Here is a 144,179-nt window from a genome sequence, read left to right on the forward strand (position 1 = left end):
TGTGGTGATTGTACACCAGTCTGTCATGTGGTGATCGTACACCAGTCTGTAGTGTGGTGATCGTACACCGGTCTATAGTGTGGTGATCATACACCAGTCTGTAGTGTGGTAATCGTACACCAGTCTGTAGTGTGGTGATCGTACACCAGACTGTAGTGTGGTGATCGTACACCAGCCTGTAGTATGGTGATCGTACACCAGTCTGTAGTGTGGTGATCGTACACCAGTCTGCAGTGTGGTGATCATACACCAGTCTGTAGTGTGGTGATCATACACCAGTCTGTAGTGTGGTGATCATACACCAGTCTGTAGTGTGGTGATCGTACACCAGTCTGTAGTGTGGTGATCGTACACCAGTCTGTAGTGTGGTGATCGTACACCAGTCTGTAGTGTGGTGATCGTACACCAGTCTGTAGTGTGGTGATCGTACACCAGTCTGTAGTGTGGTGATCGTACACCAGTCTGTAGTGTGGTGATCGTACACCAGTCTGTAGTGTGGTGATCGTACACCAGTCTGTAGTGTGGTGATCGTACACCAGTCTGTAGTGTGGTGATCGTACACCAGTCTCTAGTGTGGTGATCGTACACCAGTCTCTAGTGTGGTGATCTTACACCAGTCTGTAGTGTGGTGATCGTACACCAGTCTGTAGTGTCGTGATCGTACACCAGTCTGTAGTGTGGTGATCATACACCGGTCTGTAGTGTGGTGATCATACACCAGTCTGTAGTGTGGTGATCGTACACCAGTCTGTAGTGTGGTGATCGTACACCAGTCTGAAGTGTGGTGATCGTACACCAGTTGTACTGTGCTGATCAAACACCAGTCTGTCGTGTGGTTATCATACACCAGTCTGTAGTGTGGTGATCGTACACCAGTCTGTAGTGTGGTGACCAAACACCAGTCTGTCGTGTGGTTATCATACACCAGTCTGTAGTGTGGTGATCGTACACCAGTCTGTAGTGTGGTGATCGTACACCAGTCTGTAGTGTGGTGATCGTACACCAGTCTGTAGTGTGGTGATCGTACACCAGTCTGTAGTGTGGTGATCGTACACCAGTCTCTAGTGTGGTGATCGTACACCAGTCTGTAGTGTGGTGATCGTACACCAGTCTGTAGTGTGGTGATCGTACACCAGTCTGTAGTGTGGTGATCGTACACCAGTCTGTAGTGTGGTGATCGTACACCAGTCTGTAGTGTGGTGATCGTACACCAGTCTGTAGTGTGGTGATCGTACACCGGTCTGTAGTGTGGTGATCGTACACCGGACTGTAGTGTGGTGATCGTACACCAGTCTGTAGTGTGGTGATCATACACCAGCCTGTAGTGTGGTGATCGTACACCAGTCTGTAGTGTGGTGATCGTACACCAGTCTGTAGTGTGGTGATCGTACACCAGTCTGTAGTGTGGTGATCAATCACCAGTCTGTCGTGTGGTTATCATACACCAGTCTGTAGTGTGGTGATCGTACACCAGTCTGTAGTGTGGTGATCGTACACCAGTCTGTAGTGTGGTGATCATACACCAGTCTGTAGTGTGGTGATCGTACACCAGTCTGTAGTGTGGTGATCGTACACCAGTCTGTAGTGTGGTGATCGTACACCAGTTGTAGTGTGCTGATCAAACACCAGTCTGTCGTGTGGTTATCATACACCAGTCTGTAGTGTGGTGATCGTACACCAGTCCGTAGTGTGGTGATCGTACACCAGTCTGTAGTGTGGTGATCGTACATCAATCTGTAGTGTGGTGATCGTACACCAGTCTGTCGTGTGGTGATCGTACACCAGTCTGTAGTGTGGTGATCGTACACCAGTCTGTAGTGTGGTGATCGTACATCAGTCTGTAGTGTCGTGATCGTACACCAGTCTGTAGTGTGGTGATCGTACACCAGTCTGTAGTGTGGTGATCGTACACCAGTCTGTAGTGTGGTGATCGTACACCGGTCTGTAGTGTGGTGATCGTACACCAGTCTGTAGTGTGGTGATCATACATCAGTCTGTAGTGTGGTGATCGTACACCAGTCTGTAGTGTGGTGATCGTACACCAGTCTGTAGTGTGGTGATCATACATCAGTCTGTAGTGTGGTGATCGTACACCAGTCTGTAGTGTGGTGATCATACATCAGTCTGTAGTGTGGTGATCGTACATCAGTCTGTAGTGTGGTGATCGTACACCAGTCTGTAGTGTGGTGATCGTACACCAGTCTGTAGTGTGGTGATCGTACACCAGTCTATAGTGTGGTGATCGTACACCAGTCTGTAGTGTGGTGATCGTACACCAGTCTGTAGTGTGGTGATCGTACACCAGTCTGTAGTGTGGTGATCGTACACCAGTCTGTAGTGTGGTGATCGTACACCAGTCTGTAGTGTGGTGATCGTTCACCAGTTGTAGTGTGGTGATCAAACACCAACCTGTAGTGTGGTGATCGTACACCAGTCTGTAGTGTGCTGATCAAACACCAGTCTGTAGTGTGGTGATCATACACCAGTCTGTAGTGTGGTCATCGTACACCAGTCTGTAGTGTGGTGATCGTACACCAGTCTGTAGTGTGGTGATCGTACACTAGTCTGTAGTGTGGTGATCATACACTAGTCTGTAGTGTGATGATGATACACCAGTCTGTAGTGTGGTGATCGTACACCAGTCTGTAGTGTGGTGATCGTACACCAGTCTGTAGTGTGGTGATCGTACACCAGTCTGTAGTGTGGTGATCGTACACCAGTCTGTAGTGTGGTGATCGTACACCAGTCTGTAGTGTGGTGATCGTACACCAGTCTGTAGTGTGGTGATCGTACACCAGTCTATAGTGTGGTGATCGTACACCAGTCTGTAGTGTGGTGATCGTATACTAGTCTGTAGTGTGGTGATCATACACTGGTCTGTAGTGTGATGATGATACACCAGTCTGTAGTGTGGTGATCGTACACCAGTCTGTAGTGTGGTGATCGTACACCAGTCTGTAGTGTGGTGATCGTACACCAGTCTGTAGTGTGGTGATCATACACTAGTCTGTAGTGTGATGATGATACACCAGTCTGTAGTGTGGTGATCAAACACCAATCTGTAGTGTGGTGATCGTACACCAGTCTGTAGTGTGGTGATCGTACACCAGTCTGTAAAGTGGTGATCGTACACCAGTCTGTAGTGTGGTGATCGTACACCAGTCTGTAATGTGGTGATCGTACACCAGTCTGTAGTGTGGTGATCGTACACCAGTCTGTAGTGTGGTGATCGTACACCAGTCTGTAGTGTGGTGATCGTACACCAGTCTGTAGTGTGGTGATCGTACACCAGTCTGTAGTGTGGTGATCGTACACCAGTCTGTAGTGTGGTGATCGTACACCAGTCTGTAGTGTGGTGATCGTACACCAGTCTGTAGTTTGGTGATCGTACACCAGTCTCTAGTGTGGTGATCATACACCAGTCTGTAGTGTGGTGATCGTACACCAGTCTGTAGTGTGGTGATCGTACACCAGTCTGTAGTATGGTGATCATACACCAGTCTGTAGTGTGGTGATCGTACACCAGTCTGTAGTGTGGTGATCGTACACCAGTCTGTAGTGTGGTGATCGTACACCAGTCTGTAGTGTGGTGATCATACACCAGTCTGTAGTGTGGTGATCATACACCAGTCTGTAGTGTGGTGATCGTACACCAGTCTGTAGTGTGGTGATCGTACACCAGTCTGTAGTGTGGTGATCGTACACCAGTCTGTAGTGTGGTGATCGTACACCAGTTGTAGTGTGCTGATCAAACACCAGTCTGTCGTGTGGTTATCATACACCAGTCTGTAGTGTGGTGATCGTACACCAGTCTGTAGTGTGGTGATCGTACACCAGTCTGTAGTGTGGTGATCGTACACCAATCTGTAGTGTGGTGATCGTACACCAGTTGTAGTGTGCTGATCAAACACCAGTCTGTCGTGTGGTTATCATACACCAGTCTGTAGTGTGGTGATCGTACACCAGTCTGTAGTGTGGTGATCGTACACCAATCTGTAGTGTGGTGATCGTACACCAGTCTGTAGTGTGGTGATCGTACACCAGTCTGTCGTGTGGTTATCATACACCAGTCTGTAGTGTGGTGATCGTACACCAGTCTGTAGTGTGGTGATCGTACACCAGTCTGTAGTGTGGTGATCGTACACCAGTCTGTAGTGTGGTGATCGTACACCAGTCTCTAGTGTGGTGATCGTACACCAGTCTGTAGTGTGGTGATCGTACACCAGTCTGTAGTGTGGTGATCGTACACCAGTCTGTAGTGTGGTGATCGTACACCAGTCTGTAGTGTGGTGATCGTACACCAGTCTGTAGTGTGGTGATCGTACACCAGTCTGTAGTGTGGTGATCTTACACCAGTCTGTAGTGTGGTGATCGTACACCAGTCTGTAGTGTGGTGATCGTACACCAGTCTGTAGTGTGGTGATCGTACACCAGTCTTTAGTGTGGTGATCATACACCGGTCTGTAGTGTGGTGATCATACACCGGTCTGTAGTGTGGTGATCGTACACCAGTCTGTAGTGTGGTGATCGTACACCAGTCTGTAGTGTGGTGATCGTACACCAGTCTGTAGTGTGGTGATCTTACACCAGTCTGTAGTGTGGTGATTGTACACCAGTCTGTCATGTGGTGATCGTACACCAGTCTGTAGTGTGGTGATCGTACACCAGACTGTAGTGTGGTGATCGTACACCAGCCTGTAGTGTGGTGATCGTACACCAGTCTGTAGTGTGGTGATCGTACACCAGTCTGCAGTGTGGTGATCATACACCAGTCTGTAGTGTGGTGATCATACACCAGTCTGTAGTGTGGTGATCATACACCAGTCTGTAGTGTGGTGATCGTACACCAGTCTGTAGTGTGGTGATCGTACACCAGTCTGTAGTGTGGTGATCGTACACCAGTCTGTAGTGTGGTGATCGTACACCAGTCTGTAGTGTGGTGATCGTTCACCAGTCTGTAGTGTGGTGATCGTACACCAGTCTGTAGTGTGGTGATCGTACACCAATCTGTAGTGTGGTGATCGTACACCAGTCTGTAGTGTGGTGATCGTACACCAGTCTGTAGTGTGGTGATCGTACTCCAGTCTCTAGTGTGGTGATCGTACACCAGTCTGTAGTGTGGTGATCGTACACCAGTCTGTAGTGTGGTGATCATACACCAGTCTGTAGTGTGGTGATCATACACCGGTCTGTAGTGTGGTGATCATACACCGGTCTGTAGTGTGGTGATCGTACACCAGTCTGTAGTGTGCTGATCAAACACCAGTCTGTAGTGTGGTGATCATGCACCAGTCTGTAGTGTGGTCATCGTACACCAGTCTGTAGTGTGGTGATCGTACACCAGTCTGTAGTGTGGTGATCGTACACTAGTCTGTAGTGTGGTGATCATACACTAGTCTGTAGTGTGATGATCGTACACCAGTCTGTAGTGTGGTGATCGTACACCAGTCTGTAGTGTGGTGATCGTACACCAGTCTGTAGTGTGGTGATCGTACACCAGTCTGTAGTGTGGTGATCGTACACCAGTCTGTAGTGTGGTGATCGTACACCAGTCTATAGTGTGGTGATCGTACACCAGTCTGTAGTGTGGTGATCGTACACTAGTCTGTAGTGTGGTGATCATACACTAGTCTGTAGTGTGATGATGATACACCAGTCTGTAGTGTGGTGATCGTACACCATTCTGTAGTGTGGTGATCAAACACCAATCTGTAGTGTGGTGATCGTACACCAGTCTGTAGTGTGGTGATCGTACACCAGTCTGTAAAGTGGTGATCGTACACCAGTCTGTAGTGTGGTGATCGTACACCAGTCTGTAATGTGGTGATCTAACACCAGTCTGTAGTGTGGTGATCGTACACCAGTCTGTAGTGTGGTGATCGTACACCAGTCTGTAGTGTCGTGATCGTACACCAGTCTGTAGTGTGGTGATCGTACACCAGTCTGTAGTGTGGTGATCGTACACCAGTCTGTAGTGTGGTGATCGTACACCAGTCTGTAGTGTGGTGATCGTACACCAGTCTGTAGTTTGGTGATCGTACACCAGTCTGTAGTGTGGTGATCATACACCAGTCTGTAGTGTGGTGATCGTACACCAGTCTGTAGTGTGGTGATCGTACACCAGTCTGTAGTATGGTGATCATACACCAGTCTGTAGTGTGGTGATCGTACACCAGTCTGTAGTGTGGTGATCGTACACCAGTCTGTAGTGTGGTGATCGTACACCAGTCTGTAGTGTGGTGATCATACACCAGTCTGTAGTGTGGTGATCATACACCAGTCTGTAGTGTGGTGATCGTACACCAGTCTGTAGTGTGGTGATCGTACACCAGTCTGTAGTGTGGTGATCATACACCAGTCTGTAGTGTGGTGATCGTACACCAGTTGTAGTGTGCTGATCAAACACCAGTCTGTCGTGTGGTTATCATACACCAGTCTGTAGTGTGGTGATCGTACACCAGTCTGTAGTGTGGTGATCGTACACCAGTCTGTAGTGTGGTGATCGTACACCAGTCTGTAGTGTGGTGATCGTACACCAGTTGTAGTGTGGTGATCGTACACCAGTCTGTAGTGTGGTGATCGTACACCAGTCTGTAGTGTGCTGATCAAACACCAGTCTGTCGTGTGGTTATCATACACCAGTCTGTAGTGTGGTGATCGTACACCAGTCTGTAGTGTGGTGACCAAACACCAGTCTGTCGTGTGGTTATCATACACCAGTCTGTAGTGTGGTGATCGTACACCAGTCTGTAGTGTGGTGATCGTACACCAGTCTGTAGTGTGGTGATCGTACACCAGTCTGTAGTGTGGTGATCGTACACCAGTCTCTAGTGTGGTGATCGTACACCAGTCTGTAGTGTGGTGATCATACACCGGTCTGTAGTGTGGTGATCGTACACCAGTCTGTAGTGTGGTGATCGTACACCAGTCTGTAGTATGGTGATCTTACACCAGTCTGTAGTGTGGTGATCGTACACCAGTCTGTAGTGTGGTGATCGTACACCAGTCTGTAGTGTGGTGATCGTACACCAGTCTGTAGTGTGGTGATCGTACACCAGTCTGTAGTGTGGTGATCGTACACCAGTCTGTAGTGTGGTGATCTTACACCAGTCTGTAGTGTGGTGATCGTACACCAGTCTGTAGTGTGGTGATCGTACACCAGTCTGTAGTGTGGTGATCGTACACCAGTCTTTAGTGTGGTGATCATACACCGGTCTGTAGTGTGGTGATCATACACCGGTCTGTAGTGTGGTGATCGTACACCAGTCTGTAGTGTGGTGATCGTACACCAGTCTGTAGTGTGGTGATCGTACACCAGTCTGTAGTGTGGTGATCTTACACCAGTCTGTAGTGTGGTGATTGTACACCAGTCTGTCATGTGGTGATCATACACCAGTCTGTAGTGTGGTGATCGTACACCAGACTGTAGTGTGGTGATTGTACACCAGCCTGTAGTGTGGTGATCGTACACCAGTCTGTAGTGTGGTGATCGTACACCAGTCTGCAGTGTGGTGATCATACACCAGTCTGTAGTGTGGTGATCATACACCAGTCTGTAGTGTGGTGATCATACACCAGTCTGTAGTGTGGTGATCGTACACCAGTCTGTAGTGTGGTGATCGTACACCAGTCTGTAGTGTGGTGATCGTACACCAGTCTGTAGTGTGGTGATCGTACACCAGTCTGTAGTGTGGTGATCGTACACCAGTCTGTAGTGTGGTGATCGTACACCAGTCTGTAGTGTGGTGATCGTACACCAGTCTGTAGTGTGGTGATCGTACACCAGTCTGTAGTGTGGTGATCATACACCAGTCTGTAGTTTGGTGATCGTACACCAGTCTGTAGTGTGGTGATCGTACACCAGTCTGTAGTGTGGTGATCGTACACCAGTCTGTAGTGTGGTGATCGTACTCCAGTCTCTAGTGTGGTGATCGTACACCAGTCTCTAGTGTGGTGATCTTACACCAGTCTGTAGTGTGGTGATCGTACACCAGTCTGTAGTGTGGTGATCGTACACCAGTCTGTAGTGTGGTGATCATACACCGGTCTGTAGTGTGGTGATCATACACCAGTCTGTAGTGTGGTGATCGTACACCAGTCTGTAGTGTGGTGATCGTACACCAGTCTGTAGTGTGGTGATCATACACCAGTCTGTAGTGTGGTGATCGTACACCAGTCTGTAGTGTGGTGATCGTACACCAGACTGTAGTGTGGTGATCGTACACCAGCCTGTAGTGTGGTGATCGTACACCAGTCTGTAGTGTTGTGATCGTACACCAGTCTGTAGTGTGGTGATCGTACACCAGTCTGTAGTGTGGTGATCGTACACCATTCTGTAGTGTGGTGATCGTACACCAGTCTGTAGTGTGGTGATCGTACACCAGTCTGTAGTTTGGTGATCATACACCAGTCTGTAGTGTGGTGATCGTACACCAGTCTGTAGTGTGGTGATCGTACACCAGTCTGCAGGGTGGTGATCGTACACCAGTCTGTAGTGTGGTGATCATACACCAGTCTGTAGTGTGGTGATTGTACACCAGTCTGTAGTGTGGTGATCGTACACCAGACTGTAGTGTGGTGATCGTACACCAGTCTGTAGTGTGGTGATCATACACCAGTCTGTAGTGTGGTGATCGTACACCAGTCTGTAGTGTGGTGATCATACACCAGTCTGTAGTGTGGTGATCGTACACCAGACTGTAGTGTGGTGATCGTACACCAGCCTTTAGTGTGGTGATCGTACACCAGTCTGTAGTGTGGTGATCGTACACCAGTCTGTAGTGTGGTGATCGTACACCAGTCTGTAGTGTGGTGATCATACACCAGTCTGTAGTGTGATGATCGTACACCAGTCTGTAGTGTGGTGATCGTACACCAGTCTGTAGTGTGGTGATCGTACACCAGTCTGTAGTTTGGTGATCATACACCAGTCTGTAGTGTGGTGATCGTACACCAGTCTGTAGTGTGGTGATCGTACACCAGTCTGCAGGGTGGTGATCGTACACCAGTCTGTAGTGTGGTGATCATACACCATTCTGTAGTGTGGTGATTGTACACCAGTCTGTAGTGTGGTGATCGTACACCAGACTGTAGTGTGGTGATCGTACACCAGTCTGTAGTGTGGTGATCATACACCAGTCTGTAGTGTGGTGATCGTACACCAGTCTGTAGTGTGGTGATCGTACACCAGTCTGTAGTGTGGTGATCGTACACCAGTTGTAGTGTGGTGATCGTACACCAGTCTGTCGTGTGGTGATCGTACACCAGTCTGTAGTGTGGTGATCAAACACCAGTCCGTAGTGTGGTGATCGTACACCAGTCTGTAGTGTGGTGATCGTACATCAGTCTGTAGTGTGGTGATCGTACACCAGTCTGTAGTGTGGTGATCGTACACCAGTCTGGAGTGTGGTGATCGTACACCAGTCTGTAGTGTGGTGATCGTACACCAGTCTATAGTGTGGTGATTGTACACCAGTCTGTAGTGTGGTGATCGTACACTAGTCTGTAGTGTGGTGATTATACACTAGTCTGTAGTGTGATGATGATACACCAGTCTGTAGTGTGGTGATCGTACACCAGTTGTAGTGTGGTGATCGTACACCAGTCTGTAGTGTGGTGATCGTACACCAGTCTGTAGTGTGGTGATCGTACACCAGTCTGTAGTGTGGTGATCGTACACCAGTCTGTAGTGTGGTGATCCAACACCAATCTGTAGTGTGGTGATCATACACCAGTCTGTAGTGTGGTGATCGTACACCAGTCTGTAGTTTGGTGATCGTACACCAGTCTGTAGTGTGGTGATCGTACACCAGTCTGTAGTGTGGTGATCGTACACCAGTCTGTAGTGTGGTGATCGTACACCATCTGTAGTGTGGTGATCGTACACCAGTCTGTAGTGTGGTGATCGTACACCAGTCTGTAGTGTGATGATCGTACACCAGTCTGTAATGTGGTGATCGTACACCAGTCTTTAGTGTGGTGATCATACACCAGTCTGTAGTTTGGTGATCGTACACCAGTCTGTAGTGTGGTGATCATACACCAGTCTGTAGTGTGGTGATCGTACACCAGTCTGTAGTGTGGTGATCGTACACCAGACTGTAGTGTGGTGATCGTACACCAGTCTGTAGTGTGGTGATCGTACACCAATCTGTAGTGTGGTGATCGTACACCAGTCTGTAGTGTGGTGATCGTACACCAGTCTGTAGTGTGGTGATCGTACACCAGTCTGTAGTGTGGTGATCATACACCAGTCTGTAGTGTGGTGATCGTACACCAGTCGGTAGTGTGGTGATCAAACACCTGTCTGTAGTGTGGTGATCGTACACCAGTCTGTAGTGTGGTGATCGTACACCAGTCTGTAGTGTGGTGATCGTACACCAGTCTGTAGTGTGGTGATCATACACCAGTCTATAGTGTGGTGATCATACACCAACCAGTCTGTAGTGTGGTGATCGTACACCAGTCTGTAGTGTGGTGACCGTACACCAGTCTGTGGTGTGGTGATCGTACACCAGTCTGTAGTGTGGTGATCGTACACCAGTCTGTAGTGTGGTGATCGTACACCAGTTGTAGTGTGGTGATCGTACACCAGTCTGTCGTGTGGTGATCGTACACCAGTCTGTAGTGTGGTGATCAAACACCAGTCCGTAGTGTGGTGATCGTACACCAGTCTGTAGTGTGGTGATCGTACATCAGTCTGTAGTGTGGTGATCGTACACCAGTCTGTAGTGTGGTGATCGTACACCAGTCTGTAGTGTGGTGATCGTACACCAGTCTGTAGTGTGGTGATCGTACACCAGTCTATAGTGTGGTGATTGTACACCAGTCTGTAGTGTGGTGATCGTACACTAGTCTGTAGTGTGGTGATTATACACTAGTCTGTAGTGTGATGATGATACACCAGTCTGTAGTGTGGTGATCGTACACCAGTCTGTAGTGTGGTGATCGTACACCAGTCTGTAGTGTGGTGATCGTACACCAGTCTGTAGTGTGGTGATCGTACACCAGTCTGTAGTGTGGTGATAGTACACCAGTCTGTAGTGTGGTGATCGTACACCAGTCTGTAGTGTGGTGATCGTACACCAGTCTGTAGTGTGGTGATCGTACACCAGTCTGTAGTGTGGTGATCGTACACCAGTCTGTAGTGTGGTGATCGTACACCATCTGTAGTGTGGTGATCGTACACCAGTCTGTAGTGTGGTGATCGTACACCAGTCTGTAGTGTGATGATCGTACACCAGTCTGTAATGTGGTGATCGTACACCAGTCTTTAGTGTGGTGATCATACACCAGTCTGTAGTTTGGTGATCGTACACCAGTCTGTAGTGTGGTGATCATACACCAGTCTGTAGTGTGGTGATCGTACACCAGTCTGTAGTGTGGTGATCGTACACCAGACTGTAGTGTGGTGATCGTACACCAGTCTGTAGTGTGGTGATCGTACACCAATCTGTAGTGTGGTGATCGTACACCAGTCTGTAGTGTGGTGATCGTACACCAGTCTGTAGTGTGGTGATCGTACACCAGTCTGTAGTGTGGTGATCATACACCAGTCTGTAGTGTGGTGATCGTACACCAGTCGGTAGTGTGGTGATCAAACACCTGTCTGTAGTGTGGTGATCGTACACCAGTCTGTAGTGTGGTGATCGTACACCAGTCTGTAGTGTGGTGATCGTACACCAGTCTGTAGTGTGGTGATCATACACCAGTCTATAGTGTGGTGATCATACACCAACCAGTCTGTAGTGTGGTGATCGTACACCAGTCTGTAGTGTGGTGATCGTACACCAGTCTGTGGTGTGGTGATCGTACACCAGTCTGTAGTGTGGTGATCATACACCAGTCTGTAGTGTGGTGATCGTACACCAGTCTGTAGTGTGGTGATCGTACACCAGTCTGTAGTGTGGTGATCGTACACCAGTCTGTAGTGTGGTGATCGTACACCAGTCTGTAGTGTGGTGATCGTACACCAGTCTGTAGTGTGGTGATCATACACCAGTCTGTAGTGTGGTGATCATACACCAGTCTGTAGTGTGGTGATCGTACACCAGTCTGTAGTGTGGTGATCGTACACCAGTCTGTAGTGTGGTGATCGTACACCAGTCTGTAGTGTGGTGATCGTACACCAGTCTGTAGTGTGGTGATCGTACACCAGTCTGTAGTGTGGTGATCGTACACGAGTCTGTAGTGTGGTGATCGTACACCAGTCTGTAGTGTGGTGATCGTACACCAGTCTGTAGTGTGGTGATCATACACCAGTCTGTAGTGTGGTGATCGTACACCAGTCTGTAGTGTGGTGATCGTACACCAGTCTGTAGTGTGGTGATCGTACACCAGTCTGTAGTGTGGTGATCGTACACCAGTCTGTAGTGTGGTGATCGTACACCAGTCTGTAGTGTGGTGATCATACACCAGTCTGTAGTGTGGTGATCGTACACCAGTCTGTAGTGTGGTGATCGTACACCAGTCTGTAGTGTGGTGATCGTACACCAGTCTGTAGTGTGGTGATCTTACACCAGTCTGTAGTGTGGTGATCATACACCAGTCTGTAGTGTGGTGATCGTACACCAGTCTGTAGTGTGGTGATCGTACACCAGTCTGTAGTGTGGTGATCTTACACCAGTCTGTAGTGTGGTGATCGTACACCAGTCTGTAGTGTGGTGATCGTACACCAGTCTGTAGTGTGGTGATCGTACACCAGTCTGTAGTGTGGTGATCGTACACCAGTCTGTAGTGTGGTGATCAAGTCATTAATATACTTTGTAAATATTTGAGGCCCCAGCACTGATTCCTGTGGACCCCACTAGATACAGTTTACTAACCTGAAAATGGCCCATTTATCCCGACTCTCTAATTTCTGTTACTTCGTCAGGCCTCTTTCACTGCTAAATAAATGCTTTTTGTCTGTCTTCATGGAAGAATATGTAAAAAACCTCCCGGAAATACTGAAGAACCAAAGATTTAGCAAGAATGAGGAACTGAAATAAATTTGTATTCGTTAAAAAATAGTAGAGGTTGAATCTCTCTTATCCGGCACCCTCGGGAACTGGCCTGTGCCGGTTAAGAGGATTTGCCGGACGACGGGAGTTCAGCATTTCGGGCCCAGCTTTGGTCGGCCTGGTGGCGGCGGGGAGATGAGGTGCTGCGCCAAGAGGCTGGGCAACCTCGACGGCAACTTTGCATCGCCCGACTACTGTCGCCTGCAGCCGCCAAGGCACAGCCGGACTGCACCTGGGTGATGGACACGCCGAACAGTTGGCGCATCGTGCTGCAGCTGGGCTACAGTGATAATGCGTATGTACGATGGGGCGACCAAGGAATGTGGCAGGCTGCTGCAGACCCTCCTGCAACAACCGGCAGCATGTCAACCTCCGACAAGAATTGCTGCTCCTGCCAGCCAGAGAACTTCCATTGTGGCACCAAGATCGGCATCTTCAAGCAGTGGCGGTGCGACGGGCAGGAAGATTGCCAGGACGAAGCTAGGCCCGAAATGCGGCCGGCCTCAGGATGCAGCACGCTGACCCAGCCTCAGAGGGAGCACCAGAGGTGGCGGGGAGAGGAGTAGCGGCCAACCCCAGGACACAGCACGGGTCACGATCCCCCCACCCACCCCCCCCACCGGGAATGCTGCCAGACGAGGGAGTTAGCTGGATAAAAGAATACCGGGTAAGAGATTCAACCTGTACTGGAGAATTTAATGGGACTGAAAGCTGATAAGTCGCCTGGACCTGATGCCCTACACCCTGGGGGTTTTGAAAGAGTTGGCTATAGAGATAGTGGATGCATTGGTTGTCATCTTCCAAAGTTGCATAGATTTTAGATCAGTTCCCGCAGATTGGAAGGCAGCAAATGTAACTCCGCTATTTAAGAAAGGAGAGAGAGAAAACGGGGTCTGCAGTCCAGTTAGCCTGACATCAGTAGTAGGTAACATGATATAATCTATTATTAAGGACGTGGTAACAGCGCACTCAGAAAAGAATAATAGGATTGGGCAGAGTTAACACGGATTTATGAAAGGGAAATCACGTTTGACAATCTGTTAATTTTTTCAGGTTGTAACTACCTGAATAAATAAGGAGAAACCAGTGGATGTGGAGTATTTGGATTTTCAGAAGGCATCCAGTAAGGTGCTACACAAGAGGTTATTGAACAAAATTAGGGCTCATGGGATTGGGGTTAATATACTAGCATGAATTGAAAATTGTTTTCTGTCCATTCACCAGAGAGTAGGAATAAACGGGTCATTTTCGGGTTGGCAGGCTGTAACTGGTGGGGTGCCGCAAGGACCGGTGCTTGGGCCCCAGCTATTCACAATCTCTGTCAATGATTTGGATGAGGGGACCAAATGTAATACATACAAGTTTGCTGATGATACAAAACTAGGTGTGAAGGTAAATTGTGAGGAGGATGCAAAAAGGCTTCAGGGGGATATAAAGACAGGCTAAGTGAGTGGGCAAGATTGTGGCAAATGGAATATAATGTGGAGAAATGTGAAATGATCCACTACGGTAGGAAAAATAGAAAAGCAAAATATTCTTTAAATGGCAAGAGATTGTGAAATGTTGGTGTTCAGAGGAGAGGGACCTGGGTGTCCTTGTACATGAATCACTGAAAGTTAACATGCAGGTACAGTATGCAACTAAGAAAGCAAATGGTATGTTGGCCTTTACTACAAGAGAATTTGAGTATGAGAGTAAAGATATCTTAATGCAATTATTTAGGGCCCTGGTGAGATTGCACCTGGAGTATTGTGTACAGTTTTGGTCTTACCTAAGGAAGGATATACTTTCCATAGAGGGAGTACAATGAAGGTTCACCAGACTTATTCCTGGGATGGCGGGATTGTCCCATGAGGAGAGCTTGAGTAAACTCGGCCTATATTCTTGAGAGTTTAGAAGAATGAGAGGTGATCTCATTGAAACATACAAAATTCTTACAGGGCTTTACAGGGTAGATGCAGGGAGGATGTTTCCTCTGGCTGGGGAGTCTAGAACCAGGGGTCACAATCTCAGAATAAGGGCTTGACCATTTAGGACTGAGATGAGAGAAATTTCTTCACTCAGAGGGTGGTGAATCTTTGGAATTCTCTACCCCAGAGGGCTGTAGATGCCCTGTCTTTGAGCATATTCAAGACGGAGATCGATAGATTTTTTGATATTAAGGGAATCAGGGGATAGCGCAGGGAAGTGGAGTTGAGGGAGAAGATCAGCCATGATCTTATTGAATGGTGGGGCAGGCTTGAGGGGCCAAATGCTCCACTCCTGCTCCTATTATGTTTTTATTTTGACGCAGCGATGATGAAGGAATGGTGATATATTTCCAAGTCAGGATGGTGTGTGACTTGGAGGGGAACTTGCAGGGGATGGTGTTCCCATGTGCCTGCTGTCCTTGTCTTTCTCAGTGGTAGATGTCGCGGGCTTGGGAGGTGCTGTTGAAGAAGCCTTGGTGAGTTGCTGCAGTACATCCTGTAGATGGTACACACTGCAGCCACGGTACGCCAGTGGTGGAGGGAGTGAATGTTTAATGTGGTGGATGGTGTGACAATCAAGTGGGCTGCTTTGTCCTGGATGGTGTCGAGCTTCTTGCATGTTGCTGGAGCTGCACTCATCCAGGTAAGTGGAGAGTATTCCCTCACACTCCTGACTTGTGCCTTGTAGATGGTGGAAAGGCTTTGAGTCATCGCCGCAGAATACCCAGAGGCGGAATTTGTCCATTTTAATAGCCCGGTTAGCGCCTCCCGGAAGGGACGTTGGGATACGTTAGCGCAATGCATCTGCGTCACGCTGACGTCATCAACGCAGCACAGGTACTTGCACCCCCTCCCAGTCTCTGGCCTGCTCTTGAAGCACAGTATTTAAGTGACTAGTCCAATTAAGTTTCTGAAAAGTCTAAAAGTAACCCAATGATATTGGGGTTGTCCCAATTCAGTTAGAACTGCAGGTAGCTCTGGGGGGGCCATTGAGAATTCCTTGGCCCATACTTTGTGCTCAGCGGCGAACGAACAGTGCTCGTCGTTCATTATACTTGCCTTTGCCCACAGACTTTCTATATGATTGTGCACTGTAAATTGGAAAGCCAAACAGCACAACACCCTGTACAGAGCATCGGGGACCTGTGTGGTCAGGTCAAGCAGCTGTGTAGCTCCTTAACCAATCAGATTGAAGAATCGTTAATGAGCAGCGCAGAGTCTGAACCAGGAAATGTCAGTTAGAATAGTGAATTCAATGACAAATCAGCTGCATAAAGAGAGGGAAAGAAAGATTGGATTAAGAGAGAGAGCAGAGACAAAAAGGAAAAATAAAAGACAAACACTTTTATTTATTAATTTTTTTTAAAAATCTCTGAAGGAATAAGATTCCACGGTGGTAAAAAATTAATTTTCAGTGGCAGAGTGGTTGCTTGGCAGTAACTAAGACTTAACAAGGTGTTAAAAATTCACTTATACTCGAACGGACCAGCCCTAACATTTTCTGGTGAGTTGAGCGTGCATTTTTAAGGTAAGTACAGCAACTTCATGCCGTTCCATGTTTCAAACGGTGAGATACTATTACAGCAAAGCTTAGAGATGTAGCACATCTCGGACAGAAACTTCCGAATTTCTCCATTTAACTACATGTGTGGTCGCTGGAAGTTGCTGTCCTAATTACATGTAAATTAGATGAGCCCTGATAGCCTCATTATTATTTCTAGCAGAAAAACCAGCCCAAGAACTACGGCACTTTGGGGACTCCTTGTGGGGGGAGGGGGTAATTTCAGTCTAACTCACCGGGTGGGAAACCCATGGGATTGGGTGGGTTGCTGGTTTTACATACCGCCCAATATTTCTCCCCAATGACTTTAACGGGGAGTAAAATCAATCGGGGTGTAAATCCAGCATTACACCTGATCTCGTCCATTTCCCGATGGGCAGGTTAGGTTAAAATTGCTCCTGTTCCCATTATGATATGTTACACATAGGAATTACTCTTAGCTGAGGCTGCATTTGTTGGTAGCCCTCTCTTATTGATCTCTCCTGCTCTGCGAGTCTGTGTGCCAGAATGCGCTCTTGTTCAGCCTGAGCTTTCTCTCTGTCGTCGGCCATCTTCTTGTCGAACTCTTTAATGTACTCTTTGTGGCTCTGCTCCATCGCCTGCTTCTGCTGTTCCATTGCTGCCATCTGCTGTTCTTGTGCTTTTAGTTCCTGTTCTGCAAGGGCCCTCCTTTCCCTTTCAGCTGTGAAAGGAAGAGGCAGAAATCATTAGTGTGGAAATCCAGTAACTGTGTCTAGCTTTTCTGGCGTCCAATTAACATGTAAAATAGATATGGAACACTCTGTTACCTTCTCCAGATTGCTGAGTTAGGACAGTTAGTACTGTATTCAATATATTCTGATATATGCAGTATCTTAATCTCTCCACTCCAAAACCAGTACTCGAAAAACATCCCCAGTGTCTCCACAAATCAGTTCGAGAAAAACACTCCCAGTCTCTCCACACACCAGTACTAGAAAAATACTCCCAGTCTCTCCACACACCAGTACTAGAAAAACACCCCCAGTCTCTCCACACACCAGTACTAGAAAAACATCCCCAGTCTCTCCACACACCAGTCCGAGAAAAACATGCCCCGTCTCTCCACACACCAGAACTAGAAAAATACTCCCAGTCTCTCCACACACCAGAACTACAAAAACACCCCCAGTCTCTCCACACACCAGTACTAGAAAAACACTCCCAGTCTCTCCACACAACAGGACTACAAAAACACCCCCAGTCTCGCCACACACCAGTACTAGAAAACACTCCCAGTCTCTCCACACACCAGTACTAATAAAAGACCCCCAATCTCTCCACACACCAGCACTAGAAAAATACCCCCAGTCTCTCAACACACCAGTACTAGAAAAATACTCCCAGTCTCTCCACAGACCAGTACTAGAAAAACACCTCCAGTCTCTCCACACACCAGTACTAGAAAAACACCTCCAGTCTCTCCACACACCAGTACTAGAAAAACATCCCCAGTCTCTCCACGCACCAGTCCTAGAAAAACACTCCCAGTCTCTCCACACACCAGAACTACAAAAGCACTCCCAGTCTCTCCACACACCAGTTCTAGAAAAACACTCCCAGTCTCTCCACACACCAGTACTACAAAAACACCTCCAGTCTCTCCACACACCAGTATGAGAAAAACACTCCCAGGCTCTCCACACATCAGTACTAGAAAAACACTCCCAGTCTCTCCACACACCAGTACTACAAAAACACCCCCAGTCTCTCCACACACCAGTACTAGAAAAACACTCCCAGTCTCTCCACACACCAGTACTACAAAAACACCTCCAGTCTCTCTACACACCAGTACGAGAAAAACACTCCCAGGCTCTCCACACATCAGTACTAGAAAAACACTCCCAGTCTCTCCACACACCAGTACTACAAAAACACCCCCAGTCTCTCCACACACCATAACTAGAAAAACACTCCCAGTCTCTACACACACCAGTACGAGAAAAACACCCCCAGTCGCATCACAAACCAGGACTACAAAAACACGCCCAGTCTCTCCACACACCAGTACAATAAAAATACTCCCAGTCTCTCCACACACCAGTACTAGAAAAGCACTCCCACTCTCCCCACACACCACTCCTAGAAAAATACTCCCAATCTCTCCACACACCAGGACTACTAAAACACCCCCAGTCTCTCCACATACCAGTACTAGAAAAACACCCCCAGTCTCTCCACACACCAGTACGAGAAAAACACCCCCAGTCGCTCCACACACCAGTACTAGAAAAACACCCCCAGTCGCTCCACAAACCAGTACTACAAAAACACCCCCAGTCTCTCCACACACCAGTACAAGAAAAATACTCCCAGTCTCCCACACACCATAACTAGAAAAACACTCCCAGTCTCTCCACACACCAGTACTAGAAAATCACCCTCAGTCTCTCCACACACCAGTACGAGAAAAACACTCCCAATCTCTCCACACACCAGTACTAGAAAATCACCCTCAGTCTCTCCACACACCAGTACTAGAAAAACACCCTCAGTCTCTCCACACACCAGTACGAGAAAAACACTCCCAATCTCTCCACACACCAGTACTAGAAAATCACCCTCAGTCTCTCCACACACCAGTACGAGAAAAACACTCCCAATCTCTCCACACACCAGTACTAGAAAATCACCCTCAGTCTCTCCACAGACCAGTACTAGAAAATCACCCTCAGTCTCTCCACACACCAGTACGAGAAAAACACTCCCAATCTCTCCACACACCAGTACTAGAAAATCACCCTCAGTCTCTCCACACACCAGTACGAGAAAAACACTCCCAATCTCTCCACACACCAGTACTAGAAAATCACCCTCAGTTTCTCCACACACCAGTACGAGAAAAACACTCCCAGTCTCTCCACAGACCAGTACTAGAAAATCACCCTCAGTCTCTCCACACACCAGTACGAGAAAAACACTCCAAGTCTCTCCACACACCAGTACTAGAAAATCACCCCCAGTCTCTCCACACACCAGTACTACAAAAACACCCACAGTCTCTCCACACACCATTACTAGAAAAACACCAGCAGTCTCTCCACACACTAGCACTAGAAAAATACTCCCAGTCTCTCCACACAACAGTACTAGAAAAATACTCCCAGTCTCTCCACACACCAGTAATACAAAAACGCCCGCAGTCCCTCCACACAACAGTACTAGAAAAACACTCCCACTCTCTCCACACACCACTCCTAGACAAATATTCCCAAACTCTCCACACACCAGGACTACAAAAACACCCCCAGTCTCTCCACATACCAGTACGAGAAAAATACCCCCAGTCGCTCCACAAACCAGTACTACAAAAACACCCCCAGTCTCTCCACACACCAGTACAAGAAAAATACTCCCAGTCTCCCACACACCAGCACTAGAAAAACACTCCCAGTCTCTTCACACACCAGTACTAGAAAAATACTCCCAGTCTCTCCACACACCAGCACTACAAAAACAACCTCAGTCTCTCCACACACCAGTACTAGAAAAATACTCCCAGTCTCTCCACATACCAGTACTACAAAAACACTCCCAGTCTCTCCACACACCAGTACTAGAAAAATACTCCCAGTCTCTCCACATACCAGTACTACAAAAACACTCCCAGTCTCTCCACACACCAGTAATACAAAAACACCCGCAGTCTCTCCACACACCAGTACTAGAAAAACACTCCCACTCTCGCAACACACCAGTCCTAGAAAATTACTCCCAGTCTCTCCACACACCAGGACTACAAAAACACCCCCAGTCTCTCCACATAACAGTACTAGAAAAACACACCCAGTCTCTCCACATACCAGTATGAGAAAAACACCCCCAGTCACTCCACAAACAAGTACTAGAACAATACTCCCAGTCTCTCCACACATTAGTACTACAAAAACACCCTCAGTCTCTCCACACACAAGTACGGGAAAAACACTCCCAGTCTCTCCACACACCAGTACTAGAAAAATTCTCCCAGTCTCTCCACACACCAGTACTAGAAAAATACTCTCAGTCTCTCCACAGACCAGTACAAGAATAACACCTCGAATCTCTCCACACACCAGTACTACAAAAATACTCCCAGTCTCTCCACACCACAGTACTTGAAAAACACCCCCAGTCTCTCCTTACACCAGTACTAGAAAAATACTCCCAGTCTCTCCACACACCAGTACCAGAAAAACAACCCCAGTCTCTCCACACACCAGTACCAGAAAAACACCCCCAGTCTCTCCACACACCAGAACGAGAAAAACACCCCCAGTCTCTCCTTACACCAGTACTAGAAAAATACTCCCAGTATCTCCACACAACAGTACTCCAAAAACACCCCCAGTCTCTCCACATACCAGTACGAGAAAAAGACTCCCAGTCTCTCCACAGACCAGTACTAGAAAAACACTCCCAGTCTCTTCACACACCAGTACTCGAAAAATACTCCCAGTCTCTCCACACACCAGCACTAAAAAACATCCTCAGTCTCTCCACACACCAGTACTAGAAAAATACTCCCAGTCTCTCCACATACCAGTACTACAAAAACACTCCCAGTCTCTCCACACACCAGTACTAGAAAAACACCCCCAGTCTCTCCACACACTAGTACTAGAAAAATACTTCCAGTCTCTCCACACAACAGTATTAGAAAAATACTCCCAGTCACTCCACACACCAGTAATACAAAAACACCCGCAGTCTCTCCACACACCAGTACTAGAAAAACACTCCCACTCTCGCAACACACCAGTCCTAGAAAATTACTCCCAGTCTCTCCACACACCAGGACTACAAAAACACCCCCAGTCTCTCCACATAACAGTACTAGAAAAACACCCCCAGTCTATCCACACACCAGTATGAGAAAAACACCCCCAGTCACTCCACAAACAAGTACTAGAACAATACTCCCAGTCTCTCCACACACTAGTACAACAAAAACACCCTCAGTCTCTCCACACACCAGTATGAGAAAAACACCCCCAGTCACTCCACAACAAGTACTAGAACAATACTCCCAGTCTCTCCACACACTAGTACTACAAAAACACCCCCAGTCTATCCACACACCAGTATGAGAAAAACACCCCCAGTCACTCCACAAACAAGTACTAGAACAATACTCCCAGTCTCTCCACACACTAGTACTACAAAAACACCCCCAGTCACTCCACAAACAAGTACTAGAACAATACTCCCAGTCTCTCCACACACCAGTACTACAAAAACACCCTCAGTCTCTCCACACACCAGTACTAGAAAAATTCTCAAAGTCTCTCCACACACCAGTACTAGAAAAATACTCTCAGTCTCTCCACAGACCAGTACAAGAATAACACCTCCAATCTCTCCACACACCAGTACTACAAAAATACTCCCAGTCTCTCCACACCACAGTACTTGAAAAACACCCCCAGTCTCTCCTTACACCAGCACTAGAAAAACATCCCCAGTCTCTCCACACAATAGTACGAAAAAAAAATCCCTAGTCTCTCCACACACCAGTATAGAAAAATACTCCCAGTCTCTCCACACACCAGTACTAGAAAAATACTCCCAGTCTCTCCACACACCAGTACTAGAAAAATACTCCCAGTCTCTAAACATACCAGTACTACAAAAACACCCCCAGTCTCTCCACACACCAGTACCAGAAAAATACTCCCAGTCTCTCCACACACCAGTACCAGAAAAACACCCCCAGTCTCTCCACACACCAGTACCAGAAAAACACCCCCAGTCTCTCCACACACCAGTACCAGAAAAATACTCAGTCTCTCCACACACCAGAACGAGAAAAACATCCCCAGTCGCTCCACACACCAGTACTAGAACAATACTCCCAGTCTCTCCACACACCAGTACTAGAAAAATACTCCCAGTCTCTCCACACACCAGTACCAGAAAAACACCCCCAGTCTCTCCACACACCAGTACCAGAAAAACACCCCCAGTCTCTCCACACACCAGTACCAGAAAAATACTCACAGTCTCTCCACACACCAGAACGAGAAAAACATCCCCAGTCGCTCCACACACCAGTACGAGAACAATACTCCCAGTCTCTCCACACACCAGTACTACAAAAACACCCACAGTCTCTCCACACACCAGTACAAGAAAAATACTCCCAGTCTCCCACACACCAGTACTAGAAAAACACTCCCAGTCTCTCCACAGACCAGTACAAGAAAAATACCCCAAATGTCTCCACACACCAGTACTAGAAAAACATCCCCAGTCTCTCCACACACCAGTACTAGAAAAATACTCCCAGTCTCTCCACACACCAGTACTACAAAAACACCCCAGTCTCTCCACACACCAGTACTAGAAAAACACCAGCAGTCTCTCCACACACTAGCAATAGAAAAATACTCCCAGTCTCTCCACACAACAGTACTAGAAAAATACTACCAGTCTCTCCACACACCAGTAATACAAAAACACCCGCAGTTCCTCCACACAACAGTACTAGAAAAACACTCCCACTCTCTCCACACACCACTCCTAGAAAAATACTCCCAATCTCTCCACACACCAGGACTACAAAAACACCCCCAGTCTCTCCACATACCAGTACTAGAAAAACACCCCCAGTCTCTACACACACCAGTACTAGAAAAAAATACCAATCTCTCCACACACCAGTAATACAAAAACACCCCCAGTCTCTCCACACACCAGTACTAGAAAAAGACTCCCAGTCTCTCCACAGACCAGTACTAGAAAAACACTCCCAGTCTCTTCACACACCAGTACTAGAAAAATACTCCCAGTCTCTCCACACACCAGCACTACAAAAACAACCTCAGTCTCTCCACACACCAGTACTAGAAAAATACTCCCAGTCTCTCCACACACCAGTACTACAAAAACACCCCCAGTCTCCCCACACACCAGTACAAGAAAAATACTCAGTCTCTCCACACACCAGTACTAGAAATACACTCCCACTCTCTCCACACACCAGTACTAGAAAAATACTCCCAGTCTCTCCACACACCAGTACCAGATAAACACGCCCAGACTCTCCACACATCATTACTCGAAAAACATTCCCAGACTCTCCACACACCAGTACTAGAAAAACATCCCCAGTCTCTCCACACACCAGTACTAGAAAAACATCCCCAGTCTCTCCTTACACCAGTACTAGAAAAATACTCCCAGTCTCTCCACACACCAGTGCTAGAAAAACACTCCCAGTCTCTCCACACACCAGTGCTAGAAAAACACCCCCAATCTATCCACACACCAGTACTACAAAAACACCCTCAGTCACTCCACACACCTGTACTAGAAAAACACTCCCAGTCTCTCCACAGACCAGTACTAGAAAAACACCCACAGTCTCTCCACACACCAGTACGAGAAAAACACCCCCAGTCGCTCCACACATCAGTACTAGAACAATACTCCCAGTCTCTCCACACACCAGTACTACAAAAACACCCTCGGTCTCTCCACACACCAGTACTAGAAAAACACTCCCAGTCTCTCCACACACCAGTACCACAAAAACACCCCCAGTCTCTCCACACACCAGTAGAAGAAAAATACTCAGTCTCTCCACACACCAGTACTAGAAAAATACTCCCAGTCTCTCCACACACCAGTACTAGAAAAACACCCACAATCTCTCCACACACCAGTACGAGAAAAACACCCCCAGTCGCTCCACACATCAGTACTAGAACAATACTCACAGTCTCTCCACACACCAGTACTACAAAAACACCCTCAGTCTCTCCACACACCAGTACTAGAAAAACACTCCCAGTCTCTCCACACACCAGTACTACAAAAACACCCCCAGTCTCTCCACACACCAGTACTAGAAAAATACTCCCAGTCTCTCCACACACCAGTACTACAAAAACACCCTCAGTCTCTCCACACACCAGTACTAGAAAAACACTCCCAGTCTCTCCACACACCAGTACTACAAAAACACCCCCAGTCTCCCCACACACCAGTACAAGAAAAATACTCAGTCTCTCCACACACCAGTACTAGAAAAATACTCCCAGTCTCTCCACAGACCAGTAATAGAAAAACACCTGCAGTCTCTCCAGACACCTATACTAGAAAAACACTCCCAGTCTCTCCACACACCAGTGCAAGAAAAACACCCCCAGTCTCTCCACACACCAGTACCAGAAAAATACTCCCAGTCTCTCCACACACCAGAATGAGAAAAACATCCCCAGTCTCTCCTTACACCAGTACTAGAAAAATACTCCCAGTCTCTCCACACAACAGTACTCCAAAAACACCCCCAGTCTCTCCACACACCTGTACTAGAAAAACACTCCCAGTCTCTCCACACACCAGTACTAGAAAAATACTCCCAGTTTCTCCACACACCAGGACTAGAAAAACATCCCCAGTCTCTCCACACACCAGTACTAGAAAAACATCCCCAGTTTCTCCACACACCAGTACTAGAAAAATACTCCTAGTCTCTCCAAGAACCAGTACTAGAAAAACACCCCCAGTCTCTCCACACACCAGTACTAGAAAAATACTCCAAGTCTCTCCACACACCAGTACTCCAAAAACTCCCGCAGTTTCTACACACACCAGTACTAGAAAAACAGTCACAGTCTCTCCACACACCAGTGCTAGTAAAACACCCCAAGTCCCTCCACACACCAGTACTACAAAAACACCCGAAGTTTCTCCACACACCAGTACTAGGAAAACACTCCCACTCTCTCCACACACCAGGACTAGAAAAATACTCCCAGTCTCTCCACAGACCAGTACTAGAAAAACACCCCCAATCTTTCCACACACCAGTATTAGAAAAATACTCCCAGTCTCTCCACAGACCAGTACTAGAAAAACACCCACAGTCTCTCCACACACCAGTACGAGAAAAACACCCCCAGTCGCTCCACACACCAGTACTAGAACAATACTCCCAGTCTCTCCACACACCAGTACTACAAAAACACCCTCAGTCTCTCCACACACCAGTACTAGAAAAACACTCCCAGTCTCTCCACACACCAATACTACAAAAACACCCCCAGTCTCTCCACACACCAGTACAAGAAAAATACTCAGTCTCTCCACACCACAGTACTTGAAAAATACCCCCAGTCTCTCCTTACACCAGGACGAGAAAAACTACCCCAGTCTCTGCACACACCAGTACTAGAAAAACATCCCCAGTCTCTCCACACACCAGTACTAGAAAAACACCCCCAATCTCTCCACACACCAGTATTGGAAAAATACTCCCAGTCTCTCCAAGAACCAGTACTCGAAAAACACCCCCAGTCTCTCCACACACCAGTACTAGAAAAATACTCCAAGTCTCTCCACACACCAGTACTCCAAAAACTCCCCCAGTCTCTCCACACACCAGTACTAGAAAAACACTCCCAGTCTCTCCACACAACAGTGCTAGTAAAAGACCCCAAGTCTCTCCGCACACCAGTACTACAAAAACACCCGAAGTCTCTCCACACACCAATACTGGAAAAACACTCCCACTCTCTCCACACACCAGGACTAGAAAAATACTCCCACTCTCTCCACACACCAGGACTAGAAAAATACTCTCAGTCTCTCCACACACCAGTACTAGAAAAACATCCCCAGTCTCTCCACACAATAGTACGAGAAAAAAATCCCCAGTCTCTCCACACACCAGTATAGAAAAATACTCCCAGTCTCTCCACATACCAGTACTAGAAAAATACTCCCAGTCTCTAAACATACCAGTACTACAAAAACAACCCCAGTCTCTCCACACACCAGTACCAGAAAAATACTCCCAGTCTCTCCACACACCAGTACCAGAAAAACACCCCCAGTCTCTCCACACACCAGTACCAGAAAAACACCCCCAGTCTCTCCACACACCAGTACCAGAAAAATACTCCCAGTCTCTCCACACACCAGAACTAGAAAACACATCACCAGTCTCTCCTTACACCAGTACTAGAAAAATACTCCCAGTATCTCCACACACCAGTACTCCAAAAACTCCCCCAGTCTCTCCACACACCAGTACTAGAAAAACACTCCCAGTCTCTCCACACAACAGTGCGAGTAAAAGACCCCAAGTCTCTCCGCACACCAGTACTACAAAAACAGCCGAAGTCTCTCCACACACCAGTACTAGAAAAACACTCCCACTCTCTCCACACACCAGGACTAGAAAAATACTCCCACTCTCTCCACACACCAGGACTAGAAAAATACTCCCAGTCTCTCCACACACCAGTACTAGAAAAACATCCCCAGTCTCTCCACACAATAGTACGAGAAAAAAATCCCCAGTCTCTCCACACACCAGTATGAGAAAAACACCCTCAGTCTCTCCACACACCAGTACTAGAAAAATTCTCCCAGTCTCTCCACACACCAGTACTAGAAAAATACTCTCAGTCTCTCCACAGACCAGTACAAGAATAACACCTCCAATCTCTCCACACACCAGTACTAGAAAAATACTCCCAGTCTCTCCACACCACAGTACTTGAAAAACACTCCCAGTCTCTCCTTACACCAGTACTAGAAAAACATCCCCAGTCTCTCCACACAATAGCACGAGAAAAAAATCCCCAGTCTCTCCACACACCAGTATAGAAAAATACTCCCAGTCTCTCCACACACCAGTACTAGAAAAATACTCCCAGTCTCTCCACACACCAGTACTAGAAAAATACTCCCAGTCTCTAAGCATACCAGTACTACAAAAACACCCCCAGTCTCTCCACACACCAGTACCAGAAAAATACTCCCAGTCTTTCCACACACCAGTACTAGAAAAATACTCCCAGTCTCTCCACACACCAGTACCAGAAAAACACCCCCAGTCTCTCCACACACCAGTACCAGAAAAACACCCCCAGTCTCTCCACACACCAGTACCAGAAAAATACTCACAGTCTCTCCACACACCAGAACGAGAAAAACATCCCCAGTCGCTCCACACACCAGTACTAGAACAATACTCCCAGTCTCTCCACACACCAGTACTAGAAAAATACTCCCAGTCTCTCCACACACCACTACAAGAAAAATACTCAGTCTCTCCACACACCAGTACTAGAAAAATACTCCCAGTCTCTCCACAGACCAGTACAAGAAAAATACCCCAAATGTCTCCACACACCAGTACTAGAAAAACATCCCCAGTCTCTCCACACACCAGTATTAGAAAAATACTCCCAGTCTCTCCACACACCAGTACTACAAAAACACCCCAGTCTCTCCACACACCAGTACTAGAAAAACACCAGCAGTCTCTCCACACACTAGCAATAGAAAAATACTCCCAGTCTCTCCACACAACAGTACGAGAAAAATACTCCCAGTCTCTCCACACACCAGTAATACAAAAACACCCGCAGTCCCTCCACACAACAGTACTAGAAAAACACTCCCACTCTCTCCACACACCACTCCTAGAAAAATACTCCCAATCTCTCCACACACCAGGACTACAAAAACACCCCCAGTCTCTCCACATACCAGTACTAGAAAAACACCCCCAGTCTCTCCACACACCAGTACTAGAAAAAAAAAACCAATCTCTCCACACACCAGTAATACAAAAACACCCCCAGTCTCTCCACACACCAGTACTAGAAAAAGACTCCCAGTCTCTCCACAGACCAGTACTAGAAAAACACTCCCAGTCTCTTCACACACCAGTACTAGAAAAATACTCCCAGTCTCTCCACACACCAGCACTACAAAAACAACCTCAGTCTCTCCACACACCAGTACTAGAAAAATACTCCCAGTCTCTCCACACACCAGTACTACAAAAACACCCCCAGTCTCCCCACACACGAGTACAAGAAAAATACTCAGTCTCTCCACACACCAGTACTAGAAATACACTCCCACTCTCTCCACACACCAGTACTAGAAAAATACTCCCAGTCTCTCCACACACCAGTACCAGATAAACACGCCCAGACTCTCCACACATCATTACTCGAAAAACATTCCCAGACTCTCCACACACTAGTACTAGAAAAATACTTCCAGTCTCTCCACACAACGGTATTAGAAAAATACTCCCAGTCACACCACACACCAGTAATACAAAAACACCCGCAGTCTCTCCACACACCAGTACTAGAAAAACACTCCCACTCTCGCAACACACCAGTCCTAGAAAATTACTCCCAGTCTCTCCACACACCAGGACTACAAAAACTCCCCCAGTCTCTCCACATAACAGTACTAGAAAAACACTACCAGTCTATCCACACACCAGTATGAGAAAAACACCTCCAGTCACTCCACAAACAAGTACTAGAACAATACTCCCAGTCTCTCCACACACTAGTACTACAAAAACACCCTCAGTCTCTCCACACACCAGTACTAGAAAAATTCTCCCAGTCTCTCCACACACCAGCACTAGAAAAATACTCTCAGTCTCTCCACAGACCAGTACAAGAATAACACCTCCAATCTCTCCACACACCAGTACTAGAAAAATACTCCCAGTCTCTCCACACCACAGTACTTGAAAAACACCCCCAGTCTCTCCTTACACCAGTACTAGAAAAACATCCCCAGTCTCTCCACACAATAGCATGAGAAAAAAATCCCCAGTCTCTCCACACACCAGTATAGAAAAATACTCCCAGTCTCTCCACACACCAGTACTAGAAAAATACTCCCAGTCTCTCCACACACCAGTACTACAAAAATACTCCCAGTCTCTAAGCATACCAGTACTACAAAAACACCCCCAGTCTCTCCACACACCAGTACCAGAAAAATACTCCCAGTCTTTCCACACACCAGTACTAGAAAAATACTCCTAGTCTCTCCACACACCAGTACCAGAAAAACACCCCCAGTCTCTCCACACACCAGTACCAGAAAAACACCCCCAGTCTCTCCACACACCAGTATCAGAAAAATACTCACAGTCTCTCCACACACCAGAACGAGAAAAACATCCCCAGTCGCTCCACACACCAGTACTAGAACAATACTCCCAGTCTCTCCACACACCAGTACTAGAAAAATATTCCCAGTCTCTCCACACACCAGGACTAGAAAAACATCCCCAGTCTCTCCACACACCAGTACTAGAAAAACATCCCCAGTCTCTCCACACACCAGTACTAGAAAAATACTCCTAATCTCTCCAAGAACCAGTACTAGAAAAATACTCCAAGTCTCTCCACACACCAGTTCTCCAAAAACTCCCCCAGTTTCTACACACACCAGTACTAGAAAAACACTCCCAGTCTCTCCACACACCAGTGCTAGTAAAACACCCCAAGTCCCTCCACACACCAGTACTACAAAAACACCCGAAGTTTCTCCACACACCAGTACTAGGAAAACACTCCCACTCTCTCCACACACCAGGACTAGAAAAATACTCCTAATCTCTCCAAGAACCAGTACTAGAAAAATACTCCAAGTCTCTCCACACACCAGTTCTCCAAAAACTCCCCCAGTTTCTACACACACCAGTACTAGAAAAACACTCCCAGTCTCTCCACACACCAGTGCTAGTAAAACACCCCAAGTCCCTCCACACACCAGTACTACAAAAACACCCGAAGTTTCTCCACACACCAGTACTAGGAAAACACTCCCACTCTCTCCACACACCAGGACTAGAAAAATACTCCCAGTCTCTCCACAGACCAGTACTAGAAAAACACCCCCAATCTATCCACACACCAGTATTAGAAAAATACTCCCAGTCTCTCCACAGACCAGTACTAGAAAAACACCCACAGTCTCTCCACACACCAGTACGAGAAAAACACCCCCAGTCGCTCCACACACCAGTACTAGAACAATACTCCCAGTCTCTCCACACACCAGTACTACAAAAACACCCTCAGTCTCTCCACACACCAGTACTAGAAAAACACTCCCAGTCTCTCCACACACCAATACTACAAAAACTCCCCCAGTCTCTCCACACACCAGTACTAGAAAAACACTCCCAGTCTCTCCACACACCAATACTACAAAAACTCCCCCAGTCTCTCCACACACCAGTACTAGAAAAACACCCCCAGTCTCTCCACACACCAGTACCAGAAAAATACTCACAGTCTCTCCACACACCAGAACGAGAAAAACATCCCCAGTCGCTCCACACACCAGTACTAGAACAATACTCCCAGTCTCTCCACACACCAGTACTAGAAAAATACTCCCAGTCTCTCCACACACCACTACAAGAAAAATACTCAGTCTCTCCACACACCAGTACTAGAAAAATACTCCCAGTCTCTCCACAGACCAGTACAAGAAAAATACCCCAAATGTCTCCACACACCAGTACTAGAAAAACATCCCCAGTCTCTCCACACACCAGTACTAGAAAAATACTCCCAGTCTCTCCACACACCAGTACTACAAAAACACCCCAGTCTCTCCACACACCAGTACTAGAAAAACACCAGCAGTCTCTCCACACACTAGCAATAGAAAAATACTCCCAGTCTCTCCACACAACAGTACGAGAAAAATACTCCCAGTCTCTCCACACACCAGTAATACAAAAACACCCGCAGTCCCTCCACACAACAGTACTAGAAAAACACTCCCACTCTCTCCACACACCACTCCTAGAAAAATACTCCCAATCTCTCCACACACCAGGACTACAAAAACACCCCCAGTCTCTCCACATACCAGTACTAGAAAAACACCCCCAGTCTCTCCACACACCAGTACTAGAAAAAAAAAACCAATCTCTCCACACACCAGTAATACAAAAACACCCCCAGTCTCTCCACACACCAGTACTAGAAAAAGACTCCCAGTCTCTCCACAGACCAGTACTAGAAAAACACTCCCAGTCTCTTCACACACCAGTACTAGAAAAATACTCCCAGTCTCTCCACACACCAGCACTACAAAAACAACCTCAGTCTCTCCACACACCAGTACTAGAAAAATACTCCCAGTCTCTCCACACACCAGTACTACAAAAACACCCCCAGTCTCCCCACACACGAGTACAAGAAAAATACTCAGTCTCTCCACACACCAGTACTAGAAATACACTCCCACTCTCTCCACACACCAGTACTAGAAAAATACTCCCAGTCTCTCCACACACCAGTACCAGATAAACACGCCCAGACTCTCCACACATCATTACTCGAAAAACATTCCCAGACTCTCCACACACTAGTACTAGAAAAATACTTCCAGTCTCTCCACACAACGGTATTAGAAAAATACTCCCAGTCACACCACACACCAGTAATACAAAAACACCCGCAGTCTCTCCACACACCAGTACTAGAAAAACACTCCCACTCTCGCAACACACCAGTCCTAGAAAATTACTCCCAGTCTCTCCACACACCAGGACTACAAAAACTCCCCCAGTCTCTCCACATAACAGTACTAGAAAAACACTACCAGTCTATCCACACACCAGTATGAGAAAAACACCTCCAGTCACTCCACAAACAAGTACTAGAACAATACTCCCAGTCTCTCCACACACTAGTACTACAAAAACACCCTCAGTCTCTCCACACACCAGTACTAGAAAAATTCTCCCAGTCTCTCCACACACCAGCACTAGAAAAATACTCTCAGTCTCTCCACAGACCAGTACAAGAATAACACCTCCAATCTCTCCACACACCAGTACTAGAAAAATACTCCCAGTCTCTCCACACCACAGTACTTGAAAAACACCCCCAGTCTCTCCTTACACCAGTACTAGAAAAACATCCCCAGTCTCTCCACACAATAGCATGAGAAAAAAATCCCCAGTCTCTCCACACACCAGTATAGAAAAATACTCCCAGTCTCTCCACACACCAGTACTAGAAAAATACTCCCAGTCTCTCCACACACCAGTACTAGAAAAATACTCCCAGTCTCTAAGCATACCAGTACTACAAAAACACCCCCAGTCTCTCCACACACCAGTACCAGAAAAATACTCCCAGTCTTTCCACACACCAGTACTAGAAAAATACTCCTAGTCTCTCCACACACCAGTACCAGAAAAACACCCCCTGTCTCTCCACACACCAGTACCAGAAAAACACCCCCAGTCTCTCCACACACCAGTACCAGAAAAATACTCACAGTCTCTCCACACACCAGAACGAGAAAAACATCCCCAGTCGCTCCACACACCAGTACTAGAACAATACTCCCAGTCTCTCCACACACCAGTACTAGAAAAATATTCCCAGTCTCTCCACACACCAGGACTAGAAAAACATCCCCAGTCTCTCCACACACCAGTACTAGAAAAACATCCCCAGTCTCTCCACACACGTACTAGAAAAATACTCCTAATCTCTCCAAGAACCAGTACTAGAAAAATACTCCAAGTCTCTCCACACAGCAGTTCTCCAAAAACTCCCCCAGTTTCTACACACACCAGTACTAGAAAAACACTCCCAGTCTCTCCACACACCAGTGCTAGTAAAACGCCCCAAGTCTCTCCACACACCAGTACTACAAAAACACACGAAGTTTCTCCACACACCAGTACTAGGAAAACACTCCCACTCTCTCCACACACCAGGACTAGAAAAATACTCCTAATCTCTCCAAGAACCAGTACTAGAAAAATACTCCAAGTCTCTCCACACACCAGTTCTCCAAAAACTCCCCCAGTTTCTACACACACCAGTACTAGAAAAACACTCCCAGTCTCTCCACACACCAGTGCTAGTAAAACACCCCAAGTCCCTCCACACACCAGTACTACAAAAACACCCGAAGTTTCTCCACACACCAGTACTAGGAAAACACTCCCACTCTCTCCACACACCAGGACTAGAAAAATACTCCCAGTCTCTCCACAGACCAGTACTAGAAAAACACCCCCAATCTATCCACACACCAGTATTAGAAAAATACTCCCAGTCTCTCCACAGACCAGTACTAGAAAAACACCCACAGTCTCTCCACACACCAGTACGAGAAAAACACCCCCAGTCGCTCCACACACCAGTACTAGAACAATACTCCCAGTCTCTCCACACACCAGTACTACAAAAACACCCTCAGTCTCTCCACACACCAGTACTAGAAAAACACTCCCAGTCTCTCCACACACCAATACTACAAAAACTCCCCCAGTCTCTCCACACACCAGTACTAGAAAAACACTCCCAGTCTCTCCACACACCAATACTACAAAAACTCCCCCAGTCTCTCCACACACCAGTACTAGAAAAACACCCCCAGTCTCTCCACACACCAGTACAAGAAAAATACTCAGTCTCTCCACACACCAGTACTAGAACAATACTCCCAGTCTCTCCACAGACCAGTACAAGAAAAATACCCCCAATGTCTCCACACACCAGTACTAGAAAAAAAAACCCAGTCTCTCCACACCACAGTACTTGAAAAATACCCCCAGTCTCTCCTTACACCAGGACTAGAAAAACTACCCCAGTCTCTCCACACACCAGTACTAGAAAAACATCACCAGTCTCTCCACACACAAGTACTAGAAAAATACTCCCAGTCTCTCCACACACCAGTACTAGAAAAACACCCCCAATCTCTCCACACACAAGTATTGGAAAAATACTCCCAGTCTCTCCACAGACCAGTACTAGAAAAACACCCCCAGTCTCTCCACACACCAGGACCAGAAAAATATTCCCAGTCTCTCCACACACCAGTGTTGGAAAAAAAAAACAAGTCTCTCCACACACCAGTAGTACAAAAACACCCGAAGTCTCTCCACACACCAGTACTAGAAAAACACTCCCACTCTCTCCACACACCAGTACGAGAAAAATACTCCCAATCTCTCCACACACCAGTACTAGATAAACACGCCCAGACTCTCCACATATCATTACTCGAAAAACATTCCCAGACTCTCCACACACCAGTACTAGAAAAATACTCCCAGTCTCTCCACACACCAGTACTAGAAAAACTACCCCAGTCTCTCCACACCACAGTACTTGAAAAATACCCCCAGTCTCTCCTTACACCAGGACTAGAAAAACTACCCCAGTCTCTCCACACACCAGTACTAGAAAAACATCCCCAGTCTCTCCACACACCAGTACTAGAAAAACACCCCCAATCTCTCCACACACCAGTATTGGAAAAATACTCCCAGTCTCACCAAGAACCAGTACTCGAAAAACACCCCCAGTCTCTCCACACACCAGTACTAGAAAAATACTCCAAGTCTCTCCACACACCAGTACTCCAAAAACTCCCCCAGTCTCTCCACACACCAGTACTAGAAAAACACTCCCAGTCTCTCCACACAACAGTGCGAGTAAAAGACCCCAAGTCTCTCCGCACACCAGTACTACAAAAACAGCCGAAGTCTCTCCACACACCAATACTAGAAAAACACTCCCACTCTCTCCACACACCAGGACTAGAAAAATACTCCCACTCTCTCCACACACCAGGACTAGAAAAATACTCCCAGTCTCTCCACACACCAGTACTAGAAAAACATCCCCAGTCTCTCCACACAATAGTACGAGAAAAAAATCCCCAGTCTCTCCACACACCAGTATAGAAAAATACTCCCAGTCTCTCCACATACCAGTACTAGAAAAATACTCCCAGTCTCTAAACATACCAGCACTACAAAAACACCCCCAGTCTCTCCACACACCAGTACCAGAAAAATACTCCCAGTCTCTCCACAGACCAGTCCTAGTAAAACACCCCCGTCTCTCCACACACCAGTCCTGGAAAAATACTCCCAGTCTCTCCACACACCAATACTAGAAAAATACACCCAGTCTCTCCACACACCAGTGCTAGAAAAACACTCCCAGTCTCTCCACACACCAGTGCGAGAAAAATACTCCCAGTCTCTCCACACACCAGTACTACAAAAACACCCCAGTCTCTCCACATATCAGTACTAGAAAAATACTCCCAGTCTCTCCACACACCAGTACGAGAAAAACACTCCCAGTCTCTCCACACACCAGTACTAGAAAAATGCTCCCAGTCTCTCCACACACCAGTGCTAGAAAAACACTCCCAGTCTCTCCACACACCAGTACTAGAAAAATACTCCCACTCTCTCCACACACCAGTTCTACAAAAACACCGCCAGTCTCTCAACACACCAGTACTAGAAAAACATCCACAGTCACTCCACAGACCAGTACTAGAAAAATACTCCCAGTCTCTCCACACACCAGGACTAGAAAAACACCCCCAGTCTCTCCACACACCAGTACTAGAAAAATACTCCCAGTCTCTCCACACACCAGTATTAGAAAAATACTCCCACTCTCTCCACACACCAGTTCTACAAAAACAACCCCAGTCTCTCCACACACCAGTACTCGAAAAACACTCCCAGTCTCTCCACACACCAGTACAATAAAAACACCCCCACTCCCTCCACATACCAGTACTAGAAAAACATCCCCAGTCTCTCCACACACTAGTACGAGAAAAATACTCCCACTCTTTCCACAGACCAGTACTAGAAAAACAGCCCCAGTCTCTCCACAGACCAGTACTAGAAAAATACTCCCAGTCTCTCCACAGACCAGTCTAAGAAAAACACCCCGAGTCTCTCCACACACCAGTACTAGAACAATACTCCCAGTCTCTCCACAGACCAGTCCTAGTAAAACACCCCCGTCTCTCCACAGACCAGTCCTGGAAAAATACTCCCAGTCTCTCCACACACCAGTACTAGAAAAATACTCCCAGTGTCTCCACACACCAGTCATAGAAAAACATCCCCAGTGTCTCCACAGACCAGTACTAGAAAAATACTCCCAGTCTCTCCACACACCAGTACTAGAAAAACACCCCAGTCTCTCCACACATCAGTCCTAGAAAAATACTCCCAGTCTCTCCACAGACCAGAACAAGAAAAACACTCCCAGTCTCTCCACACACCAGTGCTAGAAAAACATTCCCAGTCTCTCCACACACCAGTACGAGAAAAATACTCCCAGTCTCTCCACACACCAGTACTACAAAATCACACCCAGTCTCTCCACACACCAGTACGAGAAAAACACTCCCAGTCTCTCCACACACCAGTACTACAAAAACACCCCCAGTCTCTCAACACACCAGTACTAGAAAAACATCCACAGTCTCTCCACAAACCAGTACTAGAAAAACACCCCCAGTCTCTCCACACACCAGTGCTAGAAAAATACTCCCAGTCTCTCCACACATCAGTACTAGAAAAATACTCCCACTCTCTCCACACACCAGTTCTACAAAAACAACCCCAGTCTCTCCACACACCAGTACTCGAAAAACACTCACAGTCTCTCCACACACCAGTACAATAAAAACACCCACAGTCTCTCCACATACCAGTACTAGAAAAACATCCCCAGTCTCTCCACACATTAGTACTAGAAAAATACTCCCACTCTTTCCACAGACCAGTACTAGAAAAACACCCCCAGTCTCTCCACAGACCAGTACTAGAAAAATACTCCCAGTCTCTCCACAGACCAGTACAAGAAAAACACCCCCAGTCTCTCCACACACCAGTACTAGAACAATACTCCCAGTCTCTCCACAGACCAGTCCTAGAAAAACACCACAGTCTCTCCACACACCAGTCCTAGAAAAATACTCCCAGTCTCTCCACACACCAGTACTCGAAAAATACTCCCAGTCTCTCCACACACCAGTACTAGAAAAACACCCCCAGTCTCTCCAAACACCTGTACTAGAAAAATACTCCCAGTCTCTCCACACACCAGTACTAGAAAAACATCCACAGTCTCTCCACACACCAGTACTAGAAAAACACCCCCAGTCTCTCCACACACCAGTGCTAGAAAAATACTCCCAGTCTCTCCACACACCAGTACTAGAAAAATACTCCCACTCTCTCCACACACCAGTTCTACAAAAACAACCCCAGTCTCTCCACACACCAGTACTCGAAAAACACTCCCAGTCTCTCCACACACCAGTACAATAAAAACACCCCCAGTCCCTCCACATACCAGTACTAGAAAAACATCCCCAGTCTCTCCACACACTAGTACGAGAAAAATACTCCCACTCTTTCCACAGACCAGTACTAGAAAAACACCCCCAGTCTCTCCACAGACCAGTACTAGAAAAATACTCCCAGTCTCTCCACAGACCAGTACAAGAAAAACACCCCCAGTCTCTCCACACACCAGTACTAGAACAATACTCCCAGTCTCTCCACAGACCAGTCCTAGTAAAACACCCCCATCTCTCCACACACCAGTCCTAGAAAAATACTCCCAGTCTCTCCACACACCAGTACTTGAAAAATACTCCCAGTCTCTCCACACACCAGTGCTAGAAAAACACTCCCAGTCTCTCCACACACCAGTATGAGAAAAATACACCCAGTCTCTCCACAGACCAGAACTAGAAACCCCCCCCATTCTCTCCACACACCAGTACTAGAAAAATACTCCCAGTCTCTCCACACACCAGTACTAGAAAAATACTCCCAGTCTCTCCACACACCAGTACTAGAAAAATACTCCCAGTCTCTCCACACACCAGTACTAGAAAAACATCCACAGTCTCTCCACACACCAGTACTAGAAAAACACCCCCAGTCTCTCCACACACCAGTGCTAGAAAAATACTCCCAGTCTCTCCACACACCAGTACTAGAAAAATACTCCCACTCTCTCCACACACCAGTTCTACAAAAACAACCCCAGTCTCTCCACACACCAGTACTCGAAAAACACTCCCAGTCTCTCCACACACCAGTACAATAAAAACACCCCCAGTCCCTCCACATACCAGTACTAGAAAAACATCCCCAGTCTCTCCACACACTAGTACGAGAAAAATACTCCCACTCTTTCCACAGACCAGTACTAGAAAAACACCCCCAGTCTCTCCACAGACCAGTACTAGAAAAATACTCCCAGTCTCTCCACAGACCAGTACAAGAAAAACACCCCCAGTCTCTCCACACACCAGTACTAGAACAATACTCCCAGTCTCTCCACAGACCAGTCCTAGTAAAACACCCCCGTCTCTCCACACACCAGTACTAGAAAAATACTCCCAGTCTCTCCACACACCAGTACTAGAAAAATACTCCCAGTCTCTCCACACACCAGTACTAGAAAAATACTCCCAATCTCTCCACACACCAGTCATAGAAAAACATCCCCAGTCTCTCCACACACCAGTACGAGAAAAACACTCCCAGTCTCTCCACACACCAGTACTACAAAAACACCCCCAGTCTCTCAACACACCAGTGCTAGAAAAACATCCACAGTCTCTCCACAAACCAGTACTAGAAAAACACCCCCAGACTCTCCACACACCAGTGCTAGAAAAATACTCCCAGTCTCTCCACACATCAGTACTAGAAAAATACTCCCACTCTCTCCACACACCAGTTCTACAAAAACACCGCCAGTCTCTCAACACACCAGTACTAGAAAAACATCCACAGTCTCTCCACAAACCAGTACCAAAAAAACACCCCCAGTCTCTCCACACACCAGTACTAGAAAAACACCCCCAGTCTCTCCACACACCAGTGCTAGAAAAATACTCCCAGTCTCTCCACACACCAGTACTAGAAAAATACTCCCACTCTCTCCACACACCAGTTCTACAAAAACAACCCCAGTCTCTCCACACACCAGTACTCGAAAAACACTCCCAGTCTCTCCACACACCAGTACAATAAAAACACCCCCAGTCCCTCCACATACCAGTACTAGAAAAACATCCCCAGTCTCTCCACACACTAGTACGAGAAAAATACTCCCACTCTTTCCACATACCAGTACGAGAAAAACATCCCCAGTCTCTCCACACACTAGTACGAGAAAAATACTCCCACTCTTTCCACAGACCAGTACTAGAAAAACACCCCCAGTCTCTCCACAGACAAGTACTAGAAAAATACTCCCAATCTCTCCACACACCAGTACTAGAAAAACACTCCCAGTCTCTCCACACACCAGTACGAGAAAAATACTCCCAGTCTCCCCACACACCAGTACTCCAAAAACACCTCCAGTCTCTCAACACACCAGTACTAGAAAAACATCCACAGTCACTCCACAGACCAGTACTAGAAAAATACTCCCAGTCTCTCCACACACCAGTACTCGAAAAACACCCCAGTCTCTCCACACATCAGTACTAGAAAAATACTCCCAGTCTCTCCACACACAAGTACGAGAAAAATACTCCCAGTCTCTCCACACACCAGTACTACAAAATCACACCCAGTCTCTCCACACACCAGTACGAGAAAAACACTCCCAGTCTCTCCACACACCAGTACTACAAAAACACCCCCAGTCTCTCAACACACCAGTACTAGAAAAACATCCACAGTCTCTCCACAAACCAGTACTAGAAAAACACCCCCAGTCTCTCCACACACCAGTGCTAGAAAAATACTCCCAGTCTCTCCACACATCAGTACTAGAAAAATACTCCCACTCTCTCCACACACCAGTTCTACAAAAACAACCCCAGTCTCTCCACACACCAGTACTCGAAAAACACTCACAGTCTCTCCACACACCAGTACAATAAAAACACCCACAGTCTCTCCACATACCAGTACTAGAAAAACATCCCCAGTCTCTCCACACATTAGTACTAGAAAAATACTCCCACTCTTTCCACAGACCAGTACTAGAAAAACACCCCCAGTCTCTCCAAAGACCAGTACTAGAAAAATACTCCCAGTCTCTCCACAGACCAGTACAAGAAAAACACCCCCAGTCTCTCCACACACCAGTACTAGAACAATACTCCCAGTCTCTCCACAGACCAGTCCTAGAAAAACACCCCAGTCTCTCCACACACCAGTCCTAGAAAAATACTCCCAGTCTCTCCACACACCAGTACTCGAAAAATACTCCCAGTCTCTCCACACACCAGTACTAGAAAAACACCCCCAGTCTCTCCACACACCAGTACTAGAAAAATACTCCCAGTCTCTCCACACACCAGTACTAGAAAAACATCCAGTCTCTCCACACCCCAGTACTAGAAAAATACCCCCAGTCTCTCCACACACCAGTGGTAGAAAAATACTCCCAGTCTCTCCACACACCAGTACTAGAAAAATACTCCCACTCTCTCCACACACCAGTTCTACAAAAACAACCCCAGTCTCTCCACACACCAGTACTCGAAAAACACTCCCAGTCTCTCCACACACCAGTACAATAAAAACACCCCCAGTCCCTCCACATACCAGTACTAGAAAAACATCCCCAGTCTCTCCACACACTAGTACGAGAAAAATACTCCCACTCTTTCCACAGACCAGTACTAGAAAAACACCCCCAGTCTCTCCACAGACCAGTACTAGAAAAATACTCCCAGTCTCTCCACAGACCAGTACAAGAAAAACACCCCCAGTCTCTCCACACACCAGTACTAGAACAATACTCCCAGTCTCTCCACAGACCAGTCCTAGTAAAACACCCCCGTCTCTCCACACACCAGTCCTAGAAAAATACTCCCAGTCTCTCCACACACCAGTACTTGAAAAATACTCCCAGTCTCTCCACACACCAGTGCTAGAAAAACACTCCCAGTCTCTCCACACACCAGTATGAGAAAAATACACCCAGTCTCTCCAAAGACCAGAACTAGAAACCCCCCCCATTCTCTCCACACACCAGTACTAGAAAAATACTCCCAGTCTCTCCACACACCAGTACTAGAAAAATACTCCCAGTCTCTCCACACACCAGTACTAGAAAAATACTCCCAGTCTCTCCACACACCAGTACTAGAAAAGCATCCACAGTCTCTCCATACACCAGTACTAGAAAAACACCCCGAGTCTCTCCACACACCAGTGCTAGAAAAATACTCCCAGTCTCTCCACACACCAGTACTAAAAAAATACTCCCACTCTCTCCACACACCAGTTCTACAAAAACAACCCCAGTCTCTCCACACACCAGTACTCGAAAAACACTCCCAGTCTCTCCACACACCAGTACAATAAAAACACCCCCAGTCCCTCCACATACCAGTACTAGAAAAACATCCCCAGTCTCTCCACACACTAGTACGAGAAAAATACTCCCACTCTTTCCACAGACCAGCACTAGAAAAACACCCCCAGTCTCTCCACAGACCAGTACTAGAAAAATACTCCCAGTCTCTCCACAGACCAGTACAAGAAAAACACCCCCAGTCTCTCCACACACCAGTACTAGAACAATACTCCCAGTCTCTCCACAGACCAGTCCTAGTAAAACACCCCCGTCTCTCCACACACCAGTCCTAGAAAAATACTCCCAGTCTCTCCACACACCAGTACTTGAAAAATACTCCCAGTCTCTCCACACACCAGTGCTAGAAAAACACTCCCAGTCTCTCCACACACCAGTATGAGAAAAATACACCCAGTCTCTCCACAGACCAGAACTAGAAACCCCCCCCATTCTCTCCACACACCAGTACTAGAAAAATACTCCCAGTCTCTCCACACACCAGTACTAGAAAAATACTCCCAGTCTCTCCACACACCAGTACTAGAAAAATACTCCCAATCTCTCCACACACCAGTCATAGAAAAAAATCCCCAGTCTCTCCACACACCAGTACGAGAAAAACACTCCCAGTCTCTCCACACACCAGTACTACAAAAACACCCCCAGTCTCTCAACACACCAGTGCTAGAAAAACATCCACAGTCTCTCCACAAACCAGTACTAGAAAAACACCCCCAGTCTCTCCACACACCAGTGCTAGAAAAATACTCCCAGTCTCTCCACACATCAGTACTAGAAAAATACTCCCACTCTCTCCACACACCAGTTCTACAAAAACACCGCCAGTCTCTCAACACACCAGTACTAGCAAAACATCCACAGTCTCTCCACAAACCAGTACTAGAAAAACACCCCCAGTCTCTCCACACACCAGTACTAGAAAAACACCCCCAGTCTCTCCACACACCAGTGCTAGAAAAATACTCCCAGTCTCTCCACACACCAGTACTAGAAAAATACTCCCACTCTCTCCACACACCAGTTCTACAAAAACAACCCCAGTCTCTCCACACACCAGTACTCGAAAAACACTCCCAGTCTCTCCACACACCAGTACAATAAAAACACCCCCAGTCCCTCCACATACCAGTACTAGAAAAACATCCCCAGTCTCTCCACACACTAGTACGAAAAAAATACTCCCACTCTTTCCACATACCAGTACTAGAAAAACATCCCCAGTCTCTCCACACACTAGTACGAGAAAAATACTCCCACTCTTTCCACAGACCAGTACTAGAAAAACACCCCCAGTCTCTCCACAGACCAGTACTAGAAAAATACTCCCAATCTCTCCACACACCAGTCATAGAAAAACATCCCCAGTCTCTCCACAGACCAGAACAAGAAAAATACTCCCAGTCTCTCCACACACCAGTACTAGAAAAACACCCCAGTCTCTCCACACATCAGTACTAGAAAAATACTCCCAGTCTCTCCACACACCAGTACGAGAAAAACACTCCCAGTCTCTCCACACACCAGTACTACAAAATCACCCCCAGTCTCTCCACACACCAGTACGAGAAAAACACTCCCAGTCTCTCCACACACCAGTACTACAAAAACACCCCCAGTCTCTCAACACACCAGTGCTAGAAAAGCATCGACAGTCTCTCCACAAACCAGTACTAGAAAAACACCCCCAGTCTCTCCACACACCAGTGCTAGAAAAATACTCCCAGTCTCTCCACACATCAGTACTAGAAAAATACTCCCACTCTCTCCACACACCAGTTCTACAAAAACACCGCCAGTCTCTCAACACACCAGTACTAGAAAAACATCCACAGTCTCTCCACAAACCAGTACTAGAAAAACACCCCCAGTCTCTCCACACACCAGTACTAGAAAAACACCCCCATTCTCTCCACACACCAGTGCTAGCAAAATACTCCCAGTCTCTCCACACACCAGTACTAGAAAAATACTCCCACTCTCTCCACACACCAGTTCTACAAAAACAACCCCAGTCTCTCCACACACCAGTACTCGAAAAACACTCGCAGTCTCTCCACACACCAGTACAATAAAAACACCCTCAGTCCCTCCACATACCAGTACTAGAAAAACATCCCCAGTCTCTCCACACACTAGTACGAGAAAAATACTCCCACTCTTTCCACAGACCAGTACTAGAAAAACACCCCCAGTCTCTCCACAGACCAGTACTAGAAAAATACTCCCAGTCTCTCCACAGACCAGTACAAGAAAAACACCCCCAGTCTCTCCACACACCAGTACTAGAACAATACTCCCAGTCTCTCCACAGACCAGTCCTAGTAAAACACCCCCGTCTCTCCACACACCAGTCCTAGAAAAATACTCCCAGTCTCTCCACACACCAGTACTTGAAAAATACTCCCAGTCTCTCCACACACCAGTGCTAGAAAAACACTCCCAGTCTCTCCACACACCAGTATGAGAAAAATACACCCAGTCTCTCCACAGACCAGAACTAGAAACCCCCCCCATTCTCTCCACACACCAGTACTAGAAAAATACTCCCAGTCTCTCCACACACCAGTACTAGAAAAATACTCCCAGTCTCTCCACACACCAGTACTAGAAAAATACTCCCAATCTCTCCACACACCAGTCATAGAAAAACATCCCCAGTCTCTCCACAGACCAGAACAAGAAAAACACTCCCAGTCTCTCCACACACCAGTACTAGAAAAACACTCCCAGTCTCTCCACACACCAGTACGAGAAAAATACTCCCAGTCTCTCCACACACCAGTACTACAAAAACACCTCCAGTCTCTCAACACACCAGTACTAGAAAAACATCGACAGTCACTCCACAGACCAGTACTAGAAAAATACTCCCAGTCTCTCCACACACCAGTACTAGAAAAACACCCCAGTCTCTCCACACATCAGTACTAGAAAAATACTCCCAGTCTCTCCACACACCAGTACGAGAAAAACACTCCCAGTCTCTCCACACACCAGTACTACAAAATCACCCCCAGTCTCTCCACACACCAGTACGAGAAAAACACTCCCAGTCTCTCCACACACCAGTACTACAAAAACACCCCCAGTCTCTCAACACACCAGTGCTAGAAAAACATCCACAGTCTCTCCACAAACCAGTACTAGAAAAACACCCCCAGTCTCTCCACACACCAGTGCTAGAAAAATACTCCCAGTCTCTCCACACATCAGTACTAGAAAAATACTCCCACTCTCTCCACACACCAGTTCTACAAAAACACCGCCAGTCTCTCAACACACCAGTACTAGAAAAACATCCACAGTCACTCCACAGACCAGTACTAGAAAAATACTCCCAGTCTCTCCACACACCAGGACTAGAAAAACACCCCCAGTCTCTCCACACACCAGTACTAGAAAAATACTCCCAGTCTCTCCACACACCAGTATTAGAAAAATACTCCCACTCTCTCCACACACCAGTTCTACAAAAACAACCCCAGTCTCTCCACACACCAGTACTCGAAAAATACTCCCAGTCTCTCCACAAACCAGTACAATAAAAACACCCCCACTCCCTCCACATACCAGTACTAGAAAAACATCCCCAGTCTCTCCACACACTAGTACTAGAAAAATACTCCCACTCTTTCCACAGACCAGTACTAGAAAAACAGCCCCAGTCTCTCCACAGACCAGTACTAGAAAAATACTCCCAGTCTCTCCACAGACCAGTACAAGAAAAACACCCCCAGTCTCTCCACACACCAGTACTAGAACAATACTCCCAGTCTCTCCACAGACCAGTCCTAGTAAAACACCCCCGTCTCTCCACACACCAGTCCAAGAAAAATACTCCCAGTCTCTCCACACACCAGTACTAGAAAAATACTCCCAGTGTCTCCACACACCAGTCATAGAAAAACAACCCCAGTGTCTCCACAGACCAGTACTAGAAAAATACTCCCAGTCTCTCCACACACCAGTACTAGAAAAACACCCCAGTCTCTCCACACATCAGTCCTAGAAAAATACTCCCAGTCTCTCCACAGACCAGAACAAGAAAAACACTCCCAGTCTCTCCACACACCAGTGCTAGAAAAACATTCCCAGTCTCTCCACACACCAGTACGAGAAAAATACTCCCAGTCTCTCCACACACCAGTACTACAAAATCTCCTCCAGTCTCTCCACACACCAGTACGAGAAAAACACTCCCAGTCTCTCCACACACCAGTACTACAAAAACACCCCCAGACTTTCCACACACCAGTACTAGAAAAACATCCACAGTCTCTCCACAAACCAGTACTAGAAAAACACCCCCAGTCTCTCCACACACCAGTGCTAGAAAAATACTCCCAGTCTCTCCACACATCAGTACTAGAAAAATACTCCCACTCTCTCCACACACCAGTTCTGCAAAGACAACCCCAGTCTCTCCACACACCAGTACTCGAAAAACACTCCCAGTCTCTCCACACAGCAGTACAATAAAATCACCCCCAGTCTCTCCACATACCAGTGCTAGAAAAACATCCCCAGTCTCTCCACACACTAGTACTAGAAAAATACTCCCACTCTTTCCACAGACCAGTGCTAGAAAAACACCCCCAGTCTCTCCACACACCAGTGCTAGAAAAATACTCCCAGTCTCTCCACACATCAGTACTAGAAAAATACTCCCACTCTCTCCACACACCAGTTCTACAAAAACACCGCCAGTCTCTCAACACACCAGTACTAGAAAAACATCCACAGTCACTCCACAGACCAGTACTAGAAAAATACTCCCAGTCTCTCCACACACCAGGACTAGAAAAACACCCCCAGTCTCTCCACACACCAGTACTAGAAAAATACTCCCAGTCTCTCCACACACCAGTATTAGAAAAATACTCCCACTCTCTCCACACACCAGTTCTACAAAAACAACCCCAGTCTCTCCACACACCAGTACTCGAAAAATACTCCCAGTCTCTCCACAAACCAGTACAATAAAAACACCCCCACTCCCTCCACATACCAGTACTAGAAAAACATCCCCAGTCTCTCCACACACTAGTACTAGAAAAATACTCCCACTCTTTCCACAGACCAGTACTAGAAAAACAGCCCCAGTCTCTCCACAGACCAGTACTAGAAAAATACTCCCAGTCTCTCCACAGACCAGTACAAGAAAAACACCCCCAGTCTCTCCACACACCAGTACTAGAACAATACTCCCAGTCTCTCCACAGACCAGTCCTAGTAAAACACCCCCGTCTCTCCACACACCAGTCCAAGAAAAATACTCCCAGTCTCTCCACACACCAGTACTAGAAAAATACTCCCAGTGTCTCCACACACCAGTCATAGAAAAACAACCCCAGTGTCTCCACAGACCAGTACTAGAAAAATACTCCCAGTCTCTCCACACACCAGTACTAGAAAAACACCCCAGTCTCTCCACACATCAGTCCTAGAAAAATACTCCCAGTCTCTCCACAGACCAGAACAAGAAAAACACTCCCAGTCTCTCCACACACCAGTGCTAGAAAAACATTCCCAGTCTCTCCACACACCAGTACGAGAAAAATACTCCCAGTCTCTCCACACACCAGTACTACAAAATCTCCTCCAGTCTCTCCACACACCAGTACGAGAAAAACACTCCCAGTCTCTCCACACACCAGTACTACAAAAACACCCCCAGACTTTCCACACACCAGTACTAGAAAAACATCCACAGTCTCTCCACAAACCAGTACTAGAAAAACACCCCCAGTCTCTCCACACACCAGTGCTAGAAAAATACTCCCAGTCTCTCCACACATCAGTACTAGAAAAATACTCCCACTCTCTCCACACACCAGTTCTGCAAAGACAACCCCAGTCTCTCCACACACCAGTACTCGAAAAACACTCCCAGTCTCTCCACACAGCAGTACAATAAAATCACCCCCAGTCTCTCCACATACCAGTGCTAGAAAAACATCCCCAGTCTCTCCACACACTAGTACTAGAAAAATACTCCCACTCTTTCCACAGACCAGTGCTAGAAAAACACCCCCAGTCTCTCCACAGACCAGTACTAGAAAAATACTCCCAGTCTCTCCACAGGCCAGTACAAGAAAAACACCCCCAGTCTCTCCACACACCAGTACTAGAACAATACTCCCAGTCTCTCCACAGACCAGTCCTAGAAAAACACCCCAGTCTCTCCACACACCAGTCCTAGAAAAATACTCCCAGTCTCTCCACACACCAGTACTCGAAAAATACTCCCAGTCTCTCCACACACCAGTGCTAGAAAAACACTCCCAGTCTCTCCACACACCAGTACGAGAAAATACTCCCAGTCTCTCCACACACCAGTACTACAAAAACACTACCAGTCTCTCAACACATCAGTACTAGAAAAATACTCCCAGTCTCTCCACACACCAGTACGAGAAAAACACTCCCAGTCTCTCCACACACCAGTACTAGAAAAATACTCCCAGTCTCTCCACACACCAGTGCTAGAAAAACACTCCCAGTCTCTCCACACACCAGTACGAGAAAAATACTCCCAGTCTCTCCACACACCAGTACTACAAAATCACCCCCAGTCTCTCCACACACCAGTACGAGAAAAACACTCCCAGTCTCTCCACACACCAGTACTAGAAAAATACTCCCAGTCTCTCCACACACCAGTGCTAGAAAAACACTCCCAGTCTCTCCACACACCAGTACGAGAAAAATACTCCCAGTCTCTCCACACACCAGTACTACAAAATCACCCCCAGTCTCTCCAAACACCAGTACGAGAAAAACACTCCCAGTCTCTCCACACACCAGTACTACAAAAACACCCCCAGTCTCTCAACACACCAGTACTAGAAAAACATCCACAGTCTCTCCACAAACCAGTACTAGAAAAACACCCCCAGTCTCTCCACACACCAGTGCTAGAAAAATACTCCCAGTCTCTCCACACATCAGTACTAGAAAAATACTCCCACTCTCTCCACACACAGTTCTACAAAAACACCGCCAGTCTCTCAACACACCAGTACTAGAAAAACATCCACAGTCACTCTACAGACCAGTACTAGAAAAATACTCCCAGTCTCTCCACACCAGGACTAGAAAAACACCCCCAGTCTCTCCACACACCAGTACTAGAAAAATACTCCCAGTCTCTCCACACACCAGTATTAGAAAAATACTCCCACTCTCTCCACACACCAGTTCTACAAAAACAACCCCAGTCTCTCCACACACCAGTACTCGAAAAACACTCCCAGTCTCTCCACACACCAGTACAATAAAAACACCCCCACTCCCTCCACATACCAGTACTAGAAAAACATCCGCAGTCTCTCCACACACTAGTACTAGAAAAATACTCCCACTCTTTCCACAGACCAGTACTAGAAAAACAGCCCCAGTCTCTCCACAGACCAGTACTAGAAAAATACTCCCAGTCTCTCCACAGACCAGTACAAGAAAAACACCCCCAGTCTCTCCACACACCAGTACTAGAACAATACTCCCAGTCTCTCCACAGACCAGTCCGAGTAAAACACCCCCGTCTCTCCACACACCAGTCCTAGAAAAATACTCCCAGTCTCACCACACACCAGTACTAGAAAAATACTCCCAGTGTCTCCACACACCAGTCATAGAAAAACATCCCCAGTGTCTCCACAGACCAGTACTAGAAAAATACTCCCAGTCTCTCCACACACCAGTACTAGAAAAACACCCCAATCTCTCCACACATCAGTCCTAGAAAAATACTCCCAGTCTCTCCACAGACAAGAACAAGAAAAACACTCCCAGTCTCTCCACACACCAGTGCTAGAAAAACATTCCCAGTCTCTCCACACACCAGTACGTGAAAAATACTCCCAGTCTCTCCACACACCAGTACTACAAAATCTCCCCCAGTCTCTCCACACACCAGTACGAGAAAAACACTCCCAGTCTCTCCACACACCAGTACTACAAAAACACCCCCAGTCTCTCAACACAGCAGAACTAGAAAAACATCCACAGTCTCTCCACAAACCAGTACTAGAAAAACACCCCCAGTCTCTCCACACACCAGTGCTAGAAAAACACTCCCAGTCTCTCCACACAGCAGTACAATAAAAACACCCCCAGTCTCTCCACATACCAGTACTAGAAAAACATCCCCAGTCTCTCCACACACTAGTACTAGAAAAATACTCCCACTCTTTCCACAGACCAGTACGAGAAAAACACCCCCAGTCTCTCCACAGACCAGTACTAGAAAAATACTCCCAGTCTCTCCACAGACCAGTACAAGAAAAACACCCCCAGTCTCTCCACACACCAGTACTAGAACAATACTCCCAGTCTCTCCACAGACCAGTCCTAGAAAAACACCCCAGTCTCTCCACACACCAGTCCTAGAAAAATACTCCCAGTCTCTCCACAGACCAGTACTCGAAAAATACTCCCAGTCTCTCCACACACCAGTGCTAGAAAAACACTCCCAGTCTCTCCACACACCAGTACGAGAAAAATACTCCCAGTCTCTCCACACACCAGTACTACAAAAACACCGCCAGTCTCTCAACACACCCTTACTAGAAAAACATCCACAGTCTCTCCACAGACCAGTACTAGAAAAATACTCCCAGTCTCTCCACACACCAGTACTAGAAAAACACCCCAGTCTCTCCACACATCAGTACTAGAAAAATACTCCCAGTCTCTCCACACACCAGTACTAGAAAAACACTCCCAGTCTCTCCACACACCAGTACTAGAAAAATACTCCCAGTCTCTCCACACACCAGTGCTAGAAAAACACTCCCAGTCTCTCCACACACCAGTACGAGAAAAACACTCCTAGTCTCTCCACACACCAGTACTACAAAATCACCCCCAGTCTCTCCAAACACCAGTACGAGAAAAACACTCCCAGTCTCTCCACACACCAGTACTACAAAAACACCCCCAGTCTCTCAACACACCAGTACTAGAAAAACATCCACAGTCTCTCCACAAACCAGTACTAGAAAAACACCCCCAGTCTCTCCACACACCAGTGCTAGATAAAGACTCCCAGTCTCTCCACACATCAGTACTAGAAAAATACTCCCACTCTCTCCACACACCAGTTCTACAAAAACAACCCCAGTCTCTCCACACACCAGTAGTCGAAAAACACTCACAGTCTCTCCACACAGCAGTACAATAAAAACACCCCCAGTCTCTCCACATACCAGTACTAGAAAAACATCCCCAGTCTCTCCACACACTAGTACGAGAAAAATACTCCCACTCTTTCCACAGACCAGTACTAGAAAAACACCCCCAGTCTCTCCACAGACCAGTACTAGAAAAATACTCCCAGTCTCTCCACAGACCAGTACAAGAAAAACACCCTCAGTCTCTCCACACACCAGTACTAGAACAATACTCCCAGTCTCTCCACAGACCAGTCCTAGAAAAACACCCCAGTCTCTCCACACACCAGTCCTAGAAAAATACTCCCAGTCTCTCCACACACCAGTACTCGAAAAATACTCCCAGTCTCTCCACACACCAGTACTAGAAAAACACCCCCAGTCTCTCCACACACCAGTACTAGAAAAATACTCCCAGTCTCTCCACACACCAGTACTAGAAAAACATCCACAGTCTCTCCACACACCAGTACTAGAAAAACACCCCCAGTCTCTCCACACACCAGTGCGAGAAAAATACTCCCAGTCTCTCCACACACCAGTACTAGAAAAATACTCCCACTCTCTCCACACACCAGTTCTACAAAAACAACCCCAGTCTCTCCACACACCAGTACTCGAAAAACACTCCCAGTCTCTCCACACACCAGTACAATAAAAACACCCCCAGTCCCTCCACATACCAGTACTAGAAAAACATCCCCAGTCTCTCCACACACTAGTACTAGAAAAATACTCCCACTCTTTCCACAGACCAGTACTAGAAAAACACCCCCAGTCTCTCCACAGACCAATACTAGAAAAATATTCCCAGTCTCTCCACAGACCAGTACAAGAAAAACACCCCCAGTCTCTCCACACACCAGTACTAGAACAATACTCCCAGTCTCTCCACAGACCAGTCCTAGTAAAACACCTCCGTCTCGCCACACACCAGTCCTAGAAAAATACTTCCAGTCTCTCCACACACCAGTACTTGAAAAATACTCCCAGTCTCTCCACACACCAGTACTAGAAAAACACCCCCAGTCTCTGCACACACCAGTACTAGAAAAATACTCCCAGTCTCTCCACACACCAGTACTAGAAAAACACCCCGAGTCTCTCCACTCCATGTGTCAGTGCAGTTGTTAACAATGCGCAGAGCATCCTATCATTGTGACTCCCTCAACCATCCTGTTCCAAACATCATTGAACTGAGTGTTCTTGTACATTTACTGAAGATGAGGCTGCTTCCAGGATATGCCTGAATGAACATATGCTTCCAAACCAAGAAGTAGCTCTGTGTCCACTTCTCCGCTAAGCTAGTCAGAGATTTATGGGTACATTTTGAGTCCAAGATAATTCTAATAGAAACAATGTTGGAGCACCATCTACCATTTATGTGATCTCCAATATATTTCATGAATTTTGGAGTCTCTAGGATTTGATGACTGTTAACCAGACCAACACTGCACTGAGAGACATGGATAATATCACAGAACTTACCCTTAATCTCTTTTTCTTTCTTTGTGAGACTTTTATCCAGCTGTAGGATAGATTGTGATTCATTCTGCTTTTCCTTCATAAATTCTTTCAAGATGAAATCAGACTGCAAAATAATCAATGATTTGTTGAGCCATAAGGTAGTGTTACTCACAATGAACATCATCTGAGAGTGAGGCGTTTCACACAGCTACAAGCAGCATAGTCTAGGTGGACTCAGCAGGGACTATGGCTCTGACCACCTCCAGGCTATAGTGCTGAAACCTCGCACTGGAACCAGTCATTCCCCTAGCCAAGCTGCCCCAGCGCAGCTATAACACTGGCATCTACCCAACAATGTGAAAGATTGAAATAGAAACAGAAAATGCAGGAAATACTCAGCAGGTCAGGCAATATCTGTGGAAAGAGAATCAGAGTTAATGTTTCACGTTCATGACCTTTCATCAGAAGTGGAAAGAGTTAGAGATGGAACAGGTTTTAAGAAAATGCAGAGGCAGGAAAAGGCGGGAGGGAGGGGAGGACAAAAGGGGAAGTTCTGTAATCGGGTGGAAGACAGGAGAGATTAAATAACAAAAGGGATGATGGTGCAAGGCAAAAGGAGATGGTAAAGGAACAAGTATAGAAACAAAAGAGGGATCTAGAAGGGGTGTAAATGGGAATAGCAGAAAAACTGGGCCAGTGGTTATGATCTGAAATTGTTAACTCAATGTTGAGTCCGGATGGCTGTAAAGTGCCTAATGGAAAGATGAGGTGCTGTTCCTCGAGCTTATATTGAGCTTCATTGGAACAGTGTAGGAGGCTGAGGACAGAGGTCAGAGTGGGAGTGGAGTGGAGAATTAAAGTGACAGGCGACTGGAATCTTGGGATCACACCTGTGGAATGAATGGAAGTGTTCTGCAAAGCGATCACCCAATCTGCGTTTAGTCTCCCCAATGTAAAGAAGACAACTTTTGTATCAAAGTGAAAGATTGACCAGGTGTGTCCTGTCTGCAAAAAACAGGACAAGTTTAACCCAGGCAATTACTGCCCTTTCAGCAACTTCTCCATCATCATTAAACTGATCAAAGGAGCCAATCAAAATGCCAACAAGCGACACCTACTCCCCAGCAACCTGCTCAGACTCAGTTCCACACAGGGGCCTGGAGGTTCAGTGCAGGGGTCTGGAGGTTCCACACAGGGGTCTGGAGGTTCCACACAGGGGCCTGGAGGTTCCACACTGGGGCCTGGAGGTTCCAAACAGGGGTCTGGAGGTTCCACACAGGGGTCTGGAGGTTCCACACAGGGGTCTGGAGGTTCCACACAGGGGTCTGGAGGTTCCACACAGGGGCCTGGAGGTTCCAAACAGGAGTCTGGAGGTTCTACACAGGGGCCTGGAGGTTCCACACAGGGGCCTGGAGGTTCCAAACAGGGGTCTGGAGGTTCCACACAGGGGTCTGGAGGTTCCACACAGGGGCCTGGAGGTTCCACACAGGGGTCTGGAGGTTCCACACAGGGGCCTGGAGGTTCCACACAGGGGTCTGGAGGTTCCACACAGGGGTCTGGAGGTTCCACACAGAGGCCTGGAGGTTCAGTGCAGGGGCCTGGAGGTTCAGTGCAGGGGCCTGGAGGTTCCACACAGAGGCCAGGAGGTTCCACACAGGGGTCTGGAGGTTCCACACAGAGGCCTGGAGGTTCCACACAGGGGTCTGGAGGTTCCACACAGGGGTCTGGAGGTTCCACACAGGGGTCTGGAGGTTCCACACAGAGGCCTGGAGGTTCCACACAGGGGTCTGGAGGTTCAGTGCAGGGGTCTGGAGGTTCAGTGCAGGGGCCTGGATGTTCCACACAGGGGCCTGGAGGTTCCACACAGGGGTCTGGAGGTTCCACACAGGGGTCTGGAGGTTCCATACAGGGGTCTGGAGGTTCCACACAGGGGCCTGGAGGTTCCACACAGGGGTCTGAACGTTCGACACAGGGGTCTGGACGTTCCACACAGAGGCCTGGAGATTCCACACAGGGGTCTGGAGGTTCCACACAGAGGCCTGGAGGTTCCACACAGGGGTCTGGAGGTTCCCCACAGAGGCCTGGAGGTTTCACACAGAGGCCTGGAGGTTCCACACAGGGGTCTGGAGGTTCTACACAGAGGCCTGGAGGTTCCACACAGGGGCCTGGAGGTTCCACACAGGGGTCTGGAGGTTCCACACAGGGGTCTGGAAGTTCCACACAGGAGTCTGGTGGTTCCACACAGGGGTCTGGAGGTTCCACACAGGGGTCTGGAGGTTCAGTGCAGGGGTCTGGAGGTTCCACACAGGGATCTGGAGGTTCCACACAGGGGTCGGGCGGTTCAGTGCAGGGGTCTGGAGGTTCCACACAGAGGCCTGGAGGTTCCACCGAGGGGTCTGGAGGTGCCACACAGAGGCCTGGAGATTCCACACAGGGGTCTGGAGGTTCCACACAGAGGTCTGGAGGTTCCACACAGGGGTCTGGAGGTGCCACACAGGGGTCTGGAGGTTCCACACAGGGGTCTGGAGGTTCCACACAGGGGTCTGGAGGTTCCAAACAGGGGTCTGGAGGTTCCACACAGGGGTCTGGAGGTTCCACACAGAGGCCTGGAGGTTCCACACAGGGGTCTGGAGGTTCCACACAGGGTCTGGAGGTTCCACACAGAGGCCTGGAGGTTCCACACAGGGGTCCGGAGGTTCCACACAGAGGCCTGGAGGTTCCACACAGGGGTCTGGAGGTTCCACACAGGGGTCTGGAGGTTCCACACAGGGGCCTGGAGGTTCCACACAGGGGTCTGGAGGTTCCACACAGGGGTCTGGAGGTTCCACACAGGGGCCTGGAGGTTCCACACAGGGGTCTGGAGGTTCCACACAGAGGCCTGGAGGTGCCACACAGGGGCCTGGAGGTTCCACACAGGGGTTTGGAGGTTCCACACAGGGGTCTGGAGGTTCAGTGCAGGCCGCTCTGCTGCTTTACAGTTGAAATAACCGTGCTGGCGTGAGGAATGGCATTGGCAGCGCAGCCTGTTAAAAGGCCTGCGCACCCAAAAAATATTAGCGGGAACATTGCTTCTATGACGAACGAGATTTCATCAGCAACTTCTGTAAGTCCCCAAATATTCCAATTGTTCCATCCAGAGTAGGTGATTTGTGCGCAGCTGGGATCCTCTTATTCTTTGTCTAAATCCACCTCCGTGATGGGCTTTGGGACATTTCACTACTTTAAGGTGCTATGTGAATGCTAGTTGTTGTTATTTTATTGTTTTTTACTCCGTCTCTGTATTGGGAAGGCAATCCATTGTTTCCGTTGTGAACACAGACCAAGCAAAATCATTTGGGATATCCTAGGCGGAGTGTTTGCTAGTGCTGTTGGGGAGGTTTTAAACGAACAAGGCAGGAGGATGAGAAACTACGCAGGGAGGCAGAGGGAAGTAAAAAGGGGGCAGAAGCAAAAGGTAGGAAGGAGAAAAGCAAGAGTGGAGGGCAGAGAAAACAAGGACAAAAATCAAAACGGGCCACATTGCAACATAATTCTAAAAGGACAAAGAGTGTTAAAAGAACAAGCCTGAAGGCACTGAGTTTCAATGCGAGGAGCATTTGTAATAAGGTGGATGAATTGACTTCACAGATAGCTGTTAACGGATATGATATAATTGGGATTATGGAGACATGGCTCCAGGGGTAACCAAGGCTGGGAACTCAACATCCAGGGGTATTCAATATTCAGGAGGGACAGACAGGAAGGAAAAGGAGGTGGGGTAGCATTACTGGTTAAAGAGGAGATTAACGCAATAGTAAGGACATTAGCGTGGATGATGTGGAATCTGTATGGGTAGAGCATGCAAAACAGCAAAGGGCACAAATCGTTAGTGGGAGTTGTGTACAGACCACCAAGCAGTAGTAGTGAGGTTGGGGATGGCATCAAACAGGAAATTAGGGATGCGTGTAATAAGGGAACAGCAGTTATCATGGGTGCATTTAATCTACATAATGATTGGGTTAACCAAACTGGTAGCAATACTGTGGAGTAGGATTTCCTGGAGTGTATAAGGGATGGTTTTCTAGACCAATATGTCAAGGAACCAACTAGAGAGCAGACCATCCTAGACTGGGTCTTGTGTAACGAGAGAGGATTAATTAGCAATCTGGTCATGCGGGGCCCCTGAGGGAAGAGTGACCATAATCTGGTCCAATTCTTCATTAAGATGGAGAGTGACACAGTTAATTCAGAGACTAGGGTCCTGAACTTAAAGAAAGGAAACTTCGACGGTATGAGATGTGAATTGACTAGGATAGACTGGCGACTGATACTTAAAGGGTTGACGGTGGATAGCCAATGGCAGAATTTAAAGATCACATGGATGAACTAGAACAATTGTACATCCCTGTGTGGCGTAAGAATAAAAAAGTGAAGGAGGCTCAACCGTGGCTAACAAGGAAAATTAGGGATAGTGTTAAATCCAAGGAAGAGGCATATAAATTGGCCAGAAAAAGCAGCAAACGTGAGGACTGGGAGAAATTTAGAATTCAGCAGAGGAGGACTAAGGGTTTAATTAGGAGGGGGAAAATAGAGTATGAGAGTAAGCTTGCAGGGAACATAAAAACTGACAGCAAAATATTATATAGATATGTGAAGAGAAAAAGATTAGTGAAGACTAATGTAGGTCCCTTGCAGTCAGAAACAGGTGAACAAGGAAATGGCAGACCAATTGAACAAATACTTTGGTGAATGGGCAAATGCATGGCAGATGCAGTATAATGTGGATAAATGTGAGGTTATCCACTTCGGTAGCAAAAACAGGAAGGCAGATTATTATCTGAATGGTGACAGATTAGTAAAAGGGGAGGTGCAACGAGACCTGGGTGTTATGGTACTTCATTCATTGAAGGTTGGCATGCAGGTACAGCAGGCAGTGAAGAAAGCAAATGGCATGCTGGCCTTCATAGGAAGGGGATTTGAGTATAGGAGCAGGGAGGTGTTACTGCAGTTGTACAGAGCCTTACTGAGACCACACCTGGAATATTATGTTCAGTTTTGGTCTCCTAATCTGAGGAATGACATTCTTGCTATTGAGGGAGTGCAACGAAGGTTCACCAGACTGATTCCTGGGATGGCAGGACTGACATATGAATAAAGACTGGATCAAGTAAGCTTATATTCACTGGAATTTGAGGGGATCTCATAGAAACATATAAAATTCTGATGGGATTGGACAGGTTAGGTGCAGGAAGAATGTTCCCAATATTGGGGAAGTCCAGAACCTGAGGTAACAGTTTAAGGATAAGGGGTAAGCCATTTAGGACCGAGATGAGGAGAAACTTCTTCACTCAGAGAATTGTGAACTTGTGGAATTCTCTACTGTTATATATGTAAACTTGTATTTACTCTGTACAGCCACCAGAGGGCTCATCCCCTGGAGTCCCAAGGGATCCCATAATCCTGTGGGAGCACAGGTAATTAAGAAGGCTTCACAGGTTGGAGAGGCACTTTGGAGACCTGCAATAAAAGACTAAGGTCACACTTTGCTTTGATCTCACAGTGTTCAGTCTGACTCTTTCTCCATACACAACAACTGGCGACGAGATACAGATAACGAACCCAAAGATGCAGCGATCAGTGGGCATCCTGGAGAAATTCTCGGAGGGAGATGATTGGGAAACGTTTGTGGAGCGACTCGACCAATACTTCGTGGCCAATGAGTTAGATGGGGAAGAGAGCACTGCCAAATGAAGGGCGATCCTCCTCACCGTCTGTGGGGCATCAACGTATGGCCTCATGAAGAATCTGCTCACTCCAGTGAAACCCACGGAGAAGTCGTACGATGATTTGTGCACACTAGTCAGAGAGCATTTGAAACCGAAGGAAAACGTTCTGATGGCAAGGTATCGGTTCTACACCTACAAAAGGTCTGAAGGCCAGGAAGTGGAGAGTTATGTCGCCGAGCTGAGACGCCTTGCAGGACATTGCGAATTTGAAGGACATTTGGAGCACATGCTCAGAGACTTTTTCGTACTTGGCATTGGCCACGAAACCATACTTCGCAAACTTTTGACTGTAGAGACCCCAACCTTGAGTAAGGCATAGCGATAGCCCAGGAGTTCATTGCCACCAGTAACAATACGAAGCAAATCTCTCAGCAGACACGTGCTGCTACAAGTATTGTGAACAAAGTGATGTTGTGTTCGAATCGTAACGTACAGGGCAGGTCACACATATCTGCAGCTACGCAGATGTCTCATAGTCCACCATCAAGGATGATGAATGCAAGGCCATTAACTTTGTTGGCCCTGCGTTTCCATTCATGCCGATTCAAAGAGTACGTTTGCAAGGGCTGTGGAACAATGGGACACCTCCAACAGTGTGCAGGTGAACTGCAAAGCCTGTTAAACCTGCAAAGGAGGACAGATCCACGGAGGATCACGATTAACCAGAGCCTCAGATCGAGGAGGCAGAGGTACATGGGGTGCACATATTCACCACGAATTGTCCCAGGATAATGCTCAATTTTGAACTAAATGGACTCCCGGTGTCAATGGAGCTGGACACGGGCGCGAGCCAGTCCATCATGGGCAAAAAGACTTTCGAAAGGTTGTGTTACAACAAGGCCTCAAGGCCAGTCTTAACTCCAGTTTGCACGAAAATAAGAATTTACATGAAAGAACTGATTCCTGTAATTGGCAGTGCTACCGTAAAGGTCTCCTACGATGGAGCAGTGCACAAGCTACCACTCTGGGTGGTACCGGGCATTGGTCCCACGCTGTTCGGAAGGAGCTGGCTGGGAAAGCTACGCAGGAACTGGGACGACGTCCGAGCGCTATCGCCCGCTGACGACACTTCGTGTCTGAAACAAATTTCCTTCACTGTTCGAACCAGGCATCGGGAAATTCCAAGGAGCAAAAGTGCAGATCCACCTAATTCTGGGGGCGTGACCCATCCATCACAAGGCGAGAGCAGTACCGTACATGATGAGAGAAAGAGTAGAGATCGAGCTAGACCGGCTGCAAAGAGAGGGCATCATTTCCCCGATCGAGTTCAACGAGTGGGTCAGTCCTATCGTCCCAGTCCTCAAGGGAGACAGCACCGTCAGAATCTGTGGCGATTACAAAGTAACTATCAATTGTTTCTCCCTGCAGGACCATTACCCACTACCAAAGGCCGACGACCTCTTTGCAACGCTGGTGGGAGGAAAGACGTTCAGGAAGCCGGATCTGACTTTAGCCTACATGAGAACTGGAGCAATCATTGAAGGCCCTCACCTGCATCAACACGGACAGAGGTCTTTTTATTTATAACAGATGCCCGTTTGGAATCCGATCGGCGGCGGCGATATTCCAGAGAAACATGGAAAGTTTACTGAAGTCGGTCCTGCACACCGTGGTCTTCCAGGACAACATCTTGGTCACAGGTCGGAACACAGTCGAGCACCTGCAGAACCTGGAGGAGGTTCTTAGTTGACTCAACCGCGTGGGGCTCAGGTTAAAACGCTCGAAGTGCATTTTCCTGGCGCCTGAAGTGGAGTTCCTGGGAAGGAGGATTGTGGCAGAAGGCATCAGGACAACCAACATGAAGAGGGAGGCAATCGAGAATGCACTGAGGCTACAGAACGTGACGGAGCTGCGGTTGTTTCTGGGACTCTTGAACTACTTTGGTAACTCCTTACCAGGTCTCAGCACCCTGTTAGAACCACTGCATGTCTTACTACGAAAAGAGGACGAATGGGTTTGGGGCAAAAAACAAGAAAATGCCTTTGTAAAAGGGAGAAAATTGTTGTGCTCAAACAAATTGCTTGTGTTGTATGATCCATATGAGCTTTTGGTACTAGCATGTGATGCGTCGTCATATGGCGTCAGGTGTGTATTGCAACAAGCTAATGATTTTGGGAAACTGCAACCGGTTGCTTATGCATCCAGGAGTCTGTCTAAGGCCGAGAGAGCCTACAGCATGATTGAGAAAGAAGCGTTAGCGTGTGTCTATAGGGTAAACAAAATGCATCAATACCTGTTTAGGCTAAAATTCGAATTGGAAACTGACCATAAGCCACTTATGTCCCTGTTCTCCGAGAGTAAAGGGATAAATACCAACGCATCGGCCCGCATCCAAAGATGGGTGCTCATGTTGTCTGCATACAACTATGCCATCTGCCACAGGCCAGGCACAGAAAACTGTGCCGTTGCTCTCAGTAGGCTGCCATTGCCCACCATGGGGGTGGAAATGGTGGAGCCCGCAGATCTAGCCATGGCTATGGAAGCATTTGAGAGTGAGCAATGACCCGTCACTGTCCAGCAGATCAAAAACCTGGACAAGTCAGGACCCCTTATTATCTCTAGTCAAAAGCTGTGTGCTTCACGGGAGCTGGTCCAGTGTCCCAGTGGAAATGCAGGAAGAGATAAAGCCATTCCAGTGGCGCAAAGATGAAATGTCTATACAGGCAGACTGTCTTCTGTGGGGCAATTGGGTAGTGGTCCCCAAGAAGGGCAGAGCCACCTTCATCAATGACCTCCACAGTACCCACCCAGGCATCGTAATAATGAAAGCAATAGTCAGATCCCACGTGTGGTGGCCCGGTATCGATGTGGACTTAGAGTCCTGTGTTCACAGATGTAATACACGCTCGCAGTTAAACAATGTACCCAGGGAGGCGCTGCTAAGTTTATGGTCTTGGCCCTCCAAACCGTGGTCGAGGGTACACATCGACTATGCAGGCCCGTTCTTGGGTAAAATGTTCTTTGTGGTTGTAGACGCGTACTCCAAGTGGATTGAATGTGAGATAATGTCGGTTAGCACGTCCGCTGCCACTATTGAAAGCCTGCGGGCCATGTTTGCTACACACGGCCTACCCGATGTCCTAGTGAGCGACAATGGGCCATGTTTTACCAGTGCTGAGTTCAAAGAATTCATGACCCGTAACGGGATCAAACATGTCCCATCTGCCCCGTTTAAACCAGCGTCCAATGGTCAGGCAGAGAGCATTGCAAACCATCAAGCAAGGCTTGAAGAGGGTAACTGAAGGCTCACTGCAGACTCGCCTATCCCGAGTCCTGCTTAGCTACCGCACGAGACCCCACTCACTCACTGGGATCCCACCTGCTGAACCGCTCATGAAAAGAACACTTAAAACAAGGCTCTCGTTAGTTCACCCTGATCTACATGAACAGGCAGAGAGCAGGCAGCTTCAACAATGTGTATACCATGATAGCGCAAATGTGTCACGCGAGATTGAAGTCAATGATCCTGTATTTGTATTAAATTATGGACAAGGTCCCAAATGGCTTCTCAGCACTGTCATGGCCAAAGAGGGGAGCAGGGTGTTTCGGGTCAAACTTTCAAATGGACTCATTCACCGGAAACACTTGGACCAAATCAAACTCAGATTCACAGACTATCCTGAGCAACCCACCTTGGACCCTACCTTTTTTGATCCCCCAAATACACACCAGTGGCAACTGGCACCACGGTTGACCATCATCCACAGCAGCCCAGTGAGGGCCCAACAAATGATTCAACAACACCAGCTTTCACACCGAGTGTATCAACCAGGGCAAGAAGGTCCCCAGATCGACTCATATTGTAAATATTACATTATTGACTTTGTGGGGGAGTGTCATATATGTAAACTTGTATTTACTCTGTATAGCCACCAGAGGACTCATCTCCTGGAGTCCCAAGGAATCCCATAATCCCTTGGGAGCACAGGTTTTTAAGGAGGCTTCACAGGTTGGAGTGGCACTCTGGAGACCTGCAATAAAAAGCTAAGGTCACACTTTACTTTGAGCTCACAGTGTTCAGTCTGACTCTTTCTCCATGCACAACATCTACCACAGAAAGTTGTTGAGGCCAGTTCGATAGATATATTCAAAAGGGAGTTAGATATGGCCCTTACGACTAAAGGGATCAAGGGGTATGGAGAGAAAGCGGGAATGGGGTACTGAGATGAATGATCAGCCACGATCATATTGAATGGTGATGCAGGTTCGAAGGGCCGAATGGCCTACTCCTGCACCTATTTTCTATATCTGCTGTCCGTTAGATAGCCAATGTCATTTCACCCTTGAGAATTTTGAGGGATCCCACTGTTTCCTTGACCCTTGACTGCCTTTTTTTGTTTTGAAATTCAAGGATGAAAAGTTGAGTTCAAACTCCACCCTTGTCCATTAACAAATAAAGCATCATATTAGGGGTATTAAGGGTTACAGAACCAAGGCAGGTAGATGGAGTTAAGATGTAGATCGACCATGATCTAATTTAATGCAGGAACAGGCACAATGGGCTGAGGCCTCCTCCTATATTCTGACAACAAAGTTTCCAGAATAAACACTAAAATCAAGGTCAACATAAGTTGGCAATGCCAAAGGTTGCTGGGAGTGAGGTTAAAGTTGAAAGGGGCAAGTCACGGGTCTTTGGTGTGGTGAAACTCTAGCATAGCACGCACTTCCTGTAAGAGTTGCATTAAACTTCCTGTTGTACTTTAGCCATCATACTTCAGATCACACACATTGGCCTAATCCCCTGGATCAGCATGAGCAATACCATGGGCGATCTGCTCGTGGATTGATAAATACCTTGATACCTTTCCCTGGAGCCTGGCTGTACATGCACTCCAGCATCTGCTGATCTGCAGCGTACAGATTATATCCTCCCGGCTTGGCGTACTGCCCATTCTTTAGTCTGTCTGCGATTGGCTCCTGCAAGCTGTCCAAGAGAGCTCTACATTTATCCTCTGATGCTTTCTCATTCTGTTGGCAGTACTTCTGGTACAGAGTCTTGATGGTGTCCTGAATCAGACAGGGAACAGATTTAGTGGATCACTCTGCATCGAGCATCTAAAATCTTGCATTTAACATGTCTCTGAGAAACACTTCAATGAAATATTTTGTAGTCACTATTATGTAGATGAACGAGGCAGCCATTTTGCACACAGCAAGATCCCATGAACACGAATGAGGTGAATGACCAGTCAATCTGATTTTGGTGCATTGGTTAAAGGATGATAATTGGCCAGGATACCAGGACAACCTTTCATCTTCTTCGAGTAATGCCACATGATCATTACCATCTCCCTAAACCCCCTAGAACAGCAGAATGGCCCCTCCCACAGTACTGTACTCCCACAGTACTGCACGAAAATGTCAGCCTAGATTATGTGCTCAATACCTGGAGTGGGACTTGACCCAACGAGCTTCTGAAGCTGAAGGCTGAAGCGTTACTGTGAAAATATCAGGTCCGACTTAGACATGCTCTTAGATTCAGTGATACCGGTTACTCCTGGAGGCAAACCCTATGGCCTAGGAAATGGATGGACTTGCGCCCTATTTTCAGACACTAAACGGGTGTCTAAGCCTCCGATACGGTGGGCAGGAAACGCACGCACATTACGAGCAGGAAGTTTGCCGACTGCCATATTGGTGTAAGCAAACAAAATAGGCATCCCGGCCCTCTGTATATTCGAATAAAGGGCCTGACCTCGGTTTGAGGCCCCTCTGCAATACTGAGTTACCCTGAGCACAGCCAGCGCTGGTCAGGTAAACCAGATCAACATGTGGCCTAACCAGTGGTCCTTACTGGGCCCTCTGCTGGCCACAATGGCAAAGGTAAATGGTTCTAAAATATTTACATAAATGTGGAGCTGGGAGGAGCAGGAGTGTTCCCCGCGGCTCTACATTCAAACAGGGTGCTGCTGACCATCGTCCCCCTTCTGCCCCATCTCTACCACTCCCATTGCCTCCGTTCCCCCTTCCCTCCCATCGCGACCTCCCCATTGACTCCGTTCCCCCATCACATCCTCCCCGATCGCCCCCGTTCCCCCATCGCATCCTCCCCGATCGCCCCCGTTCCCCCATCGCATTCTCCCCGATTGCCCCCGTTCCCCCATCGCATTCTCCCCGATTGCCCCCGTTCCCCCATCGCATTCTCCCCGATTGCCCCCGTTCCCCCATCGCATCCTCCCCGATCGCCCCCGTTCCCCCATCGCATCCTCCCCGATCGCCCCCGTTCCCCCATCACATCCTCCCCGATCGCCCCCGTTCCCCCATCGTATCCTCCCCAATTGATTCTGTTCCTCCATCGCATTCTCCCTGATCGCCCCCGTTCCCCCATCACATCCTCCCCGATCGCCCCCGTTCCCCCATCGTATCCTCCCCAATTGATTCTGTTCCTCCATCGCATGCTCCTCGATCGATTCCATTCCCCCATTGCATCCGCCCCATCGACTTTGTTCCCCCATCACATCCTCCCCGATCACCCCCGTTCCCCCATCGTATCCACCCCAATTGACTCCTCCATAGTGTGCGGGTGAGGGAAGAAATGGACAAAAGGGAGGTAATTTTAAGGTCATTGGCAAAAGAACCAGATGGAATAGGAGTAGAATTTTTTTTACACAGCGAGTTGTTGTGATCGGGCACGCGCTGGCTGAAAGGGCGGTGGAAGCAGATTCAATAGTAACTTTCAAAAGGGAATTGATAAATACTTGCAAACGAAAAATTTGAATTAGATAACAAAATAGAGAGCCATACATCCAAGTTGGCCGACGACACAACGTTTGGTGGTATTGTAAGTATCGTGGACGGGGGTATAAAAGTATAAAGAGACTGATCGATTAAGTGGTCAAAACTGTGACAGATGGATTTCAATGCAGGTAAATGTGAGTTCATCCATTTTGGATTAAAAAAAGATAGATTCAAGTATTATTTTAATGGTGCAAAGCTACGAATAGTGGCGGTCTAAAGAGATTTAGGGATCAACAGAACCATAGAATTATAGAATGGTTACAGCACGGAAGAAGGCCATTCGGCCCCTCGAGCCCGTGCCAACTCTCAGCTAGTCCCACTCCCCCGCCCTTTCTCCGTAGCCCTGCAATTTCTTTCCTGTCAGATACTTATCCAACTCCCTTTTGAAAGATAAGATTGAATCTGCCTCCACCACCTTTTCAGGCAGTGCATTCCAGATCCTAACCACTCGCTGCGTAAAAAAGTGTCTTCTTACATCGCCTTTGGTTCTTTTGCCAATCACCTTAAACCTGTGTCCTCTGGTTCTCCACCCTTATGCCAATGGGAACAGTTTCCGACTATCTACTCTGTCCAAACCCCTCACGATTTTGAAATCAATGTACACCGATCATTAAAATCTACCAGTCAGGTTAAAAAAAATTCAAAACGGCTAATGGAGTGTTAGCCTTTATAACTAGAGGGCGAGAATATAGATTGGAGGAAGTTATGCTATAGCTGTACAAAGCCCTGGTTAGACCAGCTATGGAGCACTGTTTACAGTTTGGGGCACTGTATCTCAGAAAGGATATACTGGCCTGGGAAGGAGTGCAGCGCAGAGTCACCAGAATGTTACCAGGGCTCCAAGAGTTCGATTATGAGGAGAGATTACGTGAACTAGGTTTGTATTCCTTGTAATATAGAAGGTAAGGGGTGATTTGATTGAGATATTTAGGATTTTGAAAGGAATTGATAAGGTACTGTAATATATTTCCATCTAGTGGACTCCTGTGGTAATACAGCCATTGCTGTAAATGCAATAGAGACATCAAGTGACAGGTCACCTCACAAGTTCCTGTGTTGAAGCCATCTTGTGAAGTCTGTGTATTTGTGATGTCGTAAAGGATATACCACATTGGTGATGAATGATAGGATTACTGGATACCCTAGCTGAAATTTTTTTCGGGGAATGATTCCAGCCAAACAACAGAGAGACTGGAGAGGTTTTTTGGTTGCATAACAACTAAAAATCCAAAGTAAATTACAATCTGAACTGTCAGAGTCCAGATGGCCACTTCTCTGGGTATAATAGTGTGCTTGGGAGAGTTTCAACACGACTGTGAGACTTTCGGAGCATATATGGAGTGGCTAGAAATGCTTTTCATCGCGAATAGTATCATCGATGCCCCGGATGTAACCGGATGGTGTTGGAAAGAAAACGGGCTATTTTCTTCACTGAAGCAGGGCCCGAGGTGTATGAAACCCTGAAAAATTTGCTTGTTCCGGTCCAGCCAAAGGATACATCACTTATGGAGATTCTAACTAAGAACAGCACTACAGTCCTGAGCCCCTGGAAATTGCTGAAAGTTATCGTTTTGGAATACGAGATCAGTTAATCGAAAAAATATTAGTGAGTACATTGTAGCAATAAAAAAGCTATCTATTCACTGTGATTTCGGAAACTTTTGGGACCGAGCATTGCGTGACCGCTTTGTTTGTGGGATGAAAAATGATGCGATCAGAAGAAAGTTATTGACAACTCCTAACTTGACTTTTGATTTATGCTATGTCAATGAACATGGCCGACCAATATTCCTGAGAATTTCATACAATTTTCAGTCATCAGACAACCGAGGTGAATCGCCTGCAGGTTAAAAATAAAAGACAGTTCGGCCCCAGGGCCTCAGCAATTGGCAATGGTAACAAAGCATTGAAGTCCTGCTATTGGTGCCTGGGACAACATATTGCTCAAAGTTGTCCATATGTGAAGGCAGAGTGTTTCTTCTGCAGGCATCTAGGCATCTTGCGAAGGCGTGCCGACTGAAGGGTAAACCAGCTTTCAAAGCTATAAGTAGAAATCTCCAGAGACTAAATAGCATGGAAGGAAAGCAACAGAACGAGGAGATACACATCATCAGGAGCACGAGGGTATCTAAAAGCTATACAAAAAGTATCATCATCCATGTAAATATTGCAGGAACTAGGATATCAATGGAAATCGACACTGGCACATCTGTGAGTGTAGTACCCAAATCGTTATATCTCGACAAATTGAGTGATTTCCCATTGGAGAAATCCAAGGTAGTGTTGCGAGGCTACTCAGGAGAGAACATTCCTGCAGTAGGTCGTATCACCGTACCGGTGAAATAACAGGATCAATTTCAGAGCTTGCCTCTCTTAGTAGTGGCAGGAGACAAGCCTGCCTTACTAGGAAGAAATTGGTTGCGGTCACTGAAGCTGGATTGGAGTGAGATTTTTCATGTTGAAACGAGATTTGCATTGAAGGATGATGCCACAAAGGAGTATGCGAAGGTGTTCTGCAAAACGAGCAGTCTGATCCAAGGCTTCAAGGCGAGTGTCAGGGTACAGAAGGACGTGAGACCAGTTTACTGCAAGCCACGTTCGGTATCATATGCACTCAAGGAGAAAGGTGAGCAAGTACTCAAACGGAGGAGGGTCAAAAGTAAGAAAGAAGTGAAAAGTAATCGAAGGGTGACGTCACAGCCAAGAGGGTAAGTGATTGGCTGGTTGAGTGGTGAGTAGTATTCTTTTTCTTTACCTTTTTTCTTGTTTTTAGCAGTAAGAAATCTTTGGCATTGTTGCCAAATTAAGTAATTTAAGGGTTAAGTCATGGCAGGAGAGCCCAGACCCGTGTCATGCTCTTCCTATGCTGTGTGGGAAGTCAGGGATGCTTCCAGTGTCCCTGACAACTACATGTGCAGGAAGTGTATCCAGGTGCCGCTCCTGACAGACCGCATTGCGGCACTGGAGCTGCACATGGATTCACTCTGGAGCATCTGTGATGCTGAGGATGTCGTGAATAGCATGTTTAGTGAGTTGGTCACACCGCAGGTAAAGGTTACACAGGTAGATAGGGAATGGGTGACCATCAGGAAGAGCAGTGGAAGGAAGGTAGTATAGGGGTCCCCTGTGGGCATCTCCCTCCAAAACAAATACACCACCTTGGGTACTGTTGGCGGAGATGACTCATCAGGGGAAGGCAGCAGCAGCCAAGTTCATGGCACTGTGGGTGGCTCTGCTGCTCAGGAGGGCAGCAAAAAGAGTGGGTGAGCTATAGTGATAGGGGATTCTATTGTAAGGGGAATAGATAGGCGTTTCTGCGGCCGCAAACGAGATTCCAGCATGGTAAGCTGCCTCCCTGGTGCAAGGGTCAAGGATGTCTCAGAGCGGCTACAGCCCATTCTGGAGGGGGAGGGTGAACAGTCAGCTGTCGTGGTACATATAGGTACCAACGATATAGGTGAAAAATGGGATGAGGTCCTACAAGTTGAATTTAGGGAGCTAGGAGTTAAATTAAAAAGTAGGACCTCAAAGGTAGTAATCTCAGGATTGCTACCAGTGCCACGTGTTAGTCAGAGTAGGAATTGCAGGATAGCTCAGATGAATACGTGGCTTGAGGAATGGTGCAAGGGGGAGGGATTCAAATTCCTGGGATATTAGAACCGGTTCTGGAGGAGGTGTGACTAGTACAAACCGGATGGTCTGCACCGGAACCGATGTCCTAGGGGGAGTGTTTGCTAGTGCTGTTGGGGAGGGTTTAAACTAAAAAGGTAGGGGGATGGGAATCTATGCAGGGAGGCAGAGGGAAGTAAAATGGGGGCGGAAGTAAAAAGTAGGAAGGAGTAAAGCAAGAGTGGAGGGCAGAGAAATCAAGGGCAAAAATCAAAAAGGGCCACATTACAACATAATTCTAAAAGGACAAAGAGTGTTAAAAAAACAAGCCTGAAAGCTCTGAATCTCAATGCGAGGAGCATTCGTAATAAGGTGGATGAATTGACTGTGCAGATAGCTGTTAACGGATATGATGTAAGTGGGATTACGGAGACATGGCTCCAAGGTAACCAAGGCTGTGAACTCAACATCCAGGGGTATTGAATATTCAGCAAGAACAGACAGAAAGGAAAAGGAGGTGGGCTAGCATTACTGATTAAAGAGGAGATTAACGCAATAGTAAGGAAGGACATTAGCGTGGATGATGTGGAATCTGTATGGGTAGAGCTGCGAAACACCAAATGGCAGAAAACATTAGTGGGAGTTGTGCACAGAACATCAAACAGTAGTAGGGAGTTTGGGGATGGCATCAAACAGGAAATAAGGGTACAGCAGTTATCATGGGTGACTTTAATCTGCATATTGATTGGGCTAACCAAACTGGCAGCAATACTGTGGAGGAGGATTTCCTGGAGTGTATTAGGCAGGATTTTCGAGACCAATTTGTCGAGGAACCAACTAGGCCATCCTGGACTGGATCTTGTGTAATGAGAGAGGATTAATTAGCAATCTGGTCATGCGGAGCCCCTTGGGGAAGAGTGACCATAATATGATAGAATTCTTCCTTAAGATGGAGAGTGACACAGTTAATTCAGAGACTAGGGTCCTGAACTTAAAGAAAGGAAACTTCGACGGTATGAGACGTGAATTGGCTGGGATAGACTGGCGACTGATACTTAAAGGGCTGATGGTGGATAGGCAATGGCAGACATTTAAAGATCACATGGATGAACTACAACAATTGTACATCCCTGTGTGGCATAAGAATAAAAAAGGGAAGGTGGCTCAACTGTGGCTAACAAGGGAAATTAGGCAAAGTGTTAAATATAAGGAAGAGGCATATAAATTGGGCAGAAAAAGCAGCAAACCTGAGGACTGGGAGAAATTTAGAATTCAGCAGAGGAGGACTAAGGGTTTAATTAGGAGGGGGAAAATAGAGTATCAGAGTAAGCTTGCAGGGAACATAAAAACTGACTGCAAAAACTTCTATAGATATGTCCCTTGCAGTCAGAATCAGTGAAATTCATAATGGGGAACAAGAAAATGTTAGACCAATTGAACAAATGCTTTGGTTCTGTCTTCACTAAAGAAGACATGAATAACCTCCTAAAAATACTAGGGGACTGAGGGTCTAGCGAGAAGGGGGAAGGGAGTGAAATCCTTATTAGTCAGGAAATGATGATAGGGAAATTGAAGGGACTGAAGGCCGATAAATCCCCGGGGCCTGATAGTCTGCATCCCAGGGTACTTAAGGAAGTGGCCCTAGAAATAGTGGATGCATTGTTGATCATTTTCCAACAGTCTATCGACTCAGGATCAGTTCCTATGAACTGGAGGGTAGCTAATGTAACACCAGTTTTTAAGAAATGAGGGAGAGAGAAAACGGGTAATTATAGATCGGTTAGCCTGACATTGGTAGTGGGGAAAATGTTGGAATCAATTATTAAAGATGAAATAGCAGCGCATTTGGAAAGCAGTGATATGATCGGTCGAAGTCAGGATGGATTTATGAAAGGGAAATCATGCTTGACAAATCTTCTAGTACTTTTTTGAAGATGTAACTGGTAGAGTGGACAAGGGAGAACCGGTGGATGTGGTGTATTTGGACTTTCAAAAGGCTTTTGACAAGGTCCCACACAAGAGATTGGTGTGCAAAATTAAAGCACATGGTATTGGGGGTAATGTACTGACATGAATAGAGAAATGGTTGGCAGACAGCAAGCAGAGAGTCAGGATAAATGGGTCCTTTCAGAATGGCAGGCATAGAAACATAGAAACATAGAAAATAGGTGCAGGAGCAGGCCATTCAGCCCTTCTAGCCTGCACCGCCATTCAATGAGTTCATGGCTGAACATGAAACTTCAGTACCCCCTTCCTGCTTTCTCGCCATAACCCTTGATCCCCCGAGTAGTAAGGACTTCATCTAACTCCCTTTTGAATATATTTAGTGAATTGGCCTCAACTACTTTCTGTGGTAGAGAATTCCACAGGTTCACCACTCTCTGGGTGAAGAAGTTTCTCCTCATCTCGGTCCTAAATGGCTTACCCCTTATCCTCAGACTGTGACCCCTGGTTCTGGACTTCCCCAACATTGGGAACATTCTTTCTGCATCTAACCTGTCTAAACCCGTCAGAATTTTAAACGTTTCTATGAGGTCCCCTCTCATTCTTCTGAACTCCAGTGAATACAAGCCCAATTGATCCAATCTTTCTTGATAGGTCAGTCCCGCCATCCCGGGAATCAGTCTGGTGAACCTTCGCTGCACTCCCTCAATAGCAAGAATGTCCTTCCTCAAGTTAGGAGACCAAAACTGTACACAATACTCCAGGTGTGGCCTCACCAAGGCCCTGTACAACTGTAGCAACACCTCCCTGCCCCTGCAGTGACTAGTGGGGTGCCGCAGGGCTCAGTGTTGGGACCCCAGCTATTTACAATATATATTAATAATTTAGATGAAGGAATTGAGTGTAATATCTCCAAGTTTGCAGATGACACTAAGCTGGGTGGCGGTGTGAGCTGTGAGGAGGATGCTAGGAGGCTGCAGGGGGACTTGGACAGGTTAGGTGAATGGGCAAATACATGGCAGATGCAGTATAATGTGGATAAATGTGAGGTTATCCACTTTGGTGGCAAAAACAGGAAGGCAGATTATTATCTGAATGGTGACAGATTAATAAAAGGGGAGGTGCAACGAGACCTGGGTGTCATGGTACATCAGTCATTGAAAGTTGGCATGCACCTGCAGGTACAGCAGGCGGTGAAGAAGGCAAATGGTATGTTGGCCTTCATAGCTAGGGGATTTGAGTATGGGAGCAGGGAGGTCTTACTGCAGTTGTACAGGGCCTTAGTGACGCCTCACCTGGAATATTGTGTGCAGTTTTGGTCTCCTAATCTCAGGAAGGACATTCTTGCTATTGAGGGAGTGCAGCAAAGGTTCACCAGACTGATTCCCGGGATGGCAGGACTGACATATGAGGAAAGACTGGATCGACTGGGCCTGTATTCACTGGAGTTTAGAAGAATGAGAGGGGATCTCATGGAAACATGTAAAATTCTGACGGGATTGGACAGGTTAGATGCAGGAATAATGTTCTCGATATTGGGGAAGTCCAGAACCAGGGGACATAGTTGAAGGATAAGGGGTAAGCCATTTAGGACTGAGATTAGGAGAAACTTCTTCACTCAGAAAGTTGGTAACCTGTGGAATTCCTTGCCGCAGAGAGTTGTTGATGCCAGTTCATTGGATATATTCAAGAGGGAGTTAGATATGGCCCTTACGGCTAAAGGGATCAAGGGATATGGAGAGAAAGCAGGAAAGGTGTACTGAGGTGAATGATCAGCCATGATCTTATTGAATGGTGGTGCAGGCTCGAAGGGCCGAATGGCCTACTCCTGCACCTATTTTCTATGTTTCTATGTTTCAATTTTACCTACAGATTTGGAAGGAGCTGAAGGTTGGAATGATTCAATTATTTCTGACTCATCGGATAGTCTGTAGAGTACCAGTAGCAAATCCTACCTCAAATGTGCAAGAAACAAGTCCAAGAGAAAGTCAGAATTTAAGTCTGAGTCCGAGTCAGGCAGACAAACAGTCTGAAGTTGTAGAGAGCTCAAATGTAAATTAAGGGCATCCCTTGGAGGAAAACTTTCCTCAGGATCAGCCTAGAACGAGTCTATGTTTCACACCATGTTTGTAAGGTTCTGATCGAGAACAAAGGTATCCTCATCCAAACAAAAATCCAGTGGTTAAGCTTGATTTGTAAATCGGGCAAAATAAGTCCATATCTTTTGTGATGTATAAACATGTAAATTAAGTATGATGACTGTTTGTTATAATTACTTCTTCATTAAGGAGGGAGAAGTGTAATATAGTTCATCTAGTGGACTACAGTTCCAGATAGTGGACTACTGTGGTAATGCAGCCATTGCTGTAAATGCAATAAAGTCATCAGGTGACAGGTCACCTGACAAGCTCCTGTGTAGAAGCCACTTTGAGAAGTCTGTGTGTGTGATGTCGTAAGGAATATACCACAGGTACATGGAGAGTAACATTTTCCAATGATGGGTGGAGTCTCGGTCAAGAGGATATAACCTTAAAATCAGAGCTAGGCCATTCAAGAGGTTCGGAAACACTTCTTCACACAAAGGGTGGTAGAAGTGTGGAACTCTCTCCCAGAAAAAGCAGTAGCTGCCAGCACATTTTTATTCTGAGATGGATATATTTTTGCTAGCCAAGGGGTTAACAGGATATGGAGCCAAGGAAGGCAGATGGAGTTAGCATATAGTTCAGCCATGATCTCATTGAATGATGGAGCAGGCTCTATGGGCTGGATGGCCACCTCCTGTTCATGTGTCCTACAGATGTGGCCTGACCTGCTCAGTGGTTTCCAGCATTTTCTGATTTTATTCATTCTGAGTATTACTGGTTTGCTACCTGTCCCAGTTCCAGCGCTGCGCAAAGGGGGCAACAGGAGCTTGAAGATTGCTCACCTCCATCTCCCGCTGGTATTTCTGATCCTCATCATGGAACGAACGTTTCATGAATATTGTAATAGCCTCTTTCTCATGTTGGCAATAAATATTGGAAAGTTCCTCCACAGTTTCGGAGGGAAACTTCATAGTTTTCTCCATCATTTCCTGGAAGTATTTCACGGCATCGGCGAGCGCTTTGCTGTTTTCAATTTTGGCGAGACTTGTCACGGCGTTGTCAAGGCAGGGTATGTTCCCGCTGTGGAGGGAATCCACGTATATTTCCAGCAGAGCAGCAAGCACTGCAGGGGTCAGAGAGTTAATTTTAGGTCAGAAATTCAAGAATACAACGCCTTCAGTCCTGTTACTGCAAACTGCTCGCTGTAACACTCCATTACTGCTCCCTGTAACACTCTCCATTACTGCTCTCTGTAACACTCTCCATTACAGCTCCTTGTAACACACTCCATTACTGCTCCCTGTAACACTCTCCATTACTGCTCTCTGTAACACTCTCCATTACAGCTCCTTGTAACACTCCCCATTACTGCTGCCTGTAACACTCCCCGTTACTGCTCCCTGTAACACTCTCCATTACTGCTCCCTGTAACACTCCCCATTACTGCTCGCTGTAGCACTCCCCATTACTGCTCCCTGTAACACTCCCCATTACTGCTCCCTGTAACACTCCCCATTACTGCTCCCTGTAACACTCCCCATTACTGCTCCCTGTAACACTCTCCATTACTGCTCCCTGTAACACTCCCCATTACTGCTCCCTGTAACACCCTCTTTTGATGGAGTGGTTAATTAATTATTATTAGCTCATGGTACTTTTCCAGTCCAGACATTCCTATGTTTCTATAATCTGTGTCAGCCTCCATAGAAACATAGAAACATAGAAAATAGGTGCAGGAGTAGGCCTGCACCACCGTTCAATAAGATCATGGATGATCATTCAACTCAATACCCTTTTCCTGCTTTCTCTCCATACTCCTTGATCCCTTTAGCCGTAAGCCCCAACATCGGGAACATTATTCCTGTCCAGTCCCGTCAGAATTTTCTATGAGATCCCTCTCATCCTTCTAAACTCCAGTGCATACAGGCCCAGTCGATTGAGTCTCTCTTCATATGTCAGTCCAGCCATCCCTGGAATCAGTCTGGTGAACCTTCGCTGCACTCCCTCAATAGCAAGAACGTCCTCCCTCACATTATGAGACCAAAACTGAACACAATATTCCAGGTGAGGCCTCACTATGGCCCTGTACAACTGTAGTAAGACCTCCATGCTCCTATACTCAAATCCCCTAGCTATGAAGACCAACATACCATTTGCCTTCTTCACCTGCATGCCACATTTGAATGACTGATGTGCCATGACACCCAGGTCTCGTTGCACCTCCCCTTTTATTAATCTGTCACCATTCAGATAATAATCTGCCTTCCTGTTTTTGCTACCAAAGTGGATAACCTCACATTTATCCACATCATACTGCAGCTGCTTTGCATTTGCCCATTCACCTAACCTGTCCAAGTCCCCCTGCAGCCTCCTAGCATCCTCCTCACAGCTCACACCGCCACCCAGCTTAGTGTCATCTGCAAACTTGGAGATATTACACTCAACTCCTTCATCTAAATCATCGATGTATATTGTAAATAGTTTGGGTCCCAGCACTGAACCCTGTGGCACCCCACTAGTCACTGCCTGCCATTCTGAAAAGGACTCGTTTATCCCGACTCTCTGCTTCCTGTCTGCCAACCGGTTCTCTATCCAGGCCAGTACATTACCACCTTTTTTTGCTTTAATTTTGCACACCAATCTCTTGTGTGGGACTTTTGACACCACATCCACTGGTTCTCCCTTGTCGACTCTACCAGTTACATCCTCAAAAAATTCTAGAAGATTCTAGAAGCAGGATTTCCCTTTCATACATCAATGCTGACTTGGACCGATCCCGTCACTGCTTTCCAAATACGCTGTTATTTCATCTTTAATAATTGATTCCAACATTTTCCCCACTACTGATGTCAGGCTAACCGGTCTCTCAATCCCTGTTTTCTCTCTCCCTCCCTCCTTTCTTAAAAAGTGGTGTTACATTAGTTACCCTCCAGTCCATAGGAACTGATCCTGAGTCGATAGACTGTTGGAAAATGATCACCAATGCAGCCACTATTTCTAGGGCTACTTCCTTAAGTACTCTGGGATGCAGATTATCAGGCCTCGGGGATTTATCGGCCTTTAATCGCATCAATTTCCCTAACACAATTTCCCGCCGAATAAGGATTTCCTTCAGTTCCTCCTTCTCACGAGACCCTTGTTCCCCTAGTATTACCGGAAGGTTATTTGTGTCTTCCTTCTTGAAGTCAGACCCAAAGTATTTGTTTAACTGATCCACCATTTCTTTGTTCCCCATTATAAATTCACCTGAATCTGACTGCAAGGGACCTATGTTTATCTTCACTAATTTTTTTCTTTTCACATATCTATAGAAGCTTTGCAGTCAGTTTTTATGTTCCCAGCAAGCTTCCTCTCATACTCTATTTTCCTATTCCTAATTAAAATCTTTGTCCTCCTCTGCTGCATTATAAAATTCTCCCAGTCCTCAGGTTTGCTGCTTTTTTCTGGCCAATTTATATGCCTCTTCCTTGGATTTAACACTATCCTTAATTTCCCTTGTTAGCCATGGTTGAGCCACCTTCCCCGTTTTATTGTTTACTCCAGACAGGGATGTACAATTGTTGAAGTTAATCCATGTGATCTTTAAATGTTTGCCATTGCCTATCCACCGTCAACCCTTTAAGTATCACTCGCCAGGCAATTCTAGCCAATTCACGTCTAACACCATTGAAGTAACCTTTCCTTAAGTTCAGGACCCTAGTCTCTGAATTAATTGTGTCACTCTCCAACTTAATAAAGAATTCTACCATCTTATGGTCACTCTTCCCCAAGGGGCCTCGCCAAACAAGGTTGCTAATTAGTCCTTTCTCATTACACATCACCCAGTCTAGGATGGCCAGCCCTCTAGTTGGTTTCTCGACATATTGGTCTAGAAAACCATCCTTTATACACTCCAGGAAATCCTGCTCCATCGCATTGCTACCTGTTTGGTTAGCCCAATCAATATGTAGATTAAAGTCGCCCATGATAACTGTTGTACCTTTATTGCACGCATCCCTAATTTCTTGTCTGACTAACTTGATTGAATATTTTGAGGACGTAACAAGGAGGGTCGATGAGGCTAGTGCGTTTGATGCAGTGTAGATGGATTTTGCAAAGCTTTTAATAAGGTCCCACATGGCAGACTGGTCATAAAAGTAAAAGCCCATGGGATCCAGGGGAAGTGGGAAGCTGGATCCAAAATTGGCTCACAGGCATGAAGCAATGGATAATGGTTGATGGGTGTTTTTATGACTGGAAAGATGTATCCAGTGTGGTTCCACAGGGCTCAGTACTAGGTCCATTTCTTTTTGTGGTATATATCAATGATTTAGACTTGAATGTAGGGGGTATGATTAAGAAGTTTGCAGATGATACAAAAGATTGGTTGCGAGGTTGATAATGAAGAAGAAAATTGTAGACTTCAGTAAGATATCCATGAACTGGTCAGGTGGGCAGAACAGTGGCTAATGGAATTCAATCCTGAGAAGTGTGAGGTAATGCATTTGGGGAGGGCTAACAAGGCAAGGGAATATGCATTAAATGGTAGGACACTGAGAAGTGTAGAGGAACAAAGGGACTTTGGCGTGCAGCTCCACAGATTCCTGAAGGTAGTAGGCTAGATTGATAATGTGGTTAAGAAGGCATATGGAATATTTGCCTTTATTAGCCGAGGCATAGAATACAAGTATAGGTAGGTTATGCTTGAACTTTATAAAACACTAGTTCGGCCATAACTAGAATACTGCGTGCAGTTCTGATCACCGCATTACAGGAAAGATGTGATTGCACAAGAGAGGGTACGGAGGAGATTTCTGAGGATGTTGCCCGGACTGTAAAATTTTAGCTATGACACAGATTGGATCGGCTGGGGTTGTTTTCTTTGGAGCAGAGGAGGCTGAGTGGAGACCTTATTGAGGTGTATAAAATTATGAGGGGCCGAATTGAGTGGCTTGAAGGACCTATTTTCCCTTGGCAGATGGGTCAACAACCATGGGCATAGATTTAAAATAATTGGTAGGAAGTTTAGAGGGGCTTTGAGGGGAAATTATTTCATCCAGAGGCTGGTGGGCGTCGGAAACTCACTGCCTGAAAGGGTGGTAGAGGCAGAAACCCTCACCACATTTTAAAAGTGGTACACTTGAAGTGCTGTGTCCTACAGGGCTACGGACCAAGAGCTGGAAAATGGGATTAGGCTGGATAGCTCTTGGTCGGTTGGCACGGACACAATGGCCTCCTTCCGTTCTGTAAATTTCTATGGTTCTTCTATGATCCTATGATCAGGATTCAGAAAAGATGGAATCGTTTGGGAACTGCAAATGGATGATAACATGGTCACTTTCCCTGTCCCGTGAGCAACATGCAGTCAACAGTATCACTTCCACATCTCTGTGTAATGACTCAAGAGTCTTGTTATGTAAACTGCGTCACCTGATCCATCTTTATTTGTGCCCAAAGTACACACGTGACATAGAACCCGCGCTTATATACCAGTGACCGTGCTCACGTGCCTACAGCCCGATGATCTCCAAAGGTGGCGCCCTCTGGTGTCTGGTGATCCTAAGCATCAATACATAACACTCTGTAACCAGATCTCAAAGTCCAAATGTGACTGTACTACTCAGACGAACTGTACAAGTGGACACAGGTGGAATTGTCTGACGGCCTTTAACTATATCTGTATCTACCTAAATTCAGTTTTTGACATCCCACCCAGAGCCCCTACTTACTTGCACCAGTCAGGTCTGTGCCAGGTGGGACCATCTTTGCTTTTACATTATCATAAACATATTGACAGAAGCGGTTGGTCTCCTCCACAAACTCCTGGTCCAGATTCTGATCTGACATTTGCTCAAGCGTCTTCATGTTCTTTCTTGTTGTTGGGCTGACAAACACAAAACATTTCCTGGAGGAGAAGTAGTCTCTAATGCACTTTCTTGGCTCATTGTAATGTGAAGGTTGGCGACTCGAGTCTGAAACGAGATATAACATTTCTAGTACTTTCTGCATCGATTTCTCAGGAAGCTTCTGTGCACACAATCATTTATTTTCATTGTTAAACCAGGTGAAGGTGCAAGGTTCATTTTGTAGGACATTGCCAAGGCCAATAAGGATTGGGAGTGATGATGGGGTCAATCAGGAAGAGGGTTAGTTGATGTCAAGCTTGCATTTGAAAAGGCTGGTCATTGTTAGAGGATCAAAAGGTCAAGAAAGGCAAAGAGTTGAACAGAATTCAGAAGCTTGAAATGTATGAGTCAGAGAGGAAGGGAGGAAGGGAGGTAGAGAGGAACAAACATTCATTGATACAGGTGTGTGAGAGAAGGGTCAGATAAATGTGAAGATCAGGTTGGGAGGATGGGCATGGTAGTATAGTGGTAATGTCACTAGACCAATAATCCAGAGACCTGTAGTAATGATCCAGAGGTATGAGCTGTAGTAGCTGTGGAATTTAAATTCAGTTAATTAAAAAAAAATCTGGAATATAAAAGCTAGTATTTGTAATGAAACTATTGATTTGTCGTAAAAAAATTCCTGCCAATTTCCTGCACTTTGCCGCACTGTCCCCATTTCCCTTGATTCCCTTAATATACAAAACTCTATCTTGGACATACTCACTGACTCAGCATCCACAGCTCTCCAGGATAGAGAATGTCAAAGATTCACCACAGTCTGACTGAAGAAGTTTCTCCTCATCTCAGTCCTAAATGGCCGACCCCTTATTCTGAGACTGTGACCCCTAGTTCTAAACTCCCCAGCCAGGGGGACACAGCTACCCGGTCAAGCCACGTAGGAATTTTATGTTTCAATGAGATCTCCTCTCATTCTTCTAAACTCTAGAGAATATAGGCCTAGTCTACTCAATCTCTCCTCATAGGACATTCCTGCCCAATCCCCTTGATATACATTAGAAGAGTTTAAATGGAGTTCTGAGAGATTATCACAGAACTAGGAGGCTAAGACACGTAAGGGGAGCTGAGAGGGATTCACTTTCTCAGATGAATTTAGGCTCTATGTATTCAGAATTGTACAAGTCTTCCCACCTGGTTTCAATATGAGAGCATGCTCCAAATAGTCGTCCGCTGACACCTCCTCTCCATTGATTTCGAGATCCAGAGTGAAATCGCGCACAGCCCAAACAAAGGTGGGAAAAAATCTTACAAATTCTTCTCCGGTTTCCGCTTCTGCCCCGGATTCAACTTTAATGCACTGGGTGAGTTGAGTCACAAAACTAAATATCTTTCCATCAGGAAAATTTCCATCTGTTTCAGTTAAATATCAAGCCCTAGATTTCCTGCCCTCCCTCCTTTGGATTTTCAGGATTGCTGGGCCAGGCAGGGCTGGGAAATGGCTTTCGGTTGTTGTGAAATGAAAGGTACGGTAGCATTGTGTTACTGGACTAGTGATCCAGGGGTGTGGACTAATGATCTGGAGACGTGAGTTCAAATCCCACAATAGCAGCTCATTAAATAAACCTGAGGTGAAAAGCTGTGTCAGTAATGGTGACCATGAAACTATCAGATTGTCATAAAAACCCATCTGGTTCATGAATGTGCTCCAGGGAAACTAATCTTCCGTCCTTACCCAGTCTGACCTAATGTGACTCCGGACCCACAGCAATGTCGTTGGCTCTTATCTACCTTCTGAAATGGCCTATGACAAGCAATAATAAGAATAAAATCGGACGGACCACCCGGCATTGACCTCGGCTCTGGATTCAGACATGACCAAGGCAAACCCAGCCCAGTTGACCCTGCAAAGTCCTTCTCATTAACATCTAGGGACTTGTGCCAGAGCTGCCCCACAGGCTAGGCAAGCAACAGCCTGACATAGTCACACTCACAGCATCATACATTTCAGACAATTTCCCAGGCATCTCCATCACCATCCCTGGGTATGTCCTGTGCCACAGGACAGACCCACCAGAGGTGGTGGCACAGTGGTATACAGTGGGGAAGGAGTGGCCCTGGGAGTCATCCACAATGACCCTGGACCCCGTCAAGTCCTGCTGGCATCAGGCCAAACCTCCTGCTGATTACCACCAACTGCCCTCCCTCAGCTGGTGAATCAGTACTCTTCCATGTTGAACACCACTTGGAAGAAGCACTGAGGGTAGCAAGGACACAGAACGTACTCTGGGTGGGGGATGCCAATGTCCATCACGAATGATGGCTCGGACGCATCAATACTGATCGAGCAGTCCGAGTCCTGAAAGACATAACTGCCAGACTGAGCCTGTGGCAGATGGTGAGAGAACCAACACAAGGGAAAAGAACTACTTGATGTAAGAACATAAGAAGTGGAGCAGGAGTAGGACATTCGGCCCTTCGCGCCTGCTCTGCCATTCAGTAAGATCATGGCTGATCTTCGACTTCAACTCCACTTTCAAGCCTGATCCCCATATCCGTTGAATCACCTAGTCCAAAAATCGATCGATCTCTTGAATACATATAATGATTCAGCATCCATGGCCCTTTGGGGTGGAGAGTTCCAAAGATTCACAACCCTCTGAATGAAGAAATTCCGCTTCAGCTCAGTCTTAAATGGCCAACCCCTTATCCTGAGCCTATACCCCCTAGTTATACACTCTCCAGCCAGGAGAAGCAACCTCTCAGCATCTACCCTGTCAATCCCCCTCAGAGTCTCAGATGTTTCAATGAGATCACCTCTCATTTTTCTAAACACCAGAGAGTATAGGCCCAATCTACTCAATCTTCCTTCATAAGACAACCCTCTCACCCCAGGGCTCAATCTAGTGAACCTTTGTTTCACTGCCTCTAAAGCAAGTATATCCTTCCTCAGATAAGGAGACCAAGGGCTGGAAATTGGCCTTTGTCCCAATTGGGGGCGGTAATCTTCCGGAGCCAGTACTTCCTACAGCCAGCCTGGAAGTCCCGCTCCCGACACGGAATTAGGCCGTGCGCCCCTCAAGGAAAGGGAAGGGCCACTGCGCACTCTGCAGGCCCTTTGCTGGCCACCACTGGGCCACGGACACGTGCAACTGGGACCCAGAACTGAGTGCTGGGCTGGGCAATGGTCGATGCGAAGGCCGCCATTGTCGGGCAGACCCGTGAAGCTGGCGTTGACATCCTCCTGCAGCAGCCTCGTGTCCGACGGAACAATTTCCCCCATGGGGCGTGGGTGGAGAGGGGTCAGCCCGCACGGTGATGATGACATCGCCGGGCGCGCACCGGCCCGGGGTGCAAAGCGCAGCGCTGCTGGGACAGCGCCCCCCCCCCTCCAAACCTCCGGAGTCATTTCCCCAGAGGCGCTACAGCCCCTGTTCCCCGGGTGAAAACATCATCGTGCCCCACGAGCACCCCCTGGAGGCCCTCCCGGGACTATAAAAGGAGGCAATTTCGGCCCCCCAGAACTGTCCACAGTACTCCAGGTGTGATCTCACCAAAGCCCTGTACAATTGTAGCAAGACTTCCCTACTCTTGTACTCCAACCCTTTTGCAATAAAGGCCAACATGCCTTTTGCCTTCCTAATTGCTTGCTGTATCTGCGTGCCTAGCTCTCTGTCCGAGGACACCTCAACCTCTCTGAACACCAGCATTTAATAGTTTCTCAGCATTTTAAAAAATCTGCTGTTTTTCTATTCTTCCAATCAAAGTGAATAATAACCTTGTATATCCCCACATTACACTCCATCTGCCACCTTATTGCCCACTTCCTTAACCTGTTTATCGCTGTGGAGGCTGTGTCATTGAATATATTTAAGGCGGAGATGGACAGATTTTTGAGCGATAAGGGAATAAAGGGTTATGGGGAGCGGGCGGGGAAGTGGAACTGAGTCCATGAACTGATCAGCCATGATCTTATTTAATGGCGGAGGAGGCTCGAGGGGTCAAATGGCCGACTCCTGTTCCTAATTCTTGTGCCCGCCTCACATTTTACTTTCCTACCTAGCTTTGTATTGTCAACAAACTTGGACGCATTGCACTCGGTCCCTTCATCGAAGTCATTACTATAGATTGTGAATAGCTGAGGCTCCAGCATGGATCCTTGTGGCACCCCACTAGTTACCGCCTGCCAACCTGAAAATGGCTATTTTTATCCCCACTCTCTGTTTTCTGTCCATTAACCAATCCTCTATCCATGCTAATATGTTACCCCCAACCCCATCGGCCCTTATCTTTTGGAAATCCAAATATATAACATTCACAGGTTCCTTTTTATCTGCTAGTTGTGAAAGGGAAATCATGCTTGACAAATCTCCTAGAATTTTTTGAGGATGTAATTAGTAGAGTGGACAAGGGAGAACCAGTGGATGTGGTGTATTTGGACTTTCAAAAGGCTTTGAAAAGCTCCCACGCAAGAGATTGGTGTGCAAAATTAATGCACATGGTATGGGGGTGGATAGAGAACTGGTTTGCAGACAGGAAGCAAAGAGTCAGAATAAATGGGTCCTTTTCAGAATGGCAGGCAGTGACTAGTGAGGTGCTGCAGGGCTCAGTGCTGGGACCCCAGCTATTTACAATATACATCAATGATTTAGAAGAAGGAGTTGAATGTAATATCTCCAACTTTGCAGATGACACTAAGCTGGGTGACGGTGTGAGCTGTGAGGAGAATGTTAAAGGGTGCAGGGTGACTTGGGCAGGTTAGGTGAGTGGGCAAATGCATGGCAGATGCAGTATAATGTGGATAAATGTGAGGTTATCGACTTTGGTGGCAAAAACAGGAAGACAGAATATTATCTGAATGGTGACAGATTAGGAAAAGGGGAGGTGCAACGAGACCTGCGTGTCATGGTACATCAGTCATTGAAGTTTGACATGCAGGTACAGCAGGCGGTGAAGAAAGCAAATGGCATGTTGGCCTTCATAGCTAGAGGATTTGAGTATAGGAGCAGGGAGGTCTTACTGCAGTTGTACAGGGCCTTAGTGAGGCCACACCTGGAATATTGTGTTCAGTTTAGTCTCCTAATCTGAGGAAGGATGTTCTTGCTATTGAGGGAGTACAGCGAAGGTTCACCAGATTGATTCCCGGGATGGCAGGACTGACATATGAGGAAAGACTGGATCAACTGGGCTTGTATCCACTGGAGTTCAGAAGAATGAGAGGGGATCTCATAGAAACATATAAAATTCTGACGGGATTGGACAGGAAGAATGTTCCCGTTGCTGGGGAGTTCCAGAACCAGGAGTCACAGTCTAAGAATAAGAGGTAAGCCATTTAGGACCGAGATGAGGAGAAACTTCTTCACTAAGAGAGTGGTTAACCTGTGGAATTCTCTAACACAGAAAGTTGTTGAGGCCAGTTCGTTAGATATATTCAAAAGGTAGTTAGATATGGCCCTTACGGCCAAAAGGATCAAGGGGTATGGAGAAAAGCAGGAAAGGGGTACTGAGGTTGAATGATCATCCATGATCTTATTGAATGGCGGTGCAGGCTCGAAGGGCCGAATGGCCTGCTCCTGCACCTAATTTGTATGTTTCTATGTTTCTATCCTCAAAAACTTCGAATAAATATGTTAAACATGATTTCTCTTTCATAAAACCATGTTGACTGCCTAATCTTTTATGATTTTCGAATAATGGATTCCAGCATTTTTCCGACGACTGATGTCAGGTTAACTGGCCTGTAGTTCCTTGTTTTCTCTCTCCCTACTTTCTTGAATAGTGGGATTTTATTTGCTATCTTCCAATCTGCTGGGACTGTTCTAGAAAATCACAACCAATGCATCCACTATCTCTGCAGCCACATCTTTTAGAACGCTGGGATGTAGGCCATCGGGTTTAGGGGAATTGCCAGCTTTTAATCGCATTAGTTCCTCAATAAGAACATAAGAAATAGGAGCAGGAGTAGGCCATACGGCCCCTCGAGCCTGCTCCGCCATTTAATACGATCATGGCTGATCTGATCATGGACTCAGCTCCACTTCCCTGCCCGCTCTCCATAACCCCTTATTCCCTTATCGTTTAAGAAACTGTCTATCTCTGTCTTAAATATATTCAATGACCCAGCCTCCACAGCTCTCTGAGGCAGCGAATTCCACAGATTTACAACCCTATGAGAGAAGAAATTTCTCCTCATCTCAGTTTTAAATGGGAAGCCGCTTATTTTAAGATAATGCCCCCTAGTTCTAGTCTCCCCCATCAGTGGAAACATCCTCTCTGCATCCACCTTGTCAAGCCCCCTCATAATTTTATACTTTCGATAAGATCACCTCTCATTCTTCTGAATTCCAATGAGTAGAGACCCAACCTACTCAACCTTTCCTCATAAGTCACCCCCCTCATCTCTGGATTCAATGTAGTGAACCTTCTCTGAACTGCCTCCAAAGCAAGTATATCCTTTTTTAAATATGGAAACCAAAACTGTACACAGTATTCCATGAGTGGCCTCAGCAATTATAGCAAGACTTCCCTGCTTTTACACTCCATCCCCTTTGCAATAAAGGCCAAGATTCCATTGGCCTTCCTAATCACTTGCTGTACCTGCATACTAACCTTTCGTGTTTCATGCACAAGTGCCCCCAGGTCCCGCTGTACTGCAGCACTTTGCAATTTTTCTCCATTTAAATAATAACTTGCTCTTTGATTTTTTTTCTGCCAAAGTGCACAACCTCACACTTTCCGACATTATACTCCATCTGCCAATTTATTGCCCACTCACTTAGCCTGTCTATGTCCTTTTGCAGATTTTTTCGTCCTCCTCACTCATTGTTTTTCCTCCCATCTTTGTATCGTCAGCAAACTTGGCTACGTTATACTCTGTCCCTTCCTCCAAGTCATCAATATAGATTGTAAATAGTTGGGGTCCCAGTACTGATCCCTGCGGCACCCCACTGGTTACTGATTGCCAACCCGAGAATGAACAATTTATCCCAACTCTCTGTTTGCTGTTAGTTAGCTAATCCTCTATCCATGCTAATATATTACCCCCAACCCCGTGAACTTTTATCTTGTGCAGTAACATTTTATGTGGCATCTTGTCAAATGCCTTCTGGAAGTCCAAATACACCACATCCACTGGTTCCCCTTTATCCACCCTGTTCATTACATCCTCAAAGAATTCCAGCAAATTTGTCAAACACGACTTCCCTTTCATAAATGCATGCTGACTCTTCCTGACTGAATTATGTTTTTCCAAATATCCTGCTACTGCTTCTTTAATAATGGACTCCAACATTGTCCCAACCACAAATGTTAGGCTAACTGGTCTATAGTTTCCTCCTTTATCTGCCTCCTTTTTAAAAAAAGTACTTTCAATTATATTAATTACTTTAATTTTCTCACTCTTATTAGCCCCTTGGTTCACCACTATTTTGGTCTGCTTTTTGTGTCTTCTACTGTGAAGACAGATAAAAAATTTTGTTTAAAGACTCTGCCATTTCCTTATTCCCCATGACAATTTCACCTGTCTCAGCCTCTAAGGGATCAACACTTACTTTTACTGCTCTCTCCCTTTTTACATATTTGTAGAAGCTCTTACAATATGTTTTTGTAGTTCTTGTTAATTTACTCTCATTCCATATTCTCCATTTTTTCAATTTTTTGGTCATCCTTTGCTGGTTTCTAAATTTCTCCCAATCTTAAAGCTTACTACCATTCTTCACAACATTTTAAGCCTCTTTTAATAAAAACATAGAAACATAGAAAATAGGTGCAGGAGTAGGCCATTCCGCCCTTCGAGCCTGCACCACCATTCAATAAGATCATGGCTGATCATTCCCTCAGTACTCCTTTCCTGCTTTCTCTCCATATCCCTTGATCCCCTTTAGCCATAAGGGCCATATCTAACTCCCTCTTGAATATATCCAATGAACTGGCATCAACAACTCTCTGCGGCAGGGAATTCTACAGGTTAACAACACTCTGATGAAGAGGTTTCTCCTCATCTCAGTCCTAAAGGGCCTACCCTTTATCCTTAGACTGTGTTCCCTGGTTCTGGACTTCCCCTACATCGGGAACATTCTTCCCGCATCTAATCTGTCCCGTCCCGTCAGGATCTTATATGTTTCTATGAGATCCCCTCTCATCCTTCTAAACTCCAATGGATAAGGGCCCAGTTGATTCAGTCTCTCCTCATATGTCAGTACTGCCATCCCAGGTATCAGTCTGATGAACCTTCGCTGCACTCCCTCAATAGCAAGAATGTCCTTCCTCAGATTAGGAGACCAAAACTGAACACAATATTCCAGGTGAGGCCTCACCAAGGCCCTGTACAACTGCAGTAAAACCTCCCTGCTTCTAGACTCAAATCCCCTAGCTATGAAGGCCAACATACCATTTGCCTTCTTTACCGCCTGCTGTACCTGCATGCCAACTTTCAATGACTGATGAACCATGACACCCAGGTCTTGTTGCACCTCCCCTTTTCCTAATCTGCCGCCATTCAGATAATATTCTGTCTTCACATTTTTGCCCCCAAAGTGGATAACCTCACATTTATCCACATTATACTGCATCTGCCATGCATTTGCCCACTCACCTAACCTGTCCAAGTCACCCTGCAGCCTCTTAGCGTCTCCCTCACAGCTCACACCACCACCCAGTTTAGTGTCATCTACAAACTTGGAGATATTACACTCAATTCCTTCATCCAAATCATTGATGCATATTGTAAAGAGCTAGGGTCCCAGCACTGAGTCCTGCGGCACTCCACTAGTCACTGCCTCCCACTCCAAAAAGGACCCGTTTATCCCGACTCTCTGCTTCCTGTCTGCCAACCAGTTCTCTGCCCAATACCATGTGCTTTGATTTTGCACACCAATCTCTTGTGTGGGACCTTGTCAAAAGCCTTTTGAAAGTTCAAATACACCACATCCACTGGTTCTCCCTTATCCACTCTACTACTAGTTACATCCTCAAAAAATAATAGTTTGCCATGGATGAATCACTTTTATTTCTCAATGAAGTGTCTATTCATTGAGAATTTTGGAATATTTCTTTAAATGTTTGCCTCGGCTTATCAACCATCAAACCTTTTAATCTAATTTCCAAATCTAACTTCACTAACTCCTCCCTCATAGCTATTAAATCGGCTTCATTTAAGTTTAAGATTCTTGTTCCGCATTTCAGTATTTCACTCTCAAACTCAATGTCAAATTCTGTCATATAATGAACTCTCTTCTCAGAGGATTCTTCAGTGTGAGATTACTAATTAACCCCGTCTCAGCGTGAGTCGGAGAGGCGGCAGTCGGCGAGAGGCGGGAGCAGTGTGGAGAGGCCTATAAAAGGCCCAGCTCCAGCCGGGAGAAAAAACAAAAAAGAAGTAGAAAGAAATCAAAAGGTGACTTCACAGCCAAAGGGGTAAGTGATTGGCTGGTGATTGGTGAGTAGCTTTTCTTTTTCTTTTTTATATCAGTAAGTAACCTGTTAACAGTGTTGTCAGTATCTAAGGGTTAAGTCAAGGCAGGAGAGCTCGGTCACGTGATATGCTCCTCCTGTACCATGTGGGAACTCAGGGACACTTCCGGTGTCCCTGATGACTACGTGTGCGGGAAGTATATCCGCCTCCAGCTCCTGACGGACCGCGTTGCGGAATTGGAGCTGAGGGCAGATTCACTCTGGAGCATCCACGATGCTGAGAATGACGTGAGTAGCACGTGTAGCGAGTTGGTCTTACCGCAGGTGAAGGGTCCACAGCCAGCTAGGGAATGGAAGACCAGCAGGAAGAGCAGTGCAAGGAAGGTAATGCAGGGGTCCCCTGCAGTCATCCCCCTGCAAAACAAATACACTGCTTTGAGTACTGTTGAGGGGGATGACTCATCAGGGGAGGGCAGCAGCAGCCAACCGTGGCTGGCTCTGTTGCACAGGAGGGCAGGAAAATGAGTGGGAGAGCGATAGTGATCGGGGATTCAATTCTAAGGGGAATAGATAGGTGTTTCTGCGGCCGCAACCGAGACTCCAGGATGGTATGTTGCCTCCCTGGTGCAAGGTTCAAGGGTGTCTCGGAGCGGGTGCAGGACATTCTGAAAAGGGAGGGTGAACAGCTAGTTGTCGTGGTGCACATTAGTACCAACGATATCGGTGAAAAATGGGATGATGTCCTACGAGACGAATTTAAGGAGTTAGGAGCTAAATTAAAAAGTAGGACCTCAAAAGTAGTAATCTCGGGATTGCTACCAGTGCCACGTGCTAGACAGAGTAGGAATCGCAGGATAGCGCAGATGAATACGTGGCTTGAGCAGTGGTACAGCAGGGAGGGATTCAAATTCCTGGGGCATTGGAACCGGTTCTGGGGGAGGTGGGACCAGTACCAACCGGACGGTCTGCACCTAGGCAGGACCGGAACCAATGTCCGAAGGGGAGTGTTTGCTATTGCTGTTGGGGAGGGTTTAAACTAATATGGCAGGGGGATGGGAACCAATGCAGGGAGACAGAGGGAAACAAAATGGAGACAGAAGCAAAAGACAGAAAGGAGAATAGTAAAAGTAGAGGGCAGAGAAACCCAAGGCAAAAAACAAAAAGGGCCACTGTACAGCAAAATTCTGAAGGGTCAAAGTGTAATAAAAAGGCAAGCCTGAAAGCTCGGTGCCTCAATGCGAGGTGTATTCGGAACCCAGGAGTGGGCTCTGAGCTAGTTAGAGTGGGTGAGAGCGCAGATGAACAGGACCCCAAGAAAGAATACAAAAGGCAGGAGCAGAATAGCACTGGGATAATTGTAAACCACAAGGTGATAGGAAGGGACAATATGTATGAATATAAAGGGGCTGCAAGAGGGGTCAAAACTAAAAATCATGGTTTAAAAACTAGTATTAAAACACTCCACCTAAACGCACGTAGCATTCGAAATAAAGTAAATGAGTTGACGGCACAAATCATCACAAATGGGAATGATTTGGTGGCCATTACAGAAACGTGGCTGCAGGGTGGCCAAAACTGGGAATTAAACATAAAGGGTTATCTGACGATTCGGAAAGAAGGGAAAGGAGTTGGGGTAGCTCTGTTAATAAAGGATGATATCAGGGCAGTTATGAGAGATGATATTGGCTCTAATGAACAAAATGTTGAATCATTGTGGGTGGAGATTAGAGATAGTAAGAGGAAAAAGTCACTGGTGGGCGTAGTTTATAAGCCCCGAAATAATAACTTCACGGTGTGGTGGACAATAATCAAGGGAATAATGGAGGCATGTGAAAAAGGAACGGCAGTAATCATGGGGGATTTTAACCTACATATCGATTGGTCAAATCAAATCGCACGGGGTAGCCTGGAGGAGGAATTCATAGAATGCATACGGGATTGTTTCTTAGAACAGTATGTTACAGAACCTACAACTCTTTTGGGGGAACAAAATAAACATTAGATCAAGTGCCTCCCCAATCTGGGGGACACTCCAGACACTTTTAACTGCCCTCTTTTTTTATAATTTTTGTTTTTTTGGGTTTTTATGTGTTTATTTTTTGTGAATTTTTTGGGGGCATTAAAATTATATATTTTACAATACCCCCTATAAAAGGGGAGGGGGACACTAAAAATCAGGCAATTAAAACAAATGAAACTTTAAAACATATAAAATCAAATTAAAATTTGGTTGCCGGGGGGAGATAATGCACTCCAGTCCCTCCGGCGCCCACCTCTCGCAGAAGGCCGCGAGCGTACCGGTGGAACAGAACCTACAAGGGAGCAAGCTATCTTAGATCTGGTCCTGTGTGATGAGATAGGAATAATAAATGATCTCCTTGTAAAAGATCCTCTCGGAATGAATGATCACAGTATGGTTGAATTTGTAATACAGATTGAGGGTGAGGAAGTAATGTCTCAAACGAGCATACTATGCTTAAACAAAGGGGACTACAGTGGGATGAGGGCAGAGTTGGCTAAAGTCGACTGGGAACACAGACTAAACGGTGGCACAATTGAGGAACAGTGGAGGACTTTTAAGGAGCTCTTTCATAGTGCTCAACAAAAACAATGGCAGATACAGGAGGTGTTGTCACCTCGACTGGCCGCTTGGGGAGCGATATTTAAAGGCAGTGGTGGTCAGGTAGGGCAAAATGTTCCCCAGTCTAGTGCCTCCTATTTCTTTTGCCCCAGCAATTGCTCAGCCCTGCATTCTTGGGGCTGCTATGCACGTAGCGCAGGTGCTGTGATCCAACAGTGACAGCATGAAGATTGACTAAACCCATCATTGGCTCTTCCCTTTAAGTGAAGAGAGGAACCTGTAAAGACAGCAACATTGCACTGAACATTGCTGACCCCACTCACTCCCTTTAGAGCTCTAAAGGAAGTGGTTGCGCTTGATTTTGCGTTCCATTTCCCTCTTGGAGCACAAAAGTTGACGTCCCCAGCAGCAGAAAATCTTTTTTGCCCGGCGATACTTCTGCACTCCCTGAATAGTTATCACAAAACAGGACGCAAACGCAATTTCTAACCCTAAAGTCCCCCATGATTATTGTATTAGCTTTGCTACAAGCTCCAATTATTTGTTGATTAATACTCTTCCCAATGATATAGCTACTGTTTGGGGGCCTATAAACAACTCGCACCACTGTTTTCTGCTCCTTGTTATTTCTTATCTCTACCCATACTGATTCTGCTTCCTGATCTTCTGAACCAAGATCCTTTCTCACTGCTGTCCTTATGTTATCCTTTAGTATCAGGGATACCTCCCTCCTTTTCCATTCTGCCTGTCTTTTCAAAACAACAAAATTCTATATACACATCAACTGCACTGTCCTCATTTACCCTCACTGATACTGCAACAAAACATTCAATCAAATTAGTCAAACATGATTTGCTCTGACCAAATCCATGCTTACTCTCCTTTATTCTTTGTCCAAGTGTCTGTTCATTTACTCTTGGATTATTATTACTAACAGCTTCCCCACCACTGACATTAAACTGACTGGCCTGTAATTGCCAAGTTTATGCTTCTCCTCTTTTGTGAACAGAAGCCTCTTCCTTGGCAAACACCAACGCAAAGTACTCATTTAGTACCTCATCCATGCTTCTGCCTCCACCAATAGATTTCCATTTTGGTCTCTAATCCCCCCACTCCACTCCTCTGATAACCCTTTTACTGTTAATATGTCTATAGAAGACCATTGGATTCCCTTTTATATTAGGATACCCAAGGTGCTTCACAGGAGCATTATCAAACAAAATTTGATGCTGAGCCACATAAGATATTAGGAAAGGTGACCAACAGCTCAGTATGCACTGAGAGTGTAATCCTAGAATTGTGTGCTCAAGTCTCTGGAGTGGGACTTGAACCCACAACATTCTGACTCAGGTGAGCGATCTATCATTGAGACTTCTTACATTAAATATCAACTCTTTGATTCCTGTTGGACTCTACCTTCATAAATTAAATACCAAATCTTTGACCCCTGCAGGGTCCTTCTTACAAAGCCTCATCAACTCTTTTTGGAGTTCACCTGCAAAAACAAAAGACATTAAACCGTGCCACCCTACCTGGGTGACACACCAGACATTTACAAGGCCCTTTTTTTTCCTTTTTTTGTTTTTTTTTGTGTTTTTCTTTTTTTGGGTTTTTTTTTGGGGGCACTAAAATCACAATTTTTCCCCAGTGCCCCCTATAAAAGGGAAGGGGGACACTAAAAGCACCGGCAATTAAAACAAATTAAACTTTAAAACGTAAAATCAAATTAAAATTTGGTTGCCGGGCGTGATGATGCACTCCAGTCCCTCCGGTGCCCACCTCTACTCTGCCAAATTTTACCACGGCAATCTCCAATCAGATATCACAGCAATCTCCAATCAGACAATGTATACCAGAGCAATCTCCAATCAGATGATGCATAACATGGCAATCTCCAATCAGATACCATGGCAATCTCCAATCAGACAATGTATACCATGGCAATCTCCAATCAGATACCACAGCAATCTCCAATCAGACAATGTATACCAGAGCAATCTCCAATCAGACGATGCATAACATGGCAATCTCCAATCAGATACCACGGCAAGCTCCAATCAGACAATCCACACCATGGCAATCTATAATCAGATACTACAGTAAGCTCCAATCAGACGATGCATAACATGGAAATCTCCAATCAGATACTACAGTAAGCTCTAATCAGATGATCCACACCATGGCAATCTGTAATTAAGTACCATGACAATCTCCAACGAGAAACCGAGTAAATTGGCAACATCTAATCAGCTCCATTGCTGCCTCCAGTCAGCCATAATGTGATCTCCAATAGAAACTCTCCGACTTGCTCAGTTGTATTTTTGGGTTTGTTTATGACCACACTCTAGTTGGAAGTTCCAATGAAAAGGATACTGAAGATCTTCCAGTGCATGTTGATCAATTGTGCCCCTGCTGTTGTATATAAAGGTACTGCTCAGGAGAATGCTCAATGAAAATATCCAGTTGTCATTGTTCTTGTCACCCTGTAAAAACAATATAGGTATTAAAAGAAGGAATAATAATAAGAAGACGGAGATAAATACAATAGATAGAACAACAACTTTTATTTATTTTGCACCTTTAACATGGTGAAATGTCTCAAGGCACGGCACAGGAGCATTATGTGATTAAAAAATATTGACACCGAGCCGCATAAGTAGAAATTAGTGCAGGTGAGCAAAAACTTGTTCAGAGAGGTAGCTTTAAAGGAGAATCTTGAAAGAGGAAAGAGAGGTAGAGAGACAGAGAGGTTTAGGCAGGGAATTCCAGGGCTTGGGGCCCAGGCAACAGAAGTACGGCCACCAATGATTGAGCGATTATGATCAGGGATGATCAATAGGGCAGAATTACAGGAGTGCACATATCTTGGGGATTGTGGGGCTGGAGGAGATTACAAAGACAGAGAGGGCGAGGCCATGGAGGAATTTTGAAATCAAGGCATTGCTTAACCGGGAACCAATGTAGGTCAGTGAGCACAGGGGTGATGGGTGAGCGGGACTTGGTGCGAGTTAGGACAATAGATATAAGAAGAAACCATCTATTGCTCATCCTATCAATACAAACCTGCTTTTACTCACACTCACTGTGCTAGTTGGAAATTTGTTCTAAAAGATCTTCAAAAGGAAGAAGGAAGAAGGAACAAACTGGAAAAGGATGAATGAGATAGGAACACTGCAGGAGGGGTGAGAAGGAGCCAAAATGTAGAGTGAAGGAAGAAAAGGGAAAGAAGAGCTGGGACATGAGAAGCAATCCATCCTGTCTAAGACCATGCTGCACACCCTTTGTGGCTTCTCATCTTTCGATGAACTTTTACAACAACGGAAAGTTGCATTGAAAGTCCGAGAGCAAATGGATGAAGCTAAAAGTAATGCAAACAGCATTATGGGTTTATAGAGAACAACAGTAAGTAAGTAATGATACATTTATATTGCTTATGTCGCAGAGAACACGGACAAGAGGAAAATTGATCCAGACGTCTCTCTCTGTCCAGCCAGGGTCAAACAGGGTCCCAATTTATTGAGAAATAATTTGTTGTGTGGACTGGATAAACATAGAAACATAGAAAATAGGTGCAGGAGTAGGCCATTCGGCCCTTCGAGCCTGCACCACCATTCAATAAGATCATGGCTGATCATTCATCTCTGTACCCCTTTCCTGCTTTCTCTCCATACCCCTTGATCCCTTTAGCTGTAAGGGCCATATCGAACTCCCTCTTGAATTTATCCAACCAATTGGCATCAACAACTTTCTGCAGTAGGGAATTCCACAGGTTAACAACTCTCTGAGTGAAGAAGTTTCTCCTCATCTCAGTCCTAAATGGCTTACCCCTTATCCTTAGACCATGTCCCCTGGTTCTTGACTTCCCCAACATTGGAAATATTCTTCCTGCATCTAATCTCTCCAGTCCCGTCAGAACTTTATATGTTTCTATGAGATCCCCTCTCATCCTTCTAAACTCCAGTGAACAAAGGCCCAATCAATCCAGTCTCTCCTCATATGTCAGTCCTGCATCCCGGGAATCAGTCTGGTGAACCTTCGCTGCATCTCCTCAATAACAAGAACGTCCTTCCTCAGATTAGGAGACCAAAACTGAACACAATATTCCAGGTGAGGCCTCACCAAGGCCCTGTACAACTGCAGTAAGACCTCCCTGCTCCTATACTCAAATCCCCTAGCTATGAAGGCCGACATGCCATTTGCCTTCTTCACCGCCTGCTGTACCTGCATGCCAACCAATGACTGATGTACCATGACACCCAGGTCTCGTTGCACCTCCCCTTTTCCTAATCTACTGCCATTCAGATAATATTCTGCCTTCGTGTTTTTGCCCCAAAAGTGAATAAACAATAACAGCAACTTCCATTTTCCTATAGCATAGAAAGAAATGTCTCGAGCAGCTTCCCAAAGGTGGTGTGAGCTGCCAGAGTGCAGGAAATAACCTACCTTCTCCACATCTCCAAGTCCTTCTGTGTCCAAAAGCACCAGATGCTGATCGGAATTGCAGGGGTGTTCCACACACCACATCCAGATTCCCTTCGTATGGGACTGAATGGTGGATCCAAGTGAGAACCCTCAACGTGAAAAACAGGGAACGAGAACAAAAATTATCATCTTTTCCTTCAATCTCCCCCACCCCACCCCACCCGAAGGCCCTCCTAGAAACTTACAATACAGAGGGAAGCCACTCTGCCCATCATGACTGTGCTGACTCTCTGACAGAGCTATCCATTTAGTTCCGATCCCCTGCTCTTTCCCCAAAGTCCCGTTCCTTTTCAAGTATTTAACCAATTCTCTTTTGAAAACTACAATTGACTGTGGTTCCACTACTCTTTCACGCAGTCCATTCCAGATCATCACAAGTGGTTGAATGAAATTATTTTATATATCTTTGGAGAAAAGATGGAAAGCACATCATCGAACCATAGAATCATCGAATGATACAACACAGAAGGAGACCATTCAGCCCATTGTGCCTGTGCCTCTTTGGTAAAGCTATCCAATTAGTCCCAGTCCTCTGATATTTCCCCATAGCTCTGCAATAATTTTCCTTTCAAATATTTATGCAATTCTCTTTTGACTGTTACTGCAGGGTATTGAATTTTCAAAAGGCCTTTGATAAGATACCCATAATAGACTGATGAACAAGGTCAGAGAATGTGGAGTCAGTGGACAAATAGCAGAATGGGTAGCTAGCTGGCTTGAAGGGTGAAAGCAGAGAGTAGGGGTGAAAGGTAGCTATTGACAGTGGCAGAAGGTGGGTCGTGGTGTTCCACAAGGATCAGTGCTGGGACTACTGTTGTTCACAATTTATATTAACGGTTTAGAGTTTGGAATTAAAACACAATTTCTAAATTTGCAGATCACACCAAATTGGAGGTGCAGTCAATACTGAGGATGACTGTAACAAATTCCAGGGGGACATTAATAAACTTGCAGAATGAGCATATAATTGGCAAATGAAGTTCAACACAGATAAATGTGAGGTATTACATTTTGTTAGGAAGAATAGGGAGGTCACTAATTACTTGGAGGTCGCGAGACTAGGTGGGGTAGAGGAACTAAGGGATCTCAAAGTACAAAATCACTAAAAGTTGCGACACAGGTTAGCAAGGCCATGAAAAAGCAAACCAAGCACTAGGGCTTATTTCTAGAGGTATAGAATTGAAAAGCAGGGAAGTTATGCTAAACCTGTATTGAATCTTGGTTAGACCGCACTTAGAGTACTGCGTACAGTTCTGGTTTCCCTATTATAAAAAGGATATAGAGGCACTGGAGAGGGTGCAGAGAATTTTACATGGATAATACCAGAAATACGAGCGTGTACATATCAGAAAAGGCTGGGTCTCTTTTCTCTTGAAAGAAGGCGGCTGAGGGGTGACCGAACAGAGGTCTTTAAAATTATGAAAGGTTTTGATGGAGTGGATACAGAGAGAATGTTTCAACTTGTGGGGGAGAACGTAACTAGAGGCCATAATATAAGATAGTCACCATGAAATCCAATCGGGATTTCAGAAGAAACTTCTTTACCCAGAGTGGTGAGAATGTGGAACTCTCTACCACAGGGAGTGGTTGAAGCGAATAGTAAAGATACATTTAAGGGGAGGCTAGACAAGCATTTGAGGGAGAAGGGAATAGAGGGTTATGCTGATAGATTTAGATGAGGAAAGATGGGAGGAAGCTCGAGTGAAGCATAGAAACATAGAAACACAGAAAATAGGTGCAGGAGTAGGCCATTCGGTCCTCCAAACCTGCACCACCATTCAATATGATCATGGCTGATCATGAACTTTAGTACGCCATTCCTGTTTTGTCTCCATACCCCTTGATCCCTTTAGCCGTCAGGGCTACATCTAACTCCCTTTTGAATATATCGAACGAACTGGTCTCAACAACTCTCTGTGGTAGAGAATTCCACAGGTTCACAATTCTCTGAGTGAAGAAGTTTCTCCTCATCTCGGTCCTAAATGGTTTACCCTTATCCTTAGACTGTGATCCCTGGTTCTAGATTTCTCCAGCATGGGGAACATTCTTCCTGCATCTAACCTGTCCAATCCCGTCAGAGTTTTATATGTTTCTATGAGATTCCCTCTCATTCTTCTAAATTCCAGTGAATATAAGCCTAGTCAATCTAGTCTCTCCTCATATGTCAGTCCTGCCATCCTGGGAATCTGTCTGGTGAACCTTCACTGCACTCCCTCAATAGCATAAATGCTGGCATGGACTGTTTGGAGTGAATGGATTGTTTCTGGGCCGTATATCCTATGTAATGTAATATAATCCTATGATTCTGCTTCCATGGCCTTTTCAGGCAGTGAATTTTAGATCACAACAACTCGCTGTGTAAAATAAATGTTTCCTCCTGTTGCCTTTTATTCTTTTGTCAATCACCTTAAATCTGTGCACGCTGGTTACTGATCCTTCTGCCATTGGAAACAGTTTCGCTTAATTTAATCTATCAAAACTATTTATGAATTTATCAAGTCTCCTCTTAACCATCTCTCCTTGAACGAGAACAATCCCAGCTTCTCCAGTCTCTCCACATAACTGAGTTCCCTCATCCCTGGTACCATTCTAGTAAATCTCTTCTGCGCCCTCTGCAAGGCCTTGGCATCCTTCCTACAGTTTGGTGCACAAATTGAACACAATACTCCACCTGAGGCCTAACAAGTATTTTATAAAGGTTTAGCATAACTTCCTTGCTTTTGTACACTATTCCACTATTAATAGGACCCAGGATCCCATATGGTTTTTTTATCAGCCTACTCTACTTGTCCTGCCACCATCTAAGATTTGTGTGTATGCGCTCCATCCCTGGTCATCGTGATATGGCACGAGCAACCTGCAATAAGCAGGTTATTTGTACTGTGAGCCCAGAACTAGAAGATGCCATTGTATGAGTAGAAAGGCTCGGTCGGATGAGATCATTTCTCACAAGACAGTGGATAAGCAAACGAGCTAAATATATGTTGGTGAACTTGCACAGAGAGGTGAATTAATGTCTAGTTCGGAAAAGGATGGAAACTCACAAGGTCAAGGTATAATTGACCAAGGCCCTGAAATTCTGATACCCACGACCTACAGCAGGAAGTGCAATGGGGCAAAATTGGGTTGTCAACTCTGGCTGGATGTATTCCTGGAGGTTCCTTCACGTGGCTGCCTCCCTCCAACTGCCCCGTCCCACGCTCCTCTCATTGGTCGCCCAACATTTCCATTGTCATGGCGCATTGCTTTCCCACACCAATTGGAAAGCAAACAGACTCTTCATTACCCGATTGGATGATTCTTGACTCAGTCAAAAGCCCTTCCTTTCCCAACTCCAACATATTCATAATTAATAACCACAAGCGTTGAAAGGAAAAAAATTGTTATTGTCCCCATGATTTTTTTCCAGGAGTGTCCAAGAGACTAATCTTCAATTCCTGGAGATGCCAGGACAATGTTGAAGGGTTAGCAAGTCACCCTAGGTGAGACATGCGTGTGCCCATTGGGTTAGAGGCTGACCAGACCAGTGTATTAACACTAACCATAGTCACTGGACTGTTGAGAATGTCTCACTTACCAACTGATTTCCCAGCGAGCCTGTTCATCAGGTAAGATTTCCCAGTGCGGTATTTGCCGGCTATGGAAACTACAGCAACTGGTTTCCTCAGAGAGGCTAAAATGTTCAGAGCATCTTGTTTGACAATAAGTGAGCCATCACTGGTGTTGTCAACCAGGCAAACTGGGGCATCCATCTTAGTGAAGAGCTGAAATCAGATTGCATAAAACAAATTAAACCATGCCATAGTGCAACGCGATTGCAGTCTGTAAATATATAGCAGAGCTTAAATAGTGGGCAGGATGTAAATAGTGGGCAGTGTGTCAAAAGATAGCATTCCAAGGCTCATGTGGAGCATAAACACCAGCATGGACCTGTTGGACCAAATGGCCTTTTTAAAAAAAAAAATCATTCCTGGGAGGTGGACATTGCTGGAAAGGTTATTGTCTACCCCTAATTGCCCTTGAGAAGGTGGTGGTGAGCTGCCTAATTGAAGCGCTGCAGTCCGTGTGGTGAAGGTGCTGCCATAGCTCCAGGATTTTGACCCAGATGAAGGAACAGCGATATATTTCCAAGTCAGAATGGTGTGTAACTTGGAGGGGAACTTGCAGGTGATGGTGTTCCCATGCACCTGCTGCCCTTGTCCTTCTAGACAATGGGAATGCAGTTGAATGTCAAAGGGCGGTGGTGTTAGACATAACCAATGTATGGCTATCTCTGGTCACTTAAATAATCATAATCAACTGTAAACCAATATGGTGGGTATATTGTGTTTAATCAGAGTTTAAAATGGAATATAACACATTAGTTATACAGAATAAACATACGACCATGGTACACGTGAGCATTTGTCTGGATTTAGGCCTCTCTTCCTTTTGTATCGAGCCTCCTTTGATAGAGCATGGAATCACTCTCGGAGCGTTTGACCAACCCAACTTCTGTATAGTTCTCCCCTCCACTGTCTGTGGGGACAAGCCCTAAGTAGGTTACTTTTATTCTCTTTTTAGGGATGGGCCTGAAATGGCAAGATCTTTTGGTCTGTAGAGATTCCCCTAAAAACTCAGTACCCAATGGGGCATCGAGAGCTTTGTCTCAATTAATGAAACAAAGCCCTCCTTAAAGAAGTCTTATGATCTTGTTCAAATGTCTTTCCTGTTTAAACTTTATGAAATTTCGTTCTTTGAAATATGTTTTTTATATCCCTGGTTCCTATTCTCTCGAGTACAATTAGTACAAGGATTGGTCCTGTACCCTCTCAATCATGAGGACCAAACCAGAGCTGTCTCACTTCAATCAGTCATTATCTCCTTTACAACGTAGCAAACTGCTCCATTCTGAGACTGTGCTTGCCTTAACCTCCTCAAAATCCTTCCATTCCAAGTCTTTCTATACTACTTAACTTTTACTTATCTTTGCGAGCAGTTCTGTTACGCTAACTTCAATTCCTACCTTAGCGTTATACATACAATACATAAACAAGGTTCAAGTCTTAACTAAGAAACAACAGATAATCGATCGACAATAAAAAGATTGTGTATTGCTGTCACAGTGCGGGATTCAATAACATCCGCAGGAAACCATAACATTCGCACATTCCAAGCATCTATCTAGCCATTCTAGTACCCGTCTGAGGTGACTTCTTGCCTCCAGTTTTAACATAACCATTAACATAGCATTATTTGCACCACATTTTTATTTGCAAAATCATATACATATTGGACATCACTGATTTCTAACAGTGGTTAGATTCTAGCTTGTTGTAGATAGTCATTGATTGGCACTTGTGTGGTGCGAATGTTACTTGCCACTTATCAGCCTAAGTCTGAATGTTGTCCAGGTCTTGCTTCATTATCTGAGGAGTTGTGAATGGAACTGAACTTCTTCTTCGGCGGTCCCTCTTGTCGAGGATGACTTGCTTCCGCACCAAAAAGGGATGAGTTCACAGGTGTTTCAATGAAGGACCTGATATTCCAGATTGCGAACTACATCTTGAAGGGTGGAAGATGCCTGTGGATTTTTTTAACGTGTGGTGGTCATTGCACACCAGCCACCACACGGGCTTGACAGAGCTAGGTCTTGGTCCAGTGGCAAGGGTTAACCAGGACGACTGGAGACCTGCTCTGCTACATGGACCTAGAGCACACACATATCGCAGTGTGAGCTGGCCTGTGCTGCCCCTGTGCCCCGAACTCATGCCTCTCCTGGACCCCGATCACGTCACTGAACTTTCTACAATGCCAACAATACCTTTTTAAGGTGCAAATACAGACATATATTACAATTCCCTATAATTTAATGCAATTTACATGTTCAAACATTTCTGAGTTTATTAGCAATGTGGGATTGCTCATTCCTCAGGGGCAATACACCACACGGATGCAGCTTTGTCTTTTAGATCCTCGTTTAGGAGTTATAAGAAAAAATGCTAAGTAATTGGAAGTGAACACTGTGCAATCATCAGCGAACATCCCCATTTCTGACCTCATGATGAATGTTGTGGAAAGAAACCACCTGGAGTCATGGGTAGGCTATGATGTGAGAAACGTAATTACAAGCATGCAGGGCAGAGAACTTTAGCAAAGACTCTCTCCGATTGAACAATTACATCAGATTTTATAAATGATCGGGCGTAAGCGTAAGCTTGACAATTTACAAAGGTAAGAAATGTCCATGTATGCCTGAGAGTGACAGCTGCTCAACTGTTGGCCCTGCCCATTTGACAGGATAATGACTATGCCCACGTCTCTTCCATAACTAGAACAGAGTCTAGCACGTAGGCTTTGAAAGATGCTTTCCATTATCTCAAATATTTCAGTTTCAAGGCCCTTCCATCTCACTTTCTGAAGTCACAAGTTCAACTTATTGTCCTTTGTTCTAAACTGCTGAAGCCTACAGTTTTAACATTTGTAGCTTACAAATGGCCAAGCTTCCCATCATGCCCTGTGATTACAATGGCTTAGAACATAAGAACATAAGAATTAGGAACAGGAGTAGGCCATCTAGCCCCTCGAGCCTGCTCCGCCATTCAACAAGATCATGGCTGATCTGGCCGTGGACTCAGCTCCACTTACCCGCCCGCTCCCCATAACCCTTAATTCCCTTATTGGTTAATAATTCATTCAATGAGCTAGCCTCAACTGCTTCCTTGGGCAGAGAATTCCACAGATTCACAACCCCCTGGGAGAAGAAATTCCTTCTCAACTCGGTTTTAAATTGGCTCCCCCATATTTTGAGGCTGTGCCCCCTAGATCTAATCTCCCCGACCAGTGGAAACAACCTCTCTGCCTCTATCTTGTCTATCCCTTTCATTATTTTAAATGTTTCTATAAGATCACCCCTCATCCTTCTGAACTCCAACGAGTAAAGACCCAGTCTACTCAATCTATCATCATAAAGTAACCCCCTCATCTCCGGAATCAGCTTAGTGAATCGTCTCTGTACCCCTCCAAAGCTAGTATATTCTTCCTTAAGTAAGGTGACCAAAACTGCACGCAGTACTCCAGGTGCGGCCTCACCAATACCCTGTACAGTTGCAGCAGGATCTCCCTGCTTTTGTACTCCATCCCTCTCTCAATGAAGGCCAACATTCCATTCGCCTTCCTGATTAACTGCTGCACCTGCAAACTAACTTTTTTGGGGATTCATGCACAAGGCGCTTTCGGGTTCGGGACGCATTTCGTCGCCCGGATCCGACTTTTGTACGCCGCCGCGGAGTGTCTGATTAAGGTTAACGGGTCCTTGACGGCGCCCCTTCGCTTTAGGAGAGGGGTGCGCCAGGGATGCCCCATGTCGGGCCAGTTATACGCCATTTGCGTGGAGTCTTTCCTGCGCCTCTTGCGGACGAGGTTGACGGGACTGGCTCTGCAAGGGCCGGGCGTGGAGGTCGTCCTCTCGGCTTACGCCGATGACGTGCTCCTCGCGGTAGAGGATCCCGCTGACCTGCGGAGGATGCGTGAGTGCCAGGAGATTTACTCGGCCGCGTCCTCCGCCAGGATCAACTGGGAGAAATGTTCCGGACTCCTGGTGGGTCAGTGGCGGGTAGACTCCCTGCCGGAGGAGCTCAGGCCTTTTGCCTGGAGCACGACCCATCTCCTCTATCTGGGAGTCTACCTTAGCCCCGACGAGGGAGCCTGGCCGGCGAACTGGCAGGAGCTGGAGGCCGAGGTCGCCGCTCGCCTAGGGCGCTGGACAGGACTGCTCCGAGTGCTGTCCTACAGGGGTCGAGCGCTAGTCATAAACCAGCTGGTGGCCGCAATGTTGTGGTACCGGCTGGTCACTTTGACCCCTCCCCCTGCGTTTGTCGCCAAGCTGGTGGACTTCTTCTGGAACAACAGGAAGCACTGGGTCTCTGCTGCGGTCTTGAGTCTCCCGCTTGAGGAGGGCGGTCAGTCGTTGGTGTGCGTCAGCGCCCAGCTCGCGACTTTCCGTCTTCAGACCCTGCAGAGATACCTTTACGTCGAGCCCCCTCCTAGGTGGTGTGCTCTGGCGACGTATTTCTTCCGCCAGCAGCGCGACCTCAATTATGACACGCAGCTCCTGTTTGTGAACTTGGGGGGTGTCAGGACCGCCCTCCGGGAGCTGCCTGTCTTTTACAAGGAACTCATCAGGGTCTGGAACAAAGTCGCCACCAAGCGCAGCTCTCCGCCGGCTGGAGTGGCGGCCGTCCTGCAGGAGCCACTGTTCGGGAATCCGTACCTCCACGACCGAGGTTTTATGTGGCGGTCGGAAGAGAGGACTGTGGCTGGTGAGGTGACCAGGGTCAGGGACCTGCTCGATGGCGGAGGAGCGGGCTGGATGGCGCCAGACACGCTGGCGCGGCGCCTAAATTCTGCCAACGTTCGCCACGCGGCCGATGCCATCGAGTCGCTAAAAACAGCTCTGGGCCCTGACTCCGTTAGGTGCATCGAGGAGGCTCAAGCACGTGGGGAGTTCCCGTCCGAAATGACCCCCATCCCGACGGAATTCCTCATTGGCGCCAAACCCCGGAACCTCCCTCGGGGGCCGGCGCCTCACAGCTTGAGCCGCCTCGGGGAAATCCCCTCCGTGCCCTTCAGTTCCGCGCGGAGGGGTTTCCTGTACGGGCTGCTCCTGCACACTCTCAACTTTGCCATCCTCGCCTGCCGTCCGGACACGCCATGGCGTACCATCCTGCAGTCCGGAGGAGGCGGGGGACCCCGATGGAGGGCACTCTACGCAGGGCTCCTCCCACTATTTGTCGGGGACTTGGCCTGGAAGGTGGTGCACGGAGCAGTGCCGTGCAATAAATTTTTAAGCCGGTTCACGGACTCCCAGGCCGCCTGCAATTTCTGCGGTCTGGAGGAGTCCGTGTTCCATGTTTTTATGGAATGCACGAGGTTGCAGCCCCTGTTTTATTATTTGAAGGGGCTGCTCCTGAAATTCTGGCTGCACTTCAGTCCCACTCTCCTGATCTTTGGGCACCCTGTGCGGAGGGGAGCGGGTAGGTCCGAAGGCCTCCTCGTAGGACTGCTCCTGGGCACGGCCAAGGGTGCCATCAGCCGGTCCAGGCAGCGGGCGGTCGAGGGGGTCGTTCAACCTGACTGCCTGCCTCTCTTCCGCTCTTACATCCGGTCCAGGGTGTCCTTGGAGATGGAGCACGCGGTGTCCACCGGTACGCTCGCGGCCTTCCGCGAGAGGTGGGCACCGGAGGGACTGGAGTGCATCATCACGCCCGGCAACCAAATTTTAATTTGATTTTACGTTTTAAAGCTTAATTTGTTTTAATTGCTGGTGCTTTTAGTGTCCCCTTCCCTTTTATAGGGGGCACTGGGGAAAAAAGGTGATTTTAGTGCCCCCAAAAAAAAACCAAAAAAAAAAGAAAAACACAAAAAAAAGGAAAAAAAGGGCCTTGTAAATGTCTGGTGTGTCATCCAGGTCGGGTGGCACGGTTTAATGTTTTATGTTTTATAGGTAGACTCTAAAAGAGTTTCATGCACAAGGACCCCCAGGTCCCTCTGCACCTCAGCATGTTGTAATTTCTCCCCATTCAAATAATATTCCCTTTTACTGTTTTTTTCCCAAGGTGGATGACCTCACACTTTCCGACATTGTATTCCATCTGCCAAACCTTAGCCCATTTGCTTAACTTATCTAAATCTCTTTGCAGCTTCTCTGTATCCTCTACACAACCCGCTTTCCCATTAATCTTGTTAATAACATAGCTACAGCATCCATTAACAGGTCATTCTGACTTACACATGATGGAATAATCACAGATTCTCATCACATCAGCACATTAAGCAATGCTACAATCCTATTAGCGCCTGAAGCCAGCTCCAGACCATCAATTGAAGAAGCAGCTAAAGATGGTTGGGCCTAGGACACTGCCCTGAGAAAATCCTGCAGCGATGTCCTGGGGCTGAGATGATTGGCATCCAACAATCACAACTATCTTCCTTTGTGCTAGATATGCTTCCATCCAGTGGAGAGTTTTCCCCTGATTCTTTTGACTTCAATTTTAAGGCTCCTTGATGCCACACTCGGTCAAATGCTGCCTTGATGTCAAGTGCAGTCACTCTCACCTCACCTCTGGAACTCTGACTGGCGTCTGTGATGGTGGGGACCTCAGGAGGAGACCCATATGGATCATCCACTTGGCACTTCTGACTGAAGAGAGTTGCAAACGCTTTTGTCTTTTGCACTCGCGTACTGGGCTCCGCCATCATTGTGACTGGGGATATTCATGGAGCCTCCTCCTCCTCTTAGTTTTTTAAATGTTGACCACCATTCACGACAGGATGTGGAAGGAGTGCACAGCTTTGTCTGATCAGTTAATTGTGGGATTGCTTAGCTCTGTCTATAGCATGCTGCTTCTGCTGTTTAGCTTCCCCAGGTTGGCACCTCACTTTTAGGTATGCCTCGCACTGCTCCTGCCATGCTCTTCCATACACCTCATTGAACCAGGTTTGGTTCCTGGCTTGATGGTAATGGTAGAGTGAGGGATGTGCCGGGCCATGAGGTTACAGATTGTGGTGGAATAAATTCTGCTGCTGCTGATGGCCCACATCGCCTCATAGATGCCCAGTTTTGATCTGCTAGATCTGTTCTGAATCTATCCCATTTAGCATGGTGGTAGTGCCACACAATACTGAATATCCTCAGCGTGAAGATGGGACTTTGTCTCCAAAAGGACTGTGCGTTTGTCACTGCTACCAATGTTGTCACGGACAGGTGCATCTGGAACAGCTAGATTGGTGAGGACGAGATCAAGTAGGTATTTCCCACGTGTCGGTTATGGGGAGCGGGAAAGGGCTTGAGGCCATGATCAGATCAGCCATGATCTTATTGAATGGCAGAGCAGGCTCGAGAGGCCAAATGGCCTACTCATGCTCCCAGTTCTTATATTCTCTCAGCACCTGCTGCAGGCGGAATCTGGCAGTTACGTCCTTTAAGATTCGGCCAGCTCAGTCAGTAGAAGTGCTACCAAGCCACTCTTGGCGATGGACATTGAAGTCGCCCATCCAGAGTAGGTTCTGTGCCCTTGCTACCTTCAGTAGTTCTTCCAAATGATGTTCAACATGGAGGAGTACTGATTCGTCAGCTGAAGGAGGGCGGTCGGTGGTAATCAGCGGGAGGTTTCCTAGCCCATGTTTGTCCTGAAGTTATGAGACTTTATGGGATCCGGAGACAATGTTGAGGACTCCCAGGGTCTCTCCCTCCCGGCTATATACCACTGTGCCCCCACCTCGGGTGGGTCTGACCTGCCAGTGGGACAGCACAGTCTGGGATGGTGATGGAGAAGTCGGGTACATTGGCTGACATTGTCTGTTCCTGTGCTGTAAAATTCTGTCTAATTCAATGTAATATGCACACTGCACCCATCGAAGGAGCACCGAGTTCACCCATAATTTCTGCTGTCCTACCTTTTGTTTAATGGGGTGCAATCAAACAAGAGCCGACAGTCCCACCCCCCCACCCCAACACACAGGGTCGTTTACAGAATGTTTCAGCAAAATGACGGTCACAGACATCGGCAGGTTCCAAGTTTGGTCACCAAGTAGGGTGAGGGGGTTCAGGGCTGGTTAAAACATTACGATCCCACATCAGAGCTCTTTCCTTGTACAGAGCAGGGGTGCCAAAGACAAATTTCTCTTTACCCATCTGGGAAGGGGGACGTGGGGAGAAAGTATTTGTACAAAAAGTTTCATGAGACTTCCAGTACGGTGGAGTTTCTGGTTCGCATGTGTTTCAATCAGCGGCACGACTGTGCTAAGGGTTAAGAGATAAGAACTGATCCATCACCTTAATAGGGATATAATATAGACCACCAAATAGTGGAAGGGAATTGGAGGAAGAAATATGTAGACAAATGTACGAGGTGAGTAGCAGGCATTGAATAGCAATCATGAGAGAGTTCAATGACCCTGAAATAAACTGGCAGGAAGAAGTGACTAAAGGGCAAAAAGGGAATCACATTTTACACTAAATGCAGGACTCCTGTCTCACTCAATGTGTAAGAAGTCCAACAAGAAATGAATCATTGCTGGATCTTGTAATGGGAAATGAACCAGAACAGAAAGAGAAGTAAGAATAGGAGAGCATCTTAGTAGTAGTGATTACAATATAGTAAGGCTCATGATTAGGCTCGAGAATGATGTTAATAATCACTATTCCCTTTTCTGACGAGTGTTTGTCTATGTGTAATAGTGCCTCTGCTTTTCTTCCCTAATTGCTTTTAATTTGTGCGGATTCAATTAATCCGAACAGGGGTTTAATCCTCTCTAAGTTTGATTAGTTTATCATTTATCTTCCCCCTTTCTATCTTAAATGTCTTTATATCTTTTTTGATCTCTCTTTCTAATGTCATGTCCACCTTGTTAATCTCCCTGGTAAATACTGAGGCAGAGTCATTATTTAATGGCCCGTGATGCAAAGGCTGGCCCTGAAGAGACATTCCCACAAAGATCTCGCCATTGCTGAGTTTGGAAGTTCGGCTTTTCCGATGTGCAATTGAGATCAGTGCAGTTTGAGGAATCCATCGATGCTGTGACATCAACAAGCTGCCTAAGCAGCCAATCACAATGCAGGATTCTCACAGCCACCAAACCAAGAAGTGAAAGAGCTCCTTTATTTCTACCTTTTAGAAAATGTTATAGAGAGCTAAACAAGGATTGTGGCTCTCGCATGGAGGAAAGGTAAACCTGAAATAAAGATCAACAATCTTCAAAGAGCTCTATGGGCCCAAGTTTCCACAAGAAAAAAAACGGGCACCCCTCCGAGCTGGGCGCCCGTTTTTCGCGCGTAAAACGGCGCCTAAAAAAATCCTCGGTATTCTCCACCGACTTACAGGTCCTCTGGCCCTCGGCGCGGCGCAGCACGAGCTGTGGGGGGCGGAGCCAGGTCCCTGCGCTGAAAACAGTGCCGGGACCTCTGCACATGCGCGCTACAGTGGGCACGCAAGTGCAGTAGCTCCAGGCGCCGAACTGTGTGGGAGGGGCCCGAAGCACGCAGCCCCTAGCCCTGGCCCAATGGCCTCACTGGGGCTGTGTGAATGAGGCTCCTCCCACGGCCAGCTCCTGCTTCCCGCCGACCCGACCCGACACCCGCTCCCCCCCCCGCCCCTGCCCCGACCGAGACCCGAGACCCGCTCCCCCCCCCCCCGACCCGAGGCCCGCTTCCCCCCCCCCCCCGACCCGACCCGCTCCCCCCCCCCCCCACCCCGAGCCTCGGCCCGCTCCCCCGACCCGAGGCCCGCTCCCCCCCCCCCACCCCGAGCCTCGGCCCGCTCCCCCGACCCGAGGCCCGCTCCCCCCCCCCCACCCCGAGCCTCGGCCCGCTCCCCCGACCCGAGGCCCGCTTCCCCCCCCCCCGACCCGACCCGCTCCCCCCCCCCCCCCCGACCCGAGGCCCGCTTCCCCCCCCCCCCCGACCCGACCCGCTCCCCCCCCCCCACCCCGAGCCTCGGCCCGCTCCCCCGACCCGAGGCCCGCTCCCCCCCCCCCACCCCGAGCCTCGGCCCGCTCCCCCGACCCGAGGCCCGCTCCCCCCCCCCCACCCCGAGCCTCGGCCCGCTCCCCCGACCCGAGGCCCGCTTCCCCCCCCCCCGACCCGACCCGCTCCCCGCCCCCCACTCCTGTTCCCCGACCCCCCCCTCTCTCCTGTTCCCCGACCCCCCCCCCTGCTCCTGTTCCCCGACCCCCCCCCCCGCTCCTGTTCCCCGACCCCCCCCCGCTCCTGTTCCCCGACCCCCCCCCCGCTCCTGTTCCCCGACCCCCCCCTCTCTCCTGTTCCCCGACCCGCCCCCCCCCCGCTCCTGTTCCCCGACCCCCCCCCTGCTCCTGTTCCCCGACCCCCCCCCCCCGCTCCTGTTCCCCGACCCCCCCCCCCGCTCCTGTTCCCCAACCCCCCCCCCCGCTCCTGTTCCCCGATCCCCCCCCTGCTCCTGTTCCCCGACCCCCCCCCTGCTCCTGTTCCCCGACCCCCCCCTGCTCCTGTTCCCCGACCCCCCCCCCGCTCCTGTTCCCCGACCCCCCCCCCCTACTCCTGTTCCCCGACCCCCCCTGCTCCTGTTCCCCGACCCCCCCTGCTCCTGTTCCCCGACCCCCCCCCTGCTCCTGTTCCCCGACCCCCCCCTGCTCCTGTTCCCCGACCCCCCCCCGCTCCTGTTCCCCGACCCCCCCCGCTCCTGTTCCCCGACCCCCCCCCGCTCCTGTTCCCCGACCCCCCCTCTCCTGTTCCCCGACACCCCCTCTTCCCCCGACCCCCCCCCTCTCTTCCCCCGACCCCCCCCTCTCTTCCCCCGAGCCCTCCCTCTTCCCCCGACCCCCCCCTCTTCCCCGACCCCCCGCTCTTCCCCCGACCCCCCCCTCTTCCCCCGACCCCCAACATTTCCCTCGACCCCCCCCGACCCCCCCCTCTTCCCCCGACCCCCCCTCTTCCCCCGACCCCCACCATTTCCCTCGACCCCCCCCCCGACCCCCCCCCTCTTCCCCCCGACCCCCCCTCTTCCCCCGACCCCCCCCTCTTCCCCCGATCCCCCCTCTTCCCCCGACCCCCCCCTCTTCCCCCGACCCCCTCTCTTCCCCCGACCCCCCCTCTCTTCCCCCGACCCCCCCTCTCTTCCCCCGACCCCCACTCTCTTCCCCCGACCCCCCCTCTCTTCCCTCCACCCCCCCCCTCTTCCCTCCCTCTCTCTCCCCTCCCCTCTCCCTCCCTCTCCTTCCCTCTTCCTTCCCTCTCCCCCCTCCCTCCCTTCCTCCCCCTCCCTCCCCCCCTCCCTCCCTCCCCCTCCTCCCCCCTCCCTCCTCTCCCCCTCCTCCCCCCCTCCCCTCCCACCTCCCCCCTCCCACCCCCTCCCCTCCCCCTCCCCTCCCCCTCCCTCCCTCCCCTCCCCCTCCCTCCCTCCTCCCCCCTCCCTCCCCCCTCTCTCCCTCCCTCCCCCTTCCCTCCCCCTTCCCTCTCCCCCCCTCCCCCCCCCCCCTCCCTCATATGTTCGTAGTTAGTTAAATAAATCTGGAATTTAAAAAAAAAAGCTAGCACCAAAACTATAGGATTGTCATAAAAACCCAACTGGTTCTTTTTAGGGAAGGAAATCTGCTGTCCTTACCCGGTCTAGCTGATGTGTGACTCCGGACCCACAGCAATGTGGTTGATTCTTAACTGACCCTCTGAAAGGGCTTGGCAACACAGTAGTCAAGGAGGCAGCACACCGCCACCTTCTCAAGGGCAATTAGGGATGGGCAATAAATGCCGGCCTTGCCAACGACGCCCATATTCCATGAACGAATAAATAAAAAAAGAGCTGTCCAGATTGGTCGTGGAAGGGAAATAATTACTTCCCTGTTAAATATAGTAAAGGATAACATAAGGTGAATTGGAGAAAGATCACGGGGCAATTGTACTCACCAGAGGAGCCTTGAAATGGTGCTGCTGAACTTCTTTGCCGCTTCTGTACTCACTGAAATATCTTCACTCTGCCTTTTGTACTGAGACCACTTCCTCTAAATACGGTTGTGGGAAAGTTCAGAAAGTCCCTGACTGCTGACACTGCAACCAACACTAACTAAAACTGGATGGTATTACCCAATGAGCAAAGCTTAACACTGGTGTTATACTCCATCCACTTTGCAATAAAGGCCAAGATTCCATTGGCCTTCCTGATCACTTACTGTACCTGCATACTAGCCTTTTGTGTTTCATGCACATGTACCCCCAGGTCCCGCTGTGCTGCAGCACTTTGCAATCTTTCTCCGTTTAAATAATAACTTGCTCTTTGATTTTCTGCCAAAGTGCATGACCTCACACTTTCCAACATTATACTCCATCTGCCAAATCTTTGTCCACTCATTCAACCTGTTTATGTCCTTTTGCATATTTATTGTGTCCTCCTCACACATTGCTTTTCCTCCCAGCTTTGTATCGTCAGCAAACTTGGCAACTTTACACTCTGTCCCTTCTTCCAAGTCATTAATATAGATTGTAAATATTTGGGGTCCCAGCACTGATCCCTGCGGCACCCAACTAGTTACTGGTTGCCAACCAGAGAATGAACCATTTATCCCGACTCTCTGTTTTCTGTTAGTTAGCCAATCCTCTATCCATGCTAATATATTACCCCCAACCCCGTGAACTTTTATCTTGCGCAGGGAAGGTCATGTCTGACTAATTTCATTGAATTTTTTGAGGAGGTAACAAGGAAGATCGATGAGGATCTTGTATTTGATGTGGAGTATATGGATTTTAGCAAAGCTTTTGATAAAGTCCCACATGGCAGACAGATCACAAAAATAAAAGCCCATGGGATCCAGGGCAAAGTGACAAGTTGGATCCAAAATTGGCTCAAAGGCAGGAAGCAAAGGGTAATGGTTGATGGATGTTTTTGTGACAGAAAGGCTGTTTCCAGTGGAGTTCTGCAGGGCTCAGGAATATATTCCTTGCTTTTTGTGGTATATATCAATGAGTTAGACTTGAATATCAGGGATATGATTAAGAAGTTTGCAGATGATACAAAAAATGGCTGTGTGGTTGATAATGAAGAAAAAAGCTGTAGACTGCAGGAAGCTATCAATGAACTGGTCAGATGGGCAGAACAGTGGCAAATGGAATTCAATCCAGAGACATTTGGGGAGGGCTAACAATACATGAGAATACACAATAAGTGGAAGGACACTGAGAAGTGTAGAGGAACAAAGGGACCTTGGAGTGCCTGTCCACAGATCGCTGAAGGTAGCAGGCCAGGTAGATAAGGTGGTTAAGAAGGCATAGGAATACTTGCCTTTATTAGCCTAGGCATAGAATACATGAGCAGGGGGGAGGGTTATGCTTGAAATGTATTAAAGAATAGGTAGGCCACAGCTAGAGTAATACGTGCTGTTCGTGTCACCATTTTATAGGAAAGATGTGATTGCACTAGAGAGGCTACAGAGAAGATTAATGAGGATGTTGCCTGGACTGGAGAATTTTAGCAATGAGGAAAGATTGCATAGGCTGTGTTTTTTTTCTTTGGAACAGAGGAGGCTGAGGGGAGACCTGACTGAGATGTATAAAATTATGAGGGGCCTAGTTAGAGTGGATAGGAAGGACCTAGGGTAAAAAAAAAATTTAAAAGCTCTTTTTCTAAATGCACGTAGCATTCGTAACAAAATAGATATGTTGACGGCCCAAATAGATACAAATGGGTATGATTTGATAGCCATTACAGAGACGTGGTCGCAAGGTGACCAGGACTGGGAACTAAATATTCAGGGATATTTGACAATTCAGAAGGACAGACAGAAAGCAAAAGGAGGTGGGGTAGCACTGATAATAAAGGATGGGATCAGTGCGTTAGTGAGAAATGATATTGGCTCAGAGGATCAAGATGTTGAATCAGTTTGGGTGGAGATAAGGAATAATAAGGGGAAAAAGTCGCTGGTGAGCGTAGTCTATAGGCCCCCAACATTGTTGGACGGAGTGTAAATCAAGAAATAATGGAGGCTTGTAATAAAGGAACAGCAATAATCATGGGTAATTTTAACCTTCATTTTTATTGGACAAAGCAAATTGGCCCGGGTAGCCTTGAGGAAGAGTACATAGAGTGTATCTGGGATAGTTTCCTTGAATCAACCAGGGAGCAGGCTCTCTTTGATCTGGTACTGTGCAATGAGACAGGATTAATAAATGATCTCGTAGGAAAAGATCCTCTAGGAATGAGTGACCATCACATGATTGAATTTCAAATTCAGTTGGAGGGTGAGAAAGTTGGATCTCAAACCAGTGTCCTAAGCTTAAATAAAGGAGACTACAAAGGTATGAGGGCAGAGTTGGCTAAAGTGGACTGGGAAAATAGATTAAAGAATGGGACGGTTGATGAACAGTGGCAGACATTTAAAGAGATATTTCATAACTCGCAACAAAAATATATCCCACTGAGAAGGAAAGACTGTAAGAGAAGGGTGGCTAACTAAGGAAATAAGGGAAGGTATCAAACTGAAAACAAAGGCATACAATGTGGCCAAAACTAGTGAGAGGCCAGAAGATAAGAACATTTTTAAAAGCCGACTAAAACATGATTGAGAGGGAAGATAGATTATGAAAGTAAACTAGCACAAAATATAAAAACAGATAGCAAGAGTTTCTACAGATAATCAAGGGGCTATAGGTAGTGAGGAACTCAATACAATCACGAGCACTAATGAAGTAGTACTAGGTAAAATAATGGGACTAAAGGTGGACCTGTTGGCTTACATCCTAGGATCTTAAGAGAAGTGGCTGCAGAGATAATGGATGCATTGGTTGTAATCTACCAAAATTCCCTGGATATTGTGGAAGTCCCAGCGAATTGGTAAATGTAATGCCCCTATTTAAAAAAAGGAGGAAACTATAGACCAGTTAGCCTAACATCTGTCGTTGGAAAAATGCTGAAGTCCATTATTAAGGGAGCAATAATAGGACATTTGGAAAAGCATAATTCAATTAAGCAGAGTATATATGGTTTTATGAAAGGGAAATCATGTTTGACAAATTTTCTGGAGTTCTTTGAGGATGTAACAAGCAGGGTGGATAAGGGGGAACCAGTGGATATGGTGTATTTGGTTTTCCAGAACGCATTCGATAAGGTGCCACATAAGAAGTTACTGCACAAGATAAAAGTTCACGGGGTTGGGGGTAATATATTAGCATGGATAGAGGATTGGTTAATTAACAGAAAACAGAGTCAGGATAAATGGGTCATTGCCTAGTTGGCAAACAGTAACTAGTGGGGTGCCACAGGGATTGGTGCTGGGTCCTCAACTATTTATAATCTATATCAATGACTTGGATGAAGGGACTGAGTGTAATGTAACCAAGTTTGCTGATGATACAAAGATGGGTGGGAAAGCAAATTGTGAAGAGGACACAAAAAATCTGCAAAGGGATATAGACAGGCTAAGTGAGTGGGCAAAAATTTGGCAGATGGAGTATAATGTGGGAAAATGTGATGTTATCACTTTGGCAGAAATAATAGAAAAGCAAATTATAATTTAAATGGCAAAACATTGCAAAGTGCTGCAGTACAGAGAGCCCTGGGGGTCTTTGAGCATGAAACACAAAACGTTAGGATGCAGGTACAGCAAGTAATCAGGAAGGAAAATGGCATGTTGGCCTTTATTGCAAGGGAGATAGCGTAGTAGAGAAGTCCTGCTACAACTGTACAGGATATTTGTGAGACCACACTTGGAGTACTGTGTACAGTTTTGGTCCCCGTATTTAAGGAAGAATATACTTGCATTGGAGGTTGTTCAAAGTAGATTCATTAGATTGATTCTAGAGATGAGGGGGCTGACTTATGAAGATAGGCGAGTAGCTTGGGCCTATACATAGGGGACATAGTTTCTATACATAGAAATATAGAAAATAGGTGCAGGAGTAGGCCATTCGGCCCTTCGCTCCTGCACCACCATTCAATATGATCAATGCTGATCATGCAACTTCAGTACCCCATTCCTGCTTTCTCTCCATACCCCTTGATTGGAGTTCAGAAGAATGGGAGGTGATCTTATTGAAACAAATAAGATAATGAAGGGGCTCAACAGGGTAGATGCAGAGAGGATATTTCCACTAGTGGGGGAATCTAGAACTAGGGGACATGGTTTCAGAATAAGTGGTTGTACTGTGTCTGTCAGTGTGTAGTGTGCGGTGAGCTATAACTCTAATTCTGCAGCTAGCTTCAACACTACACCAAGAAATATGGCTCAAGGTCAGAGCTTCAGAATCCAAATCATTTAATAATGCAGCGTGAAACAGAATAAAAGACAGATCTAGAATTATTGTAATACAATTGTAACAATCGAATAAAACCACCAATAAAGAGAAGTTACTTATCTCTTACTGTACTTCAAATATAAAATACAATAATTCCAAAATGATTGAATAAGGAGAAGTTACTTACACAACTGTACTTCTGGGAAGGTTTGCTACTGCAGAAGATTTGTTACTAATTCACAAAAGTTACAGATAGTTCTAGCTAAAATCGAGGCAGGTCCCTGCCGTTTGTTGTGATATTCTTTCTCTCTCTCTCTCTCTCTCTCTCTTTCTGTTGTCTGTCTCTGTCTAATGAGAAAACACCACCCAGTAGGGAAAGCATTATGACAACTACGGTGACCACAATCACATTACAGGGTCACGCATTTAAAACAGAGATGAGATGGAACTTCTCTCAGAGTGTCGTAATTCTTTGGAATTCTCTACCCCAGAGAGCAGTGGAGGCTGGGTTATTGACTATATTTGAAGTTGAGAGAGATTTCTAAACAATAAGGGAGTAAAGGGTTATGGGGAGCGGGCAGTGAAGCAGAGTTGAGGCCAAGATCAGATCAGCCGTGATCTTATTGAATGGCGAAGCAGGCTCGAGAGGCCAAATGGCCGACTCCTGCCCCTACTTCTTATGTTCTTATGTTATGTCCCTCTCCTTTGTGAAGACACTCGCAAGTATTCATAAAGAACCATATCCACGTCTTCTGCCTCCTCACACAAGCTTCATTTTTGGTCTCCAATAGGCCCTGCTCTTTCTTTAGTTACCCTCCTGCTATTTATGTATTTATGAAACATCTTTGGGTTTTTCTTGATGTTACTTGCCAATATATTTGAATTGCTTCTGGCATCTACCCTACAATGTGGAAAACTGCTCAGGTATGTACTGTCCACAAAAAACAGGACAAATACAATCTGGCCAAATACTGCCCAATCTGTCTACTCTCAATCATCAGCTAAGTGATGTAAGGAGTGGTGGCCCATGCTACAAGTGGCACTTGTTCACCAAGAACCTGCTCACCGATGCACAGTGTGAGTTTCACAAGAACAACATGGCTCCAGATCTCACTACAGCCTTGATTCAAACATTAACAAAAGAGCTGAATTGCAGAAGTCAGGTGAGAGTGACTTTGCTGGTCATCAAGGCAGCATTTCACTGAATGTGGCATCAAGGAGCCCTAGTAAAATTGAAGACGATGGGAATAGGGGGTAAACTCTCTACTGGCTGGAGTCATACCTAGCACAAAGGATGATGGTTGTGGTTGTTGATGGCTGATCATCACAGATCCAGGACATTGTTGCAGGAGTTCATCAGGCCAGTGTCCTAGGCCCAACCATCTTCAGCTGCTTTATCAATGACCTTCCCTCCATCATCAGGTCAGAAGTGAGGATGTTCACTGATGATTGCACAGTGTTCAGTGCCATTTGCAACTGCTCAGATAATGAAGTAATCTATGGCCACATGCAACAAGGTCTGTCCAACATTCAGGCTTGGGCTTATTAGTGAAAAGTAACATTCATGCCACAGAAGTACCAGGCAATGAATGTCTCCAACAAGAGAGCGGCTAACCACCGCCCCTTGACATTCAACTACATTACCATCGCCGAATCCCCCACCATCAACATCCTTAACAGACCAGAAACTTAACTCGACCAATCACATAAATACTGTGGCTACAAGAGTAGGTTAGAGGCTGGGTATTCTGCACCAAATGTCTCATCTCCTGACTCCTCAAAGCCTTTCCACCATCTACAGTAACATGTCAGGAGTGTGATGTAATACTCTCCACTTGCCTGGATGAGTGCAGCTCCAACAACACTCAAGAAGCTCGACACCATCCAGGACAAAGCAGCCCACTTATTGGCACCCCATCCACCAGCTTAAACATTCACACCCTCCACTATCAGAGCACCATGGCTGCATGCCATCTACAAGATGCACTGCAGCAACTCGCCAAGAATTCTTTGACATCACCTTTCAAACCCATGACCTCTACCACCTAGAAGGACAAGGGCAGCCTGTACATGGGAACACCACCACCTTCACGTTCCCCTCCAAGTCACACACCATCCTGACTTGGAAATATATCATAGTTCCTTCATCGTCGCTGGGTCACAATCCTGGAACTCCCTCCCTAACAGCACTGTGGGAGCACCTTCACCACACGGACTGCAGCGGTTCAAGAAGGTGGCACACCACCCCCTTCTCAAGGGCAATCAGGGATGGGCAATAAATGCTGGCCTCGACGCCAACATCCCAGAAATAAATGTATAAAAAGGAGAAGATGGAGAGCCACAAAACGAGGATACAATGTAAACTGCCCGACTCGACATGATCAAATAATTTCTGACCGATACATTCAGTAACACCTCCACATTCACCAATAGTCCCACACTCCTTAGTTTTCCTCTATCACTGACCATTGTCCTCTTTCCAACTACACAATAATAATAACCACCACAAAATGCAAATTCTAATCCAATTTTTATAAATTCAACCATAACACACTGCATATGAAGTGGCCTCAGCAATGTAAAGCAGTAGCATCAATTTAGCGTGCAGCACAATGAAGGGTCGCGGGTTAATCACGCACCACCCCATGTCCCTTTTCAGGGGTTAGCTCATTTCTCCCCCGTGGGTTTTTTAAACTCCATAACCTCTTTAACTTTGTTCTTGTGTTTCTGATTTTTATAGTTTAGAATCATATGAGGCGATCGGAACTGCAATGTATTTGGTTTCATTTCTGCTATCACATTGAGCTTTGAGACAATTTCCAAGAGTTTATTCTTTTTAGAATCGTTTAATGCAGAAGTATCACAGACTATGGGTTGTCGCTTCACTGATGTGAGGTTTCGGTTTGAGTCAGGGGTTGGTTAGTGAAACAAAGTGACTGGTAGATCTGGAGTTTCCCCAATTAGTCAAACACGACTTATCCCTCCTATTTCCTTTTACAGTTCTCCCCTGTGCTTTCTATATTCAATTTGGTTCTTTACTGAATTATGAACCTGACATTTATCATAAGCCTCCTTTTTCTATTTCATTTTAATCTCTACGGCTGGAATTTTCCTGCTGCCGTGTGTGTGGGATTGGAGGCGGGTTGACAGTAAAAGTCGGAATAAAACGGCCCCGAACGGCAGAGTCGCAGTGACCTAATGTAACTCATTAAAACCTTGTTGTCAGACCCCTTAAAGTGTTTGTAACCTGACCTTTTGTAGTTCACACAATGACCACGGGAATAGAGGTGTACCGATGGATGTTGTGTATTTAGATTTCCAAAAGGCATTCGATAAGGTGCCACACAAAAGGTTACTGCAGAAGATAGAGGTACGCGGAGTCAGAGGAAATGTATTAGCATGGATAGAGAATTGGCTGGCGAACAGAAAGCAGAGAGTCGGGATAAATCGGTGTTTGGTGGTGTGCCACCGGGATCGGTGCTGGGACCACAACTGTTTACAATATACACAGATGACCTGGAAGAGGGGACAGAGTGTAGTGTAACAAAATTTGCAGATGACACAAAGATTAGTGGGAAAGCGGGTTGTGTAAAGGACACAGAGAGGCCGCAAAGAGATTTGGATAGGTTAAGCAAATGGGCTAAGGTTTGGCAGTTGGAATATAATGTCGGAAAGTGTGAGGTCATCCACCTTGGGGAAAAAAAACAGTAAAAGGGAATATTATTTGAATGGGGAGAAATTACAACATGCTGAGGTGCAGAGGGACCTGGGGGTCCTTGTGCATGAAACTCTTTTTGGAGTTCACCTGCGAAAACATAAAACATTAAACCATGCCACCCGACCTGGGTGACACACCAGACATTTACAAGGCCCATTTTTCCTTTGGTTTTTTTTTTGTGTTTTTCATTTTTTGGGGGGTTTTTTTGGGCGCTAAAATCACATTTTTCCAGTGACCCCTATAAAAGGGAAGGGGACACTAAAAGCACCGGCAATTAAAACAAATTAAACTTTAAAATGTAAAATCAAATAAAAATTTGGTTGCTGGGCGTGATGATGCACTCCAGTCCCTCCGGTGCCCACCTCTCGCGGAAGGCCACGAGCGTACCGGTGGACACCGCGTGCTCCATCTCCAAGGACACCCTGGACCGGATGTAAGAGCGGAAGAGAGGCAGGCAGTCAGGTTGAACGACCCCCTCGACCACCTGCTGCCTGGACCGGCTGATGGCACCCTTGGCCGTGCCCAGGAGCAGTCCTACGAGGAGGCCCTCGGACCTACCCGCTCCCCTCCGCACAGGGTGCCCAAAGATCAGGAGAGTGGGACTGAAGTGTAGCCAGAATTTCAGGAGCAGCCCCTTCAAATAATGGAACAGGGGCTGCAACCTTGTGCACTCAATAAAAACATGGAACATGGACTCCTCCAGACCGCAGAAATTGCAGGCGGCCTGGGATTCCGTGAACCGGCTTAAAAATTTGTTGCACGGCACTGCTCCGTGCACCACCCTCCAGGCCAAGTCCCCGATGAATAGTGGGAGGACCCCTGCGTAGAGTGCCCTCCATCGGGGACCCCCGCCTCCTCCGGACGGCAAGATGGTACGCCATGGCGTGTCCGGACGGCCGGCGAGGATGGCAAAGTTGAGAGTGTGCAGGAGCAGCCCGTACAGGAAACCCCTCCGCGCGGAACTGAAAGGCACGGAGGGGATTTCCCCGAGGCGGCTCAAGTTGTGAGGCGCCGGCCCCCGAGGGAGGTTCCGGGGTTTGGCGCCGATGAGGAATTCCGTCCGGACGGGGGTCAGTTCGGACGGGATCTCCCCACGTGCTTGAGCCTCCTCGATGCACCTAACGGAATCAGGGCCCAGAGCTGTTTTTAGCGACTCGATGGCATCGGCCGCGTGGCGGACGTTGGCAGAATTTAGGCGCCGCGCCAGTGTGTCTGGCGCCATCCAGCCCGCTCCTCCGCCATGGAGCAGGTCCCTGACCCTGGTCATCTCACCAGCCACAGCCCTCTCTTCCGACCGCCACATAAAACCTCGGCCGTGGAGGTACGGATTCCCAAGCAGCGGTTCCTGCAGGACGGCCGCCACTCCAGCAGGCGGAGAGCTGCGCTTGGTGGAGACTTTGTTCCAGACCCTGATGAGTTCCCTGTAAAAGACAGGCAGCTCCCGGAGGGCGGTCCTGGCACCCCCCAAGTTCACAAACAGGAGCTGCGTGTCATAATTGAGGTCACGCTGCTGGCGGAAGAAATACCTCGCCAGAGCGCACCACCTAGGAGGGGGTTCGACGTAAAGGTATCTCTGCAGGGTCTGAAGACGGAAAGTCGCGAGCTGGGCGCTGACGCACACCAACGACTGACCGTCCTCCTCAAGCGGGAGACTCAAGACCACGGCAGAGACCCAGTGCTTCCTGTTGTTCCAGAAGAAGTCCACCAGCTTCTTCTGTATCTTGGCGACAAACGCAGGGGGAGGGGTCAAAGTGACCAGCCGGTACCACAACATTGTCCTTGTGCATGAAACTCTTTTGAGTTTACCTGAAAATAAACATAAACATTAAACCGTGCCACCCGCCTGGGTGACACAGCAGACATTTTCAAGGCCCCTTTTTTTTTTCCTTTTTTTTTTTGGTTTTTTTTTTGGAGCGCTAAAATCAAATTTTTTCCAGTGCCCCCTATAAAAGGGGAGGGGGACACTAAAAGCACCGGCAATTAAAACAAATTAAACTTTAAAACGTAAAATCAAATTAAAATTTGGTTGCCGGGCGTGATGATGCACTCCAGTCCCTCCGGTGCCCACCTCTCGCGGAAGGCCGCGAGCGTACCGGTGGACACCGCGTGCTCCATCTCCAAGGGCACCCTGGACCGGATGTAAGAGCGGAAGAGAGGCAGGCAGTTAGGTTGAACGACCCCCTCGACCGCCCGCTGCCTGGACCGGCTGATGGCACCCTTGGCCGTGCCCAGGAGCAGTCCTACGAGGAGGCCTTCGGACCTACCCGCTCCCCTCCGCACAGGGTGCCCAAAGATCAGGAGAGTGGGACTGAAGTGCAGCCAGAATTCCAGGAGCAGCCCCTTCAAATAATGGAACAGGGGCTGCAACCTCGTGCACTCAATAAAAACATGGAACACGGACTCCTCCAGACCGCAGAAATTGCAGACGGCCTGGGAGTCCGTGAACCGGCTTAAAAATTTGTTGCACGGCACTGCTCCGTGCACCACCCTCCAGGCCAAGTCCCCGATGAATAGTGGGAGGACCCCTGCGTAGAGTGCCCTCCATCGGGGACCCCCGCCTCCTCCGGACGGCAAGATGGTACGCCATGGCGTGTCCGGACGGCCGGCGAGGATGGCAAAGTTGAGGGTGTGCAGGAGCAGCCCGTACAGGAAACCCCTCCGCGCGGAACTGAAAGGCACGGAGGGGATTTCCCCGAGGCGGCTCAAGTTGTGAGGCGCCGGCCCCCGAGGGAGGTTCCGGGGTTTGGCGCCGATGAGGAATTCCGTCCGGACGGGGGTCAGTTCGGACGGGATCTCCCCACGTGCTTGAGCCTCCTCGATGCACCTAACGGAGTCAGGGCCCAGAGCTGTTTTTAGCGACTCGATGGCATCGGCCGCGTGGCGGACGTTGGCAGAATTTAGGCGCCGCGCCAGCGTGTCTGGCGCCATCCAGCCCGCTCCTCCGCCATCGAGCAGGTCCCTGACCCTGGTCACCTCACCAGCCACAGCCCTCTCTTCCGACCGCCACATAAAACCTCGGTCGTGGAGGTACGGATTCCCGAGCAGCGGTTCCTGCAGGACGGCCGCCACTCCAGCCGGCGGAGAGCTGCGCTTGGTGGAGACTTTGTTCCAGACCCTGATGAGTTCCCTGTAAAAGACAGGCAGCTCCCGGAGGGCGGTCCTGGCACCCCCCAAGTTCACAAACAGGAGCTGCGTGTCATAATTGAGGTCACGCTGCTGGCGGAAGACATACCTCGCCAGAGCGCACCACCTAGGAGGGGGCTCGACGTAAAGGTATCTCTGCAGGGTCTGAAGATGGAAAGTCGCGAGCTGGGTGCTGACGCACACCAACGACTGACCGCCCTCCTCAAGCGGGAGACTCAAGACCGCGGCAGAGACCCAGTGCTTCCTGTTGTTCCAGAAGAAGTCCACCAGCTTCTTCTGTATCTTGGCGACAAACGCAGGGGGAGGGGTCAAATTGACCAGCCGGTACCACAACATTGTCCTTGTGCATGAATCCCAAAAAGTTAGTTTGCAGGTGCAGCAGGAAATCAGGAAGGCGAATGGAATGTTGGCTTTCATTGCGAGAGGGATGGAGTACAAAAGCAGGGAGGTCCTGCTGCAACTGTATAGGGTATTGGTGAGGCCGCACCTGGAGTACTGCGTGCAGTTTTGGTCACCTTACTTAAGGAAGGATATACTGGCTTTGGAGCGGGTACAGAGACGATTCACGAGGCTGATTCCGGAGATGAGGGGGTTACCTTATGATGATAGATTGAGTAGACTGGGTCTTTACTCGTTGGAGTTCAGAAGGATGAGGGGTGATCTTATAGAAACATTTAAAATAATGAAAGGGATAGACAAGATAGAGGCAGAGAGGTTGTTTCCACTGGTCGGGGAGACTAGAACTAGAGGGTACAGCCTCAAAATACGGGGGAGCCAATTTAAAACCGAGTTGAGAAGGAATTTCTTCTCCCAGGGGGTTGTGAATCTGCGGAATTCTCTGCCTAAGGAAGCAGTTGAGGCTAGCTCATTGAATATATTCAAGTCACAGATAGATAGATTTTTAACCAATAAGGGAATTAAGGGTTACGGGGAGCGGGCGGGTAAGTGGAGCTGAGTCCACGGCCAGATCAGCCATGATCTTGTTGAATGATGGAGCAGGGCGAGGGGCTAGATGGCCTACTCCTGTCCCTTATTCTTATATCGTCTCCCTTGTGGGAGTATCACAGACCATGGGTTGTTGCTTCACTGATGTGAGGCTTCGGTTTGAGTCAGGGGTTGGTTAGTGAAACAAAGTGACTGGTAGATCTGGAGTTTCCCCAATTAGTCAAACACGACTTATCCCTCCTATTTCCTTTTACAGTTCTCCCCTGTGCTTTCTATATTCAATTTGGTTCTTTACTGAATTATGAACCTGACATTTATCATAAGCCTCCTTTTTCTATTTCATTTTAATCTCGACGGCTGGAATTTTCCTGCTGCCGTGTGTGTGGGATTGGAGGCGGGTTGACAGTAAAAGTCGGAATAAAACGGCCCCGAACGGCAGAGTCGCAGTGACCTAATGTAACTCATTAAAACCTTATTGTCAGACCCCTAACAGTGTTTGTAACCTGACCTTTTGTAGTTCACACAATGACCACGGGAATAGAGGTGTACCGATGGATGTTGTGTATTTAGATTTCCAAAAGGCATTCGATAAGGTGCCACACAAAAGGTTACTGCAGAAGATAGAGGTACGCGGAGTCAGAGGAAATGTATTAGCATGGATAGAGAATTGGCTGGCGAACAGAAAGCAGAGAGTCGGGATAAATCGGTGTTTGGTGGTGTGCCACCGGGATCGGTGCTGGGACCACAACTGTTTACAATATACACAGATGACTTGGAAGAGGGGACAGAGTGTAGTGTAACAAAATTTGCAGATGACACAAAGATTAGTGGGAAAGCGGGTTGTGTAAAGGACACAGAGAGGCTGCAAAGAGATTTGGATAGGTTAAGCAAATGGGCTAAGGTTTGGCAGTTGGAATATAATGTCGGAAAGTGTGAGGTCATCCACCTTGGGGAAAAAAAACAGTAAAAGGGAATATTATTTGAATGGGGAGAAATTACAACATGCTGAGGTGCAGAGGGACCTGGGGGTCCTTGTGCATGAAACTCTTTTTGGAGTTCACCTGCGAAAACATAAAACATTAAACCATGCCACCCGACCTGGGTGACACACCAGACATTTACAAGGCCCATTTTTCCTTTGGTTTTTTTTTTGTGTTTTTCATTTTTTGGGGGGTTTTTTTGGGCGCTAAAATCACATTTTTCCAGTGACCCCTATAAAAGGGAAGGGGACACTAAAAGCACCGGCAATTAAAACAAATTAAACTTTAAAATGTAAAATCAAATAAAAATTTGGTTGCTGGGCGTGATGATGCACTCCAGTCCCTCCGGTGCCCACCTCTCGCGGAAGGCCACGAGCGTACCGGTGGACACCGCGTGCTCCATCTCCAAGGACACCCTGGACCGGATGTAAGAGCGGAAGAGAGGCAGGCAGTCAGGTTGAACGACCCCCTCGACCACCTGCTGCCTGGACCGGCTGATGGCACCCTTGGCCGTGCCCAGGAGCAGTCCTACGAGGAGGCCCTCGGACCTACCCGCTCCCCTCCGCACAGGGTGCCCAAAGATCAGGAGAGTGGGACTGAAGTGTAGCCAGAATTTCAGGAGCAGCCCCTTCAAATAATGGAACAGGGACTGCAACCTTGTGCACTCAATAAAAACATGGAACATGGACTCCTCCAGACCGCAGAAATTGCAGGCGGCCTGGGATTCCGTGAACCGGCTTAAAAATTTGTTGCACGGCACTGCTCCGTGCACCACCCTCCAGGCCAAGTCCCCGATGAATAGTGGGAGGACCCCTGCGTAGAGTGCCCTCCATCGGGGACCCCCGCCTCTTCCGGACGGCAAGATGGTACGCCATGGCGTGTCCGGACGGCCGGCGAGGATGGCAAAGTTGAGAGTGTGCAGGAGCAGCCCGTACAGGAAACCCCTCCGCGCGGAACTGAAAGGCACGGAGGGGATTTCCCCGAGGCGGCTCAAGTTGTGAGGCGCCGGCCCCCGAGGGAGGTTCCGGGGTTTGTCGCCGATGAGGAATTCCGTCCGGACGGGGGTCAGTTCGGACGGGATCTCCCCACGTGCTTGAGCCTCCTCGATGCACCTAACGGAATCAGGGCCCAGAGCTGTTTTTAGCGACTCGATGGCATCGGCCGCGTGGCGGACGTTGGCAGAATTTAGGTGCCGCGCCAGTGTGTCTGGCGCCATCCAGCCCGCTCCTCCGCCATGGAGCAGGTCCCTGACCCTGGTCATCTCACCAGCCACAGCCCTCTCTTCCGACCGCCACATAAAACCTCGGCCGTGGAGGTACGGATTCCCGAGCAGCGGTTCCTGCAGGACGGCCGCCACTCCAGCAGGCGGAGAGCTGCGCTTGGTGGAGACTTTGTTCCAGACCCTGATGAGTTCCCTGTAAAAGACAGGCAGCTCCCGGAGGGCGGTCCTGGCACCCCCCAAGTTCACAAACAGGAGCTGCGTGTCATAATTGAGGTCACGCTGCTGGCGGAAGAAATACCTCGCCAGAGCGCACCACCTAGGAGGGGGTTCGACGTAAAGGTATCTCTGCAGGGTCTGAAGACGGAAAGTCGCGAGCTGGGCGCTGACGCACACCAACGACTGACCGTCCTCCTCAAGCGGGAGACTCAAGACCACGGCAGAGACCCAGTGCTTCCTGTTGTTCCAGAAGAAGTCCACCAGCTTCTTCTGTATCTTGGCGACAAACGCAGGGGGAGGGGTCAAAGTGACCAGCCGGTACCACAACATTGTCCTTGTGCATGAAACTCTTTTGAGTTTACCTGAAAATAAACATAAACATTAAACCGTGCCACCCGCCTGGGTGACACAGCAGACATTTTCAAGGCCCCTTTTTTTTTTCCTTTTTTTTTTTGGTTTTTTTTTTGGAGCGCTAAAATCAAATTTTTTCCAGTGCCCCCTATAAAAGGGGAGGGGGACACTAAAAGCACCGGCAATTAAAACAAATTAAACTTTAAAACGTAAAATCAAATTAAAATTTGGTTGCCGGGCGTGATGATGCACTCCAGTCCCTCCGGTGCCCACCTCTCGCGGAAGGCCGCGAGCGTACCGGTGGACACCGCGTGCTCCATCTCCAAGGACACCCTGGACCGGATGTAAGAGCGGAAGAGAGGCAGGCAGTTAGGTTGAACGACCCCCTCGACCGCCCGCTGCCTGGACCGGCTGATGGCACCCTTGGCCGTGCCCAGGAGCAGTCCTACGAGGAGGCCTTCGGACCTACCCGCTCCCCTCCGCACAGGGTGCCCAAAGATCAGGAGAGTGGGACTGAAGTGCAGCCAGAATTCCAGGAGCAGCCCCTTCAAATAATGGAACAGGGGCTGCAACCTCGTGCACTCAATAAAAACATGGAACACGGACTCCTCCAGACCGCAGAAATTGCAGACGGCCTGGGAGTCCGTGAACCGGCTTAAAAATTTGTTGCACGGCACTGCTCCGTGCACCACCCTCCAGGCCAAGTCCCCGATGAATAGTGGGAGGACCCCTGCGTAGAGTGCCCTCCATCGGGGTCCCCCGCCTCCTCCGGACGGCAAGATGGTACGCCATGGCGTGTCCGGACGGCCGGCGAGGATGGCAAAGTTGAGGGTGTGCAGGAGCAGCCCGTACAGGAAACCCCTCCGCGCGGAACTGAAAGGCACGGAGGGGATTTCCCCGAGGCGGCTCAAGTTGTGAGGCGCCGGCCCCCGAGGGAGGTTCCGGGGTTTGGCGCCGATGAGGAATTCCGTCCGGACGGGGGTCAGTTCGGACGGGATCTCCCCACGTGCTTGAGCCTCCTCGATGCACCTAACGGAGTCAGGGCCCAGAGCTGTTTTTAGCGACTCGATGGCATCGGCCGCGTGGCGGACGTTGGCAGAATTTAGGCGCCGCGCCAGCGTGTCTGGCGCCATCCAGCCCGCTCCTCCGCCATCGAGCAGGTCCCTGACCCTGGTCACCTCACCAGCCACAGCCCTCTCTTCCGACCGCCACATAAAACCTCGGTCGTGGAGGTACGGATTCCCGAGCAGCGGTTCCTGCAGGACGGCCGCCACTCCAGCCGGCGGAGAGCTGCGCTTGGTGGAGACTTTGTTCCAGACCCTGATGAGTTCCCTGTAAAAGACAGGCAGCTCCCGGAGGGCGGTCCTGGCACCCCCCAAGTTCACAAACAGGAGCTGCGTGTCATAATTGAGGTCACGCTGCTGGCGGAAGACATACCTCGCCAGAGCGCACCACCTAGGAGGGGGCTCGACGTAAAGGTATCTCTGCAGGGTCTGAAGATGGAAAGTCGCGAGCTGGGTGCTGACGCACACCAACGACTGACCGCCCTCCTCAAGCGGGAGACTCAAGACCGCGGCAGAGACCCAGTGCTTCCTGTTGTTCCAGAAGAAGTCCACCAGCTTCTTCTGTATCTTGGCGACAAACGCAGGGGGAGGGGTCAAATTGACCAGCCGGTACCACAACATTGTCCTTGTGCATGAATCCCAAAAAGTTAGTTTGCAGGTGCAGCAGGAAATCAGGAAGGCGAATGGAATGTTGGCTTTCATTGCGAGAGGGATGGAGTACAAAAGCAGGGAGGTCCTGCTGCAACTGTATAGGGTATTGGTGAGGCCGCACCTGGAGTACTGCGTGCAGTTTTGGTCACCTTACTTAAGGAAGGATATACTGGCTTTGGAGCGGGTACAGAGACGATTCACGAGGCTGATTCCGGAGATGAGGGGGTTACCTTATGATGATAGATTGAGTAGACTGGGTCTTTACTCGTTGGAGTTCAGAAGGATGAGGGGTGATCTTATAGAAACATTTAAAATAATGAAAGGGATAGACAAGATAGAGGCAGAGAGGTTGTTTCCACTGGTCGGGGAGACTAGAACTAGAGGGTACAGCCTCAAAATACGGGGGAGCCAATTTAAAACCGAGTTGAGAAGGAATTTCTTCTCCCAGGGGGTTGTGAATCTGCGGAATTCTCTGCCTAAGGAAGCAGTTGAGGCTAGCTCATTGAATGTATTCAAGTCACAGATAGATAGATTTTTAACCAATAAGGGAATTAAGGGTTACGGGGAGCGGGCGGGTAAGTGGAGCTGAGTCCACGGCCAGATCAGCCATGATCTTGTTGAATGATGGAGCAGGGCGAGGGGCTAGATGGCCTACTCCTGTCCCTTATTCTTATATCGTCTCCCTTGTGGGAGTATCACAGACCATGGGTTGTTGCTTCACTGATGTGAGGCTTCGGTTTGAGTCAGGGGTTGGTTAGTGAAACAAAGTGACTGGTAGATCTGGAGTTTCCCCAATTAGTCAAACACGACTTATCCCTCCTATTTCCTTTTACAGTTCTCCCCTGTGCTTTCTATATTCAATTTGGTTCTTTACTGAATTATGAACCTGACATTTATCATAAGCCTCCTTTTTCTATTTCATTTTAATCTCTACGGCTGGAATTTTCCTGCTGCCGTGTGTGTGGGATTGGAGGCGGGTTGACAGTAAAAGTCGGAATAAAACGGCCCCGAACGGCAGAGTCGCAGTGACCTCATGTAACTCATTAAAACCTTGTTGTCAGACCCCTTAAAGTGTTTGTAACCTGACCTTTTGTAGTTCACACAATGACCACGGGAATGACGCAGCTCGAAAACCACGTACCTCGGGAACCGCGTCTGTCAACCTGAGGCAGGAGCTCAGTGGCCATTGTGCGAGGTCCTTAATGCAGAGCATGGAAATCCAAATAAATACTCCCACATGGCACCTCATTACTTGCCTCAGGGAAAGGCTCGTACTGAGGGCATTTTGAGCACAGATTTAGGTTTCAAAAGTTTGCAAGTATTTTCTGCAACTTCGGAGGCCAATCTCACCTCACTGCTACCAACTATCACACCATTGACAGATTGCTTCTCTGATCTCTATTTGACCTGCCATCTATTACCTGAGCATGCGTACCGTTTATTCTGTCTTATGTTGGTCCTCAGAATCAGACCAAGTTGAGCCTCAACACTAGCAGCATCAGGCACACAGGAAGCAGCAATGCCGACAATCTTCTCCTCCAATGACCTGATGCTCCACAGCAAAGAGGGCATCAGCATGGAGCTGCTCAGCATAGTGCAGCAACGAGGATTAGAGTTACATGGGCAGGAGGAGGAGGATCAGCTGGAAGATGAGGAGAAGGAGCAGGAGAAACCTGAGGTCCAGATGCCAGCAGCACCAGAGCACATTGCTGCTCGGGAGGCCAGCGATGGCCTCATCATGGCCAGATTTACTTAACTTCCTGCATTGTACCCATATGGCTTACCCCTGTGCAACTGCTTGTGTGTCATTTTTCTTTTACGCAACCCCTGTGGCTTCAGCAGAGGCAAAGGCAGGCTGCTCACTTCCCTGCTGCGACTGCGTGCACACTTTTGGCAGACATCCTCTGGGCTTTGGAGCCTCTGATCCCAGCAGGCAGCTGGGGCTGTTACTGAGGATGGGGTGGTGCAACAGGGGAGAAGCGTGAGTGCTTTGAGAGAAGCCTCACTTCCACGCCTCTCTCTTGGGCCACTGCACTTCCCTGCTAGCAAGGAGATGTAGAGCACCTTGCTGCACAGCAGTGGGGCCACAAGGACACAAGTCTATGTTTAGATGCGTCCGAGAGAGGAGGTCTATGAGCGCCTGCCATCTATTCTCCATATAGCGCTATCGATTCTCAGAGTCCATGTGCTCCTGTGAGTGGTGCATTAGCTGTTCCATGCAGTGGCCATCCTATCCATGGAAGAGCATACCATCGCCTGCGACACGGTGGTGCTCATGTTGGAGATGCACTCCTCCGTTCTCTGCACATTTGCAAAACCTGTCAGAGCCTCCTGAATTTTTTGCTGGCCCTCCAGGATCACCATCTTTCCCGATGGCTCCCTAGGCTCAGCGTCTGCACCCAGCTGAGCAGAGCTTGGAGCATCCTAGGCCTGCCGGCGAGGAGTCACCACTAATGTCCCTGTCTCCACCATCCGGTCTTGCTCACTTGTGAAGTGTGAGACCCCAGGTGACAACTCTACTCCATCTCGCACAGGACCCACCGAGATGTGCGTATCTGCACTGGTGCTGGGTACGCTTGGGCCTGCTGATGGTGCAGAGGCTGGAGGCTCCTCTGAGGAATCGTCTTCTTCCTCCGGCTCGACAGTGATGGGGCTGGTGGGGGTTGAGGGCTGGGGGGGGGGCTGCTCTTGATGGACCTGTGGTAGAGTAAAGAGATGATTTAGAAATGTTATATTGAGAATGGATAACATTCACTGGCTGCTGACATCAGTCATCACATGAGTGACTATGCCATGTATGAGATGTAATTCTGTCACCTTGTTGCTGAGAGGTCCCCCTCTCTCCCCCTATCCCCTACCACCAGCAGCTCTGAAACTCTGGAGACCTCCCGGGGCCACATCCTCTGTTGGAGTCAAAGTGCTGATGGATGGAAGGCGAACTCCGGTTCTCTCCCTCTCACTGCTGTTGTGCACACTCTCCTTGCGGAGGGTGGGGTCGTGGGCGGGGTGGGGTTTCTAGTGCTGTTGGGGAGGGTTTAAACTAGCTTGGCAGGGGGATAGGAACCTGAGAATAGATTCAGTAGGGAGGGGAGCAAAGCTGGAATTCGAAAGCAAAAATAAAGAAAGTAAGTTTGAAGGAGAGAAGAAACAAGTAGGAAAAAAGAGTTAAAAAAACAAACTTAAATGCACTTTGTCTAAATGCCCGTAGCATTTGTAACAAAATAGATGAGTTGACCTCACAAATTGAGACAAATGGGTATGATCTAATAGCCATTACAGAGACGTGGTTGCAAGGTGACCAGGACTGGGAATTAAATATTCAGGGGTACTTGACAATCCGGAAGGACAAACAGAAAGGAAAAGGAGGTGGGGTAGCTCTATTAATAAAGGATGGAATCACTTCAATAGTAAGAAACGATATTGGCTCAAATGATAAGGGTGTTGAAACAGTTTGGGTGGTAGGCGTAGTCTATAGGCCCCCTAACAGTAGCAACCCTGTTGGTCGGAACATAAACCAGGAAATAGTGGGGGCTTGTAAAAAGGGAACAGCAATAATCATGGGTGATTTTAACCTCCATATTGATTGGACAAATCAAATTGGTCAGGGTAGCCTTGAGGAAGAGTTCATAGAGTGCGTAAGGGACGAGTTCCTTGAGCAGTATGTAACGGAACCAACCAGGGGACAGGCTATCTTAGATCTGGTCCTGTGTAATGAGACAGGATTAATAAACAATCTCCTAGTAAAGGATCCCCTCGGAATGAGTGATCATAACATGATTGAATTTCAAATTGAGATGGAGGGTGAGAAAGTTGGATCTCTAACCAGTTACTAAGCTTAAATAAAGGAGACTATGAAGGTATGAGGGCAGAGTTGGGTAAAGTGGACTGGGAAAATAGATTAATGTGTAGGATGGTTGATGAACAGTGGTGTACATTTAAGGAGATATTTCACACTTTCAAGTTAAATATAGTCCAGTGAGGAGGAAAGGGTGTAAGAGAAAAGATAGCCATCTGTCGTTAAGTAACAAAATAAAGGATGGTATCCAATTTAAAAACAAGGGCTTACGAAGTGGCCAAAACTAGCGGGAGGACAGAAGATTGGGAAGCTTCTAAAAGCCAGCAAAGAATGACTAAAAAAATGATTAAGAAAGGGAAGATAGACTATGAAAGTAAACTAGCACAAAATATAAAAACAGATTGCAAGAGTTTCTACAGGTATATAAAAAGGAAAAGAGTGGCTAAAGTAAATGTTGGTCCCTTAGAGGAGGCAGTTCAGAGAAGGTTCACTAGGTTGATTCCAGGGATGAAGGGGTTGACTTATGAGGAACGGTTGAGTAGGTTGGGCCTCTACTCATTGGAATTCAGAAAAATGAGAGGTGATCTTATCGAAATGTATAAGATTATGAGGGGGCTTGACAAGATGGATATAGAGAGGATGTTTCCACTGATGGGGGAGACTAGAACTAGAGGGTATGATCTTAGAATAAGGGGCTGCCCATTTAAAACAGAAATGAGGAGAAATTTCTTCTTTCAGAGGGTTGTTAATCTGTGGAATTCACTGCCTCAGAGAGCTATGGAAGCTGCGACATTGAATAAATTTAAGACAGAAATAGACAGTTTCTTAAATAATAAGGGGTTATGGGGAGCGGGCGGGGAAGTGGAGCTGAGTCCATGATCAGATCAGCCATGATCTTATTAAGTAGTGGAGCAGGCTCGAGGGGCCGTATGGCCTACTCCTGCTCCTATTTCTTATGTTCTTATGTTCTCCTGCAATGAAAGAAAGACAAGTTTGAGTGAGAGTGATGGCATGAGTGTAAGGATTTTATGGGTTACATCTGTAGAGGGTAAATATGAGGGAGTGGAGTGCCACTGCCCAATGGCCTCCTGTGGTGTTACTTGTGATTGCATTAGGATGAGGGTGAGTGTGATGGGTGCTTCATCAGAGGGGGTGTGAGTACGTACATAAAGAGGGAGGGATGGGTGGAGTCGGCTTGGGAAGGCAAAGTGGTCATCATAGGCGGTCCCTCAAACGAGGATGACTTGCTTCCACACAAGTTCACAGATGTTTCAATGAAGGACTTGATGTTCCAGTCGTGAACTCCAATTGAGGGGGTGGAAGATGCCTGTGCGTGGATTTTTTTAATGCGTGATGACCGTTGCACATCAGTCACCACACGGGCTCGACAGAGCGAGGCCTTATCCAGTGGCAAGGGTTAACCAGGACGACTGGAGACCTGCTCTGCTGCACCAACCTAGTGCACACACACATCGAAGTTTGGGCTGGGCCCTCGGCTCTTCTAGGCCCCGTACCCTCATTTGCCGCACCTCCGCCATGATTTCTCGCCGCTCCTCTGCCACCAAAATACTCGCCGCACCTCCGCCACGATCCCTTACCGCTACTCCACCACAAAAATACTCAACGCACCTCCGCCACGATCCCTTACCGCTACTCCGCCACAAAAATGCTCAACGCACCTCCGCCACGATCCCTTACCGCTACTCCGCCACAAAAATACTCAACGCACCTCCGCCACAATCCCTTACCGCTACAAAAATGCTCAACGCACCTCCGCCATGATCTCTTACCGCTACTCCGCCACAAAAATACTCAACGCACCTCCGCCACGATTCCTTACCGCTACTCCGCCACAAAAATACTCAACGCACCTCCGCCAATTGTTCAGGGCCTGGGGCCAGGGGAGGCTGTGGGTCTTTATTGCCCTTATTGGACACATTGTGGGCCACCCCGATCTGAGAGAGAACATCACTGTAGGTCGGGGCTATAAATAGAGCTGGAGCACCAGGCCCTAGGACATCATGGGCTGCCCCGACCTGTGTAAGAACATCTCCGCAGGTCATTGCTTCAAAAAGAGCTGGAGCATGCCACTGCAGCTTCCAGTACGAGCTGACACAAATGTGCGACGAGGTGGGTGACTGGGTGACATTATCAGGACCCAAGTCGCTGTTTGGTGCATGGGCAGGAGCATCGGCTGGGCCCTGGTGCAGCAGAGTAGTGGGAAGGTCGTGGCCAGCTTGCGATAAGTGATCAGGGCAGAGGAGCGATGAGCGATCGTGGCTGAGATTTTGTGGGTGATCGTGGCGGAGGTTCTGCGAATGCTTGGCAAAGTGATAGGGATGTGGTGACGGGCACAGCAGGATGACGTTGAGTGTAGCTTTGCACTCAGCTTTCCTGATCTTGTCAGATCGACACTGCACCCAGGCACTCACCACATCCCTGCTGTTCACCTCCTCAGCTATTTGGAGCCAGGCTCTATTTGTCTCTTGGGGAGGGTCTCTCCCACCCCTGTGTGCTTTGACTCCCTCCAAGAGTATGTAGGAATCACCGGAAAACCTGGGTACAGCCACTGTCTTTGGGAACCCATGTCTGGAAATCTCAGCAATAACCAGATCCTCCAAAATACTCCCTCCATACTCCTAGATGAACCTTCAAATGCAATGTGGCCAATGCTGCTTTAAATATCCCCACTGGAAATGAGTCATCGATAATGTCATCGGACCCGCACCATTTAATAGGGCTGGGAAACGCGCACGTGTGCTTTAATAGGGGCCAGTAACTGAAAGTCACTCTGAGGAGCAGGCTGATCAATACATCACGGTACCGACCTACAACGTGGTTGCTCACTCCCAACCCGGTGAGGAAAATTCCGGCCGTTGAATCATGACAATTTATGGCACAGAAGTAGGCCATTCCGCCCATTGTGTCTGTGCCGGCTGAAAAAGAGCTATCCAGCCGAATCCCACTTTCTAGCTCTTGGTCCGTAGCCTTGCAGGTGAGGGTTTCTGCCACACATAAAACTCACTGCCTCTACCACACTGTCAGGCAGTGAGTTTTATATACCTATCAACCTCAACTCCCCTCGAATCCTTCAACCAATCACTTTAAATCTATGCTCCTGGTTATTGGCCTCTCTGCTGAGGGAAATAGGCCCTTCCTATTCAATCTTCCTCGGCCCCCCATAAATTTATACACTTCAATTGTCTCCCCTCAGGCTCCTCTGTTCCAAAGAATACAACCCCAGCCTATCCAATCTTTCCTCATAGTTAAAATTCCCCAGTCCTGGCAACATCCTCGTAAATCTCCTCTGTACCCTCTCTAGACCAATCTCATCTTTCCTGTAATGTTGTGACAAAAAATGTATGCAGTACTTTAGCTGTGGCCTGTGTTTTATACAGTTCAAACATAACCTCCCTGCTCTTAGATTCCATGCCTCGGCTAATAAAGTAAAGTATCCCGTATGCCTACTTAACCATCATATCTACCTGTCCTGTTCCTCAAGGGATCTGTGGACATGCACTCCCACGACTATCTGTTCCCCTACACATCTCAGTATCCTACCATTTATTGTGTATTCCCTTGCCTTGTTAACCCTCCCCAAATGCATTACCTCACACTTCTCCGGTTGAATCCATTTTCCACTTTTCTGCCAACCTGACCAGTCCATTGACATCTTCCTGCAGTCTACAGCTTTCTTCTATCAACCAGACGGCCAATTTTTGTATCACATGCAAACTTCTTAATTATACCCCCTACACTGAAGTCTAAATCATTGACATATTCGAGAAGCAAGGGACCTAGTACTGAGCCCTGCGGAATCCCACTGGAACCAGCCATCCAGTCAGAAAAACACATGTTGACCATTACGCTTTGCTTCCTTTCACTGAGCCAATTATGGATCCAATTTGCCACTGTCCCTTGTGGGAGCTTATCAGAAGCCTTGCTAAAAGCCATGTAGTCTATGTTATGTATGTATTCAAACCTCACCAAAATGTAAGACTTGTGACTAGGGGGCACACCTGTGGGAGATCTAAAGGTCACCTGTGCACCCTGGGGCAAGCAGGTATCAGAGGTGATTCACCATGCTGCTTCCCCACTCTGGAGTTTGAATAAAGAGACCAAGCTCAAACTGTTGTGACCTTGAATATAGTCCTGTGGATTTATTCTGAACATAACAAATTGGCGACGAGTAACGGATCAAGAACTGTCACGGGGTAATGGCTACCGTTGGTATCCTTGAGAGGTCTGTTGAGGGTGATGATTAGGAAGCCTTCATTGAGCGCCTCAACCAGTACTTTGTGACCAATGAATTGGACATGGCTGAGACGGTGATTCTCCTCACCGTATGTGGGTCTTCGATATATGGCCTCCTCAAAAATTTGCTAGCGCCAATCAAACCAACGGACAAGTCTTACACTGAGCTGTGTATGTTGGTTAGGGAACACCTCAAGCCAAAAGAGAGCATCCAGATGGCCAGGTATCGCTTTTACACGCACCACCGCTCCGAGGGCCAAAAAGTGGCGAGTTTTGTTGCCGACCTAAGACGCTTTGCGGGACAGTGCGAATTTGCAGGATCTTGGGGGAAATGTTACGGGACTTTCTCGTGCTTGAAATTGGCCACGAGGTCATTCTTCGCAAACTGTTGTTTGCCGAATCCCTAGATTTGAGCAAGGCCATCACGGTAGCCCAAGCTTTCATATCCACAAGCGATAACACGAAACACGTATCTTCACAGAATCGAAGCTCACCGGCAAGTACATAAAATAATGTTTTCAGCAGGCAGAACGGCACAGGGCAGGGCCCATACGACTGCTGAGACCAGACCTAGGCCTAGAGTGACTCAGAGTACGCCGTGGGGCGTGAATGTGTATCCATTAGCACCATGTTGGTGCTGTGGGGGCAGTCATAGAGCTCATCAATGTCAATTCAAGCTGTGTGTGCGCAAGGGCTGTGGAACAATGGGGCACCTCCAGCGAATGTGCAAATGACCAGATTCACCACGTGGCAGAGTCAGGAGAGGACGACCGATCCAGCGAGGATCACACTGAACGAGCAGGAGAGGCAACTGAACCTGAGGATGAAGAAGTATATGGGATACACACCTTCACCACCAAAAGCCCTCCGATAAGGTTAAAAGTTGAACTTAACGGCACTCCAGTCTTCATGGAACTAGACACGGGACAAGTCAATTAGTTATGAGCCAGAAGGCTTTCGAGAGGCTGTGGAGCGACAAAGCACAGCGACCCGAGCTGATCCCGATTCAGGCAAAGCTGCACACCTACACCAAAGAACTGATACCAGTTATTGGTGGTGCGGACATAAGAGTATCCCATGAGGGAGCGGTGCATGATTTCCCACTGTGGATTGTTTCAGGTGATGGGCCAATGCTGCTTGGCAGGAGGTGGATGGGGAAGATTCGATGGAACTGGGAAGACCTCTGCATACCTTCTCCGACGAACGATGTCTCCCTTGCTCAAAGACTGAGCAAGCCCCCACCTTCAGCTGAACCAGGCATCGAAGTGCAGATCCATTTGCAGATCCCCGAGGCACAGGCCGCTCATCACGACCACGAGGAGGTAATGATAAACCGAGCAGCGGTACAGGCACAGTACTTACCACCCGAAGACGATGACCAGGTCGAGCATGTGGAGTGGGACTCCGGCCAAAACGATCCATATGCGTCTTCCCGATGCCAGAGGCAAAATCCCTGGGGAGGAAGATCGCAACAGTCGTCATCACGGACACGGACGGAAGATCGTCCAGACCACGGGCGCGTCCAGACCGCGGGCCGAGAGAGTGTCCAGACCGCGGGCCGAGAGAGTGTCCAGACCGCGGGCCGAGAGAGTGTCCAGACCGCGGGCCGAGAGAGTGTCCAGACCGCGGGCCGAGAGAGTGTCCAGACCGCGGGCCGAGAGTGTCCAGACCGCAGGCCGAGAGAGTGTCCAGACCGCGGGCCGAGAGAGTGTCCAGACCGCGGGCCGAGAGAGTGTCCAGACCGCGGGCCGAGTGTCCAGACCACGGGAGTTCACCGCAACGGAATGGAGGAATGTGTCGCCCAGCAAGGAAGACGACTGGGTTTGGGGCAAAGGTAAAGGTGCGGCCGCTGAGAAGGACAGGAACCCATCACGTTCCAATAAGTTGTTTGCACTGTATAACCCATGTGAGCGCTCTTTTGCAGCCAATGATGTATCATTATATGGGGTCAGGGGGAACCTTACAACAAGCTAAAGTAGCGGGCGAACCCCAACCAGTTGTATATGTATCTGACAAAGTATTCGTAGCAAGTGAGATGTTACCGCAGGGGGTCGGGAGTGTTGTGCAGCAAGCAAAAGTAGTGGGCGAGCCCCAAACGATTGTACATGTATCCAATAAGTTAACCAAGGGAGCAGCCTGTGTTCATGGGACTAAAGAGACGGACCAAAGCGTGCCCCAATATGTGCTCGAGTCAGACAAGCTGCTCACCCCACAAGTTTGGGAGAGCAGAGGCACCATTATCGATGTGTTGTTTCGAGAATGTCTAACACTGTGCACTTTAACATGATCAGCCACGGACTAGGCACTGAGAACGGTACTAATGCCCTCAGTTGGCTACCATCGCTCACCACCGGGGTGGAAATGGCGCAGCCTGCAGACCCACTCTCGGTCGAAGAAGTGCTAGAAAGCGAGGGGTTAACTGTAACGGACCCCCAGTTTAGGACCTGGACCAACCTGCCAAAGGTGAACTGCTAGACGGGATGTTGCAACCTATCCGTTGCAAAGACGAAAGGCCCATCCCAATGTTGCAAAGGCAGGGAGGCTACACACAGTCGGTGGTCTGGGGCCCCCATACTACGGCCCAGGATCCACGGGGACCACTAGGCCTCCCGCCACTACCGAAAGTCTCAAGGCTATTGCGGCCATCCTAGGCTTGCTAGACCTCGGGGTCAGCGACAATAGCCCGGAGCAGGCAGCCCAAGTCACTAAACCAAGCACCACACGCGTGTCACGGTAGACTCCCGACAGACCCGGCTATCCCGGGTGCTATCACTCAGAGCCGAGCCCTCCGTATGCAATCGGCAGAGAATGCACCATGATTGCATGGCCCTCCACGCGATATCAGAATAAGTGATGTAGACCATGTTCAGGGCCCCAGTTGGGCCACTAGCACTGCATTAGCCAAGGGGTGGGGGGTGGGGGGAATGGAGTGTATGTGATAAAAACGGAGTGTCTGATTGTGAAACTATGTACCGGGCTAACGTGTAAAGCATTTGGACAAGACCAAACTGCAAACTACAGATAACCAGGAACCACGGTGAAAGGACCAGGCCCCCAGCGACTCACTAACACAATCGACCTCACTGTCAACCACGAGGATGAACCCACCATGTCAGGACTTTAACCCAGACGATCGGCCCGGGGACGCAGGGCGCCAGATCGCCTCAACTTGCAAATAACTTGTACATAAGACTTTGGGGGGGGGGGGGGAGGGGGGGCGGGGAAAGTGTTATGTATGTATGTAAACCTCACCAAAATGTAAGACTTGCCACTAGGGGGCACACCTGTGGGAGACCTAAGGGTTACCTGTGCACCCTGGGGCAAGCAGGTATAAAAGGTGATTGACCATGCTGCTTCCCCACTCGAGTCTGAATAAAGAGACCAAGGTCACAACAGTTTGAGCTTACAATACAGTCCTGTGGATTTATTCTGAACATTACAGTTTACATCATATACGCTACCCTCATCGACCTTCCTTATTACCTCCTCAAAAAAATTCAATCAATTAGTCAGACATGACCTTTCCTTAACAAATCCATGCTGACAGTTCTTGATTGATCTGTGCCTTTCTCAATGGTGATTAGTATTGTCTCAATATTTTTTCCAATAATTTGCCCGTCACCAAGGTTAGGCTGACTGGCCTGTAATTATTCGGTCTCTCCCTTCCTACCTTTTTAAACAATGGTACAACCACACTTGTAGCCAGAGAGGATTGGAAAATGAGGGTCAGAGCCTCCGCTATTTCCTTCCTTGCTTCTCTTAACAGCCTGGGATACATTTAATCCGGGCCTGGTGATTTATCTACTTTCAAAAATGCTAAAGCCCTGAATGTTTCCTCGCTCGATATGCTCATCTCATCTAATATTTCATACTCCCGCTTCTTAACTACATTGCCTGCATCGTGCCCCTCTCTTTTGTGAAGATAGACACAAAGTATTCATAAAGAATCCTACCCATGTCTTCCGCCTCCCCACACAAGCTTCCTCTGATAGACCCTATTCTTTATTTAGTTATGCTCTTGCTCTTTATGTATTTATAAAACATTTTGGGGTTTTCTTTGATTTTACTTGCCAATATTTTTTCATTCCCTCTCTTTGCTTTCCGAATTTCCTTTTAAATTTCACCCCTGCACTTCCTGTACTCCTCTCGGCTTTCTGCAGTATTGAGCCCTCGGTATCTGACATAAGCTTCCTTTTTTGACCTATCCTACCCTGTTTGCCCCTTGACATCCAGGCAGCTGTAGATTTGGGAGTCGCTTTGTGGGAACATACTTGCTGTAAAAAGGTGATGGGAGCTGATTTAAGGGAGTTGGACAGATACTTGAGGATGAGGAACTTGTAGGGTTATGGACAAAAAGTGGGAATTGGGAGAAAGCACGGTTGCTCTTTCAAAGAGCCAGCACAGGCACGACGGGCTGATTGACCTCCTCCTGTGCTGCAAGTTTCTATTATGCTAACTGGTATTTATAGCATCTTTAATCCAGTAAAATGTCCAAAGAATTTTAACACGAGCAGTCAGATAAAATTTGACCCGTGAGTGCCCCTAATAAAAGGAGTAACAGATGACTCTCATTTAACACACGTTAGGTACAATAATACACTGTATTGAAAGGAATTCAATCCCAAGTGAGCAATTCAATTTTAAGTTTATTTTTGATTATGATTTAAAGAGCCAACATTTATTCTCATTTCAATTCAGTGACCTGCAGTCACTCCTTACATCAGGTTAGATATAACAGCACAGTTGGACAGAGAAAGGTAGGGTTATCAGCCCCTATTTAAAAAAGGAGGCAGACAAAAAGCAGGAAACTATAGACCAATTAGCCTAACATCCGTGGTTGGGAAAATGTTGGAGTCCATTATTAAAGAAGCAGGAGCAGGACATTTGGAAAAGCATAATTTGGTCAGGCAGGCAGCATGGATTTATGAAGGGGAAGTCATGTTTGACAAATTTACTGGAGTTCTTTGAAGATGTAACGTTCAGGATGCATAAAAGGGAACCAATGGATATGGTATATTTGAATTTCCAGAAGGCATTTGACAAAGTGCCACATAAAAGGTTACTATACAAGATAAAAGTTCACGGGGTTGGGGGTAATATATTAGCATGGATAGAGGATTGGCTAACAGAAAACAGATTTGGGATAAATGGTTCATTCTCTGGTTGGCTAGTGGGGTGCCGCAGGGATCAGTACTGGGACCCCAACTATTTACAATCTATATTAACGACTTGGAAGAAGGGACTGAGTGTAACGTAGCCAAGTTTGCTGACGATATACAAAGATGGGAGGAAAAGCAATGTGTGAGGAGGACACAAAAAATCTGCAAAAGGACATAGACAGGCTAAGTGAGTGGGCAAAAATTTGGCAGATGGAGTATAATGTTGGAAAGTGTGAGGTCATGCACTTTGGCAGAAAAAAGCAAAGAGCAAGTTATTATTTAAATGGAGAAAGATTGCAAAGTACAGCAGGACCTGGGGGTATTTGTGCATGAAACACAAAACGATAGGTACAGCAAGTGATCAGGAAGGCCAATGGTATCTTGGCCTTTATTGCAAAGGGGATGGAGTATAAAAGCAGGGAAGTCTTGCTACAGGTATACAGGGTATTGGTGAGGCATCACCTGGAATACTGCGTGCAGTTTTGGTTTCTATATTTACGAAAGGATATACTTGCTTTGGAGGCAGTTCAGAGAAGGTTCACTAGGTTGATTCCGGGGATGAGGGGGCTGACTTATGAGGAAAGGTTGAGTAGGTTGGGTCTCTACTCATTGGAATTCAGAAGAATGAGAGGTGATCTTCTCGAAACGTATAAGATTATGAGGGGGCTTGACGAGGTGGATGCAGAGAGAATGTTTCCGCTGATGGGGGGGACTGGAACTAGAGGGCATGATCTTAGAATAAGGTGCCACCCATTTAAAACAGAGATGAGGAGAAATTTCTTCTCTGAGGGTTGTTAATCTGTGGAATTCGCTGCCTGAGAGCTGTGGAAGCTGCGACATTGAATAAATTTAAGACAGAAATAGACAGTTTCTTGAACGATAAGAGGATAAGGGGTTATGGGAAGCGGGCGGGGAAATGGAGCTGAGCCCATGACCAGATCAGCCATGATCTTATTAAATGGCGGAGCAGGCTCGAGGGGCCGTATGGCCTACACCTGTTCCTATTTCTTAAGAACATATCATTAATGAATGTCGCGGTGGACAAGAATTCCTCCATCATCTTGTTTGAGAAAGTAGTTTACTTTCCCTGAGCTTCCCTGAGTCGTGTGTTCAGTAGCTGTTGGTTTCCTCCAATTTCTGACTCAGTGTTCGTTTTTCTTGTTCACTGAAAGCAAGAAGTTGCTTCAGAGCTGTACAAAATCAAATAAAAGTTATTGATGGCAGAGTATCAATATAAAAATGAAGAAATTGGGTTGAATTCCCACGTGCATTGCATTGATCGACTGTGGTAATTTGTGCAAAGAGCCACAGAAATGTTTTCCGGGGATTCTGTGGCTCAGCCCAAGGAAATGGAGCAGATCTGGTGACGTCATTCATGATGCGTTTTCAGCTGGGATCTTTAAAAGGGACCATAGTCACATTATATTTGAAGTTTTATCTTGCATAATGCTGTCAGTGCACTACAGCATTGGAGTACTGCAACCACTGACAGTGACAGCACAGAAGCAGGTTCTCTGATGACTCCCTCCATATGCTTATGGAGGAAGACACAATTCCCAGGAAGGCCCTCTTCCCTCCCAATGGGCGGAAGGGACCTCCCCAGGAGACCAAGACAGCCTGGTTGCAGATTGCAGAGGAGAACACAAGCAGCGATGTGGTCAGGAGGACCTGGGTACAGTGTTTCAATTATCTCATTAGATCAGAAAACGTTAGAACAAAGCCACACTCAACTTCATCCTGCTGTGCCTCTCATCACATCCCATCACACTCTGCCTTCCCTATCCTACTCCTGCACATCCTTACACCAACAGACCTTGCACCTCCACCTATCCCTCTCTTATCTACATCATCACATCCCCATCTCACTAACCACCCCTCACACTCACCCTCATCCTAGTGCAATCATACCAACTGACAACACACAGGAGTAGCCACTTGAGTGTTTTATCAAACTTTTATTTAAAGTTTCTGTTAATGTGGTGTCAAACATAAAACTCTTTATTTCCAACACTTGGACAGATTTGTGTGCACCTTTGGAAGTGGCTTAGGGAGTTGCAGTGAATGGTGAGACATAACAGTAGCCCCCGCAATGGTGAGGAGTGTGAAAGGAATGGCTTGGGCATTGTGGGGATGCTTTATGGTGTTGGTGTGGGTTGTGCCAACCTGCCTCATCATGTGACAACCATATGGGTGTACAGTGTAAAGTTAACTAAATCTGGCTATGATGAGGCTATCCATGGCCCCCCGGGTGGCAATGTGCTTGGGTGCTGATGCCCTGTGTCCTGTGCAGCATCAGGTGATTGCGGAGAAGGTTGGTGGTGTGCCTGGTGCTGCTGGCGTTGGGGCTTATTGTGGTCCGATTCTGAGGACCAAGGTGAGACAGTATAAATGGTACCCAAATTGATGAAATAGATGGCAGGTGAAGTACAGATGACAGAAGCATTCTGTCAATAGTGAGAGAGTTCTTCCAATGAGGTGAGACTGGATGGAGACTTTGCTGGAAAGACTTGCGGCCTGTAGAAGCTGTGCTGGAAATGGACTGAGCAACAGCTTCTGCCTGAGGAAAGTGATCATCTGTCAGCTGGGAGCTTTTACTGTATCTCATGCTATCAAGTTATCAGCTGGAGCAATGACCAAAAAACTCCCACCTCAGTTTTATAGACGTGCGTCCCGAGCTGTGTGAATCCCATGGCCGTGCAGGGAAATTTACAAAGTAAGTGAAAAAAGGCTCTTAAGAGCCTGTAAACTTCACCCGATAATCACTTCAATTGGGTCTCCCACTGCAGCCAGTCGAGTTGGCTCCACAATAACAGAGGTGCCTGGGGGAAAGGCACATGGGAGTGAGATGACAGCGGGTTATTGACATGCTGTCAAAAATAATTTTCCCACTCGACCTGTCACCGATCACGCCCACTACCACCCTGGAAAATTCTCTGTGTGTCTGTTACTGTCTGTTCACCGAGTGTTTGACGAAACTAGTTCTGAGTTGTGATTGGCTTCCTATGACCAAATACCACGAGAAATTCTGAAGGATTTCCTTGGTAGAAGCCTTCTTAATTCTGTTGAGATGTAAGTGGGAGTGTTTAGTGTCTGGACCCCTGTTGAGTGTTGGTTTTAACCAGATAGTTACTGATCCTGGGCCCAAGGTGACTGCTTCAGTGTTGAGATCTGTGCTGGAGGGACAATGAAAAATCCTACAAGTCTTGGAGTGGCAACAATTATAGGCCTGTTAGTCATGCTGGACTAAAAAAAATAAGAAAGAAAGGGAAGATAGATTATGAGAGTAAATTAGCAAGAAATATAAAAACAGACAGCAAGAGTTTCTACAGTAAAAAGGAAGAGAGTAGCTAAAGTAAAAGTTAGTCCCTTGGAGGATGTGAGCCCTAGAAGCCGTAATGTGGCCCAAAATTCTGATCAGGCCCTGGATGGGACTGGGGCAGGACCTGGTTGTATTCGATTCCTGAATTTTCCTTGCAGCCATTTTCAGGTGGGAGCCCCGGATTGTATTTTCCACCCGTCACACTACATCAAAAGTGTAAAGTGGTAGAGACAGAAACACTCATCACGTTTAAAAAGTACTTGGATGTGCATTTGAAGAGCCGTAACCTACAGGGCTACGGATTTAGTGCTGGAAGGTGGGATTTGGCCACGATGGGCCAAAATGCCTCCTTCTAGGTCATAATTTTTCTATGATTCTATGAGCCCGTCTGGGGAGTTCCCAGGCTCCTCCTGAAATTTCACCCTTTGCAGCCTTAAAAGGCCTTGGCAGAACTCATGGCAGTTGGGAGCTGGTCTGCATCCCAATATAGCCCAGGGGAGGTCCCAAAACCTTTCTTGCCAAAAGTAAATAAAATGCCCTAAAGTTCTCTGAAGATTTGAAATATCTTTCCGTTCTGTTGGGCCCTTCCTGGACCTTCTCGGGGTTGGGGCAACATGGCACGACTCTTGTATTTGGGACTTCCATCAGGGTCCACGCAGCTGCAGTGTCCACCCGGAGCTTGCAAATAACTCCATCCCCGTCACTGGGCACTGGATCAGTCGCAGGCTTGTGCATCGTGCTGGAGGATCCTGAGTGAGGCTCAGAAGACCCGAACATCAACATTGCCCCAACTCAGCTAATGGGCACAAATATCTTCCAGTTGGTGCTTCTTTCAAGAACATTCCTGAGAGCACTTGCAACTGAAACTTAATTCCTCGGGCCAGCTGAAGATGGAGGTGTGCTTTATAGCAGTGCCATGTCTCCCTGTACGTACACATGTCAAGCTCGCACATCCTTCCAGACAGTGACCCTGAGCCTTCCAGTGAAGAAGACACTTGCCGTCCTCTTTTACTGAATTTGTACCAGGATTCAGCTTCTAAAGGTCG

The 144,179-nt window shown here is 47.5% G+C and overlaps 2 protein-coding genes across 3 annotated transcripts in view; both read right to left on the bottom strand.

Moving 5' to 3' along the window:
* Positions 1-16,346: 16,346 nt before the first annotated feature.
* Positions 16,347-110,032, bottom strand: LOC139272557 (guanylate-binding protein 1-like). The gene is made up of 10 exons (XM_070888614.1): positions 109,998-110,032; positions 98,157-98,343; positions 94,541-94,668; positions 92,471-92,580; positions 79,300-79,487; positions 77,989-78,231; positions 73,123-73,403; positions 62,700-62,912; positions 52,162-52,264; positions 16,347-17,214 (listed from the first exon to the last, which is right to left on the bottom strand). The coding sequence occupies exons 2-10, from the start codon at positions 98,329-98,331 to the stop codon at positions 16,940-16,942; spliced, it is 1,716 nt and encodes a 571-aa protein (XP_070744715.1). The 5' UTR covers positions 98,332-98,343; positions 109,998-110,032; the 3' UTR covers positions 16,347-16,939.
* A 29,211-nt stretch (positions 110,033-139,243) lies between these two features.
* The window catches only part of LOC139272927 (guanylate-binding protein 1-like), a 64,344-nt gene continuing 59,408 nt past the window's right edge, over positions 139,244-144,179 (bottom strand). Inside the window, exon 11 of one of the 2 annotated variants that reach the window (XM_070889050.1) lies at positions 139,244-141,004. In XM_070889050.1, the coding sequence (XP_070745151.1) occupies positions 140,925-141,004 (80 nt within the window). In that variant the 3' untranslated portion in view covers positions 139,244-140,924. The remainder of the gene's footprint in view (positions 141,005-144,179) is intronic. The other variant, XM_070889051.1, reaches the window with a different exon arrangement.

The sequence above is a fragment of the Pristiophorus japonicus genome, chromosome 9 (assembly GCF_044704955.1).
Source record: "Pristiophorus japonicus isolate sPriJap1 chromosome 9, sPriJap1.hap1, whole genome shotgun sequence".
In the NCBI taxonomy this organism is placed as follows: domain Eukaryota; kingdom Metazoa; phylum Chordata; class Chondrichthyes; family Pristiophoridae; genus Pristiophorus; species Pristiophorus japonicus.

Excerpts from the sequence above, each read along its gene's own strand:
- LOC139272557 (XM_070888614.1), bottom strand. The coding sequence starts at position 98,331 with ATGGATGCCCCAGTTTGCCTGGTTGACAACACCAGTGATGGCTCACTT. Across the intron at positions 79,488-92,470 it reads CATGCACTGGAAGATCTTCA|TTTTGTGACTCAACTCACCC; the intron begins GTATCCTTTTCA and ends AAAGATATTTAG. Across the intron at positions 78,232-79,299 it reads TGCTCTCATATTGAAACCAG|ACTCGAGTCGCCAACCTTCA; the intron begins GTGGGAAGACTT and ends ATCTCGTTTCAG.